This window comes from Sturnira hondurensis, unplaced genomic scaffold (assembly GCF_014824575.4).
Source record: "Sturnira hondurensis isolate 20B ecotype Veracruz unplaced genomic scaffold, ASM1482457v3 Scaffold0004136, whole genome shotgun sequence".
Classification (NCBI taxonomy): domain Eukaryota; kingdom Metazoa; phylum Chordata; class Mammalia; order Chiroptera; family Phyllostomidae; genus Sturnira; species Sturnira hondurensis.
Window position 1 is genome coordinate 17818155 of NW_028076767.1, and position 111585 is coordinate 17929739.

A 111585-nucleotide genomic window follows, 5' to 3' on the forward strand; every position below is an offset into this window, starting at 1 on the left:
TCTGTCAGACAGCTCTGGCACTACTAGTTCGGGACAGCTTTAAGCTAAATCGTCAGCTGTATCCTTTTTCCCCACCAGACCATCTATATGCTATGAGTTCAGGCTAAGAGACTAGGTGAGAGCCAGCTTGTGATTCTAAGTTGTTAGTGGAGATTTTTTTGCCTACATACTGTGTACAAAGTTTCAAGACCAGGCAACTGCCCTTGAAACACCTGGTGAAGGAGGAATGTTGTAGCTGTTTTATCCCCACTTAGCATAAGTAGCACTTCCAGGGCTGAAATGTATGCAGGACTCTCCTGTCAGACTCAGTTGTCCAGACCCTGGGCACTGTCTCCTCTCCCGGGCCTTCCCCCGCTCCCCTGGCCAAAGCTGTGGAAACCATAGCTCAAGTTCACTTGGTTCAGCAAATGCTTCAGTTACGGCCTTCGCAAAAGCACCTGGTTTCACTTGACCATCACATTCTTTACTCTTTTCACAAGGTCAAAGCTGCTTAAGAAGTTTTTTGTATAATTCAAATAAGTTATTCTGTTTTCAGTAGGAGGGTTAATTTGGGTTTTTAGACCAAATTATTCTGCCAGAAACACAGGCCCAGAACCAACACTTTTCTCTAGATGGTACCCCTCGTTGCTGTGCGAGGGTGGGTGGCAGCCCCGAAGCAGGGAGGAAGAAGACGATTGTCAAAGGATAAAACTGTCCCTCGGTGTCTGAAACCGAAGTGATGAAATGGTTGCTTTCTTAAACAAAAGAGAGCCACGCTGGTCAGGCCTAGGCTTGCTGAGCAGAGCAAGGAGCTGAGCTTACATAGCTCAGGGAGGAAGCAGCTTCGGGGAGTGCCGTTGGTTACAGACGTGGGGATGGGTGGGTGACAACTTAGAAGGGTGTGCACTGAGGGGCACCCAGAGGCAACTGGCTGACTTTCAAAGCATAATACTGTCCCTGACAATTTGGTTTTCAGAAGCGTGTTCACTGAAGGGAGTTGCCGCTGGTGGAGAAGGAAGGCTTAAGAACGTTCAAAGAGTTTACTAGTTGTCATGGCAATGGAACTGTCAGCCTTTTCCTAGGAATAGGGACAGTTTTTATTCTCACAAGAAAAGAGAAACTTTAGGGGATACAATGAGGCGAATGACAGAGGAACGCCAAAAGATAATGGAGAAGGCACAACCCCAAAGTTAGGAAGAAAACAAAGGAGTCACAGAAGCCAATCAAGATAAGGTTTTCAACAGGGCAATGGACTATGGTTGAAAATGCTACCAAGAAGCAAAGTGACACATTAGTGGAGCAATACCCATGAAACTTTCAAAAGGGAGCCCAGTTGGTGACCTTGGCCAGAGCCCGTTCAATACAACAATAAACACAAAAACAAATTGTACCAAGTTGTGAGGAGGCACAGAAATAAAAAAAAAGTAATTGGCCAGTGTAGCTGCTTTCCCTTGGAACTAAAGATGGAGAAAGAAATTAGGTATTAGTGGAAGTAAGACATAAACAGTAAAATTAGAATGTTACCTTAAAAGCTACTGTTGGTTGTAATTGGGGGCGCAAGCTTCCTAGATTTTCGGGAATCAGAAGGCCTTAATAATTACCAAAAGAAACAGCAGCATTCAATATTCCAGTTCCTTCCCCGATAACACCTAACTTGACACTTGGCAAGGACAACTTATTCTTTCTTACAGCAGCTGGTTAGGAGGTTCTTCCATGAGCTAAGGCATATTTGTCTGCAAGTCCTTCACCCACTGCCCCATGGATGCACCACACTAGTTCTAACCCACCCACGAACCCCACGGAACATAATAAAGTCACAGCTCTGCCTAGCCTAGCCCTCAACCTGCCCTCAATGGATTCAAGTCCATTCTCTCCCTATCTTCACTGATTTGTGTAGATTCGTTCTCTTCTTGTACTCCTTTTCTAGACTTCTCTCTCACAGGACTGGGTCCAGGAGGCGACAGGTCTCTCATCATGCAAGGCTCAATCTCACCTCGATTTGAATGAATGAAAGACAAGGGTGTCAGGTGCATGATTTTAATGAGGGGTTTTGACAGCAGGGTGAGGAGGTGATCACCAGCACTCAGGACACTTTTGGCCAGTGGGTCTCTCACCTCCAGTCACTATCGTCTTCTGTGCTGAACATGTTTATTCTCATGTAGGACTGGAGGCAGCATGGTCGATAATCTCTGCAATAGAGGTAGGGATATTCGGTCTTTTTGCAAGAAGTTCTACAGATTCCCTTGTCACCCATGCATCGAAGGATGTGACGCTTGCCTGGACAAAAAACAAAGGCAAAAAAACCCAAATACTTAATTTCCATTTAGCAGTAATATAGATATGAGGAGTCAGGGAGCATAGTCAAAACCTGAAGGGCTAAAACAATAATGACACACCACTAACACACCTATTAGAATGGCCAAATCCCGGAACACTGCAAACACCAAGTGTGGGCAAGGCTGTGGAGCAACTGGAACTCACACACATTGCTTATACAGGCCCTTTGGAAGAGGGTTTGGTGGTTTCTTGTAAAACTAAACATACTCTTACCATATAAACCAGCAATTACACCCTTGGTATTTACCCAAAGGACTTGAAAGCTGATGTCCACCCACAAGTCTGCATGCAGGTGTTTATAGTAGCTTTACTCGTAATTCCCAAAATTTGGAAGCCACCAAGATGTCCTTCAGTAGGTGAATGGGTAAAGTCTGGTACCTCCATACAATGGAATATTATTCAGCACTAAAAAGAAATAAGTTACCAGCCCTGGCTGGTGTGGCTCAGTGGATTGAGTGCCGGCCTGCAAATCAAAGGGTCGCCAGCTCCATCCCCAGTCCGGGCACATGCCTGGGTTTCGGGCCAGGTCCCTAGTAGAGAACACAAGAGAGGCCCTCTCCTTCTCTCCTCTTTCTCCCTCCCTTCCTCTCTCCAAAAACAAACAAATAAAATCTTTTAAAAAAGAAATAAGCTCTTAAGTCATGAACAGACATGGAGGAAGCTTAAATGCAATTACTAAGTGAAAGGAGCCAATCTGAAAAGGCCACACATACTATATGACTCCAACTATATGACATTCTGGAAAAGGCGGAACTATGGAGATAGTAAAAATGTCAGCTGTTGTCATGGGGTGGGGTGGCGGAGAGATGAATAAGCAGAGCACGGAGGGTCTGGGAGGCAGGAAAAACTCTCTATGATACTATAATTGTGGATTCGTGTCATTATACATTTGTCCAAACCCATAGACTGGACAACACCAAGAGCAAGCTGCAGCGTACACTGTGGGCTTTGGGTGATCGTGATGTGTTGAGGCAGATTTATCAATGGTGACAAACGTACACTCCAGTGGGGGATGTCGATAATTGGGGAGGCTGAACAGGAGCAGAGAGTATGTGAGAAAGCTCTGTGCCTTCTTCTCACTCTTGCTGAGAACCTAAAACCAGTCTACAAAAAAAGTATGTTTTAAAAAGGAATCCCTTACAAATAAATAAAGTTGCTACAAACATTCATTTAGAGTTTTGAAACTAAATTTTTCATTTCTCTGGAATCAGTACCCAAGAATGCATTTTCTGAGTAGTATGGTGAGTATATTTTTGTTTTTTTAAAAAAGGAAACTGCCCATCTATTTTCCAGAGTGGTTGTATCAGTTAACATTCTCACCAGCAATGTATAAAAGACCCAGTTCCTCTGCGTCCTTGCCAACACTTGGTGTTGTCGCCATTTTTAATGTTAGCTATTCTAATAACCTCATTGTAGCCTTAATTTGTATTTCTTTCATTAAACATCTTTTCACATGCTTTTTTGCCATCTGTATATCTTCTTCAGTGAAATGTCTTTTCACGACTTTCTTCTAATTGGATTTCTTTTACTATTGAGTTCTCAGTTGCTCCTATAGAGTAGATACAAGTCCTTCGTCAAATAAGTGGTTTGAAAATATTCATCCCAGTCTGTCATTTGTCTTTTCATCCACTCTTCTCATAGGGCCTCTGTCAGAGTGAAAGTTTTAAATCTTGATTAAACCCAATTAATTGATTATTTCTTTTTATGAATTATGCTTCTCATATCTAGCCCTACATCTGAAAGTTTTTTCCCATGTTTTCTTTCAGAAGATTTAAATCTATGGTCCATTTTGATTTAATTTTTTACAAGTTTTGAGGTTGAGATTGAGGTGTTTGTGGTTTTTCGTCTGTATGTGTGTGTTTTGTTTGTTTGTTTGTTTTGCTTACAAATTCAGATTGCTCCAGCACTGCTTGTTTAAAAGAACATCTTTCTCCCACTGAGTTGCTTTGGGCAGTTTGGGTTGTACTTGTGTGTGGCTATTTTTAGGCTTCCTGTCCTTCCCACCAATACCAGCCTGTCTCGATTACTTTAGTTAAATAAGTCTTGAGATCTGGTAGAATGATTCCTCTAACTTTATTCTTCTTTTCAGAAAGAAATACATATATTTGTGAGGTAATGGGTGCGTTAATTAACCAGAGAGGGGAATTTTCACAATGTATATGTGTATCAAGTCATGAAAATGGCCACCTTAAATATCTTACACTTTTATGTGTTGATAAAGCTCAACTCAATTAATTAAAATACAAATAAATAAAATAACCCAAGGAGCTGTAGAGTGGTTAATAGAATAGAATCTGAAATCAAGACCCTAGGTTCAAATCCCAGCTCTGGCTTTACTTGCAGCATAAACTTGGACAAATTTCTGTATTGTCTCTCCTATTCTTTTTTTGTCTATGGGGACTCTAATATTCCCTATCTCTTGGGTCAACCTCTTAAACCCAAACTTCTGAACCTGGCAACCAAGAGCCTGATATTCATCCACAAATGGCTGTCAGCATCCAACCTTTGCCAGAACTTGTACTTGGTGCTGGGCACATAGGGTCTCCTGTGTCCAAATGGGCTTAATGCAAAGTCTAACATACCTGTGTACCCAGGCACATGTGCAATGATGTCCTAAGTCCCTGTACTGAGTGAAAGGGATCCACTGCATTTTATTTTGAACAGAGAGCATGTGTTGCCTAAGTGAGGGGGAGAAGAGATAAGGAAAAAACATTTTTACTCCTGTGGACCTTGGACAGGAATGAAGATGAACTCCTCATCTAAGCACCAAATGTAACTTAGGTGATGGGAACTGGTGCACAGAACGGAGGCTGAGTAGAGCTTTAGCTACACTGGCAGACTCGTGTATAAATACTAGGAAATGCCCAGGACAGGTGCCCAGTCTATCCTGCTTTGGGGTCATGATGCCTCTGTAACTGTCAGGTGAACCTCTCACCCAAAGGCGCGTGCTACTTACTGCCAATGTTCTGCCCACCTTCATCACCCCTCAGGCTATGAGGAAGAAGAGGGAGGCTCAGGGAAGCCTTGCTGGAGCAAGCACCGAGCCCTGTCTGCCACATCCCCTGGACCTGAGGTCCATCCCGTCTTCCCCGAGAAGGACGGCCACTGTGAGATCTGCATCCGAGAGAAGTGTGTAGAAGTGCCCGGCTGAGATGGCGGAGCAGGCAGGCAAGCCTGTTTCATACCTTCCCCCTGGAGAAAGGCCGTGGCACCCACAGAAAGGGGGTTCAAAGGTGCCCAATCTAACCCCAAAGTTTTCGTCAGGGGCTTTGCAGCGCCTGACATCCACCCTCCTGTCAACCCCACGTTGCTCTGCATCAGCACTCACTGTTATTACCCGCATCGGCCTCATCTCATCTCCCATCTCCCCTCAGACATGACCTGCTCATTTCTCTCCGCATTACCTTGAACCTGCTTAGGAACAAAGGCCACTTTTCCTCCTTGGGCCTCAGTCTCCCCATCTGTGACATGGGAAGACAGGAAAGTTGCCTGGATCAAAGATTCTCAGCGTTTGAGGGTGATCAGGAATGAAGGAAGTCTGGCAGGGAAATCAGGGGATGGGACCTTATCTCCCAAAGGAACAATTGGAGAGAATTTTCAAAATTTCATATGCCCAGATCCCAAGTTCAGAGATTCAGACACAGGGATAACTGTCTTCTGAAAACTTACCGTGTCTCAGCACTGCGTTCCAAACCCTTTTCTAACCCCCAGAGCTGTCTCTGTGTGCCCCTTGTAAAGCATGGCAGATTCATGATAAATGCTGTTGGCCGAGGGAATAGGTAAGGCCTCATATGAATTAACTTGGTCGGGGCATGAATGGCTATGTGTGGAGAGGGTGACACCAGGCCTCGGTTATTGGAGAACCCTCAGACTACCTCCCACGCTATGAAAGCGATGTCTTTTAAGAGCAAACTACCTGATGAGTAAGAACCCACTTGAGCAAGGCCCAGGAGCTGCTTCGCATCTTTCCTCGAAGCCAGAGCCAGAGCCAAATACACCTGAGGCGGTGGTCGTCTGATCCCTGCGGCTCGGGAAAGATCCCCACCCCGCCTCATACCTGATACATTAGCCAGTTGTGTCCACACCCCAATCCACTCATGCTCTCAGACGTGAACTCTTCATTTATGTGTTCATTCACTCAAGAAACACTCACTAAGTCGCATCTGTGCCAAGCACTGCACTTGACATCAGGCATGTGGACATAAATCAGATGCCTGGTATGTGTATGTGTGGAAGATTAGTGGGAAGCAGGCAGCGCCTGAAATAATTACACAATAACTTGATATGATCCATACCCTCGTAAGAGTGACAGTTTGTGAAGCCAATAGGAACTCACTTTGAATCCCTGCTCCACCTAATGTTGTGTGACCTTAGCTAATTGTGCCACTTCTCTAGATCTCCGTTGCTTCACCAGTAAGGATGGGATGGTAAGAGGGCTGTTGTAAAACTGGAATGATTTCAGGCCTACAAATACCACACACAGTGCCTGACACATAACTGTCAATGAGAACTATTATAATTTAAAAAAATAGTGAACTTTACCCTGGCTTGTATGGCTCAGTGGGTTGAGTGCTGGCCTGAGAACCGAGCAGTCACCGGTTTGATTCCCAGTCAGGGCACATGCCCGGGTTGCAGCCCAGGTCCCCAGTAGGGGGTGTAGGAGAGGCAACCACACATTGATGTTTCTCTCTCTCTCTTTCTCCCTCCCTTTCTCTAAAAATAAATAAAGTCTTTTTAAAAAATAGTGAGCTTATGTGAAATCTTTCATGAGTATAGACATCAGCTGGGCTTTGAAGGGGCAGAAGGACTTCATCACAGAGGTGAGCCCGGTGATGCAGACAAGGTGGAGGAGGACTGTGAACAGGTGTAGCTGAAGAGAAAGCCTGTGAGCGGCTGTCATGAGAAGTAAGCAGAGAGCAACATAGTCGGGTGAATTTCCGAGAAAGAATCTCTCTGATAATAGAGACTAAAGCAAAGACAATCTGGAGGCAGGGAAGCCTGCGAAGTATTCTGGCCTCACCCAGGGCCTCAGGCACAGGTGACTACAGCCTGGAAGTCCCCAGGCACAGATTGGCCCTGAGACTGAAACACAGGTTACACATCTCTTGCTTCTGAGGTGGGTTTGGTGATGGGTCATGAGCCAGAGCAGAACCTAAACTCCTGGCACAACCCTAACATTGTGGGCCCTGGGGCTAATCCAAATGGAGGCTCATAAATTATATGTCTGAATATGTACTAGTTGTGAATCAAGCAAACAAACAGAATAAATAAAATATACCCTAATCGCCTTTTGTGAAATATTCTTTCACAATCACCTGAGGGGTCAGATCCGATTTTATGATTCTTAGATTCTTCAGAGTTCCTCACGGGAATGTGAAATCACCAGGAGCTGGCTGAGCCCAAGCCTGCCTCTCTTCCGGCCCATCCCCAGCTCTGCCCCACACCGCGCGGAGATTCACACGCACAGACATGGACACTCCAGCCTGAGTACCTAAGCTCTGCCCCGGCCCCTGACGCTCTCCTGCCTGGGAGTGAAAGGCCCTCGAGGTCCCTGGAAGCAGGCACAAGGACTCTTTGGTCAGGAAACCGCAGGGCCCGGCTATTCGAAGCATAGTCTATGAAGTCATGAGGCCACACGTTGTAGGTGAACAAAGTATCTCCCTTGCCCCATTAACCCCTCACCACAAGGGAAGGGACTAAGCCCAGGGGAGAATCGGGATTAAAGAAGGGGGAGGAGTCTCTCTTCCCAGACTCTGAGGGTGGAAATACTGACTTGAGGGCAAGCTGTCTGCACAGGTCAGAGTGAACTCCTCTGATCTGCCCCTGCGTTGGGCACCGGGCACCGCGCTTTACGGAACACTGCGTTCTCTGACCTCATCGCACGGAACACAGCATTGTTCTCTTGTGTTGGCTGAATAAAGCCCAGAGGGTGGGATCTAAGATAATAATGCCTGGGAAGATACCTCTAGAATCCTCTATATCCCCAATCAGAATTCTTGAACATTCCCCATGGGTGATCCTTCTCCCAGACAAAATTTTTAGTTCAAGTGAGACACGCTTCTATGGTCCTCAGAGTCAAACGCCACTGGAAGATGCATAGCACACATTCCCACTGGAAGACGCATAGCACACATTCCTTAAATGCCTGAATAAATCAATGAATGAGAGCAACAGCCAGCATTTACTGAGACCTTACTATGTACTGAGCACTGTGCTCGCCATGTTCTCATTTCCTTCTCACCCTACCCAGGGATGGAGTCTCTTATTCCATTTTTCCAACAGGGAAGCTGATGTCCTGAGACGTGAAGATACATGTCCGACAACGGCCAGTGGCAGAGCCGAGGTGAGCAAATGAATGAATAAAACCATGAAAGAATGTAGAGAATAAATGCATTTATGAATTAGTAAGTTTATATATTTTATCTTTTCATAGTGCCTGGAAACTTTCTGATCCTTGGGACTGTGAGCTCTTGAGCATCAAAAGGCATCTCAGTCAACTTACCCAGAAATCCAAGGATTTGGGCGCTGCTCAGTCCCTGTTCACCCCTAGTCCATTCACCCCCAAGATGGACCAACTCTCCAAGTCCGGGAGCACCCCCTCCCCCTCTAGGCATCCGCTGTGCCTCTCAGGCTCAGCTTTCCACGCGTGCTCCTCCGTCCACTCCTGGCCCCATAGCCTTTCCTGCAGCTGGAACATGAGGGACAATCTTCAAGACTGTAGTCATCACTCCACTGCTGTGACTCAGCCTCGGGGATGTCTCTCTGCTACAGTTACCCCCATCTGCCATCCCCTCACCCTCAATCCATCTGGAGTGTCATTTCTCATGATGGACAGGCACAAGAAACCGATTTGTGAGCTGTAGTGGAATGTGGAAACTAAGAAACTTGAAGTCAAGCCATTCCTAGCCACGATTTCCATTTATCTTCCACCTCTGTGGCCAGGCCTGACCTTATGTTTGGGTTTTCTAGTAGGCAGAGGAGTGGTCCAGGGGTGTATCCCATCAATTGTCACTGGCTCCATTGTTAAGTAACGGCTAAGGATACAGCACCGTTTACGATTTGGGCAGCGTATGACGTGCTCTTCATCATCTTTGCACACCAACCGGCACTGTCCATTCATCCAACAGGACACTATTGAGTACAGGAACAACCGTGTTAGTATCCCCTGAGGTGGGGCGGAGGGCGGGGCAAGAGGAAGCAGAGAAGGAGCAGGAGGACTGGGGAGAAGGGCAGAGAGGAGGTTGAGTCGTCAATGCTGGGGCCAGTCCCGGGAAAGGAGAGAAGAGATCTGAAAGGGGAAAGAATGGAGACAGTTGTTCCAAAACTGGGAACACGGAGGTTTTTTAGAAAGCTTTTTTTTCAGACATTCCACCCTTCTGTCTTCCTAGCCCCCAACCTTCTACTTCTAAGTTTGGGATCGATTGCTGCCATTGAAACTCAAACCTGATAGAGCTTGGGAATAATGGGAAAAGGACAAAACACCCTATAATACAAGGTTATGAAGGGGACTCACACGCACTTCAACAGAGCTGCCTCTCCATCAGTAGCCTGGCCCTGTCTAACTTAAGCCCAACAAGCCCCAGCTCCAGCTAAAACCCAATCTCCAATTCCCCTTAACCGCATATTCACCTATTTCAAACTCAAAACCCAGTCCAACCTTAATTAGAACCCCAGCCTTACCCAGCTCAATGCGCCTTGAGCCCCAATCCCAAGCCAAACCCAAATCCAAGCGAGTCACCGACCCCAGTTCTGAGCAGTAACCCCTCTCCACACCGCACCTCTAATAAACACCCCGCACCACCCAGCACTGACTCCCAGCCTCGGGCCAACCCCCCGTCTGGTCTTCAACACCAGCTTCACTCACCCGGAATCCACCCCTCTCCAGCCCACCCCGAACCATCAGTGCACCCCAGCTCCTCCCCTCCAGCTCATCCAAGTCCTCCCTCCCTCACACCTCCTCACAACTCACCCCCAGCCTTCAATCTAATCTCCCGAAGCCCCCAAAAGTCCCCAACCTACACCCAGACTCTACCCCCAAGCCCACTCCCAAGGTCCCACCAGAATACTCTCCTGCCCTCACGTGCCAGATGCTCCGAGCATCTGTCGTCCCACCGCCTTGGCCAAAAAAGCACCGGGGAGAGATCTGGGCACGAGGTGATAATGGGCAAACCTCCCAAAGCCACGGGAAATGGGGAAGAGCTCCCATGCTGCCCCCGGCGAGGAGGAAGGGGAAGAAGAGGAGTTCGCAACTGGGACCCCTGACACTTGAGAGACCTGGGTTACCTGACACCACTGGCTCGGTGGCCAGAAGGACTGCGAGAAACAGGAGTAGAGGCTTCATGGCTGGCAGGTCGCAGGAGAAGAAGGCGGCTGGGTTGCCGGGGATAGAGACAGAGCTCTCTGCAGTCAGACGAGCCTTGCTTTTATTGGCAGGGCCGTGGGCAGTGAAGTATAGCGGGAGAGGATTTATATGAGATCAGCCAGGCCGAAGGACAGCGTGTAGCAAATGTGGCCGCGAAGCACGAGGGCAGCATGTGGGAAACTGGCCAGCACCCGGGCCGAAGTGGCTTTGCCTCCCGATAAGGAGACAAGCAGATTAAAGCCGTCTGGCTTTTTGAGACCCCTAAGCACATTATTTGATTAATACTTAAACACATATTGAGGAACATTTAGTGAAAAGAACAAAAACATCCTCAGTTTTTTAATGGGAGGATACACACATGTATCGTTTCTGAACCTTGAACTTGCCAAGCTCACTCGCAGTTCAGGAGATTTGTTCCTCCTGCAAAGTCTCTCCTCCAGACCTCGCCATGGCTGGCTCCTGCTCATCCCTCGGTCTCATCCCAAATGTCACCTGCTTGGAGAGGCTTTTCCTGGCCACCTGGATAATGACAGTGCTCCCACTTACAGTCACCCCGTCTCATAATCAACTGTGTTGTGACCCTCACAGGTTTTTTGGTTCATTCTAAACTTAATTTTACATGTGTAACCTTTGTCTCTCTCACTAGAGTGTCAGAATTTTGCGTCGGAACCCCAGGGCCCATCACATGAGCTGGTGTAAGTAAGTGTAGTTAGAATACAATTCAGATAGTAATTTGACTATTTTAACAAATATTCCTTCCCCAAACAATAATTTCTCTTTTTTTAAGATTTTATTTATTTTATCTTTAGAGGAGAAGGGAAGGAGAGAAACATCAATGTATGGTTGCCTCTCGTGAGTCCCCTGCTAGGAACTGGCCTGCAACCCAGGCATGTGCCCTGATTGGGAATCGAACCGCGATCGTGTGGTTTGCAGGCCCGCGCTCAATCCATTGAGCTACACCAGCCAGGGCCCCAAACAATAATTTCAAAAGGCAGACATTGGTTTCTTTTTTTGTTTAAATTTACCACAGTCAATTTTTTAAATCCTCATCTGAGGATAGGTTTATTGATTATTTTTTAAGAGAGAGAAACACAGATGTGAGAAACACTGATCCGTTGCCTCCCATATGCACCCCAACTGGGGATTGAACCCGCAACCTAGGTGTGTGCCTTGACCGGAAATCAGACCCACAGCCTTTGGTGCACAGGATGATGCTCCAACCAACGGAGTTGCCTGGCCAGCGCTGGCTTGTTTTTTATGCAAAAGTCTGGGCAAGCAGCTAAGTGCAGCAGCTTCCCCATTCAGCAGGAGCAAAAATCCTTCTGGCGGGAGGCGCTGCCATCCTCAACAGGCAGCTTCATTTGATTGAGGAGGGTTGCTCCATTTCTCACCGTCCAGTCCCCGTTGCAGCCATCGGGGGAAGAGAAGGGAGGAAACGAAGCGCACACTGCTTCCACTCCTGGCCCTCCACCAGGGCTCACGCCGACGGCCACACCTCATTGCAAGGTAAGCTGGGAATATTGTCTTTATTCCGGGCAGCCACGGCTAACTAAAGCTCTGGGGTTGTCTTACTGGGAAGGGGAAGACAGCTACGGAAGAACAGCTAGAAATCTCTGACACGCCTGGCACGTTGCAGATGCATTAGTAAGTATGTGTAGGCTGAGTAAGTAGCACATACTTGGTAAGACTAAGAGAAGTGATCTAACAGGCGGCAGCACCTGTGCTTCCAAAGTGCAGGGAAAGCAGGTGGGCTGTGTGTGACCTTCAGCTGAGCTGCTGAAGAAGCTGAGTAAGGGCTGGGCCTCGGGCAGAACTTGAGAGGGTTTGAGGGAAGACAAAGGAGAGAATTCTAGAGCCCTAAAATACTAGGATTAGAGAATAAGTTTTGGTATCATACCGATTTGGACTTGAGTGTGGGCCCGGACACTCGGTACGTGTTGACCTTGAAAATAAGGCAAATTTTCTGAGCTTCCTATGATAACATACAAATCATAACAGCATCTGATTTCCTAAAATGGGATAACTGCTGTAAATCACTTAGTACCGGACACATCGTTGGTGCTGAATAATTATTAACTATTATTGTTGTTGTTCTTCACTATTGTTATTATTGTCAGCCTCACATTTATCGTCATTTAGAACGGTCCTCAGAATTGGGACTCAGGAACCTTCAACTCACGGATGGTAAAACTGAGACTCAGTCGGGTGGAGCACGCAGCTCGAGGGCTTCCTGGCAGGGAGGAGAAAGGAGAACAGAGAGCAGGTTCCCATGGACGGAGGACAGTGGTCAGTGAACAGCTGTAGCTGTGACTATTTGTGACAGAAGGTGAGGCATCGAGGCAGGTGAGGCAGACAGCAGACCCTTGGCGGGGGAGGGGCCGCCAACCCACGCTTGGGGCTTTGGAGTCCGTCCTGTAAGAAACTGGCAGTAGGGAGTTCTTGTAGAGAGGACCCCGGTGGCGTGGTCAGAATTTGTATTTTTAACCGAGAGAAATCACTCTGACTGCCAGTGCTGAAGGTAATTACCAGGGCAGAGGCCTGCGAGGGAAGATCAGTAAGGAGGCTGTTTCCCTGGCGGGAGAAATTGCAGTGCCTGCTTAGTGGCTGAGAGAGCATGCGTCAAGAACGTCAGAGAAGAAAGGCATCACTAAGAGCTGAAACCTCCGGGGAGAGCCCTCCCCAGGCTGGGGAATGTAGCCATGGTAGCCAGCTAATGCGCGCTGACTCTCTGCTGGGTTTAGTGACAAGTATTTCACAGGTACGGTCTCCTTGCATCCTGACAACAACCAGAAAGAGTTCTCCCCCATCGCACCAATTTGAAAACTAAAGTTCTGAAGTTAACCTTTTGCCCAGAGGACCAATGAGGAATGCAGGATTTGAACTCAGGTCCGACTGGCTCCCAGCAATGGCGCTTCTGCTCGCAACTCTGTCTCCGATTGTTTCTTCAGACTCGGGACAGCAGGGGCCCCTGCTACGTGAGGAAGGCCGTCTGAAAGAGGCCTCTAGGGTTTCTTGTCTAGAAACAATGTGAGGAGTCCCCGCAGAGAGAAGGGGGGTACGACTGAAGTAACAGTGCTTTGTGCCCTTCATTATTTTATAACAGCTTTATTGGAGTGTAATTTACATGCCATAAAAGCCACTCATGAAGTGGACAATACAGGGCAGAGTGTTAGCACAGGGCTGTATCACCACCACTACAGCCCAATCTCGGAACATTTCCATCACCCCTAAATACCCCCATACCAGTCTGTAGTTACTACCCATGCCCACCCCGAGCTGTGATGAAAGTAGTGTTTATGATAAAACCATCGACTATCTACTGAGTGTTGTCTGGGGTTAAACCGCACAAAGAAATACGTATGACTAAGCAGGAAACCGTGGCTCAGGGAGGTGAAATGACTGCACCTGGGGCACCGAGGGGGTCAGGATTCAAACCCAGGACTTGCTGGGCCCAGACCAAGGAGCAGGTTCTGAGGAAATGTGTTTGCAAAGATATGAGAGATGTAACATCATTGACGCCGAGGAGAAATACACTGTACAATTAGAGATATTGGAAACATGAAAGAGGGAGGGGTTTGTTGCTAGAGAAAAATCCGTGGGAAGCCGAAGGGAGTGGAGTCACAGGATTAAATGGGAACAGTGGACTTCAGCAGAGAGAGCTTTCCTTTGAGAGGAGGGGGGGTTTGTAGAATGACTGCATAGCGCTGTCCTTAAAACCTCAAACTTTTATGTCAAACAGACCCGAATTCAAATCCTGCCCCTGCTACCTATGTGGCTGCTGTAGATGTCCGTCTGTTTTGTTCTGTTGTCTGTCTGCCATCCATACCCACCTTCCCGTTTTGGGAAGTCCCCTCACCACGGCCACCTCGGGAGTGGCAGAGCCAACTCTGAAGTTCAAATACTTATTCTCCTCTCTCTATTGCAACTGGGATGTGGGCACTTGGTGGAGGCTCAGCCAATCAGGTGGCCCCATTCTGGTTTTTGAATCAGGTGATTCCAGGAAGCAGGACCAGTGGAGGATCTATGTCAGCAAAAGAGCCCACAGTGGTGTCCGGTGTCCAGGGCCAGCAGGGAAGTTGGGCAAGCCGGGGTGGAGCTCAGGGTCCCGAGCAGCGGGGTTCAGTGGCAGCTGTACCCTCCCCGGACTGGGTCATAGGGTGATTTCTCACTCTGGGTGATTTCTCCACCCACCCCACTTCCCAACCCATTTTTTTACGCCTGGCCCTGCATTCCCTGAGCTGCCGAAGAGCCAAAGGGCTCCTTTGCTAAGAACTTAAATTGAGACAGTGAGTAGTTTAATTTGGGGGATAGTGGCCAAGTAGTTTAATTTGGGGGATAATAATAACATATGCCTCGCGATTTCTTATGACCTTTAAGTGAAAACGAAATGTCTATCCTGTGTTTCGTACACTGCCTGGCAGATAGCCAGCGCTCAAATCACTTTAGTTACCGTTTCTTTGTATTGCAGGGGAGAGAAGGGAATGGGAACCTTGCGAGGGTTTGACTTCTACTGTCCCAGAGAAAGTGGAACTACGATCCTCTGCTGGCTCGGGGGGTGGGGCTTGGAGGGAATGGACAGTCTAGAAAAGCCCCTGTGGGTGGCCCGAGAGAATCGCCAGACGCAGACCTGAGAGGGCAAACCCTGTGACTGGGGCTGCGTGGCCCAACAGGATACCCGACGTGAGCTCAGGACCCCAGCAAGGCATGGGTCAAAAATAAAATCAGGCAATCCCAAGAACCCATTTAATTTCGGCCTAAAAGAATGTTTTGTATCATTTCACAGAACTGACAGTTTATATCAGAGGCGAGTGGCGTCGTGTTTTGAATTCTACTTGGGTGACGCTATAAACCTCACACCTGAGTGAGTGTGTCCAAGTCCCCCACCCAAGGTGTTCGTGAGGGTTTGCTCCAAGTGCAGGGTTGCTGATCAGGACGGGGGAGTTTAGGGGCACAGTGCCATGGAGGTGCGGGTGTTTGCTTTAGTGCAGGGATGAGGCAGCCAGGCGTCCTTGACGACGTCATTCAGCGTCTGCCGGACTCAGCATCGAATGACACAACATAGCAGAATGTTGGCAAGCCTGTATTTTGAAGTTAGTCTCCCACCCCTGTTACCTTGGAAAATGTAATGGACTCTGAACCTGTTTCCTCAGCTCTGTTATGGGAGGTGATAACAGTGCTGACTTCCTGGGGTTGTTCAGGAGGATCCAGTGAATGAGTACGCATGAGGCACTCACAGCAACGCCTGGCACCGAGCGACTGCAATGTAGGTGTCTGCTGTTATTGCTGCAACAAACCAGAAAAAGCCTGGAGATCTCAGGCCCTTCCTTATTACAATTCTTTGAATATTTCATAAGCCCCCTTGTAAATTCTTACATACACAGATTGCCCAAGGAGTGAGAAACGGCCTTGACTGAGACAAGGGAAAATTAGAAAAGATGGTTTAATACCTATAGCACATTTACATTTCCATGCCTAGGTTTGTTTTTGTGTGTGTGTAAATTTTTGCATATCCGTATAAGCTCAAATTTTGTGTATCAAAAATATATATGCTCAAATTTTATGTATATTTTTGTGCACATGTGTTATTTGTATTTTGTGTATATATTTGTATGTGTATGTGTAAGCATATTTATAATTGCATGTAGCTGTGTGCAGACATGTATTGGTGCATGGGTGTGTGTTTGCATATTTTTGACTCCATAGTTGCGTGTGTTTTTGTTCTGAAATCATCAAATGCCACGCACGGCCTAGAGTTCTGATCAGTTGAGTTCCTTTGCTCGCCTCGAGTCCCTACATTCTATGACTTTGGAACAGGACAGTTGATGGTGATTTTTCTGTTGCACCAAGAGATGTGGCCTAAAGCAAGGGAAGTGCCTGAAGAGGGAGCCGGGAGCAGGAGCTGCCAAGGTGGCCAGTAAGCAGGAGCCACAGTGATAGAAGGGGCCAGGAAACAGGGACAGCAGCAGGCTTGGCTTGGGAGCCCAGCTGCACCCTGGTTACTATGTGGAATCTCCTGAGACCCTCTGAGACCAGAACAGACTGTAGTCTCGGCCTTTGTAGTGCCTCCCACACGGGTACAGCCAGGCCCGGCCAGTTCTCTAAGACGAGCAGCACCTACCCTTGAAATCTGTGCAGTGGCATTTTTAAGTTCTTAAGGGGCCACTCAGTCTCTGCAGGTGTGAATTCCACAATTAGGTCAGAAACTAGTTATCAAGTTCCCAGGTGTGTTCCACACAGGCCGGGTACTTTTAATTTTTTTAATAAACTTTATTTGGGGAACATCAGCTAAGAACGTTATTTAATTTCATGCATACAACATTTTAGAAATAATTTTTTGATTTTTCATTTAAAATTGACATTCAATATTACATTAGTTTCAGGTGTACAACAGAGTGATTAGAAATTTATATAACTTACAAAGTGATTGCTCTCATAAATCAAGTGCCTATCTGACACCATGCATTCTTATTACAATATTATTAACTATATTGCCTATATGATACTTTACATCTTCTATTTTATAGCTACCCATTTGTACTTCTTAATCCCTTCACTTTTTTCACACATTCCCCGACACCTTCCCAGCTGTCAACCATTAGAATATTTTCTGTATCTATTAATTTGTTTATTTTTTTAGGTTCCACATATTAGTGAAATCATATGACATTTGTCTTTCTCTGTCTTTACCTTTAACCTTTGGCATTTTAATTATGATGTATCTTGGAGTGGGCCTCTTTGCATCCACCTGGTATAGGACTCTCTGTGCTTCCTGGACTTGCATGTCTGTTTCCTTCACCAAATTCGGGAAGTTTTCTTTCATTAATTCTTCACATAGCTTTCCAGTTTCCTGCTCTTTCTCTTCCTCTTCTGGCACCCCACTAAAGTGAATGTTGGAATGCTCAAAGTTGTCCCAGAGGCTGCTTACGCTATCCTCATTTTTCTGGATTCTTTATTCTTCTTGTTGTTCCAATCAATTGTTTTTTGCTTCCTTATGTTACCTTATCAAATATATTTCTTATCAAAGGAATATTCCACATCAAAGGAATATCAAGTATACTCCTTATCAAGTCGNCAGTCGCTGGGTTGTGACGTCGTATGTGGGGGCGGGGTCAAAGAGGGACAATGGCTTCCCTCCGGCACCTGCCGCCGCCGCCGAGACCCCCACCAGCACCGCAGCCACCACCGTCACCAGGGCCACGCACCCCGCTCCTCGGCACTCGAGTTTGCCACCGCTGTCGGCCCTCCACCACTGGGTTTGCCCCCTGGGGCCTGTGCGGTCCGTCTCACTGCGCGAGAATGTGCGACCTTGGTCAGTCTGTTCCGCACCCCGACTAGTTCTGGGCTGCCTGCGCTCCTAGGTCTGCCCTGCCTGACCCAGCTCCGCTGCTGGCTCCACCTCTTACCGTACTCGTTGAACGGTTCGTAGCTGTCGGACTTCCGTATAATTCGGTTTTCTGGCCTCTGGGTGTGTGTTAGTTCTCCAAAACTTTTGTTGTATCCAAACTTGGTTGTGGGAGAAGGCACAGTGTTTCCACCTATGCCTCCATCTTGGCGGAAGTCCCTGCCTATATAATACTTTACATCTTCTATTTTATAACTACCCATTTGTACTTCTTAATCCCTTCACTTTTTTCACACATTCCCCCGACACCTTCCCAGCTGTCAACCATTAGAATATTTTCTGTATCTATTAATTCGTTTTATTTTTTTTTAGGTTCCACATATTAGTGAACTCATATGACATTTGTCTTTCTCTGTCTTTACCTTTAACCTTTGACTTTTTAATTATGATGTGTCTTGGAGTGGGCCTCTTTGCATCCACCTGGTATAGGACTCTCTGTGCTTCCTAGACTTGCATGTCTGTTTCCTTCACCAAATTCGGGAAGTTTTCTTTCATTAATTCTTCACATAGCTTTCCAGTTTCTTGCTCTTTCTCTTCCTCTTCTGGCACCCCACTAAAGCGAATGTTGGAATGCTCAAAGTTGTCCCAGAGGCTGCTTACGTTATCCTCATTTTTCTGGATTCTTTATTCTTCTTGTTGTTCCAATCAATTGTTTTTTGCTTCCTTATGTTACCTTATCAAATATATTTCTTATCAAAGGAATATTCCACATCAAAGGAATATCAAGTATACTCCTTATCAAGTCGTCGATTTGATTCTCAGCTTCATCCACTCTACTGTTGGTTCCCTATGAATCGTTCTTTATTTCAGTTAGTGTATCCTTCATTTCTTACCGGATATTTTTTATGCTGTTGAGGTCCTCACTAAGTTCTTTGAGCATCCTTATAACCAGTGTTTTGAACTCTGCATCTGATAGATTGCTTACCTCCATTTTATTTAGTACTTTTTCTGGAGTTTTGATCTGTTCTTTCATTTGGGCCATGTTTCTTTGTCTCCTCATTTTGGCAGCCTCCCTGTGTTTGTTTCTATGTATTAGGCAGAGCTGCTATGACTCTGTGTCTTGGTAGTGTGGCCTAATGTAGTAGGTGTCCTGAGGGCCCAATGACAACAGTTTCTCACATCACCCAAGCTGGGTACTCTAGGTACACTCTTCATGTGGACTGAGTACACCCTCCTCTTGTAGCTGAGCCTCAATTACTATTGGCAGGTCAATGGGAGGAATTTACCCAGGCCAGTCAGCTGCAAACATTGTCTGTGACCATGGACCACCAGCCTCCGCCCTCGGTGGAGGATCAGCTGTGTGAGGTCAGGGTGGTGGTGTTCCTATGTGGCTTGTAGCTATCTACTGGGTGCACAGGCTCTGAGGTTTCCCAGGTGGTGCAGGCCAAGGTCAGCCCTGACTGTGTTCTGCCCAGGGCCACCCTGCCTGAGCTATAAAGCAATCTGAGATGGCTGCTACTTGTACCATGCTTGGAGATTCCAAGGTAAAGTCAAGTTATGAATCTACACTGTTTGTTGCTAGTGACAGGTCTGAGGCCACTTAGCAAGAGGTATGGGAGCTGGGGGCTCACTGAAGCCAGCTGTTGCTTGTTTGAGAGGATTTAGGAAGTTGTTAAGCAGGAGCCAAGACCAGCCATTCATATGGAAAAGCAGCTTGGTTGGGCCTGTAAGTTGGGTGGGACAGAGTCTCTGGGGATCTTCAGGACAGGGTAAACAGTGTTAGCCAGGTTGATTGAGTCTCAGTTGACGGAAATATAGCACCCACCTGCTGGCTATGTGGCTCTGTTGGGAGAGTTTAGAAAAGGGACAATAGCCTTGCCTACCTTTCTGTCTAGGAGAAAGCTGCCCCCCAGCTCTCGTCTTGATGTCAGACAATTTGGTTTCTTCCTATATGCCACTGGTACCTTTCAAGCTGCTACCCTGGTGTTGGAGCTCAGAGGGAGTGAGTCTGAGTAAGTCATGTATGGGTTCTTTATAAGCAACTGCTTGGGACTTAAGCATTTCTTCCACCAACTCCATCTTCACTGGTTTTTGCAGCCAGAAATTATGGGGTCTTATTTTCCTAGCATGGGAACACTGAGCTGTGAGGCCTGGTGTGAGCTAGGACTCCTTGCTCCTGAGAGATCCCTCCTGAACTTCTATCCACCACATGTGGGTGTGGATACAGCCTGTTCTGCATCTCTGCCCCTCCTCCCAGTCTGGATGGTGTGGCTTCTTTAATTCCATAGTTGTCCAACTTCCGTTCAACTCGATTTCTGATCGTTCTGAGTGATGGCTGTTCTATATTTTAGTTATTTTTTATGTGGTTGTGCAAGGAGGTGCACAGTGTTTTGCTGAGCTGCCATCTTTACCAGATGTCCACCCTATGTCTTTTGATTAGAACATTTAATTCATTTACATTTAATTTTTGATAGATACATAGTTATTACCATTTTGTTATTCATATTTTTATCTCTTTTTCTTCTTCTTAAAAAAGTCTCTTTAACACTTTTGTGATACTGGTTTTGTGGTGGTGAACTCCTTTTACATTTATTTTTTTGCCTGGGGAGTTCTTTATCTGTCCTTCGATTCTAAATGATAGCTTTGCTGGGAAGAATAATCTTGGTTTGAGGTCCTTGCTTTTCTTCCTTTTGAATATTTAGTACCAATCTCTTCTGGCCTTCAAAGTTTCTGCTGAAAAATCAGCTGACAGTCTTATGGGAGCTCCCTTGTAAGTAACTAAATGCCTCTCTCCTGCTACTTTTAAGACTCTCTGTCTTTTTTTTTTTTTAAGATTTCTATTTTTAGAGAGGGGAAAGGAGGGAGAAAAAGAAGGAGAGAAACATCAATGTGTGGTTGCTCCCCCTACTGGGGACCCAGCCTGCAACCAAGGCATGTGCCCTGACTGGGAATCAATCTAGTGACCCTTTGGTTCGCAGGCTGGCACTCAATCCACTGAGCTACACCAGCCAGGGTGATTCTCTCTGTTTGAAGCTTTGGCATTTTAATTATGATATGTTTTCGTGGGGGCCTTTTTAGGTTCAATTTGTTTGGAACTCTGTGAACTTCCTGAAGTTCTATGTACATTTCCTTTGCCAAGATAGGGAAGCTTTCTGTCATTATTTTTTTTAGTAGGGTTTTAATTCCTTGCTCCCTCTGTTCTCCTGATACTCCTATGATGCAAATTTTTGGTGTGCTTGATGTTGCCCAAGAGGCCCCTTAAACCATCCTCATTTTTTTAATTCTTTTTTATTTTTGGTATTCTAACTGAATGTTTTCTGCTAGCTTATCTCTCAAATCACTGATTCAATTGTCTACTTTATCTAATCCATTATTGATTCCCTCTGGTGTAGTTTTCATTTCAGTTATGGTATTCTTGATTTCCAACTGGTTTTTTCTTCTGTTTTGTATCTCCATTTTCATTTTTCCTATCTCTCTGTTTCAGTTCTCACTGAGTTTATGAATAATCCTTCTAACCAATGTTTTAAACTCTGCATCTGGTAGGTTGCTTATCTCCTTTTTGTTTAGTTCTTTTGAAGTTTTGTTCTGTTCTTTCATTCGGGACATGTTTCTTTGTCTCCTCATTTTTGCTGCCTCCCTGTGTTTGTTTTTATGTATTAGGTAGAACTGGTACATCTCCCAGTCTTGGTAGAGTGGCCCTATGTAGTAGGTGTCCTATTGGGCCTAGTGACACAGTTTCCCTGGTCACCTGAGCGGGGTGCTCCAGGTATATTTCTTGTGTGTGCCCACCTGGTGTAGTTGAGCCTTGATTGCTGTTGGCACTTTAATGGGAGGGACTAACTCTCAGACTGATTGGTTGAAGACTGGCCGTGATTATAGTGGAAGAGCTGTTTTTTAGGGGCTCACCCCATGGAGCGGGATTTACTGTAGCAGAGCTCTGGTGCTTGCTGATTCTACCCTTTGAGTATGTCATTTGTAGGGGTGGCTAGGTGGTGCTCTGATGTTATCTGAAGCTGGCTACCTGGTGTGTTGGTTCTGGGGCCTCTTGGGAGGTGAAGCCAAGGTCAGCCGCTACCTGTGTCCTGCCCAGAGTCACCTCGTATGACCTACAAAGTGATCTGCAGATGGTTGTCACTAGTGTTGGACTTGGGGCTGTTTAGCAAGAGGTAAGGGGCATGCTGAGGCCAGGTGCTGCTTGTTTGAGGTTTGTGAACCTTTGAGAGATTTTAGGAAATTCTGCAGCTTGAGTCAACACAGGCCATTTGTAGAGAAAAGCCATGGGAAGCAGTTTGAGTGGCAGACAAGTACTTTCATTTCATTTACTCTTCCCTGTAACCTGTGAGGTTAATAATATGATAAGAAGGTAAAGGAAGTGAGTACCATTATATCACAGCCTTTTGTAGGCTTCTTTAACTTTGATACGTTCATGTCATCTCTTCACTTTCCCAGTAAGGCAGGAGAAGCATCCAGGTAGGGCCTGTGGCACAGAGGAAGGTGATGCAAAGGCCACGCTTGTATGAAAGTGCGGCGAGGCTATTATAGAGAGCTGGATGTAGAGAAACCCCAACATCAATATGTCTTCAGTCATGTCATGTTCCAAGCAATGAAATCGATGCTTTTATATATAATAGCCAAGATATGGAAGTGGCTAAGTGCCCATTGACAGATGAGTAGATAAAGAAGAGCTGGTACATATATAAAATGGAATATTACTGACCATAGGAAACAAAATCTTACCATTTGCAACAACATGGGTGGACCAAGAGAGCATTATACTGAGTGAAATAAGTCAAACAGAGAAAGACAAATACCATATGATGTCACTTATATGTGGAATCTAAAAAGCGAAATAAATAAACAAACAAACTCATAGATACAGAGATCAAACTGATGGTTGCCGGACAGAAGGGGGGTTGTAGGGATGGGTGAAAAAGGTGAAGGGATTCAGTATAAATTGGTGGTTATAAAATAGTCATAGGGATGTGAAGTACAGCATAGGGAATATAGTGAATAATATTGTAATAACTATGTATGGTGTCAGATGGGTACTAGACTTATCAGAGTGATCACCTTGTGAAGTATGTGAATGTCTAATCACTGTGTTGTACACCTGAAGCTACTATAATATTGTACGTCAACTGTAATTGGAAGAGTTTTAAAAATTTAAATAGATGCCAATGAGTGTATTTCTTCTAAAATTCATTGAAATTTTTCTGAAAGATTATTTATTTATGTATTTATAGAGAGGGGGAAAGAGGGAGAAAGAGAGGGAGGGCAACATCTATGTGTAATTGCCTCTGGCATGTCCCCTACTGGGGACCTGGCCCCCAACCCAGGCATGTGCCCTGACTGGGAATCAAACCTGTGACCCTTTGGTTCACAGTCCAGTGTTCAATCTACTGAACCACATGAGCCAGGGCAAGAATTCATTGAAATATTAATAGTTGCATACCAGTGCTCCACCACACTCAAGCCTCAGGAAATGGAAGTACTATATTCATTTATATTTATTTTAAATTATCCTCCAAGATACCACTTGCAAAGTTGATGAGATGTCTGATGTCAGTTATTGGGGCTTCCTGCTTTCCTCCACTTGATCCTGTTAGGACCCCATGGCTCTGGAAAATGAGGCAGGGAAGAAACGAATCCTTATTCCAGAACAATGATCCTCATTGCTCTTGCTCTTCATGCTCAGGACGTTGCTGATGAACTCTATCAGCTGTCCATGGAGTAATTCTGGGCAGCTGGAGAATTGCTGGTCAGCATGACTCTGCCACCCACAGGTCCAGCCATGGAGGTCTTTGCTGTTTCTGCCAGGACCAGAGCCACAGTGACTCTCTCCATAGTGGATGTCTTCCATGCTGGCAACCTCATCCCAGTACCTATCGCCTCGGGGTGCTTTCTCTAACACCCTTGGAAACAACCTCCTGTCTTCTCATGGAGCTGTGTGTAGACTCACTCCTCTCCATACAACACCTCCTCTCTTGACCTCAAAGCAAGAAAATTCTTCATCCTGCTCCTTCTGAGACAATCCAGTCTAACTGTTCTAATTGCACCTAAGCCTCTCTGATGAAAACAGGATGGGAGGATAAGGAAGTATTGGAGAAAGGTTTCATGAAGTCTTATGTCTCAGACAATGGTAAAGTGGGGGCCTTTGAGAAAAGAGACCTGCTCGGGAGGGAAAGTAACCTTCTTGGACTGTAAATGTCCATGGAGTTAGCAAGTCTGCATTGCATCCCTACTCCGCTCCAGGCGCCAAGGGTGGGACAGTGCACAGAACTGATAAGGACCCCGCCGTCATGGAATCTAAATTCTCCTGGGCAGGTGGGCAACAAATAAGTAAGTGAACAAAATAATTACTGGTTTTTGAGAAGTGCTAAGAAAGAAGTTGGCAGAGTGATATAAAGGACTTTGTTAGATGTGATAAATAAGGATGACGTTTAAATCAAGGCCTGGAGGATGGGAGAAAACAACCATACGGATATCAGAGGAAGAGCTGTCGTAGGCAGCAGAAACGGCATGTAGCAACAGGCCAAAGCAAGACAGAGGCTGGTGATGTGAACAGAAAGGAGGCTAGCACGACCGGCTTGTAAGGAGGAAGGAAACACAGCGGTAAACACGGCCAGGCCGGGCAGGGCCTCACAGGAAGTGGCGGGGAATCTAGACCTTATTCCTGGTGAAACAGGAAGCCATTGCCGGGTGTTAGGGCAGCAACAGGACACAATTTACCTTTTGGCTGCTGTGTGGGAAATTAATCAGAAGATTCGGTGAGACACCAGTTAGGAGACTATTGTAAGAATTTAGATGAAGACGACAGTGGCTTAAAGTAGATGGAAAGAAGTGGATGGGCCTGAGATGTACTTGGAAAGCAGAGCCACAGGGCATGCTGATAGATTGAATGGAGTGAGGCAGAGTAAGCAACCAAAGACGACTTCTAGATTTGGAGCAACTGGGCTCATGTTGTTCCTGTTTTCTGAAAAGGAAAGTAATCAAGTACTAACAAGGATTGGGGAAGTTAGGTCTCCACCAGGAGTTCCATTCTGAATACGTCAGGCATCCAAATGGAGATGTCACTTAAGAAGGTAAATATATCAGTCTAGAGGTTTGAGAAAATCTGGGGTTAGAGACAGGAATTTGTTCAAAGCATCTAGTGAAGGAGAGAGAGAGAGAGAGCAAAGAGCCTGAAAACAAGCCCTGGTGATTAAAAAGGGAAGAAAGGGCTTGGATAGAACCTGGAACAGAGTGGCCTTGACAACCAGAAGAAAACTCTGAGTGTCTAGTAATTTAGAAGTCAAGGGAAGAAAGCATTTAATGAAAGCTAGTCGTCCTATGTCAAATACTGCTCGCAAATTAGTAAGAGGAAAATGGGTTCTCTATTGGGTTTGGCAATGTTGGAGATAGTTGGTGACATTTACAAGAGAAGTCTCAATGGCAAGGTCAAAGCCAAATTGAACTGAATTGAAAAATGATGGGAAATGAGAAATGGGGAAAGTGAAAGCAGACAACCTTTTGAGAAATTTTTCTTTGAAGAACTATAAAGAAACGAGACAGGATGTCCGGAGAAGGATGTGAAATTAAGGGATATTTTGTTTTAAGATGGGAGGTACAAGAGCATCTTTACATAATAATAAAAATGGTCCAGTGGAGAATGGTCCAATGGTAGAGAAGTGGGAAAATTAACTGAAGATAAAGTCCTTGAGTAGAGGAGAGGCGAGGGGATGTGGACAAGTGGAGGGGCTGGTTTCTCTGGAGTGGGCACCGCTCTCCCTGCACAAACAAAAGGGAGGCAGGAGTTGTAGGGTCAGATGCAAGAGCGTGCAGACTTGGTAAACAGGAGACGAGGTTGTTTTGATGGTTTCTATGTTCTGAAATATGAGGCAAGGAGTGAAATTTTAGAGAGGGGAAGCGATAGAAGATTAATGAGAGAGGAAACAGCATGCAATTGTCATTTCAGAGAGTGAGATCATCAAACTTCTAGGAGACTAGCTGGGCAGTGTGGAATGCTGTTTGAGGTGTGAGGCCCTGAATTTCAGTGAAATCGGTGAAGCCAGTTAGATAATTCTCTCTAAGAATAATTGGCTGCCAAAGGGTGCAAATGGAGAAGGCAAGCATTGCACCAGGTTGGGACTTGGACAGATGGATACCACGCTGTGCGGAGCATGGAAACTGAGAGTGTCTGCAAGAGAACTGTTACGGGGCCGGCTAGTGATGTCCAGGCTGTGTAAAGAGGGAGGCAGAATCAGGAGGTTGAGATGATTCATGGAAAAGTAGTGGGATCAAGGGCTTCATTTCGATTTTAAGAATAATTAACTCTAGCCCTGGCTGGTGTAGCTCAGTGGATTGAGTGAAGGCCTGCAAACCAGAGGATCATGGTTTGATTCCCAGTCAGGGCACATGCCTGGGTTGCAGGCCAGTTCCCAGCAGGGGACTCATGAGAGGCAACCATACGTTGATATTTCTCTCCCTCTCTCCTTCCCTTCCCCTCTAAAAATAAGTAAATAAAACCTTTAAAAAAAGAATAATTAACTCTAGGAAGTAGGAGTTGGAGCAAAGTGGGAAAGGGATTCTTAATTTTTTACAGGCAGGGTCTAAAGGGAGAAAATTAGGGAGCGAGATCAATCTAGATCCAACTTAGGTTTTTCAGGAATTGAATGTGTGCTAGCCTCTGTACTGAGCACTTTCCTGTGTGTTATTTCATTTGATCCTTATGAAAAGCCTGTGCCCTGGGTAGGATACATCCTCGTTTTGCAGGTGAGAAAATAAAGCAGAGAAGATTAAATGGCTTGTCTAGGGTCATGCAGCTGGTACGTGGTCAAGCACGTATCCACCCAGCTCTTCTGATCCTGAGTTTAACGTTCTTCCTTTGACAGCTTCAGCGATCCTTAGACTCCAAGGCGGAGGGTTTTCATCCAAAATGTGTGCTGGGAATGACTAAGTCAAGCCACAAGGTTCAGTGTTTTCATAGGAAGGGACTGGAGAGCAGGCAGGTGACCCCAAACAAAACTTTCCAACTCAGGATAAAGAGTCGAGTTCTTTTTGAGGAGTCGGATACATAGCAAGGATTGGAAGCACTTGGGTCCACTCACGACCGAAGTCATGGGGCTGGTGATGGGGAAATCCCGTTGCCCCTTTTCAGGACCTGTCCTGGAAAAGGACTAGCCAGCAGTTCAAGATGACAGGGCCCAGCTCGGGGGAAAGATAGCGATGGAGCAGGAATCCACGCAGAGTCTGATACCGGTTCTCTCCAAGGAAACTTATGAGACGCCATCCTGGAGTTTCTCACAGGACAGAGCCACAGGTATTACGAGGGGAGCATCGCAGCCTTTGGTGTGAAAGTAGAGAAAGAGAAGCAGCAGGCTAGTGGGTTCTTGTGTTCGCCACACAGCCTATCTTGCCACCTTGACCTCCCCTGAAACACCCAGACGTTGAACCTCATAGCCTGTTTCAGCCTTATAGCTCCAGACTATAAACCTACAATACAATAACCACTAGCCCCATTTAGCTGTGCAAATTTAAATACGAATTAAACTACATTGAAAGTTCAGTTTTCCAGTCATACTGGCTACATTTCAAAGTGCTCACTAGCCACACGTGGCTTGCAGTTACTATACAGGACAACACAGATGTGGGACACTTCTCTCATGGCAGAAAGCTCTGTCGTACTGGACTAGAAATCAAGAATCAAATAGATAGAATGAACTTTTTTTTATTTATATCATCTGGGATCAGCCGCAGGGGGCCCCCAGGCTGGCAGCCATGGTGGGCAAGACTGAGGTTATTACCTCCCACTGATCCATCCTGTTCTCTTTAACGCCCCCATGCACCTTTCTTTCTCCTTATTTATTCATTTGGTCTGGATCTGCCCGACAAACACAAGGTACAGCCAAGAATGATTTGGAAGAACTGCAGGACCCAGAGGTGTTAGACTCGAGGTGGCCCCAGAGCCGTCAGACTGTGGAAGGTTATCTCTGGCTTCCGGTTGAGTTTGAGGGTTTAGTGTCAACGGGTACATACTTCGGGTCCACACAGCACTTTGCCTCCACATTGCACAATATGTAGAATACTTCACCTTCTTTACACATGACTCTGCATGTTCCCAATTTACCCCAACACTTCTTGACTGAAATTAAAAGGAGAGGAGGGGACAAGCTTAGTCTCAAAGGGCAGCAGAGGGCTGTGAAGCAGGAGGCCAAAGTCGAGAAGTAGTAAGGGGAATAAGGAGACATGTGAGACCTCATGAGGTGTCCTCCAGGTTTAGGAGGGACTAGTGGTCACTATCCTTTCTTTTCCCACTTGTGTCCCCAGTCACAGCCTCGACGTCCTCCCCATTCAATGGCCTGGAACCTACCTGGCAGCTTCCTGGCCAGGCTCCTGTGGATGAGGCAACAGGTCCCCCACTCTCTCCAGGGTCTCACCTCTCCCAGTTTATAATGTGCCTAGGTGCCCAGCGTCAGCTAGTTACCTTTCCCCCTTTGTCCTGAGTGCCCTTTCTGACCGTGTCCATGAAGAAGGACAGGAATTTGAAATACACTCATCTGGATGTTGGCCAGTCTTCTAGGAGACCTCCAAAACTCCCCAAACTAAACACTTGCTTCTCCAGAGCATCCTGGCACTTTTTGCTGGTTTTAACAGCCAAGATAATTAGGAAGAGTTGTTCTGGGAAGCCTACTACCTAAAGGGGCCCTGGTAAACTGAGGCTGCATGAAAAAAGTGGAATCAGAATCCTACCCTCAAACAATCAGAAATTCAGAAACCATTTTCACAGAGACAATGAGAGATCAAAATTTAAATGCCCCAAGGAATGTTTTGGAAAAACTCCCATGGTCTCTGCACTCTACGCCCAAGTCTCTCTCCTCCTTGTATCCTTTCCCCAAAGTCATGTTCAACTTTTTCTAAGCCAACCAGAGGGAGTGGTTCAGGGTGGTCAGGTCAAAGGCATTAAAGATTGGTACCAGAACTTCAACTTTTCCTTGGCTAGAGAAGTCATCCAAAGGTCTCTGGGGAGCCTGCCCCAGCCCAAGCTGTTAGAGCCCCCAGCATTCCCTGAAAAGGCATCAGGTTCCCCGGCCCACTGTCCATTGGGAGAGGTCCTGGTTACCTTTGGTGACCTGCACCAGGGGCAGGGTAACAGTCAAAACCAGAAGAATGAGCTTCATGAATGATGGGAGGAGATAGGAGGCTTCTGGGCTGGCAAGTTAGAACGGGTCTCCATTCCAGGCAGTCCAGACTGGTATTTATTGACCCAAGGATCATGGTAGAGCCATGATCAGTGAACCAGAAAGGGAACAGTCATTTAAGATTAAATGGGCAGGGACAAAAGCAACCACCACACCGCTTGAATGGCTAATACCCAGACACCTCACCCTCTTAGACGCTTCCAGAGAGGCTGAGAACAGCGGAAGCGAAGTGATCAAAAAGAAGGCACAGCCTTGTCTTTGAAGAGTTTCATAATACAACTGGAGAGCCAAGGACGGGGGAAATGTGCTTATTATTAATCCATACCTGGTAAATAAGGAGAGAAAGAGAGAGAGAGAGGAAGAGAGAGATGATAGTTCTATGTTCCTTGGGTTCTTTCCAGCAGTAAGGATATCTCAGGGCCTCCCAAATGTTAGTGGTTCATTCTAGGAATACCAAAGGTCAGAAGCAGAGGGAAATACCCCGATAGCTCCACGGCCATCACCACTGAAAACTGGTATCAGCATTTGTGGAGTCAGATGAGCAGCAAGGCCACTCGCTCTTCACGGTGTGGGCTTATCACCAGCAGGTGGCATCCTCCTAGATGGCAAAGGAAAACCCTTTTACTGTGACTGTGGCATTTCTCATAATGCACGGTGGGTTGCACTATTGACTCTAGTATCTCGCCCCACTGGAATCCACGTTGTGGCCACTGTCTCATCCTAGGAGGAATGTCCTTCATTATCCCTTCATTTCTGTCATGGCTGTTTCACTTCCTTTAGCCAATGATACATGGGCGGAAGTGACAGAAGTGACCGCATCCCAGTTCTGAGCCCAGGCTGTAAGAGGTGATGACTGTTTTCACTCACCCGTTTGTGCCGTTGCTGCCACCATGAGAAGATCAGGCCCCAGGGGTCCAAAGACAAGGAGAGACACGTGGAGCCGAGCCATCCCAGACCACCCGCAGGTCTGCAGTGAGAAGCAGACTCACCCCAACACCCCGGCCTCAATCAGAGCAATCCAGCCAGACTCTAGTGTGCCTGCTGGTGCATGAGCCACAGTGAAGCACTGCCATGGTAAGCCACTGAGTTTTGGGGTGGATGGTTACACTGTAGTGGCTTCGTGATACACTGAACCAGCAGGTAGAGCAGAAAAGAGCCAACCGCGGTTTTAGCACAATAATGGCAGGTTCTGTTATTCCAAAATGGGCTGGAACAAAGGCACACTAACAGGAGCGATACCTTCTTGCTGCTATAGAAGAAGATTATTGATTCTAAGAAAAATAGTGCTTTATACCAAGGGTCCTCTGACGTTTTCTGTCAACACCCAGATATTAAATATTTCAGGATCTAGGCCATTCAGTCTCTGCCACAGCATTTCAGGGCTGAGACTGCGGCATGAAAACACCATAGATGGCACGCAACATGTGATATGGTCACATTTTGGTCAAAATTTCACAGACACTGAAATTTGAATTTCAGCTAATTTTCACGTGTCACTAAATATTATTCTTTGGGGTTTCTTTTCAACTATTTAAAAATGTAAAAAATATTCTTAGCTCCTGGGCCATGCAAAATCAGGTGGCAGGCTGAATCTAGACTGGCCAGCATCAGAAAGCTGAACAGTGGTCAGTGGTGTCAGGAAAACGGGGATAGAGGGACACTCAGGGACTTCTGGTGGGGTACAGGTCAGAGGCAGAATGACTGTGGATCTCATGAAGGCTCAGTGTTCCTCACTTGTTCGAATCCTCACTTGTTCAAATCCTCACTTGTAAGTGCTGGGAATTCTAGAATGTTCTAGGCAAGGAGAGGAAACCACGTTCCAATCAGGAAACCATAATAAGAGATCATTTCTGGTAAATTGTCTTCAGAGATCCCAGCAACCTATTGTCCTTCCTTAGCTCATTTTAAATAAATACTCACTTTCGGGCTGTTGGAACTTTTAGGATGATGAAAACATTCTGTCCACAGATGTCAAAACTCATCAAAATTTACACCTTAAAACTGGTGCATTTTATTTTATGTAAATTATATCTCAGTAAGTTGACTTCCTTAAAAGGGGGTGCTGATTTTTAAAAAATAAGCAAGCAAATGAGGTGTAAAACATAAAACAACTTATATGAAATAAAAACACATGTTAACACGATCGCAGTTCGATTCCCAGTCAGGGCACATGCCTGGGTTGCAAGCCAGTTCCCAGCAGGGGACTCACAAGAGGCAACTATACATTGATGTTTCTCTCCTTCCCTTCCCCTCTAAAGATAAATAAATAAAAAATCTTAAAAACACCTGTTAAAAGTACAAACTAAAACACAGGAAGAGCCATCTGTGCAGGATGTGGATGGGAACTGATCATAGGGATAAAAATCAGCAAGTCGGTAAAATAAAACAAGAGAAAGGCTGTGCATCAGACCAGTGAAGACAAATTTGCCACAAATCATTAACTCAACCCCGTGGCTACAGAAGAGTAAAAAGAAAGAAAACAAAGTGTTCTATTGCCAGGGGCTCGCTTCTCAGGGCTGCTTGTGAGGAAACCAGACCTCTGGATGGGAACTCATTCCTCTCCTTCCAGAAAGGGCTTCGGGGAAACAAACCTGACGTGCACTTGACTCTGCACAGCCCAGGGCCACACCAGAGGTCACCACTTAGTCCCCTCTGGAGGAAGGAGATCATTCCTAATTAGAAGAGCAGGGCACTGGGCTGAGAGTCTTGAAAGGCTGGAGAGAAAGAAGGGAGCTGCTCACAGGGGCACGTCACTGGCAGAAACCTTAGTCCAGACGGGACTCCTTTGCACATCCAAGGAACCCTCAGCAGCACGAGATTCTCCCACCTTGAACTCCTGTTCGAAGATCCCCTTCTCCTCCAGTACAGAACTCCATCACAGCTCTCTGCCTGCTTCTTCTCGTGGATGCTGATTACCAGGAGAAAGTGGCCTAAGGCAGGGAGGGCCTGATTCCATAATGTGCAGTATTTTGCAAAATCAGCAATGGTTTTACATAGTAGAGGAAGCTCCTTCCCATCGGGCACAAGGTACTGCAAGACAAAATTCCTTGATTTTTCTATAAGCTACAAAGGGCTCCCCCCACACCTCAGCTATATTTATCTGCATCTCTGGGGTGTCTTAAGATTTAGCATCTCCTCCTCAATTGTACTTCTACATATAGTCAACTGTTTTGCCCTGGTGCTTGTTCAAAGCTCTCAAAGGAAATAATAGATGGGCTAAAAAGAGTCTGATTCATTAGCTAACAGAGGTAAAGCTTTGTAAAAAGATGGAAAACTATGGAACCATCTGCCTCACTGATACCTGCAAACTTGAGCTTCTGTTGCTGTTGTTGCCACACAGGAGATATGAACTGGGTGAGTGGGTGAACACCTGCCATTAGGAACAGAAAAAGAGCAAAGGAAGTCACGGAAGCAGAGCAAGAAGAATAAGGAAGGAATAGAGAATTGAGGGGGGAGTGTGTGCTTTTCGGCAAGATTACAGAATTGGAAAGGAAGAGCCCTCCAGTAGCCCATTAGGAAGATAATCTGGGGGTGTGGACAGGCTGGAGGCAATCTGCAGAAAGGGGTTCACAATGAGGAGGGCACTTTGCTGTGGAGTGTCCAGGGGCCAAGAGTCCCAAAACTGACAGTGTACTCCGTAACCAGGCCAGTTTAAACAGGCTTCTGAAGTGCTGAGGCCCTTCACTAAACACTCTACCTCTTCCTGAGCCTGAAGTGGGGACCGCTCTGGTATAGTGGCGGATAGGATGGTACCTGATATTCAGAAAACTCCGAGTCTGTTCCCTGCCTGGCCACTGCTCTTGCTTTGACCCAGTGTCAGCCATGAGCCCCCCTGGTTGGAGGGTGCCTCACCTAGAAAACGAACCTTCTTGCTGCGAGTGGATTTAGCCTGTCTTGGCCAGCACCTTCCACTCACTTCTCGGATTTCTGCCACCCACCCCTGGTGGTTCTCTGCTTCCAGCGTGGCAGCAGAGGAAAGAAAACACATCTGCATGTCACTTCTCTGTCGTCTTTGGGAGTGGGGGACATCGGAGGGTGGTGGGGAGAGGGACGAAACCACTGGCCCAAATAAGCTTGGAATTTTTCGGGCTTCCTCTTATGTTCCCACTCTGGCTCCTCCTACTACACGCAATTAGCCATGGCTATGGATACGCTGAGGCTTTTTCTTCAGGGTATTTGAAATAACCTCCAACAGTCTACCACCAAATAACAGAAGTTTTGAAGCTAAACAAATTGAGATTAGAATCATTCTTGGATCAAAACCACCTATTAACCAAGAACTCTGAAAAGTCAATGTCTCCGGGCCTCAGTTTTTTCTTCTGTAATATGGACTCAGCACCACTGACCTCAGAGATCTGCTGTGAAGATTAAAGGCGGCAGCACTTGCAAGGCACACAGACCAGAGCCTGCCGAGGCGGAAGCCCCTGATGGCTGGTAGCTCCTGTTATTACTACGAATGCTCACCTTCCTTGACTCTTGGAGCATTTGGCTGCTGACTTCTCTCCCCCCTGAAGCTCTCCTGACCGTCCTTCCATGTCAGCGCAGGCAACCCTCCATAAAAGGTACAAGGGCTGTCAGCGACTTTGAGACTTCTCTGCTCACTGTGCGTCTTCAAATCCAGGTTGGAAATTGCGAAACTTTGGGTCTCAAGTCTGCGACCCAGAGTGCTCCCCCAGAATCCAAGCTCAAGGACAGACCTCTCTCCTCGGTGTCTGGAATGCGCGCAGCGTAACTCCGCTTGAGCTCCAGCGTGAGCTGGTAAAGAAGGTTCCTCACTTTTTATCAGCCTCTCCCTGCTCCGAGATGCCTCTCCCTGCTCCGAGATGCACATCCTTGTGCCTCCCCAGGATGTCTTCACTGGCTTCTTATCTTCACTGTTGCCTACAATTTCCAGAAGCCGTTTTTTCCCTGAATCCTTTTTTTCATGTGTCTACTTTCCCAGGAACCAACCACTGCTCCATCCGTGTTGGCCATGTTCTCATCCCTTCTCGAACCTCCCCTTCCACTTGCAAAACCACCCAGGCCATTTTAAGTTTCCTGTGGACTGAGAATTAAGGTACCAGGGAAGTGGAGGAAGAACTGTCTACCATGGTTTCAGTCCTTAAAACACTTATAGCTTCCACCCTGGCTGGTGTAGCTCAGTGGATTGAGCACCAGCCTGTGAACCAAAGGGTTGTCAGTTCGATTCCCAGTCAGGGCACATGCTTGGGTTGCAGGCCAGGTCCCCAGTAGGGGGCGCATGAGAGGCAACCACACATATGCTTCTCTCACTTTCTCCCTCTCTTCCCTTCTGTCTATAAATAAATCATCTAAAAGAAAAAGAAAACCTCTAACAAAACACTTATACCTTCCTTAGAAAAGCAGGCATTTTGAAATAAACTTCGTATCCTTCAAAACACACTCAAGAAGTGTTTGCTAAATAAAGCGAATCTTCATTAAGTACCTACTAAGTGCAGGTGTTCTGTTGAGCACTAGAAATAGAGAGCATGACAGGACACAGTCCCCTAATAGTCCGATATATGAGGACAGCCAAGTCATGGTGCAGCAACAAAGGATCTTGGTGGGTTCTAAGAACAAAGGTTTACTCTTCACACGTGCTGCATATTCACTGCAGGTTGTCTAGAGACACCTCTCTTCTCATTCTGGAACTCAGACTGACTCAGAAGCCACTCAGATGCCGCTCATCGCCATGGCAGAAGAAAGGAGAGCCCTGGAGGGTCTTGAACTGGCCGCTATATAAACCCTGACCTTGGAAGCAACACCTAGCTTGTACTTGTAACTCACTGGCTCCAACAGTGACATGGCCTCATTCTACCACAAGGGGGCCGGGAAGTGCCATTCTGCCACAGGCCCAGAACACAGAAAGCCAGAAATACTTGATGAATAGCATCAATGACCTCCAAATATACAAGCACAGTGGTCCGGCCTAAAGGCCACATGAGTAAAAACAATGTAAAGGAGCCTGTGATGAAACAGAATTAAAAAGCATATTGCAATAGAAGGAAACATGAGGAGAATCACCAAAGGCCAGGGCAGGTCAGAGAAGGCTGCACCGAGGACCTTCTTTCTCTGAACCTTGAAAGAAGATAGATTTCAGAGAAATGGCAAAGAGCAGGGAGGCATGAACACATATTCTGATTATGGGAGCAGGTGACCAGAGAAGCGGTAGAAGAAATGTTTGTAAACCACTGGGGGACAATGGAAATACTGCATGGCTATGGCTAGGTGTCCATGCACCGTATAACATTGGAGAATTCCCAGTGATAAAGTTTTTAAAGCCCTCGAATGCAAACCTAAGATACTTAGACAAGTCTCAGGTCAAAGTCAGGGGAGTAAAGGAGGCAGTGGTGACCCCAGCAGTAATACCCACAGCAGCCGAGGGTGGGTGCCCGGGGCCCATGCAGGAGGCTGGTCAAGGCATCCACTACTTTGTGATAATAAAATTATAGTGTACATTGCAAACAATTATTGAATCAGTTATATAAAGTAATAAAGCTTCTCTCCTTGACCAAACTCTACTCAGGCTGCCCTGAGCTCAATGTCTCAATTTGGGGGCTTCTGTGTTTTTCTCTGCATTATCCAATGTTAGCAAGAATTCTGGAAACTGAGTTACTAATCAATCATGCCTGCATGATGAACCCTCCACAAAAATCCCTAAACTATGGAGTTCAGAGAACTTCTAGGTTAGTAAGCATAGCCACGTACCAGAAGGGTGGCGTACCCCAGCTCCATGGAGACAAAAGTCCCTGCACCCCAGATCCTTCCAGGCCTTGCTCTACACATCTCTTCCACATCTCTGGCTGTTCATCTGTACCTTTATTGTACCCTGTATTATATAATACACTGGTAAAGGTACAGTAAGTAGGTGTTGCCCCGAATGAGTTCTGTGAGCCGTTCTAGCAAATTATCGCACCCAAAGAGGAGGTCATGGGAGCCTCGATTCCAGCTATTTGGTCAGAAGTACAGAAAACATCCTGGGACTTGCCATTGGTATCTGAAGTAGGTAGCCTCGTGGACCTAAATCCTTACCTTGTGGAGTGTTAGGCTAGCTCCAGGTAGAAAGCACCAGAACTGAATTGAACTGTAGCACGCCTGCAGTGTCGGAGAATCAGTGTGGGCAGAAACCCACATGTGTGGGGAACAGAAGCAAAAGCGTGTGGGTTACACAGAGAAGAAGCTGAGCTTTTCAGTACAGCGTTGCTGTTGATACTGAGGTGAGCATTGCTCTCCTCAGCTATATCTCCCATTTCGTAGGTTTCCTTTTTATTTTGTTGATGAATTCTTTTGCTGTGCAGAGGCCTTTTAGTTTAGTGTGGCCCCCCACTTGTTAATTTTTACTTTTGTTGCTGGTGCTTTTGTTGTCATATCCATGAAATCAATGCCAAGACCAATGTCAAGGAGATTTAGCCTCAGGTTTCCCTCTAGGAGTTTCATGGGTTCAGGTCTTACATGTAAGTCTTTAATCCATTTTGAGTTAATTTTTAAAAATTTATCAAAAGACCTGCTAAACAGACCCAAAAAGCCATAGGACCCTGAATGTGCCCAATCTTGTCCGAGGTGACTTTTGTGAGTGGTGACAGAGGCTGGTCCGTTTTATTCTTCTGCATCTGACTATCCAGTTTTCCCAGCACAGGCAGCCTTTGCTCCACTGAGTATTCTTGGCTCTTTTGTCAAACATTAGCTTTAACCTCTTTTGTGTGGGTTTATTTCTGGGCTCTTAATTCTCTTCCATTGGTCCATGTGTCTGCTTTTATAGCAGTAGTATACTATTTTGATTATGATAGCTTTGTAATATAGTTTGAAATCAAAATGTGATGTCTCCAGCTTTGTTCTTTCTTGGGATTGCTCTGAATATTTGGGATCTTTTGTCAATTCATATGCATTTCTACATCTGTGAAAAAATGTCATTGGGCCCAGCCAGTGTGGCTCAGTTGGTTGGAGCGTCATCCTGCGCACCAAAAGGTCACAGGTTCGATTTCTGGTCAGGGCACATACCCAGGTTGCAGGTTTGGTTCCCAGTTTGCACACGTATAGGACACAAACCAACAGATGTTTCTCTCATGTCAATATCTCTCTCCCTTCCTCTCTCTCTCTCAGGAATCAATAAATGTATATATTTTGTAAATATCACTGGAGTCTTGATAGGATTACATTGACTCTGTAGATGGCTTTGGAGAGTGTGGACACCCTTGCAATACTGAGTCTTCCAACCCATGAACACAAGGTAGCTTTCCATTTATTTGTATCTCCTTCAACTTCTTTTATCACAAAGTCCTGTGGGTTTTAGTGGACAGATTCCTTACCTTCTTGGTTAAATTTATTTCTAAATATTGTATTGCTTTCGATCCTATTGTAAATTGTGTTGTTTTGCTTTATTTCCCTTTTGGATAATTCATTGTTAGTATACAAAAACATAACTGATGTTTGTATGTTGCAACTTTTCCAAGTTTGTTTACAGATCCAACAATGTTTGGTGAGGCTTTAGAGTTTATTATGTATAAAATCACGTCATCTGCAGACAGAAAAGTATAACCCTTCTTCTGCAGTTTGAATGCCTCTATTCCTTTCCTTCCCGATGGCTCCAGCTGGTGCTTCCAGTGCTGTGTGGAACACAAGTGGCGAATGTGGGCAACCTTGCACTTCATCCTTCTGGGAAAGCTTTCAACCTTTCACAACTGTGTACAATGTGCTCTGAGGTCCGGGTTGGGGGTCTGCTTCTGACTGGACTCCATGGTTGGGTGGACCTGCTGGCTGGGCTCTGCATCCAAGCAGGGCTCCATGGGCAGGTGGGACCACCAAAAGGGCTCCGCAGCCCCCTCTGGTTGCAGAAGGTCTCAGGCTGCGTTCCCTAGCGGGGTGGTACCATTGGTTTCACGCCACAATTGAGCATGGCTGCAGACTGTGCTCCACACTGTGCTCCACACTTGATCTTGAGCAGGTGGGGGTCCCAGACTGTGCTCCCCAACCGGATGGTGCCACTGTGGAGTCTGTGTTTCGGTGAGGCTGCTGCGGGCAAGGTTTCACAGTCCAGTGCGGCCTCAGGCTGTGCTCGGCAGTCAAGCAGGAGCAGGGCTGTGTCCCGAAGTTCAGTGCACCTGTAGCCTGAGCTTCATGATCAGGTAGGCCACTGGCTGTGCTCCACTGTTGGGCAAGGTTACTGGCCAAGCTCTGTGGTTGGGAGAGGGCCCCAGGTGTATGACACAGTTGGGTGGGACTGGGGACTGTGCTTCACGGTTGGGTGGGGTGGCTGTTTGGGCTCCCTTGTGAAACTACAGGCTCTGCTCTATTTTGGGGTGGGGTCGCTGGCTGGATTCTCTGTCTGGGTGAGGATACAGGCTGTGTTCCGCAATTGGGCAAGGCCATAGGCTGGCCTGGACTCCAGGGCAGGATTGCAGGCTGGGCTCCACTGTTGGGTGGTACCATGTAGGGGACTGATTTATTTTGGCCTGGCAAATGTGACTCAGCTCTGCATGGAAAACCTACAGAAGTGAAGTGGTGGGTAGGAGCCAGACCTTCAAACCGAGTTTTTCCATGGGAATCAGGCCTAGAAAATGCATACAGATTGTTATGGCTTGCTCTTGCTAAAACTCCATCACCCTGGTCTAAAACAACAAATGTGTATCGTCTATCATCAAGGTAATTTCCAAAGCCTGTGTGAGTTCTCCCAAGGACAGAGCTAATCGGCTCATTCCCCTCTGCATGTTATTTTCATTTTCTTGATTGTACCTAAAATGTAGACAATAATATTCTATGTAATAGATAATCTTTCTCTGATGTAAGACCCCAGGAAATCAATAAAAGCCTGTCTAGGCAAGGGTCGGGGTGCTCCCCTCTTGAGGGAGTGGCTGAGGCACCCATAGGCACTCTCCCCTTGAGAGAGTAGCCGTGACATTCCCTTTTTCCCCACAGGACTGTTGTCGCCTGTGCATTCATTCTCGCTGCCAGCCACAACAGGCGGACTCTGCTGGCCAGGGTCTGCCACAGTACCATGCACTGAATTCCAAGGCTGTCCAGGGTCCCTGTTCGGGCTGTCTGGTTATTTGGGGACAGAGGCTATACTTAATAGCTGGACAAGGCAGCTGCCTTGGCTGTCAGAATGAGCTCTGGCTGACGAGGTTCTGTGGTCAGGCTTCCTGGTCAACACGACTGTAGGCTCTACTAAAAAGTTATACGGGGCTGCAGATTTGCTTCCCTGACTGGGCAGCCATAAAATAGACTTCACAACTCATCGTCTGTGGACCCAAATCTGTCCCCTGAGCTCTCTGGCCAGATGGGGTCACCCGCTCAGCTCTGCACATGAGTGGAGCTGACAGCTGAGATTTCTGCCCAGGCTGCATTGCAATAAGGAACATGGTCCACCAGGATCTGAACACTGGTAGCTGTAAGGCCTGCCTCCCTTCTCTACCTCTATCTGACCCGCCACCCACCCCCCCGTAGTAAATCCCAGTGGACCCCCCGAGTGACTCCTGTGGTTATCCCTCTCCTATCCCAGCAGATAGCTAGAGCTTCTTTTGTCTGAGGAGGCTCATGCAAAGAGTGTCTGGATACAAGGACAAGGGACCAGAGGCCACTGAGAGCAGGGGCATCATATTGAACACAGAAGAGTTAAGTGAAGTTTTATATACTTCATGTCAAAACCCAGCCTTCTTTCCCATTTCAGCTCTGAGGAGAGCAGCAAGCAGGAGGGTGGAAGATTCCTCCCAGGGAAATCTCAGAGGAAATGCCTGAAGGCACAGGTAGGTGTGTCTTCATCCTTTTGGACTGCTGTAATAAACCACCATAGACTCGGTGGCTTAAACAATAAGCATTTATTTCTCACAGTTCTGTAGCTCAGTCCAACATTATCGTAGCAGCAGATTCAGTGTCTGGTGAGAGCTCATTTCCTGGTTCATCTTCTCCCTGTGTCTTCACTTTTTGGAAGGGGCAAGAGAGCTCTGTGGAGTCTCTTGAAAGGGCACTAAATCCCACTTAGCAGGACTCCACCCTCATGACCTAAGCATCTCCCGAAATTCCCACCTCCTAATACCTGGGAATTGAAATTGGAATCTCTTTTTTTTTAAAGATTTTATTTATTTATCTTTTAGAGGGGAAGGAAAGAGGGAGAGAAATATCTATGTATGGTTGCCTCTCATGCGCCCCCTGCTGGGAACTGGCCTGCAACCCAGGCATGTGCTCTGACTGGGAATCTAACCGAGATCCTTTGGTTCGAAGGCCCACACTCAATGCACTGAGCCACATAAGCCAGGTGGAACTTCAACATACAAATCTGGGGGAATGCAAACCTCCAATCTAAAAGACTTGTAGAGGATTCTTCCCCCCAAATCTGGTCAGTCCAAGGGGAAAAAAAAAACCACCCTGAAGACACAGGTGCTGTATGTTCTCTGGTAGAATAAGCCAACTAGTCATGGCCCACTCTAAAATATAAAACCAATAACTGCTAACCAGATAAGGAAAGTTCTGACACTAAAAAGATAGGGTGGGGGGAAGCAACTGAAAAGAAATAAACTATGCAGGAGAGAGTATCACCAGAAAAACTTGAAATTTTCAGAAAAATAAGAGAAGCTATTGAAACCATGAAATAAAAACAAGGCGCTATTTTCAAAAAACGAAGAAAAATAAGGAATGAGAAAAACTTTAGAAAACAAAAGAACAAAGATGAAATTCTAGAAATTAGAATAAAATGACAGATAAAAGCAGTAGAGAAAGTATAAGAAAATTAGAGAATTGGCTGGGGAACCCAACATTTGAAAAATATGAGTTCCAGAAATAGAGAACAGGAAAAACAAAGAGCAGGATTTTATTAAAGAAATAAATCAAGAAAAAAAAGTCCTGGAATTGAAGGACATGAGTTGCCAGATTGGGCAGTGCCAATTGAATGCTCAGTGAAATTGATCAAAATAATCCCACAGGAAATTCAAGTGCAGGGTGTATAAGTCAACACCCTGTAGACAAAGAGAAAAGTCTTACAAGCATTCAGAGAGAAATAACAGGTCACATACCAAAAAAGACAAGATTCAGAACGACTTTAGATTTCCCCACAGTGACATTAGACGTTGAAAGACAATGGAACAATGACCTCAACACTTTGAGAGAAAATCATTTACAATGCAGAATGAGCAACCAAACTGCTAACCAACTATGAGATGAGCATGCCAAGGTCAGATATTTTCAAGAAGCTACCAGGAGGTGCTCGGCCAAAATCAAGGAGTCTATCGAGAAAGACCCAGGACCCAGGAAGCAGGGCGTTTATCTCAGGAGAGAAGCAAAGAGAACCTCCTAGATGAAGTGAGGCGAGATCTAGACAGCAGCCATCACCTGGGGTAGAGACAGCCAGTCTGGAGTGGAGCAGGTCCGAGTGCCCAAGAAGAGAGTCCTCCAACAAGATGAAAGTGACAAAGCACCTGGGGGTTCTGAGCGTATTCAAAGGAGGTGAGAGAACCAAATGCTCACCTTCCATAGTAGGAATTTAATGGGTAACACCTAAAACTGAAAAACAAAAATTAAGAAGTTTAAGTCACCACAGTATTTATAGACATGGAAGTAAAATCCAAAGGAATAAGCAAAAGATATGAGAACGGTTTTCTTGGAAAAGCAAGAAGTGGAGAAACGGAAGTGGGTGACGCCTATATTTTATTATACTCATTCATTCAAAGTTGGCCCTTAAAACCACGTGGATGTACTGCTTTGAAGGAAATTTAAACTAAATATGAAAAATTAAAATAATACATAGAAAAACAACAGAGGAAGAATTAGGCCTAGGGATGAACGCAGTTTTCAGCTTCTGGAGCAATCCCAGAAAATAGTGCTCCTGTTTACCCCTGGACTCCTGTTTGAGAGACTCAAATGAATACAACATGCATTTCTATTTATAATAGCAATGGTCCAGGAGGCGAGGAGCTAATTGCAAGTTTATATTCAGACCAATGTTTAATCCCAGCAGCCCCTCAGGTTATTTTTGTGACAGTGGGTAAACTGCCTCACGTCAAAACGTCATCCATCAAATCAGTGGTGACAACTTTGACCTCTCAGGTGAGTTGGAAGAAATAGATGAGGTGACACAGGTGTAGGTCCAGTCTCTTCTCCTATAAACCCTCCCTTACCCACGCTTCTGCTTGACTTTCCCTAGGTGCAGTGGGAGACACGCACAGAAGTCAGCCAGAGGTGTTTTAATAGAACTCAGGAATCTACGAGGTCGCTTGGGCCAGGGTTATCTTCACTTTTGTGCCCTCAGCCTTCGGTCTTTTATTGGCTCTGGTGACATATTTGGCTGGACCTTGGGCTTCACGCAGCAAAGTTTACCACTCAAGCAGAAAACATAGACCTGTTCGTTCTTGGTGCATTTCTCACGGCAGGAGCCACAAAGATTCCAGCATTTTTCAGTGCTGCCTGGCACAAAGAGAGAAAAAAGAAGGAAGCCAAAGTCAGTCCTGAGGGGACCAAAGTGCTGGTTTGAGAAGACTAACAGCCAGGCCAAAGGGGGGACCACAGAAGATGGAGGAGTCACCAGGCCTTCCCGAATGTTCCCTGTCACAGGTTCCGTGGGTCACAATGGCTGGGAGCACAGGATGTTGGGACTCATACCCCTGGATTTGAAATCTGTCTACACCACAAGCCAACGGAAGACCTTGAGCAGGTCATCACCCTTCTCAGAGAATCGATTTCCTCTTTTCTAAATAGGAGATACAGCGCCTGCCTCAGAGAGTTGTTGTGGCGTTAAATGAAATGGCCTATAAAAAACCACTAAGTAAATTCAGACATGACATGACAGGATCTCAAAAAAATTATACCATTTAAAATCCATTCCATAATTCAGAAGGAACAGGAGCAAATAAATGTGACAGATCATGGCTTATCAGGGAGTCGAGGTGAGAAAGAGGATACTTTCATCAGAGAGATAAAAAGAAGTCAATAGAAAGTTACAAATATTGATGATAGGCAAAAGAACGCAAATATATAAATAACAGGAAGCACTAAAGAAGAGAACAAGATCAAGGTGACAGAATACTACAAAGTGTTCACTAAATTTTCCCAAAATAGAAAAAGATTTAAAAATACATACTGAAACAAGAATTAAATAAAAATTTAAAAAATACACATACTGAAAAAGTATACTGCATACCTGGGAATACTGGCCCAAAGCAAAATGTTTTCTAGTAAAATTCCTGGACATCAAAGAAAAATAACAACAAAAAAATGCTTGGAGTATTTAGGTTTAAACACAAAGTGATGTATGGGGGAAAAATAAATTAAACTTTTTGATAAATCTTTATGCCAGAAAAATAATGAGGTCAGATATGGGAGATACTCAAGGAAAGAAAAAGTAAACAATGTTGTAATTGGCAAAACTGACTTTTAAGACAAAGGACAAAAGCAAAATATTACCAACAAGTTGAAACTCAAGAAGCATTGCTCCCATGAGCCCTTTCTAAGGAACCTACCAGGGAAAGAGCTCCTCTTGGACAACCAAATGAGAGAGGCTAGGAATGAAGGTGAAACACGAAGTTGCGTGTGGAGCTAGAATCCAATGAGGGTTAGCAAGGAGGGAGCAGAGTGTGTAATGGACATATATTCTGACTATAAGAAGCAATACAATATGAAAATGAGAGAATAATGGTGAGAGCATGTGCGTAGAATATTTTTATTCCTTATATTGATTTATTTTTTTATTGTTGTTCTATTACAGTTGTCCCAATCCCCCCCCCGCTGCTCTCCACTGCCCCACCCAACCCCACCCGCTCCCACAGTCAATCCCCCAAAGTTTTTATTTTAGTTACTTTGAGTAATCATGTTTTTGTGGAAGTGTTGGTATTATTATACTGAAACTATTGCATATACAATGAGGGATAAATCAAATGTGTAATTATGGGAGAGCCTAATTTTACCATGCTCTATGACCTTGAGAACTAGAAATCTCAGTACACGAAAGAAAATACTGATGTGGTATAGGAAAATTTGGTTCTGATTTGAATCCTTAATTTAAGTTGAAAGTACATAGGTATTTAGACAGAGATTTTTTTCCAACTGTGGTCACTGAAAAACCCTAGAAACACTGATCAACCGATAAAAATTATTATCCCTAGTACCCATAGTGGAGTCTTAAAATACCACCTCCCAGTAAAATAGGAGAAACCGGAGCCTCTTAGTTATGTGGCTTATTCCAGTGCTTGGACAGGATGCTGCAAGGTGAATGTAAACACATTGTCATACCAGAAGCCCAAACTGAAGAATCCCCCTTGGTCAAGAACAGGAAAAGTTGCCCTGGCTGGTGTAGCTCAGTGGATTGAGCAGGGGCCTGAGAGCCAGAGCATTTCAGTTCGATTCCCGGTCAGGGCACATGCCTGGGTTGCAGGCCAGTTCCCAGCAGGGGACGCATGAGAGGCAACCATACATTAATATTTCTCTCCCTCTCTCCTTCCCTTCCCCTCTAAAGATAAATTAATAAAATATTTTTAAAAAAGAACAGGAAAAGTTGAACTTCACTAGTGATCATCGCAATAAATTGGCCTCATGGCTTAGAACCATGAGTTCAAAATAATATTTAGGGAAAAACTAATTGCTCACCCTCAGAGACTGACAGAAAACAAATTCATTCTCTTGCAAGCTGATAAGCATGGATAGAGCCAAGCATTTATCCTCCCTTTCCTTTCCATACTTCTAAGCCCCACCGTAACCAAGGAGATGAAGGGAAGCATCTCTTTTATAAATAGTCCAGCTGACAAATGAATGCTCTTCCCAACACATCTGCACGGCTCACCCCCTCATTTCAAGTCTTTGTTCCAGTGTTACCTCTTCAGTGAGCTAGTCCCTTTTTAAATAGTACATCCCTCTTCCCTGACACTTGCTCTTCCTTTCTTGCTTTCTTGCTTACTCTCCTCATTGTCTCCCCCCCCCCACCAGATTTTATTTGTGTATTTGGTTGGAGGGCAGGGTGAGTGGTGGCGGGGAGGGGGAGGGGTTGTGGCTGCTTGGTTGGCCTACTGCCATCTCTAGCACCTACCACAGCGCCTGGCACATGGAATCCACCCAACAATATTTATTGAATCAATACATTGTTTAACTAAGGAATGACATGTCCACTGTCCCCTAAAGCCAGCTGCCATCAATGGAAGGAGAATGGGAAGGGGGTGAGAGGAAAAACACTGAGAAACTAAACATTTACCCAAAGCAAAATGAATGAATCGAAAAGACTGTTCTAAACCAGAAAAGATTCATAATCATCTGTGGAGGTTATGTGCAGCCCTGTGCCTTTCCCACCTCCAACTTTCCCTCCAGCAGGACAGGAATTCCTGGGAAAGCTCAGAGGAGTTCTAGGAAACAGAGAAGCTACACTTGTTGCACACCAACAATTTCAGTGTATTCAATGCTGACTCCTCAAGCAAACCTCCTATTCCAAGTTAGGAAATGAGTCGAGTGGGAGTCAGAGCCGCCAAACGGAGTGGGTTCCAACCCTGGGTTTGGAAGTTCTTTATGCCCGTGTCTACCATGAGCAGGCACAAGGCGTGAGGCCAGAGTGTCTCCACCCATCCACTCACGTCCTGAACTGCGGAAACGTTAGAGAGATGTCTAGGCGGGGCGGCGGGGGTGGGGGGCTCCTCTGAGGAGCGGCTGGTGCCAGAACCTTGGCCTGGGCACATAGGATGAGGGTCCTTCTCTACTTAAAATCCCTCCATGGCTCTGCTGCAGGGCCTGGCACAAGCAGGTGACAGCAACGGTAAGATTCTGCCTCCTCAAGGCAGCTTCGAATAGTGCAAAATCCAAGTGATTCCAGGGACTATCGGCAGAAAGGGTCACTATTTCCTCCCCTCTGTCCCGTTTTCCCTGCCCACTCCCACTCATCTCCCACACCAGACCTCCTGTTTCTGATCCCTGATGCCCACCAAAGAAACAGGATCGGGTTGGGTAGCTGAGGGAAGGGTTCGGGGTGGGGGTGGGGGTACAGTTGGTTCCTAAGATTTGGCACCAGGCTAAGATGGCTGTCTGGGTGCCACATCCCTTCTCACATGAGCTTGGAAACTAAAGAAGCTACATGTGTGACACACCCAAATTCCAGTGTGCTCCGTGGATCCCCCGACCGGACCGATTATTTCAAACTGGTAAATGAGTAAATTGAAACCAGTTGGAGCCAACTCCTTTCTGGGCCATCACAGAGCTAATACACGGTGGGGCAGACTCTAACCCAGGACTCGGGGGCCCTTCCCTCTCCCCCCAGTGAGTGGTGTTACCCATTGAGGCCTGCCAGCCAGTCCTCCCAGGCCCTGGTATGCCCTGACCAAGCCCCACACTCCACCCCCATCCCTCCCCTGGAGAGGTCCCAGTTACCTGGAATGACCTGGGACAAGAGCAGCAGCACAGCCAGTTAGCAAAAGGGGCTTCATGACTTCTGGTAGACGAAGGAGCAGTGTCGGGGCTGGCGAGGGGCAAGCACGTGGTTGAGAGCTCTAGTCTCTGCTCACGCTGATCAACTGGGACACAATCAAATGAGTCACTCACATGTGCCTTCGGCTGCCCACAGGTACAGCGTGCCCTGAGGCACCCTGCCTCCCTCACACTTGTCAGCCACTGTCCCAATACCCCCACACCCACCCGTCACACCCCTGTGCTGATCCATCTCCCTTTACCCACCTTCAGCTTTTAGAGACCAGCAGGGAGAAGTCATGCAACAGCCAGAGGGATTTAAAAAAAAAAAAAAGATTGCCAGCCCCTATTATAACTCAAAACCCTCCAAGACTTCATGTCACACTTTGAAAAAACCTGCACACTCTTTACTATGCCCTACAAGCCCTACCTTATCTGGTCTAGAGACCCGCCATTATTGTGCTGTTAAAGTAAGTTAGGCAAACTCCGTTTTGACATACAATTTTACGTTCTGAGAGTGGAGACATTCATTCAGACCTTGGAAAGAGTGTGCCCGTCTGGTTATTTTCTCTCTAGGAGAAAAGTCCCTGCTGTCCATGTAAAACACTCCATTTCAGGAAGGATTTCATCACTGAGAGTGAGAGACAGAAGCTGAAAATACTCAGTTCCTTCTGCTGGCTGTGCCGCTCACTTGCTGTGTGACCTTAGGAGAGTCACTTCCCCTCTCTGGGCTTTTAAACCTCACCATTGAGCAGACTGGAACAGATGGGCGGTAGCATGTTATGGTTCTTTGGGTGCTGCAAAGGCACCGAACGTGGAGTGCTGCAGACCTCCACATTTTCGCCACCAACACAGGCCAGGCTAATTGAGTTTACAATTAACGATTCTCAAGGCTGCCCACATCAAGTTCCAACTCCCTTTACACGCCATCAGAGGCCTCTTCCCTTGGCACTGACATCCGATGTGCTACATGGCACTTGCAAACCACAGTCGCACTCTGGGGCTGCTCCACGTGCAGTCGATGCACGAAGATTTGCTCTGGTTATTATGAAACTTTAATATTCTCTCCAGGATCCCTGCATGGGCCCCGCCACGCCAGGCCGTTCTGGGGTGGGGTCCACAGGATACCGACGGAATCCTAGAAGACTGTGCTCTTACGTGGTAAGATGCTTTTTCTAGATAAGTCACATTCACCAGTCCTTGGGGTTAGGGTTTGAACATATTTTGGGGGGCGGGGCGCTGGATATAATTCAACCCACAACAGAGACAGTTTTTAAAATTTCCTATTAGGAGAGAAATTGAACATTTTTTCCATACGTTCAAGAGCCTTTATTTATCTTTTTGTGATTTGTCAGTTTATATATTTTTTCTTCATTGTTCTACAGGATTACTTCGGCATTTCCTCTCATTCATCTTATTTTTCTCTCTCCCATTTCTGGAATTCTTATCTTTTGGTTGTTGGGCTCCCTGGACTGATTCTCAATTTTTTTTATATTTTCTCTGCTGCTTTCCATCCCTTTGGGTTTCTTCCTTCAAGTTTCTGAGAAATTTTAACAAATATAACTTCTAACCTTTCTTTCCATCTTTATTTTCTATTTTGTGCTGCCATATTTTTTAATGTCTGAGAGTTCTTACTTATTCCTTGACTTTTCCTTTATAGTCTCTTATTCTTGTTTCATGGTGGGAGTAACTTCTCTAATTGCTCTGAGGATGTTGACGATATTTTCTTCCCTGCACAATCTATTTCCTGTAAGCTTTGGGCCGGTCGTTTTTAAATGAGATATTTTTCTCTAATTAAGGATCCCTAACCATATGCTCCTATTTAAGAGTGTGCGAGCTTATTAAAAACTCCATGAGCGTTTCATCTATTTGGTTTTGGTCTCTATTTTTTTTATAAGAGAGACTTGGATGATAATAAGTTTATGTTAATATTTAAAAGTGAGGAGTCTCCCACATGGTGACAGAGTAGGTGGATACTGCAGTCACCTCCTCCCAGGACCAAACCGTAATCACAGCTAAAATATAGAACAATCAGCCTGAATAACCAACCGAAGACTAGCTGAACAGAAGTTTTACAACCAAGGATTTACAGAAGCCACATCGAGACTGGTAGGAAGCGCAGAGATGTGAAAAGGGCTGGCCCCACTCCCATGAGAGGCAGAAAGATATCTCAGATGGAAAGGTTCCGCCTGAGGGGCCGGGGTCTCCACCTCTCACCAGGCTCCCCAGCCCAGAGTGCCAGAGCCAAGAAGAGGTGCTCACGTAACAAGCGGCTGCGAATATCCACAGGGAGCCTGTCTGCCTGGGAGAGGCAGGAACGGGCAACCCTCTTAAACAGCCAACACACAAAATCTCATTCACAGCCACTCGCCCTGGGCTCCAAGTGGAGCGAGGGTGGAGTGGATTAGAGCCACATGAGGAGAAACTGAAATTTATGGCTCTGAGGAGACAGCTGAAGGGACAGTGGCTGGGACCTCTGTGCTGTGTCCCTCTTCTACACTGCAGACATTATCTTTCTTAGGTGGAGCACCGGCATCAGCCTGGGAGAATGCAATAGCGCCACCCTTTGGACTCCCTGTCACCCCACCCTGCAGAGCCCAGTCAGCTGCCTGGGTTAGAGTGTAGCTGTCCGACAGACTCAGGTATCAGTGATCGAATGCTGTGGCTTTGGGATGGAGCCGTTCCCCTCACTCTATCATGAACCTGACTGGTGCCTCCCCCTCACGGGAGAACCTGTTGCCCCACCCTCTGAGCTCCCAGGGGCCCCACCTTCTGGATACCTGGTGGCCCTGCCCTGCTGAGGTCTGGGAAGAATCTGAGACAGACTAAGTTGTATGGCTCTGGGGCAGGAGCCGTTCCTCCCAACTTCCCTCAGCTTCACTGACACCTCGCCTTCATGGGAGACCCACTTGCCCCACCCTCTTGATTTTTAACACCCCACTGACGTAAATGGATAGATATTCCAGACAGAAAATCAACCAGGAAATAACGGCCTTAAATGACACACTAAATCAAATGGATTTAATTGACATCTTCAGAAGATTTCACCTCAAAGCAGCAGGATATACATTCTTTTCACATGAACATGGAACATTTGCTAAGATAGAACACATGTTAGGACATAAAATAAGTCTCAATAAATTTAAGAAGATTGAAAGACTATCAAGCATCTTCAGTGACCATAATGGTATGAATCTAGAAATCAATCACAAGAAAAAACTGAAACAGACACAAACATGTGGGAACTAAATAACATGTTGCTAAACAATGAATGGGTTAACATTGAGATCAAGACAGAAATCAAAAGATACCTTGGAACAAATAAAAATGAAAACCCAACAACCTAAAATTTCTGGGGCACAGCAAAAGCAGTCCTAAGAGGGAAATTCATAGTATCACAGGCCTACCTCAAGAAAGAAGAAAAATCTCAAATAAACAATCTAAGTTTACACTTAAAGGAACTAAAAAACAAAACAAAACAAAACAAAACAAAACACAAAGCCCAAAGTGAGTAGAAGAAAGGAAATAGAGATCAGAGCAAAAGAAACCAAATAAAGTCTAAAAAATACAAAAGATCAATGAAACCAAAGCCTGAGTCTTTGAAAAGCTAAAAAGGATTCACAAAACTTTATCCAGACTTACCAAGAAAAAAAGGAGGACCCAAATAAAAAAAATCAGAAATGAAAGAGAAGTTATAACTGACTCCACAAAGATACAAAAAAATTATTAAAAAATATGAACAACTATATGCCAACAAATTGAATAATCTGGATGAAATGGATAAATTCCTAGAAACACACAGTCTTCCAAAACTGGATTAGTAAGAATCACAAAATCTGAATACACAAATTACAAGCAATGAAATTAAATCAGTAATAATAATAAAAAAAAGCTCTCAATAAACAAAAGTCCAGGACCATATGGCTTCACAGGTGAATTTTACCAAACATTCAAAAGAACTAACATCTGTCCTTCTCAAACTATTCCAAACAATTGAGGGGAGGGAGATCCCCAAGCTCATTCCATGAGGCCACCATTACCCTAATTCCCAGATAAAGACACTACAGAGAAAGAAAATTATAGGCCAATGTCTCTGATGAACATATGATGCAAAAATCCTTAACAAAATATTAGCAAACTGGATCCAGAAATACATTAAAACGATCATCCATTATGACCAAGTGGGATTCATACCATGGATGCAAGGATGGTACAGTATTTGCAAAATAATAAATGTGATACACCACATAAACAGAATGAAAGCTAAAAATCACATGATCATATCAATAGATGCAGAAAAAGCATTTGATAAAATCCAGTACCTATTTATGATAAAAACTCTAAACAAAGTGAGAATAGAGGGAGCACAGCTCAACATAATAAAGGCCATTAGGACAAACCCACAGCCAACATCCTACTCAATGGGCAAAAAGTAAGAATATTTCTCTTAAGATTGGGAACAAGACAGAGATGTCTGCTTTCTCCTCTCATTCAAAATAGTACTCGAGGTCCTAGGCACAGCAATCAGACAACAAGAAGAAATAAAAGGCACCCAAATCGGAAAGAAAGAAGTAAAACTGTCATTATTTGCAGGTGACATGGTACTGTATATAGAAAACTCTAGCCCTGGCTGGTGTAGCTCAGTGGATTGAGCACGGGCTGCGAACCAAAGGGTCGCTGGTTCGATTCCCAGTCAGGGCACATGCCTGGGCTGCAGGCCAGGTCCCCAGTGGGGGACACACGAGAAGCAAGCACACATGGATGTTTCTCTCACTCTCTTTCTCCCTCCCTTCCCCTCTCTCTAAAAGTAAATAAATAAAATTTTTAAAAAAGAAAAGAAAACTCTAAAGGATACACCAAAAAACTTCTGGAACTGATAAATGAATTCTGTATAGTAGCAAGATACAAAATAAATATCCAGAAATTAGTTGCACTGTTTTTTTTTAAATCCTCACCCAATTTTTTCATTGCTTTTAGACACAGGAGAGGAGAGGGGAAGGGAGGGAGAGCAACATAAATTGGTTGCCTCTCATACATGCTAAGACCAGGGATCACACCTGCAATGTAGGCATGTGCCCTGACTGTGATCAAACCCACAACCTTTCAGTTACAGGAAAACACTACAACCAATGAGCCACACCAGCCAGGGGGGAATAGGTTGCATATTTTTTTTTTATTTTTTTATTCTCACTCAAGGGTATTCTGACTGATTTCAGAGAGAGAGGAAGGTAGAGAGAGAGAGAAACATCTGCCTGTTGTCTCTCATATGCACCCTGACTGGGAACTGAGGCTGCAACCTAGGTGTGTGCCCTGACTAAGAATGGAATCCATTGCCTTTTGGTGTACAGAACAATGCTCCAACCAACTGAACCACCTGGCCAGGGCCAGTTGAATTTATACATACCAATTATGAACTATCAAAAAGGGAAACTAAGAAAACAATCCCATTTACAATTGCATCAAAAATAAAATAAATAAAAAACCTAGGAATAAATTTAACCAAAAATGTAAAAGACCAGCACTCAGAAAATTGAAGAAAGAAAGTGAAGATACAAATAAGTGGAAGCATATACTGTGTTCACAGAGAGGAAAAAAATAACATCATTAAAATGTGCATGCTACCCAAAGCAATTTTTAAATTCAGTGCAATTTCTATCAAGATACCAATGGCATATTTTACAGAACTAGAACAAATAATCCAAACCTTTATGTGGAACCACAAAAGGCCATGAAAAGCCACATCAACATTGAGAAAGAAGAACAGAATTAGAGGAATCATACTACCTGGTATCAAACTATACTACAAGGTTATGGTAATTAAAACAGCATGGTACTGGCATAAAAACAGACACATAGATCAATGGGACAGAATAGAGAGCCCAGAAATAAACCCATCTTCATGGTCAATTAATATTTGTCAAAGAAAGCAAGATCATACAATGGGGTAAAGATAGTCTACTCAATAATTGGTGTTGGTAAAATTGCACAGATACATGCAAAAAATTAAATTAGACCACCTTCTTATACCATACACAAGAATAAACTAAAAAATGGATTAAAGTTTTAAACATAAGCCTCTAAACCATAAAACTCCCAGAAGAAAACTTACTAAAACCTCAGACATTTCTCAGCAATATTTTTTCTGATATATCATCTCAGGCAAGGGAAACAAAACAAAAGTAAACAAATGGGACTACATCAAATTAAAAAGGTTTTGCACAGTGAAGGAAACCATCAACAAATGAAAAGACAACCCACCAAATGGGAGAACATCATCGCCAATGATACAGCTGATAAAGGTGTTCAGTTTTATACAACTTATAAAACTGAATACCAGAAAAACCAACAATACAATTAAAAAATGGGCAAAGAACCTGAATAGACACTTCTCCAAAGAGGACATACAGATGGCCAATAGACATATGAAAAGATGCTCAACGTCACTAGTCACCAGAGAAATGCAAATGGAAACCACAATGAAATATCACCTCACGTCTGTCAGAATGGCTATCACTAATAAATCAACAAAAAGCAAATGTTGGTGAGGATGTGGAGAAAAGGGTATTCTTGTGCACTGTCGGTAGGAATGCAGATTGGTGCAACCACTATGGAAAACAGTATAGAGTTACCTCAAAAAATTAAAAATGAAATTGCATTGTGACCCAGCAATGTGACTTCTGGGAATATATCTGAAGACGCCTGAAACACTGATTCGAAAGAATATATGGACCCCTATGTTCATCACAGCGTTATTTACAATCGCCAAGATTTGGAAGCAGCTAAGTGCCCATCAGTAGATGAATGGATCAAAAAGCTGTGGCATATCTCTACAATGGAATGCTACTTGGCCATAAAAAAGAAGGAAATCTTATCTTTTGCAACAGCATGGATGGACATGGAGGGTAGTACACTAAGTAAAATGAGCCGGTCAGTGATGGACAAAGAACATATGATTTCATCTTATGTGGAATGTAATGAATAAAGTAAGCTAACAAAATAGAAACAGACTCATAGATACAGAGGACAGACTGACAGCTGTTAGAGGGGAGGGTTTTTGGAGGCTAGAAGAAGAAAGGTGGAGGGATTAAGAAAAAAACTCATAGACCGATAACAGTATGGTGAGTGCCAGAGAAAAGGGGATTGGGGAGGCATAGAAGAGGGTAAAGGGGGGATAAATGGTGATGGAAAGAGACTTAACTTTGGGTGGTGAATGCACAATACAGGTGATATATTATAGAATTGTACACATGAAATGTATATGATTTTATTGATGCCACCCCAATAAATTCAATTAAAAAGAATGAATTAATTAATTAAAATTAAAATAATAAAACCTTCTACATAATCATTAAAAAACTCTGTAGCTGCTATAGTTTAAGTGAGATTTGGGAACTGAATTATTAAAGGTGTATATTTGGGAAATGAATTATTAAATGTTTTAAGATTTATAAAAATAAAACCTTAAAAAAATAAAGGCTTAAAAAAAGATTTTATTTATTTATTTTTACACAGAGGGGAAGGGAAGGAGAAAGAGAGGAAGAGAAACATCAATGTGTGGTTGCCTCTCATGTGCCCCCTACTGGGGACCTGGCTCACAACCCAGGCAGGTGTCCTGACTGGGAATCGAACCAGCTACCCTTTGGTTCACAGGTCACACTCAATTCACTGAGCTACACCAGCCAGGGCCAAAACTATTCATTTAAAATCAAACCTGCATTCCTGGTTTAAACTCAATTTAGTCACAAAGTGTTGACATTTTACATATTTCATGATTTTCTTTGCCAAAATTGTGTCTAAGGTTACACTTTTTTACCCTTCCCCTGCCCTCTTCTCCTCTGACAACTACCAGTTCATTGTCTGTGAGTCTGTTCCAGTTGGGTTTTGTTTGTCTCTTTGTTTGACTTTTAGATCCCACATGTAAGTGAAACCACACGGTATTTGTCCTCCTCCGTCTGACTTATTTTACTTAGCATTATACCCTCTAGGTCCACCCATATTGTGGCAAATGGCAAGATTTCATTCTTTTTATGGCTGGGTGACATTCTGTTGCATTTATGTGCCACATCTTCCTTGTTCAGATGTCTGAGGGTGGACACGGAGTTTGCTTCTGTATCATGTGGGTGTGTCCTTACACATATCATTTCATTTGCTAAATTTCTTAAATTTCTTAAACCTAAGACCTTTCAGACAAGATCGTTTTTCCTTCTGCGTAAAGTACATTTTTTAATGTTTCTTTTAGCAAAGGTATGTTGGTACCAGTCTTGATTAGTTTTTGTTTGCTGAGAAATGTCTTTATTCTACCGTGATTCTTGCAAGACTTTTTTTCTGGTTATATAGCCCTAGATGCACATATATGTTATCTTAGCATATACTGAACATATCATTCTACTCTCTTCCATGTTCTATTGTTATTGTTTTAAAAAAGGCAACTGTCACCCAGACTGTTGCTCCCTGAGGGTTGTCTGTTTCTTCCCTCTGGCTACTTTCAAGGTTTTTATTGTGTATGTGTGTGTGTGTGCACGCACGTGCACAGCCCACACGTGCTCTGCAACTTCCGTATGGCATGTCTAAAGCTTGTTTTCTTTTTATTTGTTCTGCTTGAGATGCACTGAGCTTCTTGAATCTGTGAATTTACAAACTTCAGCAGGACTATACAATTCTAAGGCATTAACTCACCGGAATAACCTTGAACCCTTCTCTCTCCACTCCTTCTGGAAGCATGACTAAATGCTGTATTAAACATCTCTCTCACACACACAATTTGATCATTCTAATAACTAAAGTTGTGTAAGTGCGGTACTTAGGGTTTCTGTTGATGGCACCGAGTTTCTCTGTGTGCTTCATAATCTTCGAATGCACACTGTTATCTGTCCTTGAATTTATCTGTGATTTGTGGGGATGTAGGCAAGCTGCCTTCCTTTAGCATTTGCTTTGCTTCTGTCAAATGCCTGGAACATTACCGGTTTGGGAACACTTTGAAACAAATTCATAATTCGAAGGCTTGGGATTTTTTTTGTTTGTTTGTTTTGCTTTGTTGTTTTACAATTCACTTGATACTGCATTTGAGCTACAAAACCCCTTGAAAACTAGCTCGTAGTTACGGCATCCTAAAGACTTTTCTGTCTTGCTCTGCTCAGCAACGAGAAAAGCGTCTGAGTAGGGGTAGGCGGTTCCTGTGGCTCACCCTCACTCTCAGCGTATGGACATGTGGGGAGGGCCCTGAGGGGGCCGTGGCCTTTGAATTCTCTTCCTCTCACCTCAAGACCATCCAAACATCAAGTTTACAGGTGCCCCCAGGGCAAAAGCAGCTTCAGGGCTCTACTCACCTTTCTGCCCCCCCGCCCCCCGCCCCGTTTTCCCTTCAGTGTGGTGGGCTCTCCTTGCCAATTGCCAGCCCCACTGAGCAGTGACCCAGGGCCTACCACCAAATACTTCTCTGTGAAGTCTTAACGAGACACCAGCCTTTCACACATCTAAGTCAGGCACCTCAGCAACCCCACCATGGCCCTGGATACATCTGTACCCTCCCAGCTGTTCCACAATGGAATGGAATCTAAATCTTGTAATGAAGTCCTGATTCCTTAGTACTGACTGTGGCTTCTCTGATTGAGCCTTAACTAACACCTGTTTGAAAAAATGAGCCTCCCTCAGGAAAATGAACAACCCAATAGCAGCCTGGGGCCCTGAGTCCTTTCATAGCTGCTGTCTCTTCTTTTTTTTTTTTTTTAAGATTTTATTTATTTATCTTTAGAGGGGAAGGGAAGGAGAGAAGTATCAATGTATGGTTGCCTCTTGTGAGTCCCCTGCCAGGAACTGGCCTGCAACCCAGGAATGTACCCTGACTGGGAATCGAACCACGATCGTGTGGTTCGCAGGCCCTCGCTCAATCCACTGAGCTACGCCAGCCAGGGTTGGCTGCTGTCTCTTCTTCATCCTGAAGGTTTTAGAAAGAATTGTTCACACTTGGTGACCTCACTCTTTCATTTACCATCCAGTCTTCAATCTCCTCCATGTATTGTCTGCACCTACAGAGACGTGCTCAATGTTATTTTGTCTTGTAAATCCTAACGCTTGTATACCCTCGACCTCTGAATCAAGTAGGGTCCGGCCAGGAAGTGGAAGCCACACAGGATACTTAATATACAAAACGGGTTACATTGTTGTTGGAAAACTGAAAGACAAAGAGAGGACCCTGAGGAAACAGAAATTTGTGGCTACGGGATGAGCCTACCGCCTTCGGTTGTGGGAACAAAACGGAAGAGAATTGACTTTCCAAACCTGAGTTCTGAGAGGCTCCAAATAGTTGGTGTTTGGATCTCAGAGAAGGGGCGCGGCCTGGTGCCCAGAAGGCAGGACCCTGAGGGTTCGTCTGTCTAGTGCAGGGTTAGTACCCAGACGGCAGGAGGCTGTGGTGGCTGGCACTCCGAGAGGGCACACAGCTGGGCTGGTGCTGGGAGCTTCATCTCTCACCATCATTTTCCTTCCGGTTTTAGCTTGTTAAAGTCACTTTGCTCATTTTCAACACCAATGTAAGCTTTTGTCTAGACCTTCCTTTGCCTGGAAAACCACGTCCGTTCACCCGGCTGGTGCGTTGGTATTTATTCCTCAAAACACTGCTCATTGTACCTTTTCTGTGAAGTCTACACTTACCCCACCCTACCCCACCCTACCCCACCCTACCCCACTCTACCCCACCCTACCCCACTCTACCCCACCCTACCCCACCATTGCTCTGGATTCCGTGTACATAGCGCCCCCTTGTGGTCCCTTCGTTTAGAGCCGGGGGAAGGTGGTGTGCGAATCTTGGAATGGAGATCGTTGTTGCCGGACCTCTCCCGGCTGACCTAAATGACTAAAGGAGGAGCACCAGCTGAGGTGCATGGCTGTGCACATGGGCTCAGGGGGTGTGGGGGCTGCGCCCGTCGGCTGCGCCCGTCCGCAGCTGAGGGCACGCGTGGGTGGCAGCTGTTTGGATTGGTCAAAGGGAGCTCACGCCAGAGAGGACAGAGCTCTCTTGCAGTGGCTTTGCCTTCACATCGGACCTGCAACTTCACCCAGGGCCGCTTCCAGCCATGAAGCTCCTTTGGATGATTTTGACTGCACTTCTGCTCTTCTCCCAGCTCACTCCAGGTAACTGCTCTTCAGGGAAGGGACAAGGTTGGGGACAGAGGCCTGGTCACGGGATCCCAAGGATAGAGAGGGCAGGCTGCCAGGCCTCAGGTCACATATCAGAGACACGTGGAGAGGGCCCTCTCACCAGCAGCAGGCGCCAGATCTCAGGTACCAGCTATGACATCCGGAACTTCTGGCCAGCCACCCCATCTCTGCTGGCCCAGGAAGCGTGCCCCGGTGGCCTAGAACCCGAGAAGGAATGGAAGAGGTGGGCAAGAGAAGCAGGAAGAGGAGAGGACAGTAGTGACCCTTTTGCAAAATAGTCCCCAGAAAAAATCTAGGCTGTATAAAGGTCACAACCACCTTCGCAGGACAGAAAAGCTCCTATTTACTATTGCTCTCTGCGTGCCAGACGCTGAGCTGGGAGCCAGGGTCACGGGGATAAATGACATTTACAACCCAGAGGGACCCAAGCTGTGCTAGAGGGGAGGTGGGAGGCTGGGGTGCACATGGTGGGGAGCAGCCCAGACTGAGGGCCAGGGAGCCCTCCCGGAGGGGTACCAGGCATCCTGAAAAGTGTGTGCAAGTTAGAAGGGAAAGGGAAAGAGGTGGAAATAGATAGGGGGTCCCAGGCAGAAATCAATTCATGTGGAGGTCCAGGTGTGGGAGAGACCATGGTACCTTCAGCCCAAAATGGAAGTGTGGTTAGGGGCATGGGTCTGAGGTCTGGCTAGGGCTAAAGCTGAGGAGCGGCCTGGAATACTGGGCGCAAGAGCCGTGGGGAGGCTTCAGCAGGGAAGGACCGCAATCAGACTTGCCCGTTCCTCCAACACCAGCAGGAGCTACCTGGCCCCTCCTGCTCAACTGCCAGAAGCTTCTGCCCACCCCCAGGCTTTTGTCTAACCTTCCCACAGTGTCAATGTGTGAATTTCCTTAAACAAGCCAACCTCAGCCTTTGTATCTGCCTGTGGGGAATGCCTGAAACCGTGCTCCTGGGGTAGAGAGGAAAGTCAAGTGCCAGAACCTGGGTCAGAAACTGCCCTAGCATTTTCTAACTCTGTGATGGGCCCCCACCCCCACCCCCTTGCGGGCCGCTCAGCTGCTCAGAGTTTCCATCTCCTCATTCCTCAAACTGCTACACCAATAACTGCTTGAGGAGAAAACAAAGAACACATTGAAACTTTGGTGTGCAAAAAATGTAGCTTCTCTACTTTGTATCACTCCTCTGAATTTCCCCAGGAACTTTCATCCTGCTGCGGGTGGGACATCAGAAGTGCCGGTAAACTCGGCAATTAGATAGTCATCCCTTCTGGTTTAAAATGGTCACCAAGGTCATTCTGACTCTTTTGAATAAATATTCAGCCTTTTAGCATTTCCCTTTTGGCATGCTCCTCTTCTCCTTCCAGGAGAGCAGCTGCGTTTGAGAGAAAGTAACTTGATGCATCACGATTTCATGAATCGATTCATTCAGTAAACACGGTTGAACGGATTTCATGCTCCAGGCACTGGGACAGGTGCAGCAGGCAGAGCAGCAAACATCAACATGAGCAAAATCTCTGTCCTCTCGGAGCTTACATCCTATTGAAGCAGACAGAAAAAAATTAAAATAAGTGACACATATGCAATGCCATATGATGAATATAATGAGCAGAATAGACTGGAAAAGGGGATAGAAAATAGGGGGTTAGATGTGCCATTTTAAAGGTGTGCTCATGAATGATTCATTGTGATCTGAGGGAGGATGAGGGGTGAGCCACGTGGACTTGTGGGGAAGAACATTCAAGCTGGGGGAAACATCAGGTGCCAAGGCCCTGGGGCAGGAGCATAAGGAAGTGGGCTCGAACCCTGTGCTGGACCTTCAGTAGCTTCGGGGACAATGTGCCTCATTGTATCACTATGTGTTCGGTGAGTGTCCTGCTGGCACTTGCTGCTGGGTCCCATGGCTAATGAGATCTCAATGCTTGTCGAGAGCCCCACTGACAGCCTTTTTTCTCAGCCAAATCCTCCATCTGGCCCTTAGGTTTAGGCTCTTCAAACACCCTCCCACTGTCTCATGCACGGGGGCCTACTCTCGGCAAGTCCCTCTGACCCTTACTTCGCACTGGGTTTCCTACCTCCACCAGGGATGCAGGGAACTTCTGGATGTTTTATGCCACAGGAGGGTGGAGGGAGATGCTCAGCCACTTCCTCAGTCATTTTTTTTCCTAATTATTATTATTTGTTTTATTCTCACCTAAGGACATCTTTTCAGTACTGCTACGGAGAGAGGAAGGGGCGGGGAAACAGAGAGAGAGAGAAACACTGATGTAACAGGCAAGCACTGATTGGTTGCTTCTGGGCTCCCTGACTGAGGATTGAGCCTGCAACCTAGGCATGTGCCCTGACCAGGAATCAAACCCACAACCCATCAGTGTCTGGGATGCCACCCCAACCAACTGAGCCACAGGGGCCAGTGCCCCTGAACCATTTCTAATCCTCCTCCAGGTGGCGCCATGGTGTGCTGTGTCCTGCCTATTAGCAGTTGCTGGGAGACACTCTGAGAGGCAAGGGGTAAAATGCTGGCTGTTTGTCCAGACCTACCTGGGTGTTTGTAGTAAAAGACTCTCTTGCCTCTGCTTTTCTCAAATGAGTTATCTGTACGTCCCAGGTCAGCCAGCAGGCCGATAGTGGAGAAGAGGTGGAAAGTCTTGGTTCCTAGCTTACTGGTGGGTCCACCATCAGCCTGGTTGGCCAAGGCGAGGCATGAGGTTCTACTGGAGCCTCAGGCCTGCAGCTGCTGCTGCTGCTGCCACTGTAGGAAAGGGATTTAAGTGCCCAGTTTCCCCCAGAGAGAGCATTTCCTTTCTGCTCTCTGTTGGGTGTGATGGCGGTAACAGAGATTGAATGGAAGTTTCTTGAGTCTTATCTGAATCTGCCAGGCTCACCTACTAATAGGTAAAGGAGCTCTTTGAAGTTGGAAATCCTGACTCTGCTTGGTAAATTTTGGTTCTTAAAAATTGTCTTGCTCTGAACTAGAACTACTCAGCTCATTTAAGCTGAGCAATGAGTTTGTCGTTCTAAGTGTTCTTTACCATTTCCCCAAAGCCCAGAAACAGCCCAATCCTGGTTTTTTGCAACCAAAATTAAAGAGAAATGAAATATATATATTACTTTAATACTTTGAAAATATTAAAGTCAGGTTAATTGTGGAAATTCTGGACATATATGTGAAGCTCAAGACCCCGGAAGGTATTAGGCTTAGGTGGGACATATCACCTGCTTTTCCATTGTACCTCCTCAGACATAGCACCCAGAGTTCTAAAAGGCATTATAACTCTAGTCAACCAAGTATCTGGGAAGCTATTTCTCTGACAATTGTTTACCCCCCCCTCCCCACCCCCACCACTAGACCTGAAATTCTCTGAGGGCAGTCTCTACCTCTAACTTGTCTCTAGTTGCATCTCCAGTGTAACTATAGTCTCAAGCTATGCGTGTATTTCTCCAGGATAGACACCTAGAATGAAAATTGCTAGGTAAATTCTGTGCCTGATTTTACAATGTGTGAATCAGTGTCACATAGCCTCCACCGCGGCCACACGAGGTGTCATCTTTCCTGTCACTCTCACCCACAATTCATCTTGACACGCTTGAATGTAACATTGAGATCTTATTGTCAAGTGGTGAGGGGGTTTTCTTTCTTTTTTTTTTGTAAAATAAAATGCATCATTACAGATCATGAAAATCACATAAAACAAATGTGCTGCTTAATAAACTGTTATAAAGCACACAACCTTGCAACCATCAACAAGGTCGATCAATAGAACACTGACGGTCACCAAAAACCGAAAAACCCACCTACCCCCACCACAACGGTCTCCCTGCCCCGAATGTTGCAGCATCTCGACTTTCAGAGCAATCAATTCTTACATTTCTTTGCAGTCTCATTGCTAAGGATGTATCCACAGGCACCCGCTTTCTGTCACGGCCACTTTTAAAAGCTGACATCCCTCAAGACTTTTTAGCTTGTTGGTTACATCTTCATCCCTTTCTTCATCCCGTTTATAATTTATCTGGTTTTCTGGTGTGACAAGATACTCTAGGATCATCTCATACAGTCCTTGCCACAGATCTTGAAAGCCATTTCTTGAAGAAGCTGATTTTTTTTTTCAGCAGGAAAGTGGTATTTCAGGACTAGGATCTAGTTGCTAGAGATATTCAATGCTGCTAAATTGGTTCTTTCCTCATCTTTCAGTAGGCAGAGCGAGGAGGGAAAATCAGTACATTTAAATGTCTCTAAAATACCTCATGAATTCATATTGATACTTTCTATTGGACTACAAGATTTGTACTTAAAATATTCCATGTTCCTTCTATATCTTCCTTCTTCCACACCAACATTCTCAGAGACGCTGTGCACTGTGGCATTTTCAAGCTATCTTTCATTTAAAGAACTTCTTAAATTACAGTTTGAGTGTTTTTCTGATATCTTCCTCTGTTTTTTCCTCCTCTGGTGTCTTCTTGTCTCTGTGTCGAATCTCCTTTGCCAACTTCAGTCTTTGTCACTTTCTATTGAATTTTGCTCTTATTATTTCTTTTCTGATCGGTTTTACTGAAATAAATGCCCACATTTTAAGCATACGATATGAGCTTCAACTAATGTGTCCATTCGTACAGCTAGCACCACAATCAGTATAATTCATTTCCGTCACCCCAGACAGGACACCCCGTGCCCCTTTGCAATCAGTCACCTCCCCGGCCCCCAGCCACCAGCAGCCACTAATCTCTGTTCTGTCACTTTAATTTGGCCTTTTCTAGGATTAGGCAAAGCCAACAGCAATTGCTTTTGAGCCACAGGAAACGCTGCTGCTTCCTAGCACGGAAAAGCGTCTCGTCATTCCGCGAACAGGCAGACAGTAGTCAGGAAATATTCAAACGCTTGAGATTTAGGGAGAGGGCGGTCCTTTCCCACGCGCCTCCTTCACTGTTGTTCCAGAGTAATTTAAATGGCTGGTGGGACAAATCCTGGAACTAGCCTCAGGGTTCCGTTAAAGCTTCCCCACCGTTTTCTTAGAGTAGTTAAGTTTTCTTCACTGGGATGGGCCAGATTTCTCACCAAGCTGCATTTCAGACAGCCCAGAAATACCAAGTGTCTTCACAGTACATCTGATTGAGGTGAGCCCCCCACTTTCCCTCAACATATCCTTTCAGAGTCTAGTGCTTATGGTTTCAGTTTGCTCGAGGTTCCAAAGAAGTTTTGAAAGGTAATTAAAAAAAAAAAAAAGCAACCCCCTGGCTCTCACAGCTATATAGAAATAAACATGTGTAAAGATTTTATTAACTCATCATGGGAGTACAAGGCAGATCTTATAACTGGGTCAAAGCACAAATGTGTATATGGAGGAAGGAATGTTGCAATGAATTTACCAATAGGTTTTTAAAAACTGGCTCCTCCCGCCCACGCGGAAGGGGAGGAAGTCGACAGAACCTCCGTGCAGCACAGCGTACTGACTGGCAGGGATGCAGGAAGTCGGTATTTGGCCCCACTGTCGTTTACCAACGGTTCGTGAAGCTGTAGAATAGTTCCCACATAATCAAAACCGGGTAACTCTGGAGGTTGTAATGTGTCTATTCCAGGGGGGCGCTCGTGCCCCTGTTGACAGTTAGTGACGTTGGGGTTGGGTATGTCTTCGCTGAGGCCGTCCTGTGCGTGGAAGGATGTTTGGGGGAATCCGTGGCCTCCACCCAGTCATTGCAGTAGCGCCCCTCCACCCGGTCGTGAGACCTAAAACTGCCTCCCGATATGTCACTGCCAAACATCCCCGGGGCATCAAAATCGCCCCAGATGAAAGCACTGCTCCAGACAACGCAGAGTTGCCCACTGAGCACAGATATTGGTGCAAAGATAATCTCAAAGAAAACTTAGCCCTGATCACACAATAAACCCGGTCTAAATCTCTAGCAGAAAGAAGGAAAAGACAAAGAGTAAAATGACCGATTACTGAAATAAAGAATGGTCACGGCACCAAGCTGTTGGAAGAAGATAGTTGAACCGAGACAAACGGAGGTTACAGTCTTTGTTCAGCTAGAGGACAGTCAGGGAGCACGTGCAACCCTGGCTCCTCGCAGGCTTGGAGTTTTTATAGAAGAGAGAAAAAGGGATAATGTCATGGTTTGGCCCAAGGAGCAGATTTCACCTTTAACTGCAGCAAGACTCGTGGTTGGAGTGGTTCGGGACCGCTCCAGAATTTTGTGCTTCTCGGTTCACACCGTTGGTGCAATCCCACCCCCAAGGTTGTCAGAACAGTGCTTTCGAAAGCTGTTTTTGCAAGCCTCGTAGGTCGTGGGTTAGTCAAGATTACGGGACAGGAAAAGAATAAAAAACAGTATGGATGGGTTGTTCCCTGAGTGGCGGAGGGGAGATAGGGAGTTATGGTTTCATGGGTACAGAGTTTCAGTTTTACAAGATGAAAAAAGTCACGGAGGTGCGAAGCAGTGGGTGCAAAACAGCGTGAGTGTATTTACTACCACTGAACAGTCCTCTCAAAAATGGTTAAGATGGCAAATTTTACATTAAGTGTATTTTACCACAGTTAAAAAAAAAAACCTTCAGTACAGCCACCTTCTTGAGGGACCTTGGGGAAAAAGAAAACAAAATAAAAATAAAATTATGAAAAGTGATGGAATGTTAACAAAAAACCAAAACAATTTTAAAAAACCATATGGTCCTGACTGGTGTGGCTCAGTTGGTTGGGAATCCTCTCACAAAGCAAAGGGTTGCCGGTTCAAGGGTTCGATTCCCAGGCAAGGCAGATGCCTCAGTTGTAGCCCTGGTCCCTGCTTGGGGCGTGTGCGAGAGTCAGTCAGTCAATATTTCTCACACACATTGATGCTTCTCTCCTTTTTTCTCCCTCTCCTCCTCTCTCTCTAAATAAATAAATAAATAAATAAAATATTTTTAAAAAATAATATGGATGAACCTTAAAAACATCATGCTACATAAAAGAAGAGCTGAAAGGTCACATATTTTATTGTATGATTTCATTGGCATAAAATATCCAGAGTAGGCCAATCTAGAGAGAGGAGGGCCAGTTGGTGGTTGCCCAGGGCTGGGGGGAGGAGGAAATGAGAATGGGGGGGGGGCAGGGTCTCTGTTTGAGATGATTTTGAAAGTTCTGGAACTAGATGGTGGTGATGGTCGTACAACCTTGTGAATGTTCTTAATGCCTCTGAACTGTATGCTCTAAAATACTTAAAACTGGTACATTTTATATTATTTGCATTTTACCACAATTTCTTTAAAAAGAGGGGAATAAAAGAAAAAGAAAGGAGGTCAGGGACGAAGGTCAGGGAAACAGAGGGTCTTGTATCACACCTGTTTTAATTCGTTTCTAGACCTTTCAAATCTGGAACCGGCCTCTTCTCAGGACTGACATGGTCTCCACTCTGCTGTATTTTTTTGTCAGGTGGCACCCAAAAATGCTGGAATCTTCGTGGGAGATGCCGCCGCACATGCCACAGGAAGGAAAAGATGTATGTTTACTGCACAAATAGTAAACACTGCTGTGTGAAGTTCAAGTTTCAGCCCAAAATGCAAAGGCCGTGGTCATTCTGAGTTTTGTGAGGCTTGAAGCCATAATAAAAATGCAGATGAAGCTATTCTGCGTCTGACCCACCCCCCTAGAATTCCTGAGATCAATAAACACCCCTGGCCCTGAACCAGTGTGAGTTGGTTGGTTGGAGCGTTATCGTGTGGCAGAGGGGTTTTGGTTCAGTCCTGGTTGAGACACATGCCTGGGTTGCAGGTTCAATCCCTGGTCTGGGCAAGTGTGGGAGGCAACAAAGCGATGCTTCTCTCTCCCGTCTATGTTTCTCTCTCTCCCTTCCTCTCTCTGTAAAAGCAATGAAAAACTGTGTTCAAGTGTGGATAAAAAAAGAAAAAAATTAAAATAATAAGCCCTGATTGGTGTGACTCAGTTGGGTGTCCTCTGGCGAGGTGAAAGGTTGCAGGATCAATTACGGGTCAGGGCACATGCCTGGGTTGCAGTTCCCTCTCTGGCTGGGGCGGGTGAGAGAGGCAACTGATGTTGCTCACATCCATGTTTCTCTCCCTCCTCTTCTCCCTCCCTTGCCCTCTCTGTAAAAAATAAATTAAAAAAATATTTTAAAAATAAAAAATAAATAACATAAAACGCCTCTTTCCTAGGTTAGCCTGTCAGTCTACCCCTCCTTCCCAGCCCAGTTCCCTGGAGGTCCCCTTTGAGGTGGTTGGTGAAGTCAAAACTGTTTTCATAATAAAAATAAAACTGTATTCACCTCTTTCAATCTCACTCACAAGTGTGCAGTGGGATTTTCGGGACACTGCGTGACGCACGATGATACCATTGTTCTGCCAGCCAGTGAAAGGTATGCTTATACATTCTTATGTTTCTGGGATTTTTTAAGGTAGATAGCTCGCAGGGATGTCCAACCTGCGGCCCGTGGGCTGCATGCAGCCCAGGATAGCTGTGAATGTGGCCCAACACAAAACCATAAATCTACTTAAAACATTATGAGATTGTTTTGGTGATCACGTGTTGCAATGTATTTAATGTGTGGCCCTAGACAACTCTTCCTCTTCCAGTGTGGCCCAGAGACGCCAAAAGTTTGGACACCCCTGGCTTAAAGTACATATGTGTTCACTTGCAGCGATTATCTCAGGTTGATCTCAATAACTCTACTGTGCTCTTCCTAGCTGTCTTTAGTTACATTATTCATCTCTGGACCCTCATTACCATCAAACAAATGATTACTTTGGGATTTTAAAATTTACCTCACATCTCTCTGACTCACTACAAGAACTATGGGCATTTCGTTGTCTAGGTTTGTGGAGGTGTGTTAACCACCAGCACCAACCAACAGAGGGAAGAGGACACTCTCTGAGTGAAAATACTGATTATTCTACTCTCTACAGTTCTTTTCAATACTGCAGCACACACGAATGAAAGACATGCGCAGAAGGTAAATGTTGCTAAAAGACATCACTCGCAGACCCAAGAGGCTTAGAGAATCGCAAGCAGGGTAAACACAAAGAAAATAAAATCTAAGTAGAGCTAAATCAAACTGCTGACAGACGAAAGAAACAGTGCGTTCCAACGCCCGTGAACAATTCAAACAAGACATGTTCAAACACTGTAGGGGGGAAAGGAGAAGCCCTTACTGAGAAGCAATAAAGAAGGCCTAAATTAACGGAGATACATACCATGTTCATGAATTAGAAGACTCAATGTCTCAAAGATGTCAATTTATACCATTTGTTTGCAGAGTTCAATGAAATTCCAAACAAAATCTTAACAAATTTTTTTCCTAGGATTTGATCAAAATTGTGTGCATATTAACAAATACTTTGTTAGGGACAAACACATAGATGACATAACTACCAACAAAGCACAGATGTAGGCTAATGGCTGACTCTAAGAATATAGGAATTGGAAGAAGGAGTGCTGATATTCTGTTTCTTTATCTGGATGGTAGCATTAGAGATATTTGTTGTCTTATTGTCCTTTATACTTTATATGTTTTTACATATCTTTTTGCCTTCTCAGTATATAAAAATCAAGCTTAAAAAAAGAGATGAAAGCTATAAACATTAAGTGCCTTAAGAACTGTGAGGCCAGAAAAAATGAAAAAGCTAAATCAGTCAAAAAGGCCTAGAAAAGAATATATTTGAAAATTACATGTCTTATACAGGATATTTTCTTCAAAATATGTAAAGGACTCTCAAAACACAATAAAACAAATAAACAAACAACCCAGTAACAACATGAGCAAAAAGTTGAACTGACACTTCACCTAAAAAGCTCCATATGTGGTAAATACAAACATGAAAATGGGCCCTGGCTGGTGTAGCTCAGTGGATTGAGCACAGGCCTGCGAACCAGAGGATCGAGGTTCGATTCCCAGTCAGGGCACATGCCTGGGTTGCAGGCTGGTTCCTTGCAGGCCAACTCCCAGCAGGGGACGCATGAGAGGCAACCATACACTGATGTTTCTCTCCCTCTCCCCTTCCCCTCTAAAGGTAAATAAATAAATAAAATCTTTGAAAAAAATAAAAAATAAAAACGTACTAAAGAGCAGCGGTTGGGAGTGAGAAAACCTGGGTCTTGCCGTGCTCTTAAAAAAAAAACAAAACAAAACATGAATATCAGTGTTAGAGAAATGCAAATTAAAATTACAGTCGAACACTACTGCGCTCATATTAGAGTATCTAAGTCAAAACAGTTAACCGTGAAATTGTTGAGGAACAACTGGTGATGGAACTCTCACACGTGGCCGGTGGGAATGTGAAGCAGTACAGACACTTGGAGACAGCGGGGCGGTTTCTGAAAAAGTTTAACCCTCCGTGAGCTCTAACCGCAACCCCACTCTGATGTCCATCGACGAAACCGTTCGATGGCACGTTCCTCAGAACACATTCCCATTCTGAAGTGAGGCATGACTATTGTGAAGCTAAGAATGTGTGTACCGTGTCTTAGGTCTACTGAACCGTAGTAAAAAATACATTCATTTGTTCCTTCAGTCATAAGCACATTTTTATTGATCATCTGTTGTTTGCTAGGCACCATGTTTTTCTCTAGTTACACAATGTTGAATGAAGCAAACATGGGCGTTGCCATCGTGGAGTCTACAGACTGTGGAGGAAAAGCATTAAACAAGAAATAATTTCATGATTCCAAGTCATGAAAGGCAAGGACCTCCATCCAAGATTGATCTGTCCAGCAAAGCTTTCATTTAGAATGGAAGGGCAGATAAAGTGCTTCCCAGATAAGGTCAAGTTCAGGAGTTCATTATCACCAAGCCCTTATTATGTGATACGTTAAAGGGACTCATCTAAGAAAAAGAAGATAAAAAACATGTACAGTAAAATGACAGCAAACTCACAATTATTAACAACCACACCTAAAACAAAAGCAAAGTAAGCAGACAGCTAGATCAGGAGTGGAACCATAGAAATGGAGATCACATGGAGGGTTAGCAACAGGGGAGTGGGGGGAAGAGAAGGGGGGAGAAGGTACAGAGAATAAGTAGCATAGATGACAGGTAGAAAATAGGGGAAGGCTAAGAATACTATGGGAAATGGAGAAGCTGAAGAACTTACAAGTATGACACATGAACATGAACTAAAGGGAGGGAATGTAGGTAGGAGGGGGTGAAGGGGAGTGAAGGGGGAAAAGGGGACAACTGTAATAATGTAATCAATAAAATATATTTTAAAAAAAGAAATGTCTTAATGTGAAAGGCTATGAAGAGTACAGTAATTCAGATGGGGTGGGGGGGGGTGTGATGAGAGAGGTGGATCCCCGTGAGCTATCAGGACAACCCTCCCTGAGGAAGTGGCATCGGGCCTGGGATTTGTAGGGTGACAACTCATGTTTGCAAAGAGCTGAGAGGGAGTTTGCAGACTATTCCAGGCGGCATGTGTGTAAGCTTTTTGAGAGGAGGATGACTGGTTCCAGAGACTGAAGGGCGTGCGGCTCAGCCTGGTGTGCACAGGGGGAGACCCAGGGTGCGATTTGCGAGGCAGCGAGTGTGGTAGACTCACGATGCTTTGAGGTTTGGATTTAAACGTTTCACACTTGGTGCATGAAAGGAGAGGACTGTCTGCCTTACCTCTGAGGGCTTGTATTTACTCATGGCTTCCGCTTTCTCAAATTACACTTCACTCCACCCCTCCTCCCACCACCCACCCCTGTCTTCAACCCTGACTTTTACTAAGGAAACTTTTCAGGTTCAACTCCAGTTATGAACTACTTTATTCTGTCTGTTTCCCAGTTCAGATCCTCATAACAGAGAATCCCATTGATCAAGTTCAACATCTTGTACCAAGCCATCTCGTGTGTAGGTTGCCAGCCAGCCTACGAGATTAGCTTGGTTTGGCTAAATGCCCACCTCTTTTCCAATCAACTGTGTCTGGGACATAGGGAAGAGGGGGTTCTGGGGTGCATGCACCTGTCATTTCAGCCAAGGCTAGTGGCAGGGCTAGAAGACTATAAATGGAAAAGATACGCACAGCGTCCCGTGTGTTCACTTTCCCGTGTATCCTTGCCATGAACGTCTGTAGGAAGGAACATGTCTGCGCCTCACCTCAGGAAACCCTGGGACCCTATGCCTAGAGGGGAGTGACCCTCAGTAAAACCTGGATCCTCTTGGTGGAACTCTGAGGAAGGAAGCAGCCCCTCCTCTCTCCACCTCCTCCCAAGGTCCCACAAATCTGTTGGTGAGACCTTGACATTCACTGGGTCCTACTGGACCCAGCACTTCCTTTTCATTACAATTATTTTAATACCCCCTTTTGGTCTCAAAATAAGATTCATAAATATTGTAACCTATCTACTCACAACATTTTAAGAAAAACTAAATTAAAAGCTAACTATAATAGAAGGGAGAACATAAACACTTATAATAGTATGTTTTGACACGTGAGTCCACCTAAAGATGGAGTGGATAGTGAGATCTCACACACAGCGTGACAGTAACAGCCCCCAAACGCAGGCCAGAGAGGGCGTGCTGTGCGTGCAAGTCCGATGTTACCCGGAGTGTTTGCTGTGTCCTAGCTTTCCAGACTGGTGGACATCTTGGGGAAAGTTCTAACTATAACAAAGTGTGGTCACCCCTGGATTTACAGTTTCATTTCAGGAAAATTTGGTGTGCAACAATTAGTTGCAAAACAGCCTTAGAGTCTGGGCTCAGAGAATTATAAATGGGTTTCTCACCTACATAATTGTCCAGCAAGACATTTGAATCTTGTTGGGAGAAATAACAATGCTTTATTTTCTAGGACAGTCACACATTGTATGCCACCTAGCATCCCAGGTCCCCAATCTGCTAAATTCCAGTAGGGACCCCATTAATTTTGACAATTAAAAAAAAAAAAGGCCTGGCTGGTGTGGCTCAGTGGATTGAACACCAACTTGAGAACCAAAGGGTCGCCGGTTCAATACCCAGTCAGAGCACGTGCCTGGATTGCAGGCCAGGTCCCCCATGGGGGGTGCACTAAAGGCAACCACACATTGATGTTTCTCTGCCTTTCTCCCTCCCTTCCCCTCTCTCTAAAAATAAAATCTTTTCTAAAACAAATGCCACCAGCAAATTCCCAGAACAACCCCCAGAGGGCAGTATCTCTCCTTTGATCTAGACTTCAGCACACTCCTGTCTTTCTGGACACTACTCTTTCTGAGACAAGAGACGCAGCATCACAAGCACCGATACCTTATCCAGATTCAACTACGTGTGCTGAGAAAAATAAAGAGAGAGAGAAATAAAGTTTTTCAGAAATTTAAAAAGCTTTTTTCTCATTTTTAAAATCAACTTAGGTTTGTCTTTCTTAAGCTTCATATAAATGGAGAAATTCAGTGTGTACACATTTGTATTTGGCTTCTTTGGCTTAACATAACGTTTCTGAGATTAATTCATGTTGTGTATCAGTAAATTGTTATTGTTGTTTATTGAATAGGATTGTACTGTATGCACACAATTCAATTTATCCACTTACTTGTTGGACCTTTGATTGTTTCTAGTTACAGGATATTATAAATAAAGCTGCTATAAGCACTAATGAAGAAATCGTTGTATATGTATGTTTCTACTTCATTTTATAGGTAACTCTGCAATTTTTTCCCAGAGTGCTTGTCCACATTACATTTCCATGGTGCTGTGTGAGCCGTATCCGTCCAAAGAAGCCAGCACAGTCCCTCCCCGAGCCTGTGCCCGCTGAGCACAGATGGAAGTCATCCTGGTTCCTGGTGCAGCAGAGGCGCCTGGCGATGAAAGCGTTGCCCTTTCCTGTGGGATATTCCACTGTGGAGAGAGACGTATTTGTCACAGAAATGACGCCTCCTTGTAACCAATCAGCGCCTTGGCTTTGATGCGTTCCATTAGTAGAGGGAAGCTTGCTGTGTATGTCAGTCTCCATCAAAGCACATTCCTGAGCAATTTTCCAGGGTAGTTTGAGCCGTAGGTGATTGTTGCCTGGCTCGCAAACATAAATATAGCCCTGATACAATGAACAAGTCCACTCAACATGCTGCGATCAGAAACGCAGGTGGGAAGGATGTGAGGAGTCGCCACATCCTACATGCAACCTCTTATGGGGACCATTGTCGTAGTCCCTTGTTCTCTTCTCATAAGCCCAAAGGGAGCCCCCTGATCAGCCGGATGCGAAATTCTCCTAATCTCCAACAGAAGATGCCTCAATGCATGTGAAAAATGCATAATAGATACATATATAAAGTGTCTCTAGAGAGATATCTATGTATGAGTATATCTGTACAAGTATAGATACCTATACCCGGATAGATATATTATATACACACACACACACTAGTTCATAAGTTTAAAATATATCTGTCAAAATTTGAGTCAAAAAAATTACCACAATTATTGACTCCCCCAAAATTTAACTACTAGTAACCTACTGTTTTGGCCAGAAGTCTTACCAACAACATAAACAGTCGATCAACGCTTATTTTGTATTTTGTAGGTATTATGAACTGTATTCATACATAAAGTAAGCTAGAAAAAATGTTATTAAGAAAATCACAAGAAAGAAAAATATAGTTACATGTTTATTATCAAAAATCCACATACAGCCCTGACTGTTGGGGCTCAGTTGGTTGGGCACCGCCCCACAAAGCTGAAGGTCACTGGTTCGATCCCCGGTCAAGGCAAATGCCTGAGTTGCAGGTTTGGTTCCAGGTTGGGGGCGCGAATGAGAGGCAACTGATCAATGTTTCTCACCTTCTCTTTCTCCCTCCCTTCCCCTCTCTCTAAAAATACAAAATATATATCTTTTTAAAAATAAAAATAAGAATCCACATATAAGTGGACCTGTGCAGTTCGAACCATGCTGTTCAAGAGTCAGCTGCATATTTAATTGTATAATTTTATAATTATTAATTGCATAACTGTAAAATTAGAGATTAGAGATAGAGCTAAAGATAGAGAGAGAGAGATCCATCCTGACAAATATGTACAAAAAGCTGACAGGAATTATAAGACAGTGTGAATATTTTGAAGCTTATTTGTGTTTTATTTTGCACAATGTGTTCTAAATGTATTGCTCAAGTAATAGAAATTGGAAACTTTAAAAGAAATTTCAAGAAATATTTTAGAGCTGAAAATCTTGTGTTGGAAGAAGTATATAAAACATATATAGTTTGATTTCATTTTATTTGCAAGTCCCAAAAACATATATACAGTCTGATTCCTTTTTACTTGTAAGTGACGTTCCACATAATTTTTTATTTTGGGTCATGTATGTGTAGTGAAAGTACTGATGTTGTTGCTTTCTCAGCTGTGCTTCTCTGTTTTCTAGCTTTTCTCCAGTGAACATGGACTACTTTTAAAATTAGAAAAAAATGTTATTTTAAAACAAAGGTGAGTCTGGAAGACAAAATCAAGTGCCCAAGGACAGCAGTGGTGTACCAGTGCCCCGCTTCCTGGGTGCAGGACCGAGGCACCTCGTTTAACTAAAAACTTCAGTTGCCTCTGGAAAAGGAAGTGATAATATCACTACATTACAGTAATGTAATAGTATTACATTAGACTCTGAGTAATCTAGTACATGTTATTTAACTTGTAGAATTAGACCAAGTACTAGGTGAGTAATACCTGTTACTCACCCCCACACAGCTGAGTAATAGGTGAGATGATATGTGTAAAGCAGTCAGCACTGACTAAATGCTGATATGATTAGTATCACTAGCTCAGCCATTCTCTGACTCTTCGGGGAATGTCTGCACCCCGAAACAGGACTCCTGAGCACCTCTGCAGAGCAAGAATCCCTTCTCTGGCATCCTGCCCCCCCTTTCCTCCCAAAGCGTCCCCTGTCCTCCCAACACAAGACTATTATTGTTACACCTCAGAAAAAGCTTTGACCTGAGGCCCAAAGACCTAAGGCCACCTCCTGGCTCTGTGTCTCAGGAACTCGGTGGCCTTGGACAAGTCACTTTCTCTCTCTGGGCTCGAGAGCCTGATCTGCGAAGTATCTTGAGGGACCTTCCAACCTAGAATTGTCTTGCTGGAGTGTCACATACAGCCTTAGGACTTCACAGGTTGGCTGCAGACTTAGGGGAGGGGCTGCCGGGGCACTGGGAGGAAATGACCCTTCACACTTGAGGCTCACGCTTCAGGAAATTGTCTGGTAGGTGTAGTCTTGGCTCTGCCCCCAGCAGGACAGCGCCTGCTCTGACGCGCTGCCCTGAGAGGAGCACAGCCTCGCTTCGGTAGCATCCCGCCCAAAACGCGTAAGGGACTCGGATCACGAGGAAACATCAGACAAGCTCCCACTGGGGGACATTCCACAAAATCACTGGCCTGGACTCCCCGCCCCCTGCAGGCGTCGACGTCATGAAAGACGGAAGAACCCTTCCTGAGCGAATGAGATCAAAGACACACAGCCGCTGGATGTGATGCTTGCTTGACCCAGGGGTTTTCTTTGGCTGTGAAGGACTTCATCAGAACAGCTGGCAGGAGCTGAATGAGGTCTGAAGATCAGATCATAGGATTTTGTCGATGTTAATGTCCTGATTTTTAGCATTGTACTGCGGTTCTATTTTTTAAAACGCCCTTGTGTTCAGGAAAAACTGCTGAAGTATTTAGGTTTGAAGGGATCGTGTCTGCAATACATGTTTGTGTGTGTGTGTGTGTGTGTGTGTGTGTGTGTACAGAGAGAGAGAAATGGCCATGTAAAAGTGGTAAAATGTCAATACTTGGAAAAACTGGATGAAAGGTCTACAGGAATCCTTTGTATTATTCCTACAGATTTTCTCCAAGTCGAAATCGCGCACAGAAGGCCACTGTCACGGCACTCGCTCAGAAGTGGTAGCGGCTGTGCACTTCATTTGAACACTTACAAAGCCCGGAGGATCTCATCCAGCCCACAGCCGCCCCAGAAAGAGCTGTCATTGTGCCCATTCCGCAGAGAATCCCGACATCGGACACAGGAAGTGACTGGCCCCGATCACACGGCCTGTGGCCTGTAAGTGGCAGAGCTGGAGTGTGAACTTGAATCTGTTTGACTCTTCAGCCCTGGAAATCATCACCATCTTCCCTGCAACAAGGTCACAGATTCCCTCGAACTATGTCTGAGACTGCGCAAAGAAGGCCTAGCTTCTTCGCCCTCCGTAAAACAGCTGAGAGGGGAGGGGTCAGAGGGCAGAGCTAAGTTTAGTTCAGTCCAGTTTAAAACTTGGTCTAATTCAACAAGTTAAATATTCTCTTGAGGTTTCTTGAGTTCAGAGAGACTTAGTCTCTGGTGTAGTTGCCCTGTCTTTCCAATTCTTCCTGTCTTCTTCTGCCCCCTCTCAGTACGCAGGCTGGGGTAAGGGTGGGAAGATTCAATGGTCGGGTGCAGCAGGCATCTGCTGGGATCTGGGTGGCGTGGGCCTGTCACTGGCTTGCAGCTACGGCTGGTTGCTGGTGAGCTGGCCTGGTATCCTGTGGATTCAGAGGCCTAGTGGAGATACCAGATTAATGTCACTGTGCGTCAGGTCTCTGTGATTCTGTGCCCATCTCTTGTCCTGTTTCTAGGCTCCAGACACCATGAGCACCTCCCTCCGACCCGGTTGGGTCCCAGGACAGGGCCCCTGGCTCTCAGCTCAATGTCTGCACCCACTTCAGAATCTAAGGGAGTTTCAAAAGCAGGACTAATATGCAGGTGCACACTTTGTTATTCAAATAATGGAATGCTTTCCTCCTGGCTGGTAAAGGGCAGTGGCCCCAGCCCCTGGGGTCTCCCTTCCTCTGTCCCAGATGCCTCTGGCATATGCCCAGGGCCCTCTCATAGCAGAAACTGAAGGGTTAACACCTGGCACAGCAGATCACCTCCAAAATTCTGCTCCAGCCCTGGGCTCATTATCTTTCCCGATGGTAAGTATTTTGAATTTCACCATTCCTTTCTTCACCTGGCCATACAGGGCCCATTCTCTTACTCTAAGGCAACCCCAAACTTCTCCAAAAAGTCTCAAAGGACAGTGGAGATGAGCCCCTCTGCCCTTGGAGTTCCTCTCAACTTGTCCCACACACCTGCCCCCTCTGGGCTCAATCCCAGGGAGAAGGGGGGCCAACTCTGAGGGTTTCTCTACTCCCTTCCTCCCGAGCTCAAGTCTATGGTGGAGGCCGGGACAGCTACATACTTTCTTTCCCAGCCTTCATCACATCAGGAGTAGCCATGTGCCACAGTCTGGCCCATGGAAAGTCAGTGGAAGTCCGCTGAGGGAGCTTCCAGGGCAAGCTTTTGCTTTCCTGATCAAAGTGAAAAGCTAGCCCACGCCAACCCTCCCCACTTCTTGCTTTAAACAATTACCCGAGGCCTGAAGTTACGAGATCCAAGAGGAACCTAGAGACACTGGCCCTGATATGCTTGCGACCTACTTCCAGACTTCTTTTGAAGGGAAAAAAGTAAGTTCCTGCAAATTGGGTTTTCTATCTTTTCAGCCAAGCACAATCCTGACACGGGACAATTAGAATGCCTGCCTGCCCACCTACCTCACCAGCTCTGCTCACGATTTCTCCCTGATTTGCTGTTCCCACAGGTCCTTGGGCCTAGAAGAAGCCGAGTTTTCCTCTCTCACTCCTCCCTGTTTATATGAAAACTTTGCTTTCATAAAATCCTTACTTTCCACTTGTGCAGGCTGTTAAAATACTGACGTAGGAGATAAAGGACCACAGAAAAATTATTTCACTCTTAATAGGGTCTGCCTGCCAAGCCCCATGCAGCTCATTCTCAATGTCAGAAATGTGTTTTTAACTCTATTATTAATTCTTATTACAACTAACTCATTATCAATTCTTTTTAAAATTTATTTAATTATTTTTCAAGTACAGTTTTCTGTCTATTACTCCCATCCCATCCCACCCCCCGTGCTCCCTCCTCCCTCCCATTTCCACCCTTCTCAGTTGTTGTCCATGTATCCTTTATATATGTTCCTCTAAATCCTTCCCCTATTTCCCCTGAAATTCCCTCCCCTCTCCCCTCTGGTCACTGTCAGCCTGTTCTCTATTTCAGTGTCTTAGGTTATATTTTGCTTACTTGTTTGTTTTGTTTTTAGCTTCTCACCTTGTTAAAGGTGAGATAATACGGTATTTGTCCTTCAACATCTGGCTTATTTCACTCAGCATAACGCTTTCCAGTTCCATCCATGTTGTTGCAAAAGGTAGGAGCTCCTTCTTTCTTTCTGCTGCATAGAATTCCATTGTGTATATGTACCATAGTTTTTTGATCCATTCATTTACTGACGGGCACCTAGGTTGCTTCCAACTCTTGGCTATTGTAAATTGTGCTGCTATGAACATTGGGGTGCATATGTTCTTTGGGATTGGTGTTTTAGGGTTCATTATCAATTCTCATGATTATTGCAATGAGCTCCTATTATTAACTCTACCTTCAATAAAGTCCTAATCTCCTGATATTATAATGCCCCATTTTATGGATGAGGAGACTGGGGAGGCTGACGGGAATTGAGCAATTTTTCTGAAGTTGGATACACAGCAAAAGTGGTAGAGGCAGGACCGGAACCATTTACAATGGTCATTAATGCCCACTCTCTTCAGGTACTTCACCCCTTCCACCAACCCTCCCTCCATCGTCCCCACACTGTGGACCTCCCCACCTGCCCCTCCCTAGCCCTGGGAGACTTGGGAGTGGAGGGGCATTGAGCAAACAGCAAGAGGAGACGAGGGGCAGCATGTGTTTTATTGAAGAGCAAGGGCTCCCGTCCCAGAACCAGCTATACTTGTTCTGGCTTATTGGGCCCTGGAGACCTGAGTCCGTAGGGGAGGCAGCAGAGTGAGCCGTCTGGGCACAGGTGCATGTAGGTTTCTTGCCTTGTGCAGTAAGTCCGGCAGGCTCCTTGGCCCTTCCAGCAGCGTTTGAATTCACTTCTCCCTACGCAGAGCATGCAGAGGAAGACTACAGGTCACAGAACAGCCCAGGGGTCACAGATTAGCCCCCTGACCATACAGAGAAGCCCAGGAGCCACAAGTTAGCTCACTGACCACACAGAGCAGCCCAGGGGTCACAGGTTAGCCCCCTGACCACACAGAGCAGCCCCAGGGTCACAGGTTAGCTCGCTGACCACACAGAGCAGCCCAGGGGTTCCAGGTGAGACAGCTGGTCACAGATCAAACCACAGATCCGTCTGTAGGGTTCTCTACTACTTTTTATTTAGGTTTGAAATTTTTTCTAATAGAGGTTTCTTTTCACCAATCACATCATTNTAGCTCACTGACCACACAGAGCAGCCCAGGGGTCACAGGTTAGCCCCCTGACCACACAGAGCAGCCCAAGGGTCACAGGTTAGCTTGCTGACCACACAGAGCAGCCCAGGGGTCACAGGTTAGCCCCCTGACCACACAGAGCAGCCCAGGGGTTCCAGGTGAGACAGCTGGTCACAGATCAAACCACAGATCCGTCTGTAGGGTTCTCTACTACTTTTTATTTAGGTTTGAAATTTTTTCTAATAGAGGTTTCTTTTCACCAATCACATCATTACATTATTCTCTATTTTTGCGTGCTTAAATCCTTCCATAATAAAAGGTGTTTTAAAAGCTCACCTTGTCCCTTATTCTACTTTCATGGGCATTTGGAATAAAACTTTAAAAAAATCTTATCAGAAGCCTTTCAGCTCTCCCGCTGCCCCCTACACACACCGCACTCACCCCTCGCCCTGCTTTTATTCCTCTTAGGACTGTGACCACCTGCAATATCATGTTTATTTGGTTATTTTCTATCTCCAGTAACTAAAATATCAACTCCAAGAAAGCAGGGACCTTGCTTTCTTCCACCGACGGGTCCCCAGCAATTGTAACAGTGCCTGGCATGCAGTATATGTTTCCCAAATGAACATTTGTTGTGAGAATCCCATTGTGAAGCTTAGGAAACCGAGGTGCAGGCTGATCTGGCAGCTCGCTCTAACCTGCCCAGAAAGCCGGTGACAGAGCCAGAATTTAAACGCTGGACTAAGCCTCCTCTGTCTCCCAGGAACTAAGCACCTGTGTCTCATTCACACACACACACACACATGAGGTTACCTGGCGGCACGTGACCCAGGACCAGGAGAGACACAATGAGCAGAAGCAGCTGTCTCATGCTCTCGGGGCTCCTGCGAGGCCACTGGGGACGGAACACAGAGGCAAGGAGCCCAACGCATCGAGACCAGCCATCTGCAGCCCAGCCTTTATTGAGCTGCAGGTCACGGCAGGAGTGTGGGCAGCAGGAGACTCAGTGGGAGTCTGAGGCCCTGTGGTCCCAGGGATGTGGCTGGACCTCAGCCAGCTCTGTGGGGAACTGGATGCACACAGAACCCAGACATCGCTGAACTCTGAAACCGAGGGCAGAATTTCCGGAAGCGACGCCTGGAGTCAGAAACTAGACGGTGTCCCCACCTGAGAGGGTGGGGAACGTCTTGGCTTCAGAGAGATCTGCTTCAATGCCACCAACTCCCTAATGCCTAATGATACCTTGGACAAGTCACTTAGCCTCTCTGAGGCCCAGGCTGTCATCTAGAAAACGATGACAAGCCCCCCTTGCAAAGCCAAATACATGGAGGATTCCCTTCCTGATGCCAAGGACGTGAAACCAGACCCCGCTGGCCTGTTCAAACAGCATGTGTCCAGGCCTACACAGTAAGAGTACCCGCCAAACTGACAGTGATGGCAACCTAGCTCACTTAGCAGATGAAACAAAATAACACAAAGTGTGGTACCCAGACCAGCATCCAGCAGCAGTNATGCGGCTGGGCCTCAGCCAGTTCTGTGGGGAACTGGATGCACACACCACCCAGACGTCGCTGAGCTCTGAAACCGAGGGCAGAATTTCCGGAAGCGACGCCTGGAGTCAGAAACTAGACGGTGTCCCCACCTGAGAGGGTGGGGGAACGTCTTGGCTTCAGAGAGATCTGCTTCAATGCCACCAACTCCCTAATGCCTAATGATACCTTGGACAAGTCACTTAGCCTCTCTGAGGCCCAGGCTATCATCTAGAAAATGATGACAAGCCCCCCTTGCAAAGCCAAATACATGGAGGATTCCCTTCCTGATGCCAAGGACGTGAAACCAGACCCCGCTGGCCTGTTCAAACAGCATGTGTCCAGGCCTACACAGAAAATGAGTAAGAGTACCCGCCAAACAGACAGTGATGGCAACCTAGTTCACTTAGCAGATGAAACAAAATAACACAAAGTGTGATACCCAGACCAGCATCCAGCAGCAGTAAGTACCTGGGGCTGGTTAAAGAAAAACTTCTCGAGCGCTACTGGAATCTACTGAATCGAAAGCTGGGGAGTGGGTCCCAGCAAGCTGGGGCTTAAGAAGCCCTCCTGCTGCTTCAAACACACTGCTGAAGTCTGAGAACCATGAGAACCGCTGAGACCGTAGGTGCACAGGGCCCAGAACAGGGTCTGCTGCACAGGCATGTGAGTGGCATCTTGAAGGATGAGCGGAGGAAAGAATATTCCAGGCAGAAGAAACAGAATGTGCCTGAAAGTGTGGGGCACGCCCAGAGCAGGGAATTTGTGGGGAGGAGTTTGGAAATGACCCTGCAGAGGACAGTCTCTCTTTAAAACTCACACCATTACGTTATTCTGTATTTTTGCTTGTTTACATCGTTTCTGTAATAAAAAGTTTTTTAAAAGGTCGCCTTGTTCCTTATATCATTCAGTCATTTTCATGTCCATTTGAAATAAAAACCTTTTAGCCCTGGCTGGTGTGGCTCAGTGGATCGAGTGCCGGCCTGTGAACCAAAGGGTCACTGGTTTGATGCCCAATCAGGGCACGTGGCTGGGTTGAGGGCTGGGTCCCCAGTAGGGAGCATGCAAGGGGCAACCACACCTTGACGTTTCTCATCCTCTCTTTCTCCCTCCCTTCCCCTCTCTCTAAAAATAAATAAAATCTTTTTTTAAAAACCTTATCAGAAACCTTTCGGCTCTCCCACCACCCCACGATGCACACACCACACTCACCCTTTGCCCTGCTTTTATTTACAATGGGCCTTGAATGCCGAGTTCAGACGTTTGTGTTGCAGACAACTGTAAGTTTATAGCAAGGGTGTAACGTGTTTAGATTTCAGTTTTAAATGAAAAAACTGAAACCCAAAGAAAAGCAGTGAGTTGCCTAGAGTCACACAGCAGTTGGGTTGCAGAGCCCACCCCCAAACGGAGCATGACGCCAGCCACTCGCAGCCCATGCCCTAGCTGGGGAAGTGAGGCTCAGAGGGCCAAGCCGCAGAAGGAAGCCAGGCGTGAAATGGTTCCGCTAGTTGACTAGGCTGTTGTGGGAGTTGCTCTGAGCAGGACACCTGGACCCCCTCAGCCATGACAATGAGCCCCGCCCACAGGCACAGCCTGGTCTCCGTGGGCCCCACACGCGTCCCTGCCCCCGTCCCTCCTGACCTAACAGGAAGCAGCCTCCTCAAGAGCCCGAATCCTGGCCGGGTGGACGAACTCAGCAGCTCCCTACAGCCCACTTCTCTTCTATAACCAAGATCACAGGGTCTCTTTCATTCTCCTGCGTGCCCAGGAAGATAAAAGAGCAAAAACCAAACAAACATGGGGTGCGATAGAAAGGCACAAGGGCAGGCTGAGAGGCAGAGACCCCGAGTCCCAGGCCCAGGTTAGCCCCAGCTCATCTCGCGCGTGGCGTCAGGACTCCAGGAGCTGCTAACCCAGGCAACGTGCGAAGACCAAGCCAGGCACAGCACGGGCCTCAGTAAATACCAACCGAAGAGCAGACAGCCGTTCCTCGGGGCAGAGGACAGCCCTAGCTGCGGAAACGGTGCTCAGCCTAGAATGTGGTGAACGACTGAACGATGCTAAAATAAGATGCTCGGGACGCTTCGGCGCTGAATTCCGGGACTCCCCTCCTCCCCTCAAGCCACCAACCCCCACCCCCGCAATTGATTCTCCATCCATTCAGAGCAGAGTTTCTCTGAGTGGAGTCCACGAAGTCCGCCTCGGGATCGCGGGGGCACTTGTTTGAAAGGCAGGTCCCGGGACCCTGCCTCTCCCAGGACTGCCGAGTCCTCCCCTCTCGGAGGGTGGGACCTGGGAGCGTGAACTTTCCACGAGCTCCCCAAGTGGTTTCTGCAAGGACCAAGGCGGTTGGTGCGCCCCGGTGCCGGAGTGGGTAGATGTGGGTGCACGGGCGACCCAGACCCGGAATTCCGAGCCCCCTTTCCTCCTCCCTCTGGCCCCCCACCCTAGACTAAGGACGCGAGGAGGCAGGTCAGCTGACCCCCGCGTGAAGTCTTTCAGCCCCCGAGGCCTTGGGGCGGGGACCCCGGGGCTGCCCTGCTGGGCGGGGCTGGGCGGGGCGGGGTCGCGGCTCCTCCCGGGCTGCGGCGGCGGGGCGGGACCGGCCAGAGGGGGTGCGCGCCGAGGCGCTGGTGCAGCCTGGAGCACCCGGCAGCTGCGGGCCGGGGACGCTGGACCCCTCTCCACGCCGAGGTAAAGGCCCGCGCAGCCCGCCGCCAACTTAGTCAAGTTGGAGCGGAGTTTGCCGGGCGCCTGCATGGTGGAGGGAGGGGGTTTGCGACGCAGGCAAGGGGCGAGGAGGTCCTCGAACTCGCACGCCAGGGATTAGATAGACCACTTCACCTGGGTCTCCCGAAGGCAAGGTAGTTCGCGACAAGGAACCCGCCCGGATCGGGGGTCTCAGGACTGAGACCCCGGGCTGGGCAACTTCGGACTCTGACTCCGGGGATGGTACTTGCGCTCCCAGTCCCCGTAGGTGCCCTCCCCCCCGCCTTGCCAGGACCCTGTAGCGTCGCTAGACCTGGCCTAGCTGCCTCAAAGCCCCCGCCCCCCGCAACAGCCGCGGGAGGCAGTGCCAGCCGCTGCTGAATTTTTCACGTAGGGGGCGGGCCGGACACGCGGTTCCCATGGCACCACGGTGCTCAGGTTACCGCGGAGGGAGCCCCCAGACCCCCGTGCCCTTCGGGTTCCAACCCACGCATTCCCGCCTTTTCCTCAGCCCTCCGGAGGTGGGACAATGACCCCCAGGGACTCTTAACCCCACTCCGTATCCCCCAGCCCACCGATGGTGGGGAAGGGACCCAAGGGGGAGGGGAGGACGTGGTAATTTGGATGCCGCTCAGAACGTGCGCTTGAGTGTGAACGGGAGGGGCAGGTCTGGTACACAAGTACGTGCGTGCCTGTGCGGACATCCCACCTCGCTGCTGCCCCTCTGTCTGTCTGTCAGTGTCCTGGGGGAGTGAATCATCCTCAAGGCACAGGAACCAGACTCTGTGTGCAGGCACGTGTGTGTTCACGGCTTACCCGCTCACCTCCCAGCCCTGTCGGGGCAGACCCTGGGCCTGGAGCCAGAAATCCCACCCCCCGACCCCCGGGGCCGAGGCGCCTCCTCCTCCTCCCATTTGAACGAGAGGAGCTCTGGAGGAAGCTATCTCAGCAACTCATCTGGACCCTACGGAAGAAAGGGCTCAAAGCACCTGGCTCACCACCCACTCCCCTTCTTACTCACAGAAAGAAGGGAAGAAGGAAGAAGCCAAGTCCCCCCCACCCAAGGATGACACTAAACACCCAGCAAGAAGCAAAGACCCCCCTGCGTCGGCGAGCCAGCACCCCACTGCCCCTGTCCTCCCGGGGCCACCAGGCTGGCCTGAGTGCAGCGCCTTCCACCACCAGGCAAGCCCAGCATCCACGGCTGGGCCAATCAGCCTCGCTCAACCCGCCCACCCAGCAGCCTTCACCTGCCCCCGATGGTTGGTCCTCTGACTCCAGCGACTCTGAAGGCTCCTGGGAGGCCCTGTACCGCGTGGTCCTGCTTGGAGATCCTGGCGTGGGGAAGACCAGCCTGGCCAGCCTCTTCGCGGGGAAGCCAGAACGGGAACCTCAGGAACAGCTGGGAGGTAGGGAGCCTGTGGGCTGGGCTGGAACGTGGCTGGAGTGGAGGCTGTGTCATCAGGGGCAGGAGGCTGCCCAGATCAGACGTGCAACCCATGCACTGCTCAACCCAGAGGGGCACCATTCTCACGGACTATGAAGTGGATAGACCCCCTAGCACTGGGCAGGGCACCGCCTGCACATTGGTCTGCGGGAGGGGAGTTCCTGGAATAGTGAGAGTTTTGCCAGTTTTTCATGGGTGAGAAGTATGGGATTCAGTGTCAAGGGTAAAGATGTGGTGGCCTTCCACCTAGCTCAGAGACCCCTGGCCCCAGCTCTGCCTCAGACTCTTGAATCATCCTAGCTCCACAGACAACCGTCCATGGCCACCATGACCTGCAGCAAAACTAAGATCCTGCCTGAAGTGGAGACCCTCAGACTCCAAGTTCTGGGCCCTGGGTCCCTTCATTCCCAAGAGACACAGTGAGCTGAGAGGGTTGGGGACTCAAGGATGGTGGGGGATGGGGACAGGACAAAGGAAATGAAGGTGGGGTTTTGCAGACCAGCTGAGAAGACACAGGGTGAATGGGACAGGAGCTGGTTAAAAGCAGAGAGAAGTGGGGACGGGCTGACCAGGCCCTTTCACCAGGCCTGGCCCCTCTGAGAGTGAGAACCCATGCAGAAGGTGTGACAAATGGGGAGACCGAGGCCCAGAGAGCATGACTCGACCTGCCTGAAGCAAGCCAGGCGCAGAACAGGACTGGAGGATTCCCAGCCTGGCTTTAGCCCCAGCACCTCATACTCACTCATTCCATCAACCAAAAACACAAAAGCTTCCTCAGTCCCTACTGTGTGCCACATACTAAGCTGGCAGCTGGGGACACCTGGGCTCCTTGTGGAGCTTCTTGACCTGTCAGGAGAGACAGACATCACACAAACGTGGTGAACACTTCAAGGAGAACTGAAGGGACGCAGTGGCAGTAAAGAGGGGCTAGGGAAGCCCACCCCCCCCAGGCCTGCCCCTCCCCCCTGAGATCCAGCTCTCCCTCCCTTACAGAAGATGTGTACGAGAGGACCCTCACCGTGGACGGAGAAGACGCCACGCTGGTGGTCATGGACACCTGGGAGGCTGAGAGGCTGGTATGGCACAGCAAGCAGAACCTGGGGGGATGGGTGCTGAGCCAAGGACCAGGTTCCCGTCCCCTTCTAGGACACTGCAGAGCAGGGAGAGGCCAGGGGCATTGTGAGCACCCACCAAACCCGTAGTCCTAGGCAGCCTTTCCAGCCAGAGACAGAGCCTCACGACCCTCACCCCCTTTTCTCCCCCACTGGTCCCCTCTCCACAGCCATCGCAGGGTGCGTTTCTTTCCCTGCAGGCCTCCCCTCTTATTAGCACCCGCATGCCACTCCGCCCACCCACGCTGTGCAAAAGAAAGGACGCTGAATCTGTCATCAGAGTGCCTGGGGTTGAGCATCTCCTTTCCTTTTCTTACGAGTTGTGTGGCTTTTGTGCAGTCGACTTACCCACACTGAGCTTCAGTTTTCTCACCTGGTACATGGGCCGATCATTCCTGCCTCCCTTACCAACCGTTGTTGTTGTTTTTAAGTTCCTATGCAATTTCACAGAGTTGAGCACAGTTTGGAGCATGAAAAAAAATGCTGAACATGGGTGCAGAATCGTAAATAATGAGAATTCTATGCATTGTAACCGGGTAGCTAGTGAAAGAGGAAACCAAAGGGCATCCTTCCCTAGTCCCCTCCAGAGCAGACAGAGAACAGCAGGGACATGTCCCTTCTGTGTTTTTGTCATCTTAAGTGGGTTTTCTTTGCTCTTCTTGCTAGACAAGTAATACACGCTCACTAGAGAACTTTGAAAAAATACCACTAAGCAAAGAGAAGGATCTAAAAACCACCCGAAATCCATCTCTCTAGGAGTAGGTCCTCCCTAACACGCAGGGGGGTCCTGGCCGCAGCGGGGCTTAGGGGGCCTTGTTGGGTGGCTGACAGCACCAGTGACGGGCCCACAGGCTAGGGATGAAGGAGCTTTGTAGCCGAGTCTTTTAAACAAGCATAAAAGGAACCCCAAGTCCAAATGAGCATAACCATGGTGATGACAATTCTCTTACAGCAGCTGACGTCTATGGACACCCTCTTCCTAAGTGCCAGCCCCTGTGCTAAGCACTAGACATGTATTATGACATTCGGTCAAGAGAAAAACTATACACTGAGTGTTCCTCTGATTCCTATTCTAGGAAATCAGAGCTCAGAGAGGTTAAATAATGTGTTCAAAGGTCTCAGCAAATGAGATTCAAACCCAGATCTATAAGACCCCAGAGCCTGTACTGTCATGTGCTAGGATTACCCCTTCACCCTCCCTGGGAGCGTCATCTGAACCCCTAGCTGAGGTTCCACTCCTTCACCCATTTGTTCATTAAGAAACACTCATGGGGAAAATATCAAGGGTCAAGACACTGGAGACCCGGAAGTGGATAAGGCAGCCATGTTTTCTGGCCCCATGGAGCTCACAGGCTGGTAAGGGAAGGGCTACTTTTTGGATACAGTTGAGAATCCTGTGGGGAAGAGTCCAGTGAATTAAGAAGACTGATCGGCCTGGGAGTCCCATTAGGGAGAACAGAAGGCAGGAACTGGAATTCTGTGCCCATCTGGCTGTGTGGCCTTGAGAAAATGTTCTCTTCTCTGGCCCTTGTTTTTTCTACAGGTAAAATGAGGAAACTGAACCAGTTTCCATGGTCAGTGACTGTGAAGGCAGTTCTCAAAAAGGGCCCCTTTGGTAGCAGCCTGTTGGAACAAGCTTCCACCCCTTCCATCCTTAGCCTGGATGGTGTCAGAGAAGCAGCATCTGGCCAGACGGGGTGGACCTTCGGCTCATCCAGTGATGCCCTAGCTTGGCTGACCATCAGGTCACCTAGAGAGAGTGTTAAAAATCAAATTCTCAGGCCTCACGTGAGACCTACTAAATAACAACCTGTATAAGTGGAATCCTGGAATCTATATTTTTATTTGTTTATTTTTTTAAGATTTTATTTATTTATCTTTAGAGGGGAAGGGAAGGAGAGAGGGAGAGAATATCAATGTATGGTTGCCTCTCATGTGTCCCTTGCTGGGAACTGGCTCGCAACCCAGGCACGTGCCCTGACTGGGAATCGAACTGCGGTTGTTTGGTTCGCAGGCCTGCTTTCAATCCACTGAGCTACACCAGCCAGGGCCGGAATCTATATTTTTAATCACACCCCCAAGAGACTCTTGCCCACCAATCATGCACCAGCAAGGTTTTGTGATCCTAACCGTAGCAAACCCTCCATAATTCTCTGTGCAATGAATGAATGCATGCTCAAGACCCACCCTCTCATTCTATAGCCGAGGAAACTGAGGCCCACAGGGAGCAGCAACCTGTCCATAGTCAAGGGTGAGAATTCAGAATGGGCACCTACAACTGTCTGACTCAGCCCACAGTTATTTGGCCTGAGGAAGGATCAATATGACTGTTGAAAACCTGCCCCCATTGACAATGATGTTGACCATGGATCTGATGCTTTCCTACTCGTCTATATTATTTGGTTGTCAGATAACATTTCTGGCTTCTTTTCCCCTCACAAACAATCCTCCCACCATGGTCAGTATTTCCCACTCCTGGCCCACATCCTTCTCTCCTTTTCCACCTGCTCTACCTTTCAAAACCCACCAACAGGTCTGCCTGGAAGCCTCCCACACAGCCAGGCTGAGTTCTTCTGGCCTCGCTCCCTCCCCCCCATGGCTTCTCCTGACACTTGCATGTGGGTGCTCATCACCCTGCATTGCGACTCTCCATTTCCATAGCCTTCCTCTCAGACCACAAGGTTTTGGAGGGCGAGAACCGTGTCTCATTAAACACTTAGAAGGTTGTCACCCAGGTGGTCCAGGCTCAGAGCGCTGACCCTGACAACGAATCACCATCTTAATGGAGTATCAAAATCACTCCAGTTCTTTCCTTTCCTTGGTCAGTTTGCAGGGACTCCACTTTCTCAAATGGCCCGAGCCTCCCCCACTCCCTTCCCTTGCTCCCCACAGTTGCTCCTTTATCTCTCTTTAAAACCGTCCTGGAAAATGCCTCCCCTTGAAGTCAGCCTCCGTCCTCACTTTTCTCCTTTCCTTTTTTCTCTTTCGAGAAGACTGCAGAAGACCGAAAGAACTGCCTAATATGACTGAACCTGTTAAGCAGGCAAAGCCAGAACAGCTGAACAGCAAACTCTCCTTAGCAGGAAGCAGAACCACATAATTTTTTTTTTTGTCTCCTGTGCCCAGCCAACAGAAGGAATCAATGAGTGAAAGAATGTAGTGAGGTAACAAGCCCGTTTTGCAAGCAGAGAAATGGGCTCAGAGAGGATCAGGGTGTCACTGCTTTGAGAGGAGAACAGGGAATGATGGCAGACTTTGTCCCCCAAACCTGTCCCAAGTGTAAACCTCAGCCCCATCCGAAACCACCCCAGCCCCTTTCTCAACCAGGGCCTAGGTGTCCTCTGAGGATGGGCCTGGGGCGTCTCCCCCACAGGACCAAAGCTGGAGCCAGGAACCGTGCCTGCAGGCGGGCAGTGCCTACGTCATCGTGTACTCCATCGCAGACAGAGGCAGCTTCGAGAGCGCCTCCGAGCTCCGCATTCAGCTGCGGCGCACACATCAGGCGGACCATGTGCCCATCATCCTGGTGGGCAACAAGGCGGACCTGGCACGCTGCCGGGAGGTCTCCGTGGAAGGTGAGCCCTCCAGTCCGCCCCCTTCTCCATGTACCCCTCTGGTCCGCTGTCACTGCTCCAGTGCTCTTCATCTCAGGACTGCCTGCCCCCCCCCACCCCCATCCTGCCTCTGCTGGCCTGCCTGGGAAAGCTAGGAACCATTCCTGCCTCCTCCCTCTCTCGCCAGACCAGTCCCCAAATCCCGCCGGGCGCACCTCCCTTAAAGCCACATTCCCTTTCCTCTGTCCGACAGCCGCTGCCCTACCCCACCATCTCCATTCTGGCCTGGGCCAGCCCTGCTGTACTTCTGTGTCCCCGTCAACCAGTTCTCCTCAACAGCTGCCAGAGTGTCCCAGAACCACACCTGACCTTGTCACTTCTTTGCTTCAAAATCCCCGTTTGACTCCCCCATACCCTTAGTCAGAGACACTGTATCCAACAGGCCCAAGAGTCCTGAAGGCTTGTCTTTTCTTACTGAATTTATTGGGTTGGCATTCGTTCCCCAAACCATATAGGTTTCAAGTGTACAACTCAACAAAACGTCCTTCTGCACGTGGCATCCGGTGCCCATCACCCCAAGCGAAGTTTCTCTCCGTCCCCATCTCCCCAACCTGTGCCCACCTCCACCTGCCCCACCCCCTTTCCCTCTGGCTGTCACCGCACTGCTGTCTGTGTGTTACACACACACGCACACACACACATATATATATTTTTTTTTTGCTTAATCCCTTCACTTTCCTTCATCAGTTCCTCAGTCCTCCTTCCTTCTGACAGCTGTCAGTCTGTTCCATGCCTGTTTCGGTTCTGTTCGTCAGTTTANCTGCACATGGCATCCGGTGCCCATCACCCCCAAGCGAAGTTTCTCTCCGTCCCCATCTCCCCAACCTGTGCCCACCTCCACCTGCCCCACCCCCTTTCCCTCTGGCTGTCACCACACTGCTGTCTGTGTGTTACACACACACACACATATATATATATTTTTTTTTGCTTAATCCCTTCACTTTCCTTCATCAGTTCCTCAGTCCTCCTTCCTTCTGACAGCTGTCAGTCTGTTCCATGCCTGTTTCGGTTCTGTTCGTCAGTTTATGTTGTCCATTAGATCCGACGTATAAGTGAGATCATATGCTATTTGTCTTTCTCTGACTGGCTTCTGTCACTGAGCACAATTATCTCCAGGTCCATCCACGTTGTCACAAAGGGTAAGATTTCCTTTTTTTAATGATTATCTGAGAAATTATTGGCACCAACATATGCTGATCAATGTATACCTCCAGGAAGTTTTAATTGTCTACAAGACATGATGTTGCGCCATCTAGCAACTGCAAACCAAAACGTTTGAAGGTAGTATATATAAATTGTATTTAAAGCGGGATGGGGAATACTTTAGTATATTTGACATATCAAGTGGGACCCCTAAAGATCTTGAAATGGTCATACTTACAAGGAACAATCCAAAAATGATGGAATCGGACACCCAACAAGGGGAAGCAGTTCCACAGGGTCCCCAGCCACTGAGGACTAGAACCCGGGTCCCTGCCTCCCAGCCAGCCCCAGGGCATCCTGGGGACGGGAGCCCACCTGAGCAGGCCTCCCGAGATTCCACAGCATAATCCCAGGAGATTGTGGTAAACTGCAGGTTCCAGGACCACAAATCAGAATCTCTCCCCCTATTATTCTGATGCACACATTGGACCCCTTACCTGGCATTCAAGACCCTTCCCTGCCTTGTCCCAGCCTCCTCCTGTGTCAGCCCCCAACCTGTGAAATAATTCCTCAAAGCCAGATCTGGTTTATTTCTGAGTCCCCTGGACTCAGAAAAATGTGTTGAGAAAGGAAAAGGTGCTTCCAGTGGAGACTGAACGTGCCCCTTCTTACCTTTCTCTCCTCCTCCTCCACCTGCCCACCCGACGCCCGCCACCTCAGAGGGACGCGCCTGCGCTGTGGTGTTCGACTGCAAGTTCATCGAGACCTCGGCCACCCTGCAGCACAACGTGGCCGAACTCTTTGAGGGCGTGGTGCGCCAGCTGCGCCTGCGCCGCGGGGACGGCAGCGCCCGCGAGTCGCCCGCGCCCCGACGGCGCGCAAGTTTCGGTCAGCGAGCTCGTCGCTTCCTGGCACGCCTGACAGCCCGCAGCGCCCGCCGCCGGGCGCTCAAGGCCCGCTCCAAGTCCTGCCACAACCTGGCGGTGCTCTGAGGCCGGCCTCTCTCCCAGAGGCGGTGGGCACGGGTGCACCAGGAGCACCGCCGATGCCACCGAGGGGCAAAGGCGCAGTGACCCGGGGCGCACACCGTGGGCCTTACCTACCCGCCGCCCGGAGGGCCAGAGCATCTCCTAGAGCCCCCTTCGGGGACCCCTCTGCCCTGGGAAGCCATGTACAGACTATGGGGCCAAAGCCCAAGCTGGACAGAGAGTAGGGTTTTTTTACACCACGCGTAACTTTTTGTAAAACTTTTCCTTATCCTTGGGCTCTGGACAACCCTCAAAAACACTCCCTGCCCCCGCCCCGCCTCTACCCCCCCCAATAAACCAGACCAGAAGAATGTCACGTCCCCATGTCTAGACTGCTTCTTTTGGGTTCTTGCAGGCGGCTCCACCCCCTACTCTCCCATCCGCACTGGCTACTGACTGGGTTAGCCTCCTGCCCTGCGATGGGTCAGTCGGTGAAATCATGCAAACAACCACGCGTTCAGGCCTCCCAGCCACTGGGCAGGAGCCCTGCCCCGGGTTTGAGGGCCACCCAGTGGGGCACAACCACAGTGACGTGTAGCCACCCCTTATTTTCTCGTTAGCCTATTTTTTGGATGATAGATTCATAAAATGTTATCTGGAAAGAACGTTAGCGCTCATCCCGGCAATAAAATAGCCGGCGTGTGTTGGGAGCTGTGTACTAAGCTGTGGCAACTATTAATTAACCTTCACAACCCCTATTTACTAATTAGAAAACTGGGGCACAGGGCAGCAAAAGCCACTGCTGGAGACCGCGGTGCTGCTGTGACAGAGGCTGCCAGGGTTCGAAACCAGGCTTGTCAAACCGGAGAGTGTGCCCAACTTATCCAGTCCTCTTGGAGAATGTGAGGAAGCGCTATATAGTACAGAGTCCCCAGGGAAATGGACTTGCAAGCACAATTTTGCATAGAATTTAAAGAAGGGGGGAGACTTCAAGAAATTCAATCCACTTTTCCCCATGATGGACCCCCAATTTACTCTGACTCATTCACTTTTCTGAATGTAGAAACTGAAGTCCAGAGAGGGGAAGTGGACACCCCAGAGCCACCCAGCCAATGAGGATGAAGACGAGATCCCGGGGGCCCACCCCCTGGTCTGTCCTTGCAGGAAGTAGGAGGCAGGAAGGCATCCAGGCTGGCTGGGGATGAGGCCCTGGGGTCAGGTCAGGAGTTTCCAGCCTGAGGTGAAAGGGTGTCACTCACTTGAGAGGAGAACAAGATACAAGCGGTTTGGACTGTCATGTCCCTGATGCCTGACACATTGCCCCCAAACAGCCACCCTTCCAGATGCCAGAGCCTTCCACGTGGCCCTCTCCCTGCCACCAGGAAGAGTAAAGCACAGGCAGGCAAGTCACAGCCTCCAGCTGTGAGCCCCCAAATCTTGCCAGCCAGGCACGGATGGCACTTGTCTCCCCATCCCAACTCTAGCCTGGGGAAGGGAAGAGGGGGAGGGTCCCCCCCCCAAGCTGTCCATGGCCTGTGGTCGTGGGGGAAGGGCTACAGTTGTGGAAAGTTGGCAGAGGCAGCCTGCAGCAGCCGGGAGAGTGGAAAAAATGATATCAAACCCGGAAAAATGCAGGCCGGATGGAGGGCCTGAGTCGGCCCTGGGAGGTGAGAGGGAGGGAGGGAGGGAAGGAGGGAGGGAGGGAGGGAGGGGGCCCCCCAGGCTGAGAAAGGAAGAGGGGCCAGGGAGAGAGCACAAGAGCTGTTTCTGAGAAAACTGAGGGCTACCGTGTCATTTCTTTCTCCATCCACAAATATTTATCAAGAGCCTACTAAGTGCAGGGCGCTGTTCTGGCTCTGGGGATAAAGCAGTGAATAGACAGAGCAGCATGCTGCCCCTGGAGCTCACAGTCTGGACGAGGGAAGGGGAAGCAGACTGGAAAGAAAGTAAATAAATAAAATACTTGCAACCTTAAAAGGGGCTAAAATCAGGGTGGTCGTGGAGGGCCCTGAAGACAATCCAGTCCCATCCATTCAATTTGCAGGTGGGGAAACTGAGGGCCGGAGAGGCAGAGGACTGCTCTGAGGTTCCTGGGAGTGTGAAAGAATCCTTGTGACCAGGATTGTGGGGCAGGGGAAGAGAAGGGAGGGGAGAAAGAAACCGTGCAGATCAGGGTAGGGAGGGAAGGGGATGCAGCCAGCACAGCAGGACTGCACCATGGCTGAGGTCCAGGGCGTCCGCGTTCACGCCTTGCTCCCCTCCACCGCTGTGTGCCTTAGTTTCCCCATGTATAAAATAGGATTCATGAGCAGCTCCCTCCCTCAGGGCTGCTGTGAGGATTAAATGACTCGCAGTGTGTAAAGTATTTAAAACAGCTCCTGCATCTAGGAAGACTCCCTAAGTATTGGCTCCTGCTATCACACATCAGACCTTGGGGGAAACCAGGGTTTGCTAGGGGTCGAATGTTCTGAGGCTACAATGAAGCCTTTGGCCCTGACACTGGGGGACTTTAGGAAAATGTCCTTCCCTCTTGGGCCTCAGTTTCCCCATCTGCAACAGAAAGGGGTTGAATCTGAGCTTCTGTCATCTATGCCTGTACTCGTGGTCCATGTCTGCCTCCCCCCGGGAAGGGAAGCTCCCTGAGGGCAGGGCGCTCCAGCTGCCCTGTCCCAAGCCCCCACAGCAGCGCCTGGCTCGTCACAGGTGATCAGTAAATAGTTGCTGAGTGGATCAATTCACCGGTCTGTACAAGGCCCTGCCACTCCCGACCTCTCTGGTTCTGTGAGTCTGTGAATAAGGCGTGGCTGGGAAAGCATGTGAGAAAACCACAATATTCCTCCCAGGGACACAGCCAATTATAGTTTAGAAAGTTCTTTCTCATCCATAAAAACAAACTGGAAAAAGAAAAAGCTAACTTTGTTTTAGCTCTTTCCGTGTGCTGGGGCCCCTGCCACCTGCTTGGTACACATTCTCATTTTGTCGTCGCCATGACCAATGACTTAACAGGTACCTTTTTAACAGGTGAGCAGGTGGAGGCCAAGAGAACCCACAAAATTTGTCCAAAGACCACACACACGGCAGGAAAGGGTGGTCAGTGTTTACTCTCAGGTCACGTAGAAACTATTATCTTCATTGTACAATTGGGGAAACAGGCCCAGAGAAAGGAGATGAATTGCCCACGGTCATGTAATAATAACAGCAAAGAGTTAACATCAATGCATCCGTTGCTGTGCTAAGCACTTTTCAGATATTAAATCCTCAGAACTGGTCCATGTTATCACCATGCCAGTTTTCCGATGGAGAAAGAGCACAGAGGTTCAGTACCCTGCCGGGACGGCACAGTTAGGGAGTAGCGAGGCCAGGATTCGAAACAGAGAAACCTAATCCCGAGGTACTAAGGGCTCCTCTCCGTCTCACTGGTTCAAAGAGGAAGGCGTCCTTTGCCCAGCCGCCGGCCGCCTGCGCTGGGGGCAGGGTGGAGAACAAAAGCACTTTCAGAGTAACCTCAGCTGGGACTTTCCACCTTGAAGGGAGAGTCATGTTATGGAAAAAATGATAAAGCTCTGGAAAAATGAACGTCTTCCAGGGGCCCCAAGTGTCCTCACAGTCCCCACCCCTCCCGGCTGTGGGGGAGTGCCACAAACTGCCGGCGGGATCCAGATGAGATGAAGGACACCTGGGTCCCGACACACCCCAGCCAGGCGCTCGAACACCGAGGATCACGGGCCTTGACGGGAAGTTCCAATTTCTCAGCCAAGGACACGAAGCTTCCACTCAGGAACCCCCCAAGGAGTCAGGTTCGGGCTGGGACACCCCATCCTTGGATGATGGGACATTCAGGTCTCACAGGACAGCTCTGTCCTTCATTCAGTAAAGGAAGGTGAGGAGGGTAGAGAGGGTCATAGCTGGCTGTTTATAAGGATTAAGACTCTCCCTGTTCTCCAGTCTCAAAATACACCGAGTGAAGGAGCGAAGGGAGGTTTCTCTACGTGGTGATCTCCGTCCCGAGGATATTTGAATACTCTAGTTCAACAGCTTGAAAAAATGCACAAGTTCAGTTTCAATTTCAGCAGTGTTCCCTTCTGTTGGGTTCAGGGTTCGGTTAAAAATAATACTAATGATGGGGTGGGACTTCTGGGTTCAGCAGTGTGTGCAGTCTTCCCCAGTTCCATCTGGTTCAAGTTCAAGGCTTGAAGAGATGGCTGTTCCAGGTACTCTGGTGCCAAACAAACCACCCCAAAGCTCAGGGGCAGAAAAACAATTATTTTATTGTACTTCTATATTTTGTGAGTCAGGAATTTCGGCAGAGCAAGATGGGTACAGTGTCTCTCTGGGGCCTCAGCTGGGAAACTCAGAGACCGGGGTGCCTAGAATTATCTCACAAGTCTGGTGTCCGCACTCACAGGTCTGGAGGTTGGTACTGGCAATAAGCTGGAATATCACCAACACACGCTCCTCCAGGTGGCCTGCTGTAGCAAATTACCGTCGACCTAGTGGCTTAAAACAGCATGAATTTGTCACTTTACAGCTCTGTGGGAGTCCAGCATGGGTCTCACCAGGCTAACATCAGAGTCTCGGCAAGATTGCATTTCTTTCTGGAGGCCCTAGAGAAGTCTCGATTTCCTTGCCTTTCCCAGCTTCTGGAGGCCACTGACTGTCCTTGGCTCATGACCCCTTCCTGCCTCTTCAAAGCCAAGAACGTCAGGCCGAGTCCGTCTCATGCCGCCACCTCTCTGGTTTTCCCCTCTCCTGCCTCCTTCTTCCACCCTTGTGATTCCACTGAGCCCACTCAGTTAACCCAAGATACCCTCCCTATTTCAAAGTCAGGTGTTAGCGCCCTGGCTGGTGTGGCTCAGTGGATTGAGTGCTGGTCTGTGAGCTAAAGGGCTGCCAGTTCGATTCCTAGTCAAGGTACATGCCTGGGTTGCAGGCCAGGTCCCCAGGAGGGGGTGCATGAGAGGCAACTGCACATTGATGTTTCTCCCCCTCTCTTTCTCCATCCCTTCTCCTCTCTCTCTATAAATAAAGTCTTTTTTAAAAAGTTAAGTCAGGTATTAGCAACATTAATTCCATTTACGAATTAATCTCCCTTTGCCCATTGTAACAGAACATTTTCTCAGGTTCCAGGGATTAGGACATGGACCTTTGAGGGGCTCCTTTGAGGGGCTGCTCTCCTGCCTACCATAGTAGGGCAGAGTGAAGGGGGGCTGGGGTCTTGGCTGGGTCTTCTCTCCACACAAACACACACACACACACCATCTTGTTCTAGCGAATGGAAAGGGCCCTAAGTTAGAGGGTGGCCCCCTGGTGGGGGGCAGGAGCTCTGGGAGGCTACCCCCAGAGTCTGACCTGACTTTTCTTCCTCAAGCCCACACTTCTCTGCAAGGGCCCTGGCTTCTTCCAACCTCCAGTGGGCAAACCTCCACCTGCCCTTCGGAAAACCCTACTCCCTACCTACAGGAGTAAGCCTTGCCTCCGAGGTATCTCCCTCAGCCAGCAGGACATCCTCACAAGTCCGGAGTATTGAAGCTGGAGTTAGACTCCAAGTGACCCAGCAGGGCAGCCAAGGGTGCTCATAGCTCTTCTAGTCATACACGACCGTCCAGCGTGAGTGTGACACTCCAGACCCAGTTCTCTTCAAGGTTTGCCCGCCTGTGTGGATGAGGTCAGTGGCCTTTACACATGGCCAGTCGTCTGGAATGTAACTGCTGAATGTTACACACAAATGCACCCACGCATTGATTCTAAAACCTACACCAGGGACACTCACCCAGATGCCCACAGTATCAGGTGATAGAAACCGGTGAGGTAGACTGGGCGAAGGGCATCAGGGAACATCAGGTCGGTGGCAGATTGGAAGCACCTGTCCTGCCCATTTGGGCCGCAACGGAACCAAGCTGCCTATTTCGGCTGTTAGGACATGAACCCAGCGTTGCCAGATAGTTTGGTTTTTTTTTCCTTTAAAAAAAAAAGGCTGCAAGCCAGATATTTACGTGAAGTGTCCCAATCCTTAAATCATTATTGCTAATTCCAATTTTTAAAAACCCTGAACGGGAGAAACAAAATATTTCCCCCAGCCAAATTCTGACCAGAGGCTGACAGTTTGTAACCTCTGATCAAAACCCAGATAGTAATAGAGAAATGTATTCTCGGTCAGCGCCCCCTAAGTCTGCGAGGCCACCCCATGAAGTCAGTACTTAATTATACAGCACAGCTTGTTCCTTTCGTCCACCTCCTCCGGATCCCCTTTCCAAGAGCCCCTTTTCAGACCTATTGGGATACCCAAGGTGTCTGTGCCCGGTGGTATATTTTTTATTGAATATTGAATCACAGAAATAACACATTTTATTTATAAGAATATGTCAAANAACCCAGCATTGCCAGATAGTTTGTTTTTTCTTTTCTTTAAAAAAAAAAAAAGGCTGCAAGCCAGATATTTACGTGAAGTGTCCCAATCCTTAAATCATTATTGCTAATTCCAATTTTTAAAAACCCTGAACAGGAGAAACAAAATATTTCCCCCAGCCAAATTCTGACCAGAGGCTGACAGTTTGTAACCTCTGATCAAAACCCAGATAGTAATAGAGAAATGTATTCTCGGTCAGCGCCCCCTAAGTCTGCGAGGCCACCCCATGAAGTCAGTACTTAATTATACAGCACAGCTTGTTCCTTTCGTCCACCTCCTCCGGATCCCCTTTCCAAGAGCCCCTTTTCAGACCTATTGGGATACCCAAGGTGTCTGTGCCCGGTGGTATATTTTTTATTGAATATTGAATCACAGAAATAACACATTTTATTTATAAGAATATGTCAAAAACAATGGAAAATATATGGTATGAAGTAAAGATGCATTTGTCTGTTAAGCTGCTCTCAGCTACACACGATAGAAATCCTTATAAGGATATAGTCTAACAAGGGCCCAGAGGTCAGCAATTTTATGGTCGATTCGTCAGCCTTGAAATGCCAGGATACAGAGTGTACATCTGCACCATTCTCTAGGCTTCTCCCCCAGGGTTGCATATGTCTGCAACAATCCCATATATCGCATCCTCACACCACCATCCCGAGTAAAAATGGAAGGGGAGCCTGGCCTGTGTGGCTCAGATGGTTGGGCATCATTCTGCAAAGCGAAACGTTGCCTGTTCGATTCCTACTGAGGGCACATGCCTGGGTTGCTGCTTCGGTCCCCACTCGGGTTGTGTATGAGAGGCAACCAACTGATGTTTCTCTCTCAAATCAATGATTCTCTCCCTCTCTTTCTCCCTCCCTTCCCCTTTCTCTAAAACTAAAATAAATAAAATGGTTTTTTAAAAAAAAGAAGGAAAGGGGAAAGGTCAAAAAAGAAGTTTTCTTTTTATCAATGTGGAAATGGTCCTCCCAGAAGTATTCCTTCATAACTCACTGGCCAAGCTGAGTTCCACAGCCACCTCTAGCTGCAAGAGAGGCAGAAAAGCAATTATCTGGCAAATATGAATGGGATTGCCACACCTGGCTTGGGTCAATTAGGATTCATCCCTTGTTGCCCTAACAAGATGGCTTTTGAGAGCAATGGATGAGTGGGGAAGGGTCGTTGGGGAGGCAGCTCAGGTATTTGCCTCCCAACTCCTCCCGTTCTCCCCTGAGTCCGACTCCTCGCCCTGGAGTTGCCTGCCGTTAGCATTTTAGGGTGCATCCTTCCAGAGGGTTTTGCACACTTACGTATACCCTGTAGCAGACAGTTGGCTATTTATTTCTCTTTTCTTTCATGCTGTCAGAGCTGCAGTCTCGCTGTTGTTCTCTTTTTCATGGGTCAGGAATAAACCTGATTGCTCTGAGCCAGAGATTGGCTTAAAGGTGGACCTACCACCCAGCTGTGGTCAGTGAGGTGGGAGGGAAGCTCGCTGGGGAGTTCGAGAAAAAGTTTCTTCGCTCTCACAAAACTACTGAGACACCAACGAAAAAGAGCGGTGGCAGGAAGGGACAGTCCCTTTGCTTCTACTGCGCATCGAAATGTATGGATTTGATGCCTGGAACTGTAGCCAACATCTTGAAATTACAACGGAAATTACAATGGTCAGATAGCAAAGTAGGAGACGAAAAGTGCCTGTGTCACTGATGATGAAGTCACGCCGCTGAATTAACCCTCCCTGAGGCTGCCCCACCTCTGAGCTTATTGTTTTGCAAGGTGATATGTTTTCAATGCTGAGCAACTTATCTTGGGGATTTCTGTACCAAAGTCAAAATCGTCTATCTGACATATGGGTCTATAGGCTTATTTTCTGGTGGGGTTTATTTTCCCACGTAAATGGGATCATAGTTATATGCATTGGGATTGAGTTTAGTTGCAAAAGAAAAAACTCAAAATAGCAGTGATTGAAACAAGACAGAAGTATATTTCTCTCGCATGGAAAAGAGACTCAGAAGCAAGCAGGCCAAGGCTGGCATGGCATTCCACCATGCAGGGACCACGGCTCCTTCTACCTTTTCAGTCCAACGTCCTCCATCTAATACCCTCCTTAGGGGGCAGCCGGCACATCCACATGCCGGCCAGCAGGGGGTGGTAAGGAGCCCAACTAAAGCACAGACTCTCAGAAGATGCTCACAGTACCACAGCTTACAACTCATTAGTCACGTTGCCACACTTAATTGCAAAGGGGTCTAGAATACTTTATTCTGAACGGCCATGTGTCAACTCAAAATCAGGAAAGATTCTATCTTTTGTCTCCACAAAAGACAAAATTCTATCTTTCAAGGAAAGATAGAATGGACATTGAGGGGCAGCAAGCATTATATGTCTGCTAAGATACCATAAATATTAGACATAATTTGCTTTTTTTTCACTCAACTTACTCTCTCTATCCAGGCCAGTGCATACAAATTTACCTCATGATTTTGTTGTTTTTTTTTAAATCATATGAGAACTTTCTTCTTTTTCAATACACACATTTAAAGCGATATCAGAAAAAGCTATATAATTTCTATAAGGCTATAAATTTCCCTCTAGGCACTGCTCTAGATGCATCCCACTAATTGTGGTGTGTTGTCGTTTCACTCTCATTCAATGTAAAATACCTCCTGGTTCCCCCTGTGATTTCTTCTTTCCACAGATTACTCGGACATATACTGCTCAGTTGTCAGATATTTGGGGTTGGGGGTTCTATTTGTCTTTTTTGGTTGTTGTCATTGATTTCTAACTTAATTTTACAGCAAATGTGAGACCTGTTTTATAGTTCTACACAGTGTGCATTATGCTCCATGTTCTGTGTGTAATTGAAGCTAATATACACTCGGCCATTATCGGTTACCGTGTCCTAAAAATGTCAGTTAGGTCAAGGTGGTTGGTATGCTGTTCAGGTCTTCCATATACCAAGTGGTTTTATGCTTCCTTGTTTGATCAGTTGCTGAGAAAAGAATGTTGAAATCTCCAGTTATAATTATCATGTGTCTATTTCTCCTTTCCGTCTGTCCATGTTTTTCTTTTTCTTGCTCTTTTTCATTGCTGCAAAATATTCCTCAGTGTGGATCTACATTATTTCACCCACGAAGGACATTTAGGCAACTGCAAATGGTTTGCCCTCACGGTGTGGCACTGAGTATTCTTGCACATATAGGGGAAATGACCAATTTGAAAATTACTAGGTCAAAGGGCATGTGCATGTTACATTTTGACAAATACTGCAAAATTGCCCTCCAAAACGACTGTTTTTTAAAGAAAGATTTTATTTTTTCTATTTTTAGACAGAGGTCAGGGGAGAAAGAGAGGGAGAGAAACATCAATGCGTAGTTGTCTCTCATGCGCCCCCTACTGGGAACCTGGCCTGCAACCCAAGCATGTGTCCTGACTGGGAATCAAGATGGTGACCCTTTGGTTCGTAGGCTGCTGCCCAATCCACAGAACCACACCAGTCAGGGCTAAAGGACTGTTTTTGTTTACATTCACACCAATAGTGACCTATTCCCTACACCACAACCTACATTAGGTATTACTAACTGCAATATTACAATTTATTATATATATAATATTATATATATATATATATAGTCATTCAGATGACCAAAATATATTTCTCAGCTATATTTGGTCCTTCTCCACATAGTTCCTGGCTCACTCCATGAAGTTTCCTAAGTGATAAGGCAATGGGAGCATCTTTTAATAGAACATGTGGTCTCTTGTCCTCAATTCCTAAAATCACTTCAGAGCCATAGAGGTGAAGTGGGTGCCTTGTTATTCATAACAAGCCATTTCCCACTGCACCTGGATTTATATTAGTGAACATGATTTTGGGGAAGCACCTGAGGAGGGGTTCTGGTGGCCAGAGGAACCAACCATGAACTTCAGGGCGGGGAGAGTCTTAGAAGTGCATCAGTCACCAATGGCCAGTGAGTTCATGGACCACGCCTGTGTAATGAGGCCTCCACAAAAGACCGAAAAGGAGGGGTTCAGAGAGCTTCCAGGCTGGGGGGTCAGACACTCCCATTAGCCACCGTGCAGGGCCCCAAGCTTTTCAAGGACAGAGGCTCCTTTGCTGGGCACCTCGCTGTCTGCATCGACAATTTAGCCAGTAACAGGTTTTCCTGAGTTCTGTGAGCTGTTCTAGCAAATTAACTGAACCCAGAGAGAGGGCCGTGAGAACCCTAATTAATAGCCAGGCTGGCCAGAAGTACAGGTAACAACCTGGGCCTGCAATTGGCCCCCTGAGTGGGAGGGGGCCGTTGGAACCCCCTGTTCGTAGCTAATCAGTCAGAAGCACAGGTAACAACCTCGGCTTGCCGTTGGCGTCTAAACTGAAGGGCCATCTCGTGGGACTGAGCCCTTTACCTGTGGAGTCTGGGGCTATCTCCAGGTAGTTAGTCTGAGAATTGCTGGTCAGTGTGGGGACACAGACACACACACATACACACAGACACACACACACACACACACACACACACCCCTGCAGGAAGGAACTGGGCTCAGGAAACCAAAGACCAGTCTTTTCTCATTGGATATTCTCTTGGAAACGGGACGAGGGAAAGGCTAGGGAAGAAAGTGTCTCATTGCTTGCTTTGCATTTCCCTAATTACAACAAAGTTGAGCAACGTTCCTCTCAATGACTGTGCCCCTTAGCTGCCCCAAGGCCCAGCATAGCATTGAAATTACAGTTTCTAAGGTCTCAATTAAATTCTTAGCCAAGGCTATTCCACTCTTCATTATCTGCCTGGAGTAGACGGGTGTTGTTGTTTTTTTTTCTTCCAGTTACCAGAGCATTCGTTGGAACGGGAAGTCTGGAATCAGCCAAACCTAAGTCAGAACCCTCTGCCTCTGCCATTTGACATCTGTGTGACCAAGGGCAAGTCACGTAGCCTCTCCAAGGGTCTTTGGACCATTGGCTTTACAAAGCAGAAGACGAACATTTTGCGCAGGTGTTGGATGGATTAGAAAGGCGGTGTGTAAAGAACTTAGCACAGCGTCTGGCCCCGAGCAGACACTAGTAACACATTCATGTGTTAAAAATAGGTACTCGCTGAGCCCTTGCCATGTGCAGAGCGCTGAGTTAAGCCCTTTTCTCAGATTACTTCGTTGACCCTCACAGCAGCAAGAGACAACATCATCTCACACATGAGGGAAACTGAGGCTGTCAGTTGTTAAGTGTCATATCCAAGGTCACACAGTAATGAACAGAGCTAAGAATTACATAAAAAATGGCGGACTCTGCAGCCTGCTTCCCAGGGCAGCTAGCTCACTTCACAGATTAAGAAACTGAGGCCCCCCCTGGCCAGGTGGCTCGGCTGCTGGTTGAAGCATCACTCCGTACACCGAAAGGTTGCCAGTTTGATTCCTGGTCAGGGCATATGCCCTGGTCGTGAGTTCAGGTCAGGGGTGCACAGGAGACAACCAGCTGATGTTTCTCTCTCTCTGTGTCTCTTTCTCTCTCTCCCTTCTTCTTTCTAAAAACCAATGGAAACCTGTCTGTCCCTGGGTGGATATTAAAAAAGAAAAAAAGAGCAAACTTGAGGCCCAGGGAGATAAAATTACATATAAAATTAAATGGTGAGTAAGCTGCAACCGGTTGACCAAATATTTTTCTTCCTGGGACTGGGTGACCCGCTGCAGAAGAGACTGGCAGGAGTGGAGGCAGGGACAGCCACCCAGCAGAGGAGTCAAGAGCATGGAAAATGTCTCTTTCAGCCAATTTTCCTGAGGAGCCCTGGCTGAGGCTCAGGGCTGGGAATGGAAAGTGTGCAGGGAGGAGGCAGCAGCCGCGTCCATCCGGAGAAGCTGTTTGCAAAGTACTGCTGAGAAAAGCAAGGGGTGGGGGGAGGAGCGGGGAGGGGTGCTGGGCCTGGAGGTGGGGGGAGAGGAGTCGATCTGGGAGGCTGAGGGTCTGGCAACCGTCCAGGGCCGGGTCTCCTGGGAGGAGAGGAGCAGGCATCCCCAAGCTTCCTGTTTCCTCCTTGGGTTCCCCCGCTCTGCCAGCTCCTGCTGTGCCCTGCCCAGCTCCTGCTGTGCCCTGCCCACTCGTCTGGGCGTCAGCCATCCTGAAACTGAGACGCTGGCAAATCTGACTCTCTAGGGACTGTGCGCAGTGGACTGTGTACAGTGGCCAGGAAGAAGGATTGATCCTTCTCTTGGAGATCCCGGCCAGGGCCGGGCTTGACAGCCGTCTATCTGCTTCTCCAGTGGCTGGATCTCTGTGATATCAGTGGGGTCCCTGTGCTCAGAAAATCTCCCCTCACTACTCACAGTGCCTGTGGTTCCACCACAGTACAGACGGACGAGGCCGGCGTTCTGCAAAGGGATAGCCTGCGAGTTGGCAAAATGTTTAGATACACTCTAACTAGTTGTTAATAAGCCCTGTTCCAAGTTTCCTCCAAGCACCCTCCAAGCACAATGGCCACTGCCGCCCCTCCCTCTGGGGCCACCCAGACCTCCTCCCTTACAGGAATTAAAAAATTAACACCTGCCAGAGCAGGGCCCCTAGACAGGTCAGTGAATGGCAGGCATTACAGCTGTTAGCATTTCACATCAATCACTCTCGGAAGCAACCCCTTGGCTTAAACTTCGCTTCTTGTTTAAAGGCAAATTGGTAGAAATTTAGAGGTGAAAGGGCCTTGTGCAGCCTCTTCATTTCCCAGAGGAGGAGTCTAAGACCTAGAGAAGAGCAGAGACTCGCCCAAGGTCACCATGCCTGTCCGTATAAGAAAACGCTTGTCCTTGACACCTGACACTTCCCTTGGGTGTCAATTTATCTGGCCTCGCAAACACTGAACTTTAGTGGGTGATGGAAGGAGGTGACCAGGAGGAACCTGTCTCAATGCAGAACTGATAGCCAATCACTTGGGGCCTGTACCTTGTCATTGTAGTCATGGCAACAATCGCCCTGGTCACTAGCTCCACTGAGACGGTTGTCCAGGCAACCACTGCTGGGTGGGGGAGTGCCAACTTCCTGACACCGAGAGCCTCAAGATAAACCCAGACATAAGTCTGTTCCATAGCACTGACCCAGATCAGAGCTCTGAGCAGGAAAGAGACTTGCCCGGCACCATGCAGCCGGTCCGTGGTGAAGCCAAACTTCCTAAGTCCCCAGCCCAAGGCTCTCACAGCTGCTCCACTCTTTCCAGGGCTGACACCCCGCCCCCATTCTTCTGCCTGCCTTGGTGCTTCCCACATTCCTCCAGCCCTCCGCCAGGATCTCCTTCCCACGGCATCTCACCCTTGGCTGCCTGTCAGCCAGTTCATCCTCCTGGGAACCCGCTGACATGAGTGGAGCATGGGACTTGTCCCGGGGGTTTTCACCATCGACCGGGGCTCCCTGAAGACCGAAAAGCCTTCAACACCCTTTACCCCCAAAAGAAACGCTCTCCAGTGGTGGGATTTCAAGTACTATTAGTTCAGGACTGAGGGGCCCCTCTGGGCAGTCTGGCCATGTCTCTGTATTGTCCAAGACAGCAGCTGCCCGCTGTGGTTGGGGTTCTGGGCTGGGAGGCCAGCGGCCTGGACTCTGGCTCCGCTGAGTCTGATCAAGAGTTCTGCTTTTACCAAGTCCCTTCTCCTCTCTGGGACTCAGTATCCCCACCATGAGAGACAAGGATGAGAGCACTCCACCACAGGCACCACCATCGCTGCTGGCGACCACATACAGCCTTGCATTTTAGTGTATTAAACAGAAGACAGCTGTGGTTTAAAGAACCAGCCCACCTTTCTGGTGTCTCCTTTTAGAATAACGGAACCTCAGGATTGGAAGGATGGTTCTTACACAAGGAAGAGCCTCAGCAAAGATGGGCAGGCTGAGAAGAATCTAGAAACTTATGAGTAGATAGCGCACTGAAGCACAGGGTGTAACGCTGGAAAAGGCAGGATAGAAGGAAGTGCCAGAGATGATTGAAAAGGATTGATCACCAGTCCCAGGGATGAGGACATTGTCCTGTGGGCCTCAGGGACTCATGAAGGCTCTGAGACAGCCTCCTGCTCGGGTCTGTCCCATGCAATTTTACGCTGCGGCATACCACTCTGACAGATGAGGGGCAGCGGCCTGGTGGCAGGAAAACACAATACGTGCCAGGAAACCATTCATTCATCCAGTCATTCAACAAATATTTATTGAGCTCTGGCCTGTGAACCAAAGGTTAGTCAGTTCAATTCCCGGTCAGGGCACATGCCTGGGTTGCAGGCCAGGTCCCCAGGAGGGGGTGCACAAGAGGCAATGTCACATTGATGTTTCTCTCCCTCTCTTTCTCCTTCCCTTCCCCTCCCAAAAATAAATAAATAAAATCTTTAAATCAGTAAATAAATATTATATGCAACCCAAATGGTGTGGCTTTGGGCTTATTTAGCCTCTCTGTACCTCAGATTCCTCAGGTGTATAATGGGGGAGAAGAGATGCCTGCCCATAGATAGGGGGTGTGAGGGTCAGATGAGCTGGTTAGTGCATGTAAATGTTAAGTGCCGTGCAAGGGATTAAGGGCTCCATGAATGTGGGTGGTAATCACCATGGTGATTATTGAGCACCTACTATGTGCCTGGTGTTCTCTAGACAGTACCTGTACAGCATGAACATTGGGGAACAATGTACATCGTTCCGCCCTCAAGGGGTTCAAGTTCTAACAGGGGAGAAAAACCTAAAAAAAGAAAATGAAAAAAACAGAAATAATAAAAATAATTACAAATGCATTGCATCGAATGTAAATCTCAGCTGACCCGCCCCAACGCAAGTGTACAAAAAACATTCCCCAAAAGACAAATTAAATTCTGCTCCTGTCCGCCCCATCCTTCAGGACGGGAGGGAAACTCAGTCTCCATCCTCACTGGAAGCTACTTCCCATCAGGGGATCAGGAAGGAAACCAGGGGCTTTCCCTGGTGCTGGACCGTGGGAGGCCTGGAACCACAGTACCCAAGCCCTTAACAGCCCCTGAGGTCCAGTAGCCCCCACTTCCATGCCAACAGCGGGGGCTTGGGACTCTTGCTGGAAGTTAGGATCACTGAGCCCGGGGCCAGCCTCCCTAAGGACACCATCCATCCATCCCCACAGAGTAGGGCCACCCCTTGGGGCACTGCCAAGAAAGGGACAGGAGGACCCCCCACCCCCAGATTCCTCCAATATTCCTTCCCTTCTAAATCTCCAAGAGTTCCTTTCTCAGAGCTCGTGACCCACCTGGAGACGACAACACAGCCCAGCTCACCAAAATGCTATCCGACAGTGTTGCCTAATGGTTAGAAGCCCACACTGTAGACCTGTGCTGCCTGGGTTCAAATGCTGGTGCTGCTCTTTACTGCCTGTGAGTTCTTGGGCCAGTCACTTAACCACTCTGTGCCCGTTTCCTTAACGATGAAAAGGAATGCCACTTGGGTCTACCTGTATGCCTTCACATGAGAAAGCACTCTGAGCAGCGCCTGACATTAGCGGCTACTCAATAAATATCAGCGCTCATCACATGACAATGCAGCACTCAGATGGCCAGATCCTCTAAAAATTCAGAAGAACACTAAGAGCCAATGTTGTATTTTGAAATCGCTTTTTTCCTTTTCCTTTAGCAACTGGGTGAAAACTGTTGTAAAACCACATCTGTGAGCAGCATTGGGCCCATGAAACTGGCAGCGTGCAGTATCTGCCCTATTGAGACTTATTGAAAACGGAAGCCAGAAAGGAAATGGAGGCAGCCGTTGCTTTGAACCCTATGACCAAACCTCCCCTAGGCAACAGTTACAGAAAGGGAAAGAGAACATAGAGAGAGAGAGAACACAAATGATGTATCAAAGTATCTTGGTTTACAGCATATTACACCTAGAAGTGTTATGTGCTATGAGGATTTTTTTTTTAGTAACTAAGATAAAGAATAGAAAAAGTGGTTATTCCCTAACCACTTAGAGGAATATTTAAGCGGAGGCCCATGAGAAGGAGCTAACTGAACAACAACAAACAAGCAAATAAACAGGGAGAGAGAAGACCCATCAGGGAGGAACAGCCTATGCAAAAGGCAAAAAAGAGCTTGGTGTAAAAGAGGTGAGTGGTAGTGGCTATGCTGGGTATCTAGGCAGGCGCAACATGTACAGGGCCTCGAAGATCACAAAATTATCTTGATGGCAACTTGGAGCCATGGAAGGGCTTCAAGCAAAGACGTGTGAGGTGGAACCGCCTTCAGGAGCTGAATTAGGGAGCTGTTGCAATGGCCCAGGAGAGAGGCTGGGGCCTGGATTGGCCAGCAGCCTTGGACGTAGACAGCCCCACATTTCTGTGTCTTGATCGCCTCTAAGTCAAAGGCTGGATGTGAGCCCCAGGGCTTTTCCATAAGGCTGCCTGCAGCAGCCTTCTCATTGTCAGTGTCCCTAAACCCGTCTTAGACAAACCACCAGGTCTGTCTGTTGACTGGCCTAGGCTGCCCTCTGCTGGCAGAAGAAGGCCATCCTCCTCAGAGCAGGGGAACAGCGGCCTCTGGAAGAACACAACGCCAGGTTGAAAGAGAGAAGGATGCCTGGCTCCCACCAGTCTTCCCCACCTTAGTTAATGGCACTTCCACCATCCAGTAGCTCAATTCAGAAACCGGGGACTCATGTCCTCCTCTCCCCATCAGGGAGTCCTGTTGCTTCTATTTTCTAAAATAAAATCCTACATCAGAAATTTCCTGAATAGATACTAATCGCATGTACTTCTCCCCACTCCCACTGGGCCCACTTTAGCGGAGGCCACCACCATCCCTTCTCTGCTCTATTTAGTCATTTTTACTCTCGCCTTGGCCATTCCGTGTTCCACTCAGCAGCCAGAGAGTGCTCATGGCATCCTCTGATTCCATAATCCTCGCTCTTCAGTTTATAACTCCTCCCACCAACCGGCGTCCGACCTACGCACAGCCCCACCCATCCAGGGCACTCTGCCGCCACGGAGAATCACAGAGATGCGGGAAAGCAGACGAGCTCCCGTCAGAGCCTCACGAACAGGGCACCTGGCCCCCTCACCCCTCTCTCCCTCTGGTGTCCCAGCCTCACACCCTCCCACTGGCTCCTCTCCTTCCTCTATCCTCCCTCACTTTAGTCTGTCTCATTGCCCCCTCCCACAAATTCAAGTTCGTGTCTAATGCAAAGCAGTTTGGCCCCTTCTGTTTCTTTGGCACCTGCCATCCGGAGTTCTTAAGCTATCACGTTCCCCTGAGGCAGACTGTTGAAATACCACACACACACACACACACACACACACACACACACACACACGGTTCTCTTCCTATAAAAAATACCGATGACAAGACAGTAATGTTTTTCACCCTTGAGTACATTGTGGTGCTGACATTCTACGACTCTAACATTGCATCATTTCAACATCCGATGGACTGCCCCGAGATTCCAGAAATCCTCACTGACCCCAGCCTTTGCAACGCAAACCTCGCCCACGCAGAGGCCTTGAGACAGTAGAGCTGGACACCCTGACCACACTGAGCCGAGGAGGCTCATGAACACAGGGGCCTCGGGGTTTCTGATGTGACTGAATCCAAGCAGTGGGGGTGGGCAGGGTGTCCTGACCCTCGCCACCTACCAGGCAAATCTCCAAAGATGTAGTGTGGTGGGGGGAAAAAAGGAATCTTTTATTCAATGGCAAATTTCTGCCTCAAATACCCAGAGGGTAGCAGAAATAAGAAGAAAACTCAGAGGATGACATCAAAAATAGCTATTTAAATGTTTGTCATTACAACTACGACATAGGTTCAGGAACTGAAAATAACACAGGAACAAGAAATCTGTTCACAGGGCTGACGGTTACCACCCAAAGAAACGTCTCCTGTAGCCCTCTGCCAGCTCAGTTCAAGGTTGTGCCAGGACCCTCTTTTCCCACCCAAAACTGTCATAAACATGGGCGCCTTAGCTGGTGTCCAGTTGCTGTCCAGCTTCAGGCATCCTTGGGAGTCTGTGACCACAGACCTCCACTCACAGGCCCACACTGGCCACCACTGGCGGCCTGATAGCAATTGATGACACGCCCCCTGCTGGGGGGAAGGGAAAGAACCACCTGATGTTTTGTTTCCCTGAGTAGAGCTCCAATTTAAAAGCTGATACATTCCCACTTTTGCCCATCCAGCCTGTCCCCAACCAGCAAAGAACAAAGGGAACTCTGAAATGACCACTTCGTTTTCAAATTTTCAAAGATCTTTTATCTACTTTTTCGAATGTCAGGAGCAGGAGGGTGCGTCCGTGATTCTCATTCCTACTTTGTAGACTGTCATCACTGTTTTCTGCATATTTTGTGGTTTTAATTACCAGTTCCTATGCTCATCACCATCCCTCTATAGCAGCAATTTTCAACCGACTTGCCACAAAATTTTTAAAACATGCAACAACCTGATTATTTAGTCAGGGGCACTGACCTCTTTTTCTCTTAGATGGTCAAATAAAAAAATGACACCAGCCAACAGAACAATAGCCATCTGATGTAGGTGAATGAAAGTTATACCTAGTTTCTGTCAGATCAGAAAAAAATATATTTTTGGTGTGCTGCAGAATTTTGGTAATTAGTTTGTGTGCGCCGTGAGATGAAAAAGGTTGAAAACCACTGCTGTACAGGCAACCATTCTAATGTCCTTGATATGTATTCTGTAATATGTAAATGTTCTTGCTAGCCTTGCAATGTTGCCATGTGATATGCACTATTAATTTATATAAATCATGGAGTACATTTTTCTTAATGTTCAGCTCTGTGCTTTAAAGATCTATACATGTTGATGAGGATGGGGGGGGATCATAAGTGATGAAGTTAGTGCCTCACCCAGGTCCCCTTTACCAGACACAGTGGCGTGAACCCCCACTGTTGTGAGTGGTGGCTGAAAGCCACTCACGGCTGTCACCTTCTCTAGAGAATTGCTCTCGGTCAAACAAGTCAGCTAGCCAGGGACACAACCCCACCGCGCCTCCCCTAGACCGTGGCCTGACAGGTCCGGGGGTACGAGAGGACTAGCCTCAAGGGGGAAACTGCGTGCCGAAGTGTGTCCCCCAGAACTGCCCCTGGAGTGAGGCGGAAGTAAGTCTCTGGCTGAGACCCCCTCCTCACTCAGCCTTTTAGCTCTTTAGCCCTTCCTTCCCTCAAACGGGCAGGAAGAGGCAGGAGACGGGTCTCGCCCATGAATTCAGCAGTCCTGAGCCTGTCAGAGAAAACTGCCAGGTAAGATTTATGAATAGCAAAAGAGAAATCATGACAGTGCAGAAGGAGGGGAACCTTTGAATTTCTGTGTGTATCACTTCTACCATCTAGGAAAGAAAGCCTTGGAGACTGTCTGTTAATCCCACAGTCCAGAGAAGAGAGGACAAGGGGAATCCTAGAAGCTGGCTACAAGCATAAAACCCCTAAAACCCCAATAAGGGGAGCACTCAGACTAGCTGGGTGCCCGCTTGCAGCTTCGTGCTCAAGTGCATTTCATAAATAAACTTAGTATCTCATTTCCACTATACGTGTGGTCTCTCACCTGAATTCATCTGTCGAGAGCAAGATAAGAACTGAGGAGGGGGAGCCTAACTTGTTTCTCCCCAGTAACACTAAAATCACTGAAACAAGAGCCCCCACTTCAAGCTCTGCTTCTAGGGAACCTGACCTACAATGGTGATAGTACATTATCATCCAAATTGGTACTCTTTTATTTTAATTTTTTTAGATTTTATTTATTTTTAGAGGGGAAGGGAAGGAGAGAAGGAGAGAAATATCAATGTATGGTTGCCTCTCATGAGTCCCCTGCTGGGAACTGGCCTGCAACCCAGGCATGTGCCCTGACCGGGAATCAAACCACGATTGTGTGGTTCGAAGGCCTGCGCTCAATCCACTGAGCTATACCAGCCAGGGCTAAACTGGTACTCTTTTAAGAGTGCAAGGGATTCTATTAATAATTAAGCCAGGACAAAGGGCAGAAGCCACGGCCCTCCTGCTCAGCCAGGATGTGCACAGCTGAGAACGCACTTGGCTTTGCTTGTCCCATTGCTACCCGGTGTCCCTTAGTGCACATCCAGCATGTTCTGTCAACTTGTTCCCCAGGGACACGCATCTGGGTTTGCTCTAACTCCTCCCTAACAAACCACAACCAAAAGAAAGAAAGAAAAAAAAAAACAAACCCTGTTAGGGAAATCCTTGGGTATGTCCCCTAGTAGGCCTGTTTGAGAATTTCTCTCAGGTTGTGGAGCCAAAGACACAACGCACCTCAGCTGATTTGACCTCCAAAAACATTTTCCCAAACGAGAATTCCAGCCCTGATGCGAGGAGGTACGGGGGTCGTGTTTCTGCCCGTTTCCTCTACCCTAGTAAAACCACCGTGGCATTTAGTGGGGGCTCCGCCCTGCCAGAAACGCAGGGGTCCCTGAGGTTCCCTGAGGAGATGACGTTTGACTCAGGCTCTGAGGGGTGAGTCGGGCTTCACCAGGGTCGTGGGCTGAGAAAAAGGTTAAGTGGAAGAAACAACGCATTCATTCATTCATTTACATAATATAAATATTTATTGACCACGTATATTTAAAAGTCCTGTAGCCTCAATAGCCAAAAGAACAGTAAATATTTATATAGAGTTTTACTGCTTTCAAGCCCATTCTCTCACAAGAAGTGAAAACCCAGGGCCACCTGGGCTCATGAGGCAGAATACACCTTCTGCGAATAAGGAAGTTCTACACTGGCATTTCTCAAACTAAACGTGCGTGTGGATCGCCCGGATATCTGGTGGGTGTGGGGGGAGCCTGAAAGTATGCATTTAT

At 47.1% G+C, this 111585-nt stretch overlaps 5 protein-coding genes across 7 annotated transcripts; 2 read left to right on the plus strand and 3 right to left on the minus strand.

The window, feature by feature from the left end:
• Positions 1–2053: 2053 nt before the first annotated feature.
• On the minus strand, positions 2054–10826 carry DEFB119 (defensin beta 119). Of its 2 annotated transcripts, none has more exons than XM_037044703.1 (2): positions 10600–10826; positions 2054–2256 (listed from the first exon to the last, which is right to left on the minus strand). In XM_037044703.1, exons 1-2 carry the CDS (start codon positions 10655–10657, stop codon positions 2090–2092), a joined length of 225 nt encoding a protein of 74 aa, XP_036900598.1. In that variant the 5' UTR covers positions 10658–10826; the 3' UTR covers positions 2054–2089. The 2 variants fall into 2 exon arrangements, with proteins under 2 accessions (XP_036900598.1, XP_036900597.1); XM_037044702.1 differs by lacking the exon at positions 2054–2256 and adding an exon at positions 8756–9447.
• Positions 10827–27982: 17156 nt separating this feature from the next.
• On the minus strand, positions 27983–29176 carry DEFB121 (defensin beta 121). The gene is made up of 2 exons (XM_037044749.1): positions 29119–29176; positions 27983–28140 (listed from the first exon to the last, which is right to left on the minus strand). The coding sequence occupies exons 1-2, from the start codon at positions 29174–29176 to the stop codon at positions 27983–27985; spliced, it is 216 nt and encodes a 71-aa protein (XP_036900644.1).
• A 28233-nt stretch (positions 29177–57409) lies between these two features.
• DEFB123 (defensin beta 123) lies at positions 57410–65348 on the plus strand. The gene is made up of 2 exons (XM_037044704.1): positions 57410–57682; positions 65107–65348. Exons 1-2 carry the CDS (start codon positions 57625–57627, stop codon positions 65253–65255), a joined length of 207 nt encoding a protein of 68 aa, XP_036900599.1. The 5' UTR covers positions 57410–57624; the 3' UTR covers positions 65256–65348.
• Positions 65349–77366: 12018 nt separating this feature from the next.
• DEFB124 (defensin beta 124) lies at positions 77367–78937 on the minus strand. The gene is made up of 2 exons (XM_037044706.1): positions 78710–78937; positions 77367–77564 (listed from the first exon to the last, which is right to left on the minus strand). The coding sequence occupies exons 1-2, from the start codon at positions 78765–78767 to the stop codon at positions 77407–77409; spliced, it is 216 nt and encodes a 71-aa protein (XP_036900601.1). The 5' UTR covers positions 78768–78937; the 3' UTR covers positions 77367–77406.
• A 3091-nt stretch (positions 78938–82028) lies between these two features.
• Positions 82029–90798, plus strand: REM1 (RRAD and GEM like GTPase 1). Of its 2 annotated transcripts, none has more exons than XM_037043799.1 (5): positions 82029–82119; positions 83158–83543; positions 84575–84657; positions 88067–88268; positions 90171–90798. In XM_037043799.1, exons 2-5 carry the CDS (start codon positions 83201–83203, stop codon positions 90440–90442), a joined length of 900 nt encoding a protein of 299 aa, XP_036899694.1. In that variant the 5' UTR covers positions 82029–82119; positions 83158–83200; the 3' UTR covers positions 90443–90798. The 2 variants fall into 2 exon arrangements, with proteins under 2 accessions (XP_036899694.1, XP_036899695.1); XM_037043800.1 differs by lacking the exon at positions 82029–82119 and adding an exon at positions 82190–82289.
• The last annotated feature ends 20787 nt before the right edge of the window (positions 90799–111585 follow it).

What these genes read in the sequence shown, in the direction of transcription:
- DEFB124 (XM_037044706.1), bottom strand. Translation starts at nt 78,767, where the DNA reads ATGAGACAGCTGCTTCTGCTCATTGTGTCTCTCCTGGTCCTGGGTCAC. An exon ending in CCTGGGTCACGTGCCGCCAG is followed by an intron (nt 77,565 to 78,709) that starts GTAACCTCATGT and finishes TGCTCTGCGTAG; the next exon opens with GGAGAAGTGAATTCAAACGC.
- DEFB119 (XM_037044702.1), bottom strand. Translation starts at nt 10,657, where the DNA reads ATGAAGCCTCTACTCCTGTTTCTCGCAGTCCTTCTGGCCACCGAGCCA. An exon ending in CACCGAGCCAGTGGTGTCAG is followed by an intron (nt 9,448 to 10,599) that starts GTAACCCAGGTC and finishes TGTACTCAATAG; the next exon opens with TGTCCTGTTGGATGAATGGA.
- REM1 (XM_037043799.1), top strand. Translation starts at nt 83,201, where the DNA reads ATGACACTAAACACCCAGCAAGAAGCAAAGACCCCCCTGCGTCGGCGA. An exon ending in ACCTCAGGAACAGCTGGGAG is followed by an intron (nt 83,544 to 84,574) that starts GTAGGGAGCCTG and finishes CCTCCCTTACAG; the next exon opens with AAGATGTGTACGAGAGGACC. An exon ending in CCTGGGAGGCTGAGAGGCTG is followed by an intron (nt 84,658 to 88,066) that starts GTATGGCACAGC and finishes TCTCCCCCACAG; the next exon opens with GACCAAAGCTGGAGCCAGGA.
- DEFB123 (XM_037044704.1), top strand. Translation starts at nt 57,625, where the DNA reads ATGAAGCTCCTTTGGATGATTTTGACTGCACTTCTGCTCTTCTCCCAG. An exon ending in CTTCTCCCAGCTCACTCCAG is followed by an intron (nt 57,683 to 65,106) that starts GTAACTGCTCTT and finishes TTTTTTTGTCAG; the next exon opens with GTGGCACCCAAAAATGCTGG.
- DEFB121 (XM_037044749.1), bottom strand. Translation starts at nt 29,176, where the DNA reads ATGAAGCTCATTCTTCTGGTTTTGACTGTTACCCTGCCCCTGGTGCAG. An exon ending in CCTGGTGCAGGTCACCAAAG is followed by an intron (nt 28,141 to 29,118) that starts GTAACCAGGACC and finishes TTTTAATTTCAG; the next exon opens with TCAAGAAGTGTTGGGGTAAA.